Genomic DNA, 114694 nt, shown 5'->3' on the forward strand with positions numbered 1-114694 from the left:
AATGTGAAGAGAGTTTGCCCTCACTGAGTAAGAAGCAGCTTTTCCAGTGGGACCCTGCTAACGTGGTTACTAAGGGGACCAATTGGAGGTAGGCGCCATAATTAATCAGTAAATTCCAAGCAGTCAAATACCTGGCCGGGAAAGGCTCTTTACTCTGAGAGGGGAAAATTGGCAGGTGGGTGGAGGTGTGTTGAGCTCAACATTGGGCCCAGCTGCGGCTGCCTCCTTCCCCTGTACTTCCTCTACTGAGATATTCTGATGACAATTTTAAGAGTTTTCTCGGGAGGCCGAGACGGGCAGATCACGAGGTCAGGAGATCGAGACCATCCTGGCTAACACGGTGAAACCCCGTCTCTACTAAAAAATACAAAAAAAAAAAACAAAAAAAAAACTAGCCGGGTGAGGTGGCGGGTGCCTGTAGTCCCAGCTACTCGGGAGGCTGAGGCAGGAGAATGGCGTAAACCCGGGAGGCGGAGCTTGCAGTGAGCTGAAATTCGGCTACTGCACTCCAGCCCGAGCGAGACTCCGTCTCAAAAAAAAAAAAAAAAAAGGGTTTTCTCAATCTACCTCAAAACTTACCTGTCAGTACAGAGTGGATTCTAATATTTGTAGCCTCCCTGGTTGGGCCTCTATTGCAAAGATGCCAAGCTGGTGTGGGCAGGAGTGAACTTCCACCACCTCATAAGCAGAAGAAATAAGAATTTTATTTTATTTTATTTTAATGAGACAGGGTCTTACTCTGTTACCCAGGCTGGAGTGCAGTGGCTCAATCATGCCTCACTGCAGCCTCAACTTCCCAGGCTCAAGTGATCCTCCCTTCTCAGCCTCCCAAGTAGCTGAAACTACAGGTGCTTACCACCACACCTGGCTAGTTTTTCATATTTTATAGAGACAGGGTCTTGCTGTGTTACCCAGACTGGTCTTGAACTCCATTCTCCCACCTTGCCCTCCTAAAGTGCTGGGATTACAGGCATGAACCACCATGCCCAGCCAAGAATTTTATTAATTCCAAGTTCTTGCACGCACACACACACACACATACACACAAAGCAGTAGAAATAAGAACATGTGACCTTTCCTTTCCAACTATTTTAATAAATGTATCCTGCCAATCAGAAAAGCAGGGGGCAGCTGGAGAAGCCCATGGCTCTCAAGGTGCCATGTCTCAGTGGCAAGGGGGAGGCCCTGAAGCCATCACAAATGCCACACAGTCTGAACCCTTTCTAGTCTACTTGTGCTTTTCTGAGGGGCAAGGTTCTTCTACTCCCCCACCCAACACTGGTTTTAAACTCCCTCCTGGGTTCATCCTGCCCTTCTCCATCGATCACAGGAGACAGCCTGCCACCACATGCAGCTTCATTCAATCCACCAAGAATATCCAGGTCATTGGGTTCAACTCTTCTATCTGGTAAATGAGGAAAGAAAAGTCCAGAGAAGCTAAGTGACTTTTCACTCTTGCTCTTTCTCTTCCTCAACTGCAAGGGAAGAAAAGCATTTAGCTGCCTGAACATCCTGGGAATGACAAGGTGCTCAAAGGCAGGTGTGTTGTTTAAGGTAATTTTCCACTGGATGTAATAGAAAACCCAACTAAATGGCTTAAATCTTAGGAAGTTAACGTTTCCAATGCCTCCAATGAATGGCTTCTGCATAGCCACCCTCTATTATCCTGGGACTTCATAGTCTCCACCCAGCCTGGCTCTGGACAGCCTTGCAACTGGCCTTAGCCAATAAATGTAGCAAAAGCAATGGACTGCCAACTCCATGCTTAGGTCTCCAGAGGTTCCATGTGCTTGTGATTGTTCCCTTGCTTGATTGTATTTGCTTGTGCTTTCACCTCAGGTTTGCCATGAGGCCATGCCAGGCTAATATGCTGAAGGGATGTGAGAGACCCATGAAGGATAAGACACGTGCAAGAGAACCAAGGTCCCTAGCTGACACCCAGCCAACCTTCTGAGTCCAACTGCAGGTGCAGAAGAGAGTCAGGCTGAGACCAGAAGAACTGCCCTGCTGAGCCTAGCCAGAATTCCCAATCTGTAGAATCATGAGTCAAATATGTGGTCTGTTGTTTTAAGCCTCTGGCCTTGATGTGGCTTGTTATGCAGCAACAGGTAACTGAATCCTGACTGACATTTGAAATAAAGGTTTGGGTTTTCTTTTAAAAAAAAGGTTAAAGTTTGGAAGTCCAACATTGATATGGCCACTCCATTAGTCATGAGGGACCCAAAATCCTTCCATCTTTATGTTCCATCATATTTACTCATTGCTTCCATCCTCAAAGTTGTCTCATCTCGTAATCCAAGATAGCTGCTAGAGCTCCAGCCATCACATTTGTGTCCCAGGCAGGATGGAGGGAGGGCAAAGAAGAGAGAGAGGCCTTTAGCGAGTTGACCCCCTTTAAAAGAGCTTTCCTGGAAGCCCCACCCACGGACCTGCAGCTTAATGCTCATTGGCAACCCTTGACCAATGGGAAATGTAGTCTTTTAGCTCAGGGCATTGATGCCTAGATTAAAATCAAGGGTACCGTTTAGTAAGGAAGAACAGGGGAATGGGGATTGAGTAGGCAGCCACCAATATCTGCCACATCATGTATGAAATCAGGATCCAGGTCTGAGACCCTGAAGTACATCAGGATGCAAAAGTGACCCCGTGTCATTCAGTGAACATGCTAGTTTCCCAAAGGGTCCATAATGTTAGCTGTGACCTGCAGTGTAAGGTTTGGGCAAAAGAGATCTAAGTGAAGAATTGTGAGTATGCTGGTCTCCTGAGCCCTTTTGCTGTGAACACAGATGGAAGGGACATTTTATTCTCAGAACCTGTTGCTCTTAACCTGAGCAGATGTTTGCTGTCTTTCTACCTATTTTCTTTTTATTGAGATGTAATTCCCAGAACATAAAATGCACCATTTTAAAGCATATAATTTGGTGGGTTTTAGTATTCTTGCTATGTTGTGCAACCATCACCACAATCTAATTCCAGAACATTACCATTACCCCAAAAAGAAACCCTATACCATTCACAGTCAGGGCAGATGCTTCCCTCAATCCTTCTCCACCCAGTCGTGGGTAGACAAGAGAGCTGGACTCACCATATGAGAGTGCTTGAGCTCCTTGGATGACACAGGTTCAAACCCTGGGATTCTGGAATATTTTAGACCCTCTTCGGAAAACTAAGGTCAGGGTCATGGTGCAATTCACCTATGGTAAGGAAAGGTGGGGTCCCCAAGGATGCTAAACCCTTGAGCCTGTGCCTTCAGCCTGTGAGCTCCCTTCCTGCAGCCCACAACCTCCAGCGGCTGCAGAAGACAAGGAGGCTCTGCAGTAAGGGACAGGGAAGCTTCCAGAGCTTCTGATCCTCCAGGGCACTCGGTAGTGGCACCCTAAGGTGCAGAAGCTTTAAAAGCTCTCTGTTGTGACACCAGACACTGATATGGGATTTCTAGATCCAGGTGGTACTAATTAGCGTGAAAAGGGGGCTGAGAGGAGAGGGAGGATGCAGCACATTCATTAAGGGCCTCGTGTGTTGCAGATTCAAACAGAATCTCCTTTTTCTACTCACAACCATCCTGGGCAGTGTTAGACTCGTTTTCCAGAAGGAGGACTTGAGGTTCACAAAGAGATGTGCCTTGCTCTGACTGTACAGCCGAATTTCAGACACTTCCATCTGAGCCTTGAGTCTCAGCGCTCTCCATCGCACCATGCTGTGGGCACCTGTGGAAATGCCTCCTGACCTGGCCCAGGGCAGGTAGAGCCACCCCTTGAGTGGCCTAGTTAGGGGCAGTGACATTAGGTGGGGGCTTGGCTTAGCTCAGCCCTGGGCTCCTCCGTGCCGGTGGGAGCCTGGCGTGAGCTCCCCTGCCTTCTGCCTGCCTCCTATTCTTCACTCCTCAGGCAAAAAGGTTGCTCAAGGAGAGTCCAGGATTTGGGGTCTGCCTCGTCACTGTCACCAGGAGGCTTTCTTTCTGACTTGCCAGAGCTCCCCGTCAGTCCTCGCAGAGCCTCTGGAAGCACAGGGAAGGCAGCTGTGGGATCCTGGCTGAACAGAGTCCAGGTGAAGCAGGCTTGAGAATGGATTGATGGGGAAGTGGGGATGTCACAGGTCTGATGGCAGAGCCGGGGAAAGGGAGCAGCCAGAAGGCTTGCAGGTTCTGCTCTTTGGTTGCTGAAGGGGGTCAGTGTGTGTATGTGTCATGGAGGTGGGCAGGGAAGGGGAGGGCTGTGCGTGGGGGAGAGGATATATATGCTGGTGTGGCTGAGACAGCGGAACCGAGCCTCACATCCATCGGAGGGAGCCGGGGACTGACAGCTCTCAGGTAGGCAACTGCACGGGGCCCCCAGCCCGACCGCGACTAACTGGACTAACTGCGTGGAGCTCCGGGAGGGCAGGGCCACCGGGGTCTGGCTCCTCGGCCTCTCTCCTTTGTCCAGTGTGGATGCTGCTGGCCTCTTGCGAGATGGTTTCTTCATTCATCTCCTTTGCAGCGCTTGGATGGTGGGGAACGGGGGAGGGCTAAGGCTCTTTCTTAACCGCAGACAGATGCAGAAACAGAAAGAGGGGAACTTGGAAATGAGGAAAAGTTTTGCTTCCCCAGCTGTGGCCCCTACGTGGTTGTTGCTCTGTGTCGAAAGGAGGCTGCTGGAGGAGTGAGGTCAGGGGAGGGGCAGGCACTTGGGAGGGGGTTTGCCTTCCACGGGGCGGCCTCCAGGAAGCCCCTGGCCCCCTCATGAGGGTTTTCTCTCCGTGGCTTCCTTTCCTCTCCGATGCGGTGTGCAGGCTGCTTCTCCGCCTATCACTGAACTTCATGCCATCCAGATGGGAGTTTTTAATCCACAGGGAGCCCTTCTCCCTTCTGCCCCCAACAGAAATTGCTACAAATAATGGGGAAGCGCCAGACCTGGGGAGTGTGCTTCACCTGTGTACACACACTGCTGAGCGCCACGGCGTGTGAATTCCAGAGGGCATTTCTACGGGCGTGACCTTGGTCTCCCAGAACCTGATTCATTTAGAGGGCTCTTCTCTTGCTTGGCATCTCTCTCCCCCTGCCCATCTCCCCCACCTAAAGGTCTTTGCCCAGGTCATACAGAATACTCCGTTCATAGTCACCGCATCCCAACTCTCGAGGCTCTCTCGGCCACCTTCTTTCTTCCTCCTCTCTTTGTGCGCCTCTCTCCCTCGGTCTTGCTTCCCCAGGCTTCACTACCCAGCCCCTCCTCCCCCAATCTCGCTCTGAACATGGGCAAGTTCTGGGGGAATTTCAAGTAAGGCAGGATGATTCGGGAAATGGACTATTTAAAGCAAACTGCTTTGGACTTGAATACCCTGTTCCTGCGCTTAAACATCTGTGTTTAGCTTCCTCAAGCAGCCCATAATTGCCCCAATTATAACCAATAACATTGTTCGGCAGACTAACAAAAGATGAGCTTTGCACGGCATTCGCCAGCAAGCCCAAACCAGAGTTTTCAACATAGATGGGAAAAGTAACTGCCTGGCTTCTTATCAAAACCTCCCAAAGCAAATACTGCTCTTTTTCGCTGCTTGTGGGTGGCTACAGCCTGCACCCTCTTTTCTTCTCATTTGTAAAGTGTGGCAGAGAAATATTCTATAAGCTTCCACTGAGGCTGTGTTACCTTTAACAAAAAGGATTCGTGCTCCTTTGGGCTTGCTGAGTCTTCTGCAGAGGAGGGTCCCTGGAAAACCCATCCCCAACCATCCTCACCTCAGTAAAAGCAGCAGCTTTTATATCTCCATGTGCCACCAGTGCTGCCTGTCAAGGGTGCTGTGGTGCAGCCTCGGGTTGTTTTGAGGGCGCGGTTTTGTTGCCCACAGGGCGGCAGCCCCTGCTTTATCCGCTGAAGGCTGAGAGTACTTAGGGATTTGTAAAATGCAGGCGAGTTTGCGTTGTCAATGAAGGGAGTGATTGCAGGATTAGGCTCAAACCTGTGCTCCCTGGCGCCTATGACAGGAGCTGTCACAAAGCTGTTCTGTATTCAATCAATCAGGTAGTTATCGTCTACACTCCACCAGGCAGGGAGGCTTGCAGGGGCTCTACTAGATTCAGCGGAGGTGATAATAACAGCACTTTACATTTGTACAACGATTTAGGCGCTTTCACAACTATTATCCCAGCAACAGCCCTGTGAGGTGGTGCCATTATCTCTGTGTTGCAGTTGGGGAAACTGAACCTGAGAGATTAAATGATTTATTCAGTACATGGCAGGGTCAGGACTGAGCCAAGCCATTCTGGCTCCAGTTCATCTCCCCGTTATGGTCAGGGGTGCTTGTGAACTCCTAGTGGGGTCGGGGGTAGAGGAGAGACATGACACAAACATGAGAAACAATTAGAGGACCATGCAAAGCTGGGTGTAATTCAGTCCTAAATCGCATAATCCAGAGAGCAAGTGCTAGAAGAATTTGGGAGAAGGAGCACTTCCTCCTGGGATTCCTGGGATTCTACCAAGTGGGAAGGCAGGTGGAATCTGGATGGGTCAAGAGCTTTGAAGAGGGAGGCAGCAGCCAGGTCAAACACACAAAAGGAGGGCCACGGAATTAACATTTCTTGAAACCCACTCTGCACCAGGCAGTGAGCTAAGCTTGTCTGCATGCTTATTTTGTGCTAATACGGACACGCACACGCACATATGCACACGGGTAGGAATGGGAAGTTTCAGGTGAGCGTTCTTTACTTGCACTGACATGGTTCAGCGATCCCTCATTTCCCCATCCAGCTCCACAGCTCCCAAAGCCCACGAAGGAAGCTTTGAAATCTCTTGCGTTCTGGGTCTGGGTGGAGCTACTCCTCAGATGTCTTAGGAAGGGACGGACCCTTCTCAGAAAACAGGAGCCGTCCTGACAATGAATGACTGGTAGTGGCTTGAATTGCTGGGCTATCATGAAGCAAACTGAATTTTCTAAACGCCTTTATTTAAATCCCACAATCGAACATAAAGCTTTCCATCTAATCACAAACTAGTCGTGAGATTTGGAGCACATCAATTTCAGGGACAAGCCAGTTTTCTGGGCATCTCCCTGGATAGGCTACAATTAGTTTCAGTCTCAATTTTCCATGATCCTGTGGGTTTTTTTTTTTTCCCCAAAATACTGGCAGCTGCTTCAACATTGCAGAAGCACAAAATCATCAGCCCGCGGGCCCAGCCTAGCAGGTGGAGTAGATAGCATGCCTCACCGTGCACCCAGCTCTGCCATCCCACAATGGCTCAGATCCAACCTCCCCTCTTTCCACATTGGCCTGCAATCTTCCCCCCACCCTCCATCTCCATTCATTCTTTCATTCATTTGGCCAAGGAACGTGTGTGGAGTTCCTGATAGGAGCCGCACAGAGCAAGTGCCAGGAGCACAGGGCGGCCAGAGCTCTGGCTTCCTCCAAACTCACAACGGGCTTCAGGAAATTGAGACTTTTGTTTTTATCTTACCTTTCTTAATTTGCATTTTAGTGGATTTTATAAAGTATGTAACTTATAAATAAATTAGGAATGTGTACTCAAAATCGACTGCTAGGGGTACAAATTTAAAGAAGTTTGACTGGGCGCGGAGGCTCACACCTGTAATCCCAGCACTTTGGGAGGCCAAGGCGGGCAGATCACCAGGTCAGGAGATCGAGACCATCCTGGCTAACATGGTGAAACCCCGTCTCTACTAAAAATACAAAAAAATCAGCCGGGCGTGGTGATGGGTGCCTGTAGTCCCAGCTACTCGGGAGGCTGAGGCAGGAGAATGACATGAACCCAGGAGGCGGAGGTTGCAGTGAGCCAAGATCGCACCACTGCATTCCAGCCTGGGCGACAGAGTGAGACTCCATCTCAAAAAAAAAAAAAAAAAAAAAAAGAAGTTTGAAGATTGTTGTTCTAGATTCATTGCTGTTTATCTGTGTTTTCCAATATTCCAATATTTTAGAAAAGAACATTGAATGATTTTATTACATAAAAGTAAATAAAAGCTTTTCTTTCTTTCTTTCTTTTTGAGTTGGAGGGCTTGCTGTGTTGCCCAGGCTGGTCTTTTGTTGTTGTTGTTACTGTTGTTTACAGACAGGGTCTCACTCTGTCACCCAGGCTGGAGTACAGTGGCACAATCACAGCTCACTTCAGACTCAACCTCCTGGGCTCAAGCTATCCTCCTGCCTTAGCCTCCTGAATAGCTAAGACTACAGATTTGCACCATCACACATACCTAATTTTTTTTCTTTTTTTTTTTTTTCTTTTTTTTGTAGAGATAGGGTTCTCACTATGTTCCCCAAGCTGGTCTCAAACTCCTGGGCTCAAGCATTCTAAGTTGCTGGGATTGCAGATGCATCCTAATACACCCAGCTAAAAGTGAATAAAAGCTTTCCAAAATCTATTTAAATTATGTTGCCAGTATATGTGGGAGTGTGGCCCAGAACCAGGAGGATGGGAGTTGAGGGCTACCTTCCCACCTGCAGCAGCCCTGAACATGTGTCTTTTGCCCCCTCCACATCCTTTCTATGGCTTTCCTCCCATGCTGCCCGGAAGCTACTTCCCCATGAAGCCTTCATCTCCTTTTCCTCTTCCCTTCTTCCCTCCCTTCTCACTTCCTGGAAAGTACAAATATCTGGCCATTCATAAAATCAAAGAATATTAACCATCTCATCTAACTGCCTCTTCTTATAGAGGGAAAAGCTGAGGCCCAGAGAGAGAAAAGATCTTGCTTAAAATCCCACAGGTAACGACAGAGCCGGACTAGAAGCCAGGACTCTTGTTTCTGAGCACAGCTCTCGCTCATTCATTTCTCCCCAGCCTAGGGAATGCTTGACCTGTGCTGGGCTGGGCAATTGTTCTTTCCTCCACCTCCTCTATGCCGTCCCCCTCTTTCCAGGTGGAAATTTAGATCAGAGGAGAGACATTTGAAGTGTAATGGTATCAGCCAGAAGAGGAAAAGAAACCAAAGCAGCCTCTCTCCATAATAGCTGGTAAATAAGCACAAGCTCTATTGTAGGAGTCTTGTCTGCAATGGGTCTAAGAAATGGGGCATGGGGAAGACCAACCTATCTTCCAATGGACATGCAGCTGGTGCGCAATGAAGGATCCCTCTGTGAACTGGGGAGAAGCAACAATAAAGAGGTTGTCATCAGCCCGGGCACAGTGGCTCATGCCTGTAATCCCAGCACCTTAGGAGGCTGAGGTGGGAGGATAATTTGAGGTCAGGAGTTCGAGACCAGTCCAACCAACATGGTGAAACCCCGTCTCTACTAAAAATACAAAAAAATTAGCCAGGCATGGTGGCGGGCACCTGTAATCCCAGCTACTCAGGAGGCTGAGGCAGGAGAATCGTTTGAACCCGGGAGGCAGAGGTTGCAGTGAGCCGAGATAGCACCACTAAACTCCAGCCTGGGCAACAGAGCAAGACTCTATCTCAAAAAAAAAAAAAAAAAAGGGTTGTCATCAGAGAGGTAGTGCAGAGTTCAGAACAAGAGGAAGTCCCTGAATGAGTTCTACACAAAGACAGCTGCAGGGATCACTGACGGGCAGGATCAGACATGAGTCCCAGCTCTGCCACTTCAAGTTATGTCGACTCCTTAAGCCTCAATCTGCTCAACTATAAAACGGGGATGATAACAATTAGCGCAGAGCCTCGCTCATAGTGCTCTAAAGTCATAGTAATATGATTGCTATGAAATGCAAATAGATTCCACCACAATGAGATTCCGTCAGAATTTGGCAACCTTCCAAAAGCAGAAACAGTGTGTAAAGTTTATGGTTTCCCAGAGCACACGATTTGGAGTCAACACACCTGAGTTTAAGTCCTGGCTCTGCTACTTATAAACTGGATGATCCTAGTCAAATTGCTTAACCTCTAAGAGTTTATGTTCATCTTAAAAAGGTGGGTTGATATTAACCCTAGATTATAGGGTTGTATAATATATGAATATAAATTTTTTGGTAACCTGTCAAGAATGTTCTCTACATGTGGTTGATGAAAAGTGATGAAAAGGATGGAGGTGTATCTGCCTCTAGCAAGACCAGTCCCCTCTTCTCTTCTCTGCTGGCAGCATCAAAATTACAGGCCTTCGCATAGGTCATAAGACAAAACTTAATTAGGGTTGAGCTTCGGCTAAAGCTGCATATGTGATTCTCCAAACAGATAAGCAACTAATTATATTGCCCTTGGAAGCAAGATTACACGCAAATCGATTAAGGCCAAACCATACCAGTATTTTATTTTTATAAACAGCAAGGCACAATTAAATTTATGAGGTGTCATTGCCAAAAGAAAAGGCAATTCAATATTTCTTTATTCAATATGAGATGCCCAGAATATAGTATTGCCACATAGAAGTATTAGCTGAGCTTGGCTCACCAAGTGAAATACAACCATATAAAATTCAACCTACACAGGTAACTTTTTATTTACTGATGTCTGCTATGGTTGTATAAAAATAGCAACAACCTGTCACTATTCCCATTTCACAGTTGAGAAGACTGAGGCTCACAGAAGTGAAATAATTTGCACACAGTCCCATCGTTACAAAGTATAAAATTGCAGCATCAATGTAACAACAAACCTGTTATTATCCCCACTTTGCAGCTGAAAAGACTGAGGATCTCAGGACTTGTCTGCAGTCACACAGGTCCACAGTGTAAGGTTTAAACACAAATACAACTCGTGATTTAACTAAGTACTCATCTCCATTTAAATACAGAGCATCATCCAGCATATAGATATAGTCAAGACTTCTTACAAATGAAAAACATCGGCTGAGTTTTCAAAGTCCAAAATCTGATTTAACCTAGAACACAATTGTAGTAGGTGTTGGGAGGTGTATGAGAAAATACAGAATGCTGTCTCTTTTATAATGATATTTACATAATTTTGAGTTTTCACTGACATTCGTCTCATTTTAAAGCTTGCAAGCCACCTGCGGGGTGGAGGGAACTATGTGGCCATCTCCATTTTGCGGATTCTGTGAATTGCAGGGGGCAATGGATAGCGTTGAGTGTGGATGACTCCTCGAATAATCAGTGGAGTCAATTGTTAAAACTGAGGGGAGACAGAGAAGGGCCGGGAGGTTGGAGTCCGGAAGGTACATGTGCCTCTGACCCACAGGGAGGGCTTGGCTAGAGCCAAGGACACTCAACAACGTCTCCCCAAATGCCAAGGTGTAGGGCCCCACATTTCACCTGCAAATGGAGCATGCACTATGTGTCCCAGAAGCTTATCTACCTTTTACACCTCTCCTCTAAATCCCATTCACCCAGAATTTGAGATGGCAAACATCAGTCAAACCAGCCAACATTTCCTGAATGTGCAAATTGCCCCGGTTAATGAAGTTCACAAAAAACCTCAGCCAGAGAGCATTTCGCTAACATCTGTCACAGCTTGTCAGCTCAGCTGATGCACACATTCTGTATTACAACCTCATATTAGGAAGGAAAGGAAACAGCTCCTTTTCTCCTCCCTTCCATTTCTTCTGCGACGTATAGCCACTGCCACCATGTGGTTGCAGAGGGCACAACCACGCTGTTTGGAACACTACAAAAATATCTAGAAAGACAGAAATTTCGTAGAATGAGAAACGTAAGGCTAGACACGGTGGCACATTTCTGTAATCCCAGCACTTTGGGAGGCCGAAGTGGGTGGATCACCTGAGGTCAGGAGTTCGAGACCAGCTTGGCCAACATGGTGAACCCCACCTCTACTAATGTTACACAAATTAACTGGGCGTGGTGGTGAACTCCTGTAGTCCCAGCTACTCAGGAGGCTGAGGCAAGACAATTGCTTGAACCTGGGAGGTGGAGGTTGCGGTGAGCCAAGGTTGTGCCACTGCACTCCAGCCTGGGCAACTGAGTGAAACACCATCTCAAAAAAAAAACAAAAAAACAGTGTTAGAGTGAATGCTGCATGCCGGGTTCTTTCCTTCTCATATATATGCTTATTGCCTGTCAGTGCTATTTTAATTGCTTACAAACATTAACCCACTAATCATCCTCTGAGACAGGTACTAATTTCATCCCATTTGTGCAGATGAGGAAATGAGAGGTCAAATACAGCTAGCAAGCCGCAGAGCTGCGGTGGGAAGCAGGCAGTCTGTAGTCATTAGCAGATGAGAAAGCACACATCACCGCCACTCTGCAGCGTGCGTCTGTTGCGCCGGTGTTGATGGATGGAGCCCCTGAGGCTCGCTGACCTCCCACTATGATGTGCTCTTCCAGATGCCAGGGCAGCAGAGGAGACTGATCTAACTCAGACCATGGGGTGGACATGGCTTCCCAGAAGGGATGATGCTAGAGGTGTGTGTGAAGGATGAGTTGGAGAAGGATATTCCGGGCAGAGGGAAGAGCAAGTGCCAAGATAAAAAGACATTAAGAAGCCAGGCATGGTGGCTTATGTCTGCAACCCCAGCACTTTGGGAGGCCAAGGCAGGCAGATCACTTGAGGTGAGGAGTTCAAGACCAGACTGGCCAACATGGTGAAGCCCCGTCTCTACTAAAAACACAAAAATTAGCCAGATGTGGTGGTGGGCACCTGTAATCCTGCTACTCAGGAGGCTGAGGCACGAGAATCACTTGAACTTAGGAGGCAGAGGTTGCAGTTAGCCGAGATAGCACCAGTGCACTCCAGCCTGGGTGACAGAGTAAGACTCTGTCTCAAAAAAAAAACATGAAGAGCCTGATACAGTTCGGAGCTATACATGATTGGCGGAGACTAGAGGCTATGCGAGGTTAGGTGCTAGGAGATGAGGCAAGAATCGGTCGGTGCTAAGTCCTTGGAGCTCCTCCTGACAGCAATGAGGTTATAAAATTAGTTTAAATAAATGGTGACATCATCAGATTGAAGATGGCTTGGGGGGAAGCCAGAACATTAGGTGGACTAATTAGGAGGCTATTACAATAACCCAGGCAATAAATCTCAACTAAAGCCCTGGTCCTTGGGATAAAGAAGAAAAATTAATCTCAAATGCATTTGCGATACAGTCATTTATATAGGCACTGTGTTCATTATTTGTTTCAAAACCCATCTCAAATGTGAATTAATTGGTCAGGTGCAGTGACTTATGCCTGTAATCCCAACACTTTGGGAGGCTAAGGTGGGAGGAACACTTGAGGTCAGGAGTTCAAGACTAGCCTGGACAACATGGCGAGACCTCATTTCTGCTAAAAATTTAAAAACTAACCAGGCATCCTGGGCTCAAACAATCCTCCCAGCTACTTGGGAGGCTGAGGTGGGAGGATCACTTGAGTCCAGGAGTTCAAGGCTGCAGTGAGCCGTGATTGCACCACTGCATACCAGCCTGGACAACAGAGCGAGACCATCTCAAACAAACAAAAATTCAACTCATTGATTTAACAAACACTTATTGAGCATCCCATACTTACCGTCATCCTCTGGGTATGAAATGCTTTGATGATGCACAAGAAGAAGAACTGGGGTGGGCTCAGTTGCAGGTCCCTCCTTTGTTCACATCTTTTTCATACCAGCACTTCCCAAACTTTGGCACGGATATAAGTCACCTGGGAATCTTGCTAAAAATGCGGATCCTTCCAAAAAATTAGTGGGACCTGGTAGTGCGTGCCTGTAATCCTAGCACTTTGGGAGGCCGAGGCAGGCAGATCACGAGGTCAGGAATTCGAGACCAGCCTGGCCAACATGGTGAAACCCCATCTCTACTAAAAATACAAAAATTAGTCAGGCATTGTGGCATGTGCCTGTAATCCCAGCTACTCAGGAGGCTGTGGCACGAGAACCTCTTGAACTGGGGAGGTGGTGGTTGCAGTGAGCTGAGATTGTGTAGCCTGGGTGACAGAGCAAGACTGTCTCAAAACAAAAACAAAAAGACACGCAGATCCTGATTCAGTGGTTCTGGGGTGAGGCCCAAGAATCTGCATTTCTAACAAGATTCCAGCTGGTCTGCAGGGTGCATTGGAGTAGCAAGACCTTCTACAGTTCCTCAATATCAACTGAAGAAAGAGCAATAAAGGCAGTCATTTTTGGCTTTCTGCACTGAACTCTTCATTAAGGGAACTGCATACAGTGAAATGCACAGAATATAAATCTGCAACTCAATGGGTTTTGGCAAATGGATACACTCCTGCGACTTCAATCAAGAACATTTACATTTCTAGAAAGTTCTTTGTTCCCTTTCCATTTAATCCTACACCTAAAGATGGTTCTACAGGGACCCAAAACGATACAGTCCAGGAAAGCATCTTTCAGATTCAGAAGGCTTGATCAAAAGATAAGTTTCAAGGAGAAACAGTGAAAACTGCACACCTTTCAGGCAATCCTACATAAGATTGCAAACCACTGATCCAATCGACCAATCCTTGGAGCTACTATCTTAGAATAGTTTCTTTGTTCAATTTTAAATAGCAAGTTCCACATGCCAGGACCTGTGCTTGGCCTGGAATGCCAAGGTGAATAACATGGCCCTGTGCTTAGAAAGCCAACTGTCTTAGTCTGTCCAGGTGACTGTAACAAAAGAGCATAGATTGGGTGGCTTATAAACAACAGAAATTACTGGTTTTTTGTTTTTTGTTTTTTTTTTTTTTTTTTTTGAGATGGAGTCTTGCTCTGTCACCCAGGCTGGAGTGCAGTGGCGTGATCTTGGCCCACTGCAACCTCCGCCTCCTGGGTTCAAGCAATTTCTGGCTAATTTTTGTATTTTTAGTAGAGATGGGGTTTCTCCATGTTGGCCAGGCTGGTATCGAACTCCTGACCTCTAGTGATCCACCTGCCTCGGCCTCCCAGAGTGCTGGGATTACAGGCATGAGCCACTGTGCCCTGCCAATAACAGAAACTTCTTTTTCACAGTACTGGAGGCTGGGAAGTTTGAGATCAAGATGTCTGCAGATTCACTGTCTGGTGAGGGTCTATTTCCTGGTTCTTAGTTGTTGCCTTCTTGCTGTGTCCTCAAGTGGTGGATGGGACTAGCTAGCTCGCTGGGGCCTCTTTTACAAGGGCACTAATCCCATTCATATGGGCTCTAGTCTTATGGTCTCATCACCTCCCAAAAGTTCCATCTCTCTCTCTCTCTTTTTTTTTTTTTTTTTTTTTTTTTTTTTTTTTTTGAGACAGAGTCTCACTCTGTCAACCAGGTGGGCATGCAATGGCACGATCTCGGCTCACTGCAACCTCCACCTCCCGGGTTCAAGCAATCCTCTCACCTCAGCCTCCCAAGTAGCTAGGATTACAGGTGTGTACCACCACACCTGGATATATATGTATATATGTTTGTATTTTTAGTAAAGACAGGGTTTTGCCATGATGTTGGCCAGGCTGGCCTTGAACTTCTGACCTCTAGTGATCCACCTGCCCTGGCCTCCCAAAGTTCTGGGATTACAAGCGTGAGCCACTGTGGCTGGCCCAAAGATCCCATCTCTTAATACTATCACCTTGGAGGTTAGGATTTCAACATGGGAATTTTAGGGAGACAGAGATAGACCATAGCACTAGCTCACATCTAGCAGGGATAAGAGGCAAGTACCTGGAAGAGAGATTTCAGGGTATGGGGGTTGGGGGCATTCCTGGCTGCAGCAGGGAAGGTCAGGAGGATGAAAGGAAGCACTTGAGTCATTAATAAATCTCGTATTTTACTCATCTTACTTTTGCACAGCACTTTGCAAAACTCCCCTTACAGATCTCACTTCATCTTCACAATAGGCCTGTGATAAGGCAGGTGCCACTGTGCCCCTTTTATGGGCTATGAAAACTGAGGCTCGAAGAGGTTGATTTAATGTCACATGCTGGTAAGCTGCAAAGCGATGCCTTCAGCTTCCAAGAAAGCTCTCTCTGCCACCACACAGCTGCTCCCAAAAGTGCCTGTGTGGTGTCAAGGCCAGGCAGGTGGCAGGAATCACAGGGGTGTCCTGACACCCAGGACCAACCCAAGAACCCAGACACTAGCAAGCCTGTGCGTGAACACTGAGTCTAGGTGATCGGGCCGGGTTGCCTATGGCCTTGACAATTTACACCCCTGGAAAGTGAATCTCAGGCCCCTAGTGCTGTCCTGCCACAGACAGCAGAGGAGTGTCTTTCCTGCATCCTCTGGGTTAGGGTCTCCGGCCCTAAGCAGCCCCCCGAGAATGGCTGTACTCACTGCCATGCTTCCTGTATGTTCCAGCACCTGCTTCCTGCTCCTGCACCATGAAAGTCCTGGTTTGTGACCTGCTGCTGCTCAGCCTCTTCTCCAGTGTGTTCAGCAGTTGTCAGAGGGACTGTCTCACATGCCAGGAGAAGCTCCGCCCAGCCCTGGACAGCTTCAACCTGGAGGTAGGTCCCCAAGGCAAGGCAGAGAGGCTGTCCTCCTCCCTGACTACCTCCTCCCTCCCTACTCCGGAGCAGACTCTGAGTGAGAAGCCAAGGCCTCTCCCACAGCTCACAGCACTTGCCCAGCATCACATGGCCCATAGGAAACAGATGCAGACAGGAGCTGCTCTTCCAACCCAGAACCTTGCGATCTTTCCACCATACCAGCTGCAGGAAGAGCCCTGCCTGTGATGCCAGGTCGTTCCCAGGATTAAAATAACGTTACTTATTTCAGAGAGTGTGGCAAATTCAGAAAAGTATAAAAAAAGAGAAATTTAAATCACCCTTAATTACACCAGTCAGAGAAAGTCAGAGAAAGAGAAATTACACCTGTCTTTACTTTTTTCCACTTATTATATTATACCAGAATAAATTTCCCATGTTATTATTTCTTTCCATGAATATAGTCTACAGTTGGCCCTCGGTATCTACAGGTTTCACATTCAAGGATTCAACTAACCATGGATAGAAAATATTCAGAAAAAATAATAATAATATATCAATAAAAATAATACAAATAAAGTAATACAGCATAACAACTATTTACACAGCATTTACATTATATTAAGTAATATAAGTAATCCAGAGATGATTTAAAGTATACAGGAGGATGTGCATAGCCATTTTATTTATTTTTTATTTTTATTTTGGTTTTTTGAGACAGAGTCTCACTCTGTCACCCAGGCTGGAGTGCAGTGGCACGATCTCAGCTCACTGCAAGCTCCACCTCCCAGGTTCAAGCAATTCTTCTGCCTCAGCCTCCCAAGTAGCTGGGATTATAGGCACCCACCACCACGCCCCACTATTTTTTGTATTTTAAGTAGAGATGAGTTTCACCATGTTGGCCAGGCTGGTCTTGAACTCCTGACCTCAAGTGATCCACCTACCTCGTCCTCCCAAAGTGCTGGGATTACAGGCATGAGCCACCGTGCCCGGCCGCATAGTCATTTTATATAAGGGACTTGAGCATCTGTAGATTTAGTATCCTGAAACCAATCCCCTGTGGATACAGAAGGACCGTGTAATTTGTCTAATGATTGAACATGTATGTGCCTTTTATTTTAGATATTGCAGATAATTCAACAGTGAACCCCTTAGTACCAAAATGCTGTCTTATATTTTAAATTTCCAACTTCAGGTGCAAATCCAGTATTAAATTTTTCTTCATTAAATAAACTGCTTTGTCAACTATCTACATTTCAGTCCACATAGTTACTCCTCTCCTATTAAATCCAGCATAGCTCAATTGTTTTTTAATTTATAGTCAAATAACTTCCTTCAAAAGATGCCATCTTTTAAACCCCTTAACCTTTCAAAACAACCGGAAGCACCACAGTTCCTTAAGGCAAACGTACAAATGTAGAACCGCGTATTTGCAGGGGGGCTAACACACCCTGGTGTCTCCCACCTCCAGATAACAGAGGAGGAGATAAAAATCCAGCAGACCCAAAGCACCAAGCTCTTGGGCTCAGTGGTTTTCAAGCCCATTTTCCAACCAGTCATAACTACCCAGGGCATCTCCAGTTAACCAATTCACTTACTATATTATTCCAGGATCAATTTCCCATGCTATTAATATTATTACTTTCCATAAATATAGTCTACAGTTGGCCCTCAGTTACGTGGTTACAGTAAATGTCTCCTCTTATTCATCCGCCATGTTTCTCTCTGAGCTCCTATCCTGCTGACGATTCCCTCTTTCAGGAACCCCAGCCCTCTCTCCGTCCATGTGCCTCATTCTCTTCCCCACTCTGGCTACTGTGTTGGTTCCTTGTCCTCTCCCCACCCCCTACACATAAAGGATCACCAAGATTCTCTGCTTTTCACCTCCCTCTGAGAACCCACCCATACATCCCAGGCCTTCTGCTCCTCCTAGGCTGCAGAAAACTCCTAGAGGCACCCTCCTGACCTCCTCTCTCCTGGGCTCCAGACCCGATCACTTTTCATAGTTCCCAGAAATCCTGCCTTCTCTTCCTGCCCTGCCATCGTGCCTGCCTCGGCCTCCTCCCCCATCCATAAATCCCACTTGCACTTCAAATCCCAGATTAAGTGTCCCCTGGTAAGAGAACACTGCACTGATTCTCCGCCCACCCCAGTGGAGTGGGCCCTCCTTCCTCGTGTTCTGATTGTTAGTTGTATCTGCAGGACTCTCTCTCCCCATATGGAGTGAGCTTTCTTTACTGACGGAGCTGGGTATCCCAGCATGCAGCACAGTGTGTGGCACAGAGCATAGCTCAATAAACACATCCCATCCCGCGGAAACTGGAAGATTCTAAGACCATTAGTCTTCTAATAGGCACATCTGCTGCAGTCTCTGTAAAGGTTTTACGTTTGCATCTTTCAGAGAGTCAAAAATTTGGAGCATGTCTGCATCTCTCCATAGCATCTTAAATATCTGGGGTCTAGACAACATTCTCAGCTTTACTTCTTTGAAACAAGTCAGAAAATGGACCGTAAAAGCCTCACAATGGAGGACTAACACCTTCACAGTGCTTGCTAACCCCCCGGAGGATGCGGCTGCCTGCTTGTTTTTGTTTCTAGTTTGTATTCACTTTTAACCTATGTTTAAGTTTAACAAAATGCCTAGAAAGTAGATACTCAAATCCCATTTCCAAATCTGGCAGGCCTTGGCTATGTCCATCCTGTGAATGACAGGGGGACTCATATTTCAGCAAGGGTCCCTTCCCCAGTCCCTCCACCAAGCTCTTCCCAGGGTCCTCTGGATCCTCGGCTTCATCAAGAAACTTTTTATTTCTGCTCCTAGTAGACTATTGAAGTATGGCTGCTTGTTGTTAGACTATAATTTTGGTTGGTAAATGACTCACACCCAAACCCACTGCAACGTCCTGGCCTTTAACCTAATTGTGAATGGTACTTACTTTATCAGCTCAAGGAGAAAAGACTGGATTCACTGAGTTGTTTTAGAGACAAAAACTAAGGCAACCAGTCCCCAAGAAAGAGTGTGGGGAAATTTATTTTAAACTCCCTAAAATTTGGCCTGGTGCAGTGGCTCACACCTGTAATCCCAGCATTTTGGGAGGCGAGGCAGGTGGATCACTTGAGGCCAGGAGTTCGAGACCAGTCTGGCCAAAAAGGCGAAAAGCTGTCTCTACTAAAAATACAAAAATTGGCTGGGCATGGTGGTGCATGCCTGTAATACCAGCTACTCAGGAGGCTGAGGCAGAAGAATCACTTAAACCCGAGAGGCAGAGGTTGCAGTGAGCTGAGATCATGCTACTGCACTCCAGCCTGGGGGACAAAGTGAGATTCTGTCTCAATCAATAAATAAAATTCCCTAAAATCTATTTCTAAACAAACTACCTTTTGGTAGTTCTTTCTATCTTCATGGAATGAAAATTCTAATGAGGTGACTTGCAGTAGGAGTTCCTTATATGTTTGTCTTCTGTGCTGTTCATCTTCTGTATTTGTCCTCAGATATTCTAGCAGGACCTTAGAAAGCAAATAGCTCCCAAATGTCTCTTGGTCAGAAGTGGTGTGACTCTCTAGTGGCAGAAACTTGACCGCCTTTGTGAGCTGCTCCTTTTATCCCCAATGGGTTCATGTGCCTGTTTCCCACTTTGTACCCTAATCTTTGAGCCCAGACACCCAAATGGCCATTTGCTCGCTTTCCCCATAAGCCCAGCTTTATGGATCAATTTGGCAGCCATATGAGACTCCAGATGCCCATATGCATTCTGGCTTAATATAGTAATGCCATCAGCGTGGGCTGCCAACACGTGTCCAGCTCACTTAATAAGCCATTAACCCATCTCTGGAAAAAGGCTGGTGAGTTTCCCACACCAGAGAGTCGGGAATTAAGTTCCTATGCCCATCTGGTGCTACAAATGCTGTTGTGAATTTGCCTTCCTCCTATTTGCCCAAAACCCTCTCCTAAATCAAGAGTTGAGATGATTTTGTTAACATCTAATTTATCTAACAGTGCATCAAGTCTGGGTTTGGACTGTGGCATCTGGTTTGATCACAGAATTTCATTTTCCCTGACTGACACAAAATCTAATTACCATCTGGGCTTAGAAACCCAGGGGCTCACAGAAGATCTAAGTACCTCCAGGTTTAACAACTCTTCCACCTGTTTCTGTAAACTGACAGAGCAGAACAATTCAACAAGCAGTTTGGGGCTCCTATTCTGCAAGGATTGGACCAAGCATGCTCAAAGGTCAGATCCAGCTCCCCCACTCTACCCTTCGATGGCTTTCCCAGTGCTAGCCACACTTCTCTGCATCCCTGTTGACTTTGCAGAGCAGAGTTTCTCAAACTTGCCACTATGGGCACTTTTGCTGGGGAATTATTTGTTGTGGGGGATGTCCTGGGCACTTTAGGATGTTTACTGGCATCCCTGGCCTCTAGGTGCCAGTAACACACAGACACACACACACACACACACACACACACACACACACACCCCAGTTCTGACAACCAACAATGTCTCCAGAGATTGCCAAATGGCCCCTTGGCAGGCAAAATCACTCCCAGTTGAGATCCACTCCTGTAGAGTACTAACTCAACAGGATTCTGATCTGAAAGAATATACTACACATTGATTCTAGCTGCTTTTCTTCCAAGTATTTCGGGAGCAGGCTAAGTACAGACCCAAGTGACTCTTTCTCTGTAGGAGTCTTTTTTTTTTTTTTTTTTTTTTGAGACGGAGTCTCGCTCTGTCGCCCGGGCTGGAGTGCAGTGGCCGGATCTCAGCTCACTGCAAGCTCCGCCTCCCAGGTTTATGCCATTCTCCTGCCTCAGCCTTCCCGAGTAGCTGGGACTACAGGCGCCCGCCACCTCGCCTGGCAATTTTTTTGTATTTTTTAGTAGAGACGGGGTTTCACGGTGTTCGCCAGGATGGTCTCAATCTCCTGACCTCGTGATCCGCACGTCTCGGCCTCCCAAAGTGCTGGGATTACAGGCTTGAGCCACCCTCTGTAGGAGTCTTTAACCACCATGTTCTGTAATGGTTTCTTCCTCCTCAGAGCAAGTTTCAAAGCAGGATTTCTCCAGATATCATCCAGCCTCAGAATCACCTGGGCTGTTGCTAAAAATACAAGTTTATGGGCCCCACCTCAGCCTCCCAAAGTGCTGGGATTACAGGTGTGAGCCACTGCACCAGGCCAAATTTTAGGGAGTTTAAATTAAATTTCCCCACGCTCTTTCTTGGGGACTGGTTGCCTTAGTTTTTGTCTCTAAATCTCTTAATGCAATTTAAGACAAGGTCACCCTTCTGACCTTGACTTAGTGGGTCAGAATATCCAATGCTGTAGGTTACAAATTTGCATTCTAACAAACTCCAGTAGCATTTTTTTTTCTTTGAGACAGAGTCCAGCTCTGTCACCAAGGCTGGAGTGCAGTAGAGCAATCTCAGCTCATTGCGGCCTTGACCTCCCAGGCCCAAGCAATCCTCCCACCTCGGCCTCCCAAGTAGCTGGAACTGCAGGCATGTACCACACCCCACTAACATTTTTATTTTTGTAGAGATGAGGTCTCCCTATGTTGCCCAGGCTGCTCTCAAACTCCTGGGCTCAAAGGAGCTTCCCTCCTTGGCCTCCTAAAGTACTGGGATTATAGGCGGGAGCCACCATGCCCAGCACAGTAACAATTCTTATAGAATACTCCAGAAGTTTGCAATTCCATTGTTCTTAAGGCAGCCCTCCCTATCTATGGAAGGGAGGGCTGCCTTAATTTTTTATAATCAGTTACATTGCAGGTGTGAAAAAGTAGTTCCCTGCATCTCCCTACTGAGGTCATTCTGTCAGCAACTAGGTTGCATGTGTTAAGTATCTCTGAGTAAAAGCTAAATGAAAAAGGCATGCTCAGAAAAACCATGGCTTGAGCATCACTAGGGGCCAATGTCACCTCCTGTGACTAATAGGTGGACTTGGACAGGTTGCTTCTTGGAAACCCTACCAGGGAAGGAAAGGAACACTCCCGTCAGACCCATTCCCTGTCTGTCCCCTCCAGTCCATTGGAATACGGGCAATACTTCCATCCAAACCTCAGCTCTTGGTCTCATCGAATCCTTTTTCTTGCATTGATTGCCACAATTCATATTGCAAGCACACAGAGGTAGCTGAGTAGATGTCTCGGACTGGGCCGCAAGGCATCCTTGAGTTCTTGTTCAGGTTATACTGTTATCTAACCGTGTTGTTTTGGACACATTACTGAACCGCATCATAAAATGCAAAGATCGAATTATATTCATGATTTGCAAACCCAGGCAAATATTGGAATTACCTGACCTTTGTAAAATTAAGTTTTTAATTCCTTTGTAAAGATAAGTTTTAATCCCTGGTTCTGTTCTTCAGAGATTGAGTTGAGTCTTGAAGTTCTGTTTTTTTGTTTTCTCAGTCAGAGTTTCACTTTTATTGCCCAGGCTGGAGTGCAGTGGCACAATCTCGGCTCACCACAACTTCCGCCTCCCAGGTTGAAGCGATTCTCCTGCCTCAGCCTCCCGAGTAGCCGGGATTACAGGCATGCGCCACCATGCCTGGCTAATTTTTTGTATTTTTAGTACAGATGGGGTCTCTCCATGTTGGTCTGGCTGGTCTCAAACTCCCAACCTCAGATGATCCGCCCGCCTCAGCCTCCCAAAGTGCTGGGATTACAGGCATGAGCCATCACGCCCAGCCAAAATTCTGTTTTTAAAAGCTCTGCAGATGATTGGGACTCACATCCAGGTGTGGGACCCTTTAGACCAGGTGTGGGCTCTGTCTCCAAAAGAAAAAAAAAAAAAAAGAATAAAAGAATCCTGGAGTCCTGGACTAATGGGACAGATGAGTAATCAGATAAGCAAAGGGTGGCAGCAGGGTGACAGGTGCTGCTGTACCAGTGTGCATGCTAAGCACTAGGGGCATTCCAGTCCTGGTTGCAACTAGCTGTGACCCCTGTTCTTCCAGGGACTCTTTCTCACCTCTTTTCATTCCCTTCTTTTATACTCTTACCTAAATATAAAGTGACTTCTTGATTAATTCAGCTCAGTTCGACAAACCTCCACTGAAACCCTAGTCTTTACCGGAAGGAGAAGATTCCTCCAAGGGATTCAAACATGAGTAAGATGTGGTCCCTAACTTGTCATATTCTGCCTTAGAAGGTATTGCAATTTAATGACATAAAGCACTAAGATTTCCGCAAGAGGAATACAAAGTTCTGTGGGAAGACAGAGGCAGGAGACAGCGATTCTTGCCAGAGAACTAGAAAGTATCAGACAGGGGCAGCACTGGAGCTTGTCTGGGTCCCAAAGAACGGATGGAAGGATTCAATGAGGTCATTGCATTCGAGGGACAGAGAGAAAGGCATGTGGCTGTGAGGAGCTTTGAGGTGTTTAAGGCACTAGGAACAGCCTTATAGGCCTCAAGGGGCATGTGATGAAGACTCGGAAATAAGACCTAGATGGTGGGCTGGACCAGGTGGTAGAGGGATTTGAATGCTCTGCTCAAGAGTTTGGAGCTGTTTTATGGACACAATAAACAATTAGACAGCTGTGGGCAAGGTAATGACATGATTAGTCACTCTTCAGGAAGGGTATCCTGCCAGAGGTACCACATTGATGACAGTGGCAAAGACCAGAGATGCGGAGATCAGTTAGGGACCCACTTCACCCAACAGGCACTTAGGCGGTGGTAGAGGGAGTGGGAGGAGGGGCAGAACTGTAGACTGGCAGGATGGGGGCGGTGAGAGGGGAGGAAAAGATATGCCCAGAGTTTGAAATCTGAGTCAGCTGGGAAGTGAGGTGCCACTCAGAGACAGGGACCGAGAGGCCAAGCAGAAGGACAACTGCATCAGTTAAGAATGAAATTCACCCACTAGTAACAAACACCTAAAGTGACAGTGGCTGAAATCAATAGATTCAGTTCCTCACAAGGAGTGAGGAGGGGACAGCCCAGGGCTGCAGTGGCAGCTCCAGTCTCCTCTCTTTTCTCTGCCAGTCGGCAGCTTCTAGCCCATGACTCCCATCCTCTGAGTCGCTGCATGGTTTCTAGATTGCAAACACAATGTCAGCCCAAATGTCCACATTCCAAGCAGAAAGTTGGAGGAAGAGGAAAACGGGATGTTCTTCCCACTTAAGTCAGCCTCCTACTTTCTTGAAAACCCCACCTGATGCCTGATCACTTCCTTTTTTTTTTTCTCTTTTTATTTCTTTATTTTATTTTATTTTTTGGCAGAGTCTCACGCTGTCACCCAGGCTGACGTGCAGTGACGTGATAGCTCACCGCGACCTCCGCCTCCCAGGTTCAAGCAACTCTTTTGCTTCAGCCTCCCCAGTAGCTGGGATTATAGGCACCCACCACCACACCCATCTAATTTTTGTATTTTTTAGCAGAGATTGGTTTTTGCTATGTTGACCAGGCTGGTCTCAAACTCCTGGCCTCAAGTGATCCGCCCGCTTCAGCCTCCCAAAGTGCTGGGATTACACTTCCTTTTTTTTTTTTTTTTTTTTTGAGATGGAGTCTCGCTCTGTCACCCACAGTGGAGTGCAGTGGCACAATCTCCACTCACTGCAAGCTCCGCCTCCCAGGTTCACGCCACTCTCCTACCTCAGCATCCCGAGTAGCTGGGACTACAGGTGCGTGCCACCACACCTGGCTAATTTTTTTGTTTGTTTGTTTGTTTTGTATTTTTAGTAGAGACAGGGTTTCACCATGTTAGCCAGGATGGTCTTCATCTCCTGACCTCGTGATCCACCCACCTCAGCCTCCCAAAATGCTGGGATTACAGGCGTGTGCCACTGCGCCCGGCCTACACTTCCATTTTTATGTCGTCAGCTACTTATCACTCCAAGGAAGCTTGGGAAACATATATGTTGCCTTTAGGAATAAAACAGTGTTCTGTGCATAAGGAGAAGGGGAGATGAATACAGGCCAGACAGTTGCAGCCTCTGCCCCAGAAGGTGCCCTGGAAGCCAGGCAGGAGCTCCATGCTATGATGAGAGGCTCTGCCTACTGACTCACAGCAGCAAGGTCAGGGGTTTCCAGTAGGCTAAGGCCAGAAACCTGGACTGAAATTAGGGGTGAAGCCAAAACAGTAAATAGGAAGAAAAGCCGGGGGCAGAGGCTTCCAGGAGACCCAATCAGAACCAAGAACGTGGGGGGGGGGGGCGGGGACGGGGGGGCCAAGGTCAGAACCAGCCAAGAGGGGGCCGGTCCAGCTGGTGGCTAGAAGTCAGGGTTGGCAGGAGAGGCAGAGCAGAGTGTTCCCAGGGACGGGGCCGGTCTGCTGGGCTCACATCTGATGATGGCATCTCTCCTCCAACCTGGAACTGGATCACAGGTTCGGCCTCGCACTTACAGTCTGCCTACACCCCACAGGGTCTTGACCCCCATTTGCTATAAATGATACACAGATAGTGACGACTGCTGTACGAGGGATGAAAAATTAACAACATCCGGGTAGATCTTTACACAGTGACCTTAAAATAAACCTGCAGATTTGACTACATACTTTCACATCCCCAATTTCTTTAACCCATCTGACCTTCCACAAGCCTGAGGAGAGAACAAAATAAAAGTCTTTATGGGTGACAGTCATGAGTTGTGCTTGGCTCCAAAAACTCGACTAAAGATGTAACAGGGTGTGGTGGTGGGCGCATTCATCCTGTCTTAACTTCCTATGTTAACGTGCTGTGACACCAGAGGTAAGTTACGCTCACCTCTCTGAGCCCTGATTTCTTTGTAAAATGATGGAGCTGGGTCAGATGATTCTCTGTTTGTTTCCAATTCTGAAATTCTACGAACCTAAAAACCTGTGTAAAACTGCTGCACGTTACTTGATAAACTAGATGCTTCAGAAGCACTTGCACTGGTGCATTGGGCCGGATCTCCTCCCTCGCCCTGGATTAACAGAGGTTCTTGTTCCTTCTCCCCTCCTCCCACCCGTATCTTTGCAGGTGTGCATCCTCGAGTGTGAAGAGAAGGTCTTCCCCAGCCCCCTCTGGACTCCATGCACCAAGGTCATGGCTAGGAGCTCTTGGCAGCTCAGCCCTGCCGCCCCAGAGCATGTGGCGGCTGCTCTCTACCAGCCGAGAGCTTCAGAGATGCAGCATCTGCGGCGAATGCCCCGAGTCCGGAGCCTGTTCCAGGAGCAGGAGGAGCCTGAGCCTGGCATGGAGGAGGCTGGTGAGATGGAGCAGAAGCAGCTGCAGAAGAGATTTGGGGGCTTCACTGGGGCCCGGAAGTCGGCCCGGAAGTTGGCCAATCAGAAGCGGTTCAGTGAGTTTATGAGGCAGTACTTGGTCCTGAGCATGCAGTCCAGCCAGCGCCGGCGCACCCTGCACCAGAATGGTAATGTGTAGCCTGGAAGGGGCGTTCTTCCCAGCTGTACCGGCCACTGCAACCCATGAGTGAGTTGGGCACCAATAAGCTGGGGGCAAGGAGAGACCTCACACACCAACTGTCTTAGCCTTGCTCCCAGGCCTAGAAGCACATTCATCCCCAAACACACACACACACACACACACACACACACACACACACACACACACCCCTCAAGGAGTCCAGCCCACCCTTTCTCTAGGCAGCAAATATTTTCCTATGATTGCACCTTGAAGCTGACCACTTCTGGCTAGAGACTGGTTACCATGGGGATAATAGTAGTATGTTAAGATAACTAATTCCTCTATCACTCCCCAGGAGCTTAGTTACTATGGGGACAGTTAAGTGGACCAATATGCCCATCCGGTTGCCATAGCAACCAGTCAGCTCACCTTTCCTCGAGATTGTGTCTCTAAACACTGAGAGCAGGACCTATTCTTAGCCATTAGCAGAGTCCAATTACCACAGCTATGATGGTGTTATTTCATCTTCAAAGACAGCTTACCTATCCCCTCTCCTTTCCCCAGGTCTCAGGGTGCCTGGCTCCGTGGAAACATTAAAGTTTCCCATTTTACCTGGCCAAAGAGGTCTTGTTAAGATCAGGAGTTGTGGTTTCTGCTCTTCCTCCTTCCACAAGCCATTTGTCCATCCTGCTACCTTGCCAGAGAGGGACTGATTCCTTGTGGTCAATGGTATCATTACTGAGCAAGACGTGGAGAATTTGGCCCAATGGACCTAGTAGCTACTAGAATATGGACTAAAGGGGTTCATCTTCTTTCCTCCATTTCGATTCTTTCCAGCGTGCCATTTTTGTTTTGTTTTGTTTTTTTGCTTGCTTTTATTCCTCTCTTCTTTCTTCCTTGTTCTTTCTTCTGCTCTGTTCCTACCCCCACAGGCAACTTATACGAACTCACATGTCTAATAATATACATCAAAGACTCTAACTGATTACCTGGTCATTCAAAACCCAACTTTCCTTAGGCCATCAACCAATACATCACTTTGAGTGGCACTGGCAACCTAGCACAGTAGAATTTTCTGAAAATTTAGGAAAATCCCAACCATCAAGGCTATGTGCCTTAATTAGTATATGGGAATATGATCATCTGCAGAGTCTCATACGTCTCCTTAAATAGCTAAGAAACTTGCCTGTATTCATCCATTTTGCATTGCTATGAAGGAATACCTGAGGCTGGGTACTTTATAAACAAAGTGTATTTGGCTCACGTTCTGCAGTCTATACAAGAAGCACAGCACCCGCATCTGCTTCCGGTGAGGCCCTCGGGGAGCTTTTACTCATGGCAGAAGGCAAGGGGAGATGGCGTGCCACATGGCAAGAGGGGGCAAGAGAGAGAAAAGAGGAGGTCCCAGCCTCTTTAACAACCAGATCTCCCACGAACTCATTACCACGGGGTGGGCACCAAGGCATTCCTGAAGGATCCACCCCCATGACCCAAACACCGCCCACTAGGCCCACCTCCAACATTGGGGATCACATCTCAACATGAAATTGGAAGAGGACAAACTTCCAAATTTTATCATTGCCCTAACACAACCAGTCAGTTCCTCACAATCACCCCAAAACATTACCCAAGTGGGGCTTTTCCCTGAGTCCGAGCATAAGAGAAAAAATATCTGCATGTGCTGTTTTATGTTGCGTCCCATACCGTCAGAGGTAGCGGTGTCACTAATAACCTTCCTTGATGATATATTAGTGCATATGCTAATGTTTGGTGCCCACACTTTAGCATGGAGACGGCCCCTTTCCAGGTAGGCCGGCATGTTCACCACAGGCCTGCTACCAAATATGGACACATGTATTAAGTTGTGAAGAGAAAGCTGATGTGTTTATTTTAGCAGGATGACTCATCTCCAAAGGCCCCAAATTAACCTGCACTGCTTCTGAAGTCATACTCTTGGATCCTTCACAAGCCTCCTATTTCTTTCTAACACATATCTGCACAGCACCTAACAGCAAATCATTCAGAAGTAGCATGGGTTGAATTCTTTCAAATCTTAAAGGCATTCTTCTTTAAAGTGGCTCTTCAGGGACACTGAAGCTCATGTCTAATTCTGAACGATGGCAATGTTCTTTACCTAAACACAGTTGAAAATCAGGCCCATTAACAGGAATCCATTTATTTTTTAAAAAATGATTCGAGCCTGTATCCGGGCAATTGGTTTTTCTAATCTTCTGTTACGCTTCCAACTGAGAGGCACTGAAACAAAGCCGGTAAGGAACTTCAGTCTGTGGCTCTGCTCAGATGTCAAGTTCTGGATGGAAACCGGAAACATTAACCAGCACATTTGGGTATTATTGATGACTCTCCTTTCTCCTTCTGCAACCATCTCTCTGTTTCTTTTCCCCCAACATGCACAGTTGGTGAGTTCCAATATGGGTATTTATGAGTCTATAACAGCTGACTTCAACCTTATTTTCATCCACATACACACACCCCAACCTGCCCTACACGATGGAGATGTCTCCATCTTGGGGGACTCGTTACCAATGCTGTCCTTGACTTCTAAGATATCTAATACTAATCGACATGGAGAAGGCTGGGAAGAAGTGGGGCCACCTTACACTGGAATGGGATAAAGAACCCTATTCAGGGCCGGGCGTGGTAGCTCTTGCCTGTAATCCCAACACTTTAGGAGGCCAAGGCTGGTGGATCACCTGAGGTCAGAAGTTTGAGACCAGCCTGGCCAACATGGTGAAACCCCATCTCTACTAAAAATACAAAACTTAGCCGGGTGTCATGGTGGGCGCCTGTAGTCCCAGCTACTTGGGAGACTGAGGCAGGAGAATCACTTGAACCCAGGAGGCGGAGGTTGCAGTGAGCTGAGATAGTGTACGTTACACTCCAGCCTGGACAAGAGCGAAACTCCATCTCAAAAAAACAAACAAACAACAACAACAAAAAACCCTATTCAGAAAGTGTAATGATGTCCTAGGAAGGAAAGCTGTCGGGGTGCAGGCCCACCTCTAGACAGAACTTGTCACAGCTGGTCTTGGGGGTCTGCCTGCCTTTCCTCTGACCCTATACTGCCTTCCTCTTTTCTGCTACCCTCAGGCTTTGACCCTTCTAGGCAATGGAAACTGAGCACATTCATTCATGGTCAGGTATCAGTGCCTTCCGGCTCAAAGAGCACTTGCAAACAAAAGAACTGTAAAACAAGGGCACTATTTCACATGGGCTCCAAATACCAGGGAGAACTGTTCCCCAGGAGGCGGCTTGCCGCTGTGCCTATCAAGTCACAGCCCACAGACCTCCCCTTTAGTCTATTAGTCTGGCCAGTAGACCCGGGTCTGGGGGAGCAGATATGTGGAGGAGCTGAGGACCCCTCGGGCTACATTAGGAACGATTTCTTTGGGTTGATAGCTTTTCCTTGCCTCCCTTTCACTGCTTCTGTCTCTAGGGGGAATAGAAAAGGGTGAGAAAAACCATCAGGTTTGCCATTTTTTAATCATTTCTGTCTCCCCAGGCGTCCAGGTGATCCCCCAAACAGCATGTGTCCAGCCCCAGACCTGCCGCCTGGGAATCAGGATTCCTTCTTCCCCAAGGCACTGAGCGTCTGTCTGCAGATCTTGCAGGCTTCGTGGCCTCCAGAACCTCCCCGATTGTTCCTCCCCAGCCCCCGGCATGTTTCACCACAACCCTGTTGCTACATCAGAGTGTATTTTTGTAATTCCTCTAGCTACCATTTCAATGGCCCCATCTCTCCTGCTCACCTGCCTCTTCCCCCTTCTAGGGGCAGGTGAAAGGAACAGGAAATTGAACCTGGGGTTTTGACTCGCCACTGCCATAACTTGTTTGTAAAAGAGCTGTTCTTTCCGACTGATTGTTTTAAACAACGATTTCTCCATTAAACTTCTACTGAGCAAATGGTTAATAAATTGGTTTGCCGTTTTTAAGTGAAGTGACAGAAGCAGACTCTGCACACAAACCAGCGCTGCGGCTCCCAGGAGGCAGAGGTAAAAAGTGCATGGCTCTGCTGTGTAGAAAGGAGGATGGGCAGGCTGGGCGCAGTGGCTCACGCCTGTAATCCCAGCACTTTCGGAGGCTGAGGTGGGTGGATCATGAGGTCAGGAGTTCAAGACCAGCCTGGCCAACATGGCGAAATTAGCCAAGCATGGTGGCACTTGTCTGTAATCCCAGCTACTCAGGAGGCTGAGGCAGGAGAATCGCTTGAACCCGGGAGGCAGAGGTTGCAGTGAGCCAAGATCGCGTCATTGCACTCCAGCCTGGGAGACAGAGCGAGACTCCTGTCTCAAAAAAAAAAAAAAAAAAAGAATGGGCAAAGTGCACCCCGATGGCACAGTGCCCAGATCCAAGTGCAGCCGGTGGGCGAATGAATGCACATGGCTGTGTGAATGGACGGGCCAGAGAGAGGGCGGGGCTCTCCAAACCCCTGCGGGCATCAGCACCGCAGAAGCAGGCTGCTGGCGCCACCCCGTTTCAGATGGTAGAAATCTGCCTTTTTACCAAGCTCCAGGTGGTACAGATCCTGCTGGTTTGGGTCCAGTGGACTGGGACACACAGCAAGGAGGAGGGCAGAGAAAAACCTGCTGATGCCACTTTTATCTCCAGCTTCACACGTTAGGGTATGTCACTGTCAGAGTCCAGCCGAGAAACACAAGGCAACCCAAACCGAGTCTGTCAGGGAGAGTTAACCGTCTACATGAGTGGGCAGGTATAGTAGATCAGCAAGGGATGGAAAGGCGCTCTGTTGGGAGCCGGAGAGCCCTGGTAGGGGTAAGGGAGTTCCTGGACCCACAAGGACTCTAGCTCTCCATTGCTTTCAGCAGAGAAATACAGCCATTTACTCATACACTGTGGGAGCCAGGATTCAATACCCCCACTTCTCTCTGCTCCCCGCTTTCAAACTCCAGCCTGGTGTCTGCCAGCCAAATCCAACCAGAAGCCGGAAAATTGGGGGGTCGACCCACTGATGCAGCTGCAAAGGTAGGGGTCGGGGGGCAAGCTACAGATGGAAAAGGCAGGTAGCTAACTTGGTGGGGGACTTGACAAAAGCAGTAGAACAGGTAACTCTATTCAAGGTGTTCTTAGAGGGATGAGCTGGAACAAGGACACAGAGAAAGGGAGAAGGAAGTCCCTGACTGCACTTCCAAGATACAAAAAATGGCAAAAAGGGGGTAAAAAGAAACTGCTTTGTGGGCTGCTGGGCGTGGCTGACTCAGGCCATAATGAAGTGCCGGAGTGGGATACCCCCACCGGCCAGTAATGTGAAGGAAGGGTCCCTGCAACCCGCCCCAAGAGACACTTCACAATCCCCAAAGCTCCTCACTGCCTCTTTGCCTTCCCTATTCCACAGAGCCTCTTCCTATAGCTCCTGCTTCTCCCCACCAGAAGGATGACTCAGTGCAGAAAGGATCCTGCTGGGTCTCCCACCTGCCCCACCACCACCTTGAACTCTTATTTTAAATATACCTTGAATGTTTAAACACATTTCCACAACTTCTTCAAGCAAGCCTGGTTTATTTGACTTGGTCTTGGAATCTATCATTGCTTCACCAAGTGGTTCTTAAAGTTCAGCAAACCTGAAATTGCACAAACCAGCCCCTGGGTGGAATGATACCTTCTGCTTCCAACAGCCTTCCCACCTAGGCCAGCTCTGCCAGCCACTTGGGCCATCGCAGCACCTGCAACTGATGTCCGTACAGAGCAGACCATGTTCAGAAGCCATTCGAGAGGTAGCGTGTGACGTATTTTCTCCCATGTCACTTGCTTGCTCCTCAAAAGACTCAGGAATGCAGTCAAGAAAAGCAGCAGAAAATACTGCCTGGAGTGCCATTATTTCCCAGTTTATAACCTTGGGAAAGTTCCTGAACCTCTGCCTCACTCTTCTCATCTGCAAAATGGGAACAGTAACAGCACTCTCTCATAGCGTTATTTATAATAGGGAACCCATGTACACACTTGGCCTAGTCACTGGGAAGTGTTACCGACTGTTAGTATAAGCGAATCAACGTCATGCTTTGCTACAGTGTGATATGCTACCATTTGTGTAACACCAAGGACAAGGACAGTGATAATCTTATTTGTTGCAGGAGAAGGGGCAATGGACAGGCACACATTAAATCAGACAAGGTACCATTTTATTCCTTATAAAATATATTTCATATTGTTGCTGTAAAAACATTACATTTCACATTTTTTAAAAAATTTTTTAACAGTAAAAATAATACTTGGAAGACAGCTGAGGGAAAAGGCGCCAATAAGACAAATTCACAGATGGGATTTATCTCCTTTTTTTTTTTTTTTTTTTGCCCCTGGTAAAAGTCAGAACCTGGGATGACCAGAAAGTAACAGGACAGATTTCTCCCAGCAAATCAGAGTTTCCACATCCAAATGAATATTGTTCTCCAAGGAGTCAAGCTATAGACTCACAACAACGTGGCCGCGGCTCAAAACACTCTCTGAAATCACACAATTGCTTTCTGAGCCAATTTAAAAGTCACACGATTGAATCCAAGCTATTTTACTTTAAATGGTCCTTTTGCTTTGTACCTGAGACCTCGCTTGGCCACAGATGCCATTCGCTGGACTCCCTGGGCACTAAATGAGTGTCGAGCATCCTTAAGGTTGCTTAACACACAGCCCCAGACTCTGAAGGTGATTCCAAGAAATATTCTGAAAAAAGTCGCATCGCTGGAATAAACAGTTTCCCAAGATAACTGCTTTGGAAATCAGTCCGTTAGTTTCTAAAAGCCCACCTGCGGCACCTTCCTTCCATCAGAGTCTGCAGCCCGGGTGGGCTGGGAAGGAGGGAGATAGAAAGATGCAGAAAGTAGGTGTGATCACTGGGTCAGTTCCCAAGCCACCCTCACCCTCCAAGAAGACATGAATGGAGCAACCGCGAGAACAGAGCACGTATGAAGAACCAACACGACAGCCACAGGATGGCAGCGTGGGTGAAAGGGCCGGCGCCGAGGAGGAGAGGGGGCACGAGCACAGGCAGGGAAGGCGGCACCAAAACCAAATAACAAGAACAAAGCAAAACCACCGTGGTTTCCAAACTGCTCCTCCCTTTATTCCTCCTTGCTTTCCTGCCCTGTATACCAATGGCATAAGAAGCCTGCCACACAAAGAGAAAAATCCGTATATCCAGTTATATCTACACGGTCCAAACTGGGGGCGGAGGGAATTCAAACAGCTTTCTCAAGAAGAGACGGCAGTGAAAACTCTGACAGAGAGGGGAAGGGAAGGCCCTCCTGTGCCCACGTGTAAGAACACGCCCTCCCCTCCCCATGAGGATCTGAAGCTGGGGATCGTCATGGGAAGCGAGGGGGTCAGGAAACACCATCGGCAGCTGCCAGCTTTTAATTCTCAAGGAGGTCGAAGGGACAGGAAGGAGAGCCCTGTGCCAACTCAGGCTAGCCTGGCTTTGAGCTTTACCAAGAGACAGAATTCCATATACATTTTTTTACGCAGTTATAAAAATATACCCCATCACCAAAGACACCTGTGCATAAGTGTCTGTCCCTTCTGTCACCAACCTAGGGCACTATACCCTTCCCAAAATCATGCCCCTACTGCCAGATCTACAGATTTTATAACACTCAAAGTGTCCTGCATTAAAAAGCACATGTCTATTTCCTGCGTGAAGGGGCCAAGGGAGCCCTGGTTGCCCAGGTACCTTCACCCAGGACTGGGAGGACGGCCTCGATGATGACCAAGGGGTGGGTGCTGACACTCCATCCCAGGACAGGTGGCTGGGTAGGATTCCCTGAGCCCCTGACGGCTGGGACATAGAGCCAGGACTTGTACCCAAGGCAGCTGGGCAGCGGGCGGTCACATTCCAGCAGGCCCTGAGGAATCCCCACGTAAGTCATGCTGGGAGGAAAGCGAGACGCCGAAACAGAAACATGCGCTGCCGTCCGGGCGTGGCTCACTCTGTCATCGCGCACGGCTGGTTGGCATGGCGCTAAACTCCCTAGACCTCCCTCCTTCTCCACAAGAACAGCTCTGCTTATCGACCTGCACGCAGCCCAGGCTCTCCTAGATCCGCAGAGGCTCCAGAAACACCAAGGGCCGAAACGCCAGCAGCCACTAACCCAAACCCACGTCTTCCTTCTGTCATTTCCTCATCCTGATGCTCACGGGTGCAAGGACTCTCCTTGGCCTTCCTCATCCTGCTTTCAGGCAGCAAACAGAAATGGGGAAATCCCTGGTGGGGCCAGGAGACAGAAAGGAACCTCCCTGGGTCTCTCCCGGCCACCCAAATAAAAGGAAACTTCAATCAGCAAAGGCTTCTGAATACATCATAAAAGAAAACAAAACATTTCTGAGGCGTCCGTTCCACAACCGGCAGGAGGAGGCGTCAGGAGGGCGCTTTCTCAGGTCAGAGCCGAGCTTCCAGATGCTCAAACCCTCCAGGAGTTCCTCCAGGAAAGAGAATGGTCAAGGTAGTGTTTAACTGCCACATTCCAAAAAGTGAATTCTGATCAGCCTTTTGGCTCAGCTTTTTGGCAAGTCTTTTAAAAAACCTCTTTCTCTGGGCTTTAAGAAGCCATTTAATATTCGTTGGGGTGCAACCCAATGTCTGAGGGAACCCAGATTTACGTTGTTGTCACCAAGAAAGGGCTTTCCTTTGACTTCCATGCCGGGTGCTCAGACAGGGAACAGGAGGTAACCTCCGAGAAGGGCAAACCCCTCTTCCCCCAGCCGGGCAGTGCTGCGCTCTGAGTCACCCATCAGCCAGAAACTCTTTTTTTTTTTTTTTTTTTTTTTTTTTTTTAAGAAAAGTAAATTCATCTTGCTTACAGTCCTTTCTGGAAGAGTTGAGAAAGCAAAGAAGTCACCGACTCAGCAGGAAGCAGAACGAGCTGTTCCTTCTTTTGATACACACAAGCTAATCCCCTAAAGAGCGGGGATGTGGGAAACGGAAGGTAATTAATTCTTTGGTCACTGGTTCACTGCTGAATACCCTTGGTCAGTTCTGGCTCTCTCCTATTTTAGGGGGAAAAATATTTTGTTTCTTTTTTTAAAAAATAAAATGTTCCCACAATGGGAGAAAACTGCTTTAAGTGTTACACCTTAGCCAACAGAGCCCGAACTCCATGTTTCCGCTCTTTCTCTTTCGGTTTCTGCTGAGGACTGGTGACACGTCGGCCTCTTTTCAGCGGCTGCTGGCAGGGCCAGGAGCAGAGTAGAACCTGCAGCAAGGCTCAGTCCAGGAAGCGCTGGCAGGCCTTCTTCCACCGGCAGGCTGTGCACCACTGGTCCCGGTGCTCGATGCCATACACCTTACGGCACTTCTTAGCCTCCCCTCGGGCTTTCCTGCAGAAAGAGAGGAATGCAAATCGAGTCCCACACAGGTGGTGGGCCCGGGAGAGCAGCCAAGTGGGACTAGGAGAACAAGCAGAGGCCGAAGGGGCAGCTCCCAGCAAAAGCCAGCAGGACCAGGGGCCATAGGCTCTGAGGACCAAACAGTCATCCCATCTGGTGTGTCCACCATCTGAGCTCCTCTCAGGGGACTAACCCTGGTGACTTCATCTGGGCGGGGTCGGCGTCCACACCACTGGAGACAGGGCACAGAAACCAGAAGGCAGGGGATGACAGCGGACATCTCACCTGGCACCACTCTGGGCCCGGGGTGGAGAAGTGACGATCAGGTGAGATTTCATCACAGGTGCTGGCTGCTGGGGCTCGCTGAAGCTTAGCGACCGGCTCCGGACCTGGGCGTGGGGAGAGGGGCCATGAGCAGAGGGACAGTCAGTAAAGGTGAGGGAGCCATCCTAAAAGACAGGCAGCCACCCATCCCCAGCTCCTTCTGGTGCAGGCGGCCTTGCGCCTTCTCAGGGAGAACACGCTAGCCAAGGGGAACTCTTGGCAGGAGAGTGAGGAAGGAGCAGGCCTTCATGCCATACTCAGGACCCAGCCGAGGACAAGGACAGGGGGCCACTGGACCTGGCCCCCTCTGAGATTCTCCCTGCAGGGGACTTGGACAGAGCCGCCATGCCTGGAAGCCTCGCGCTGCCTCAGTGGCATCACTGGCAATCTGATTTACAATGTGACACCGCCCTGCAGGAGATAACTCAAGACCAGCGCCTGCTAGGTAGAGTTCCAAATGACTTCCCGCTGACTTGAGTTTGGGGTCCACCTATGGCCCTTGTCCCCAGTGGCCTTGAGACTTCTGACCCAGCCCACACAGCCTCCACAGTCTCCCCCTTCCTCTCCTCTCAGCATTAAAATCCTAAAAACACCCACGGGCACTAGGGGCTGATGGAGCACTGACCCCAGCCTCGCCTGGCGATTTTCTTGGCAAGAAACCTGCTTGCTCTGGACATCCTCTACAAGCGCCCCCTTCCACCTCCGCGAGGGGCTGTGGCCAGATGGGGAGTGCCAGGGAGGGGCGGCACAAGGAGACCTTCAACACGTTTAGGGGATGGAGGCAAGATGGCCACATCGACCTGTGGCCAGGTGCCCTGTGCCCAAGGGATGGCCTCCAGCCCTGGGATGTGTGGGAGAGCCCTCGGCCATAACAGGCCCCGGCCGTGCTACCAGCACACTCACCGGAGAGAGGGAGCAGGCAGTGGAGGGGGCGGCAGCCCAGCTGACACTGGTGTAGATGTGTGGTGAGACAGGGATCTGGAAGGACGGCAGAGCCTGCGGAAGATGAGGGTGTCAGCCTGGATTCTAGCTCAGGACGTGTTCAGAGTCTACCCACAATCCCCACAGCCTCATGACGGCAGCAGAAGGTGCATCTCTGCATGAGTGCAATGACCAGCAAGAGCTGGGACACGCTCGGCTTTCCCGAGGACAACACTGGAGTATCATCCAGTGCTTTGAAGTAGTCTCCTTATTGCGAGGCTCCGATCTCATCTTGGAACCCTTCCCTCAGAGCTGGTCTACATGCCAGCCTCATGACTTAATCACTGCAGAAGATTTAACTTCTCAACTGGATCACCTACCAAGAACATGCCACAGCAGGTGCCAAAAGAGGCCCCAAGCCTTCTGCGTCTTGGGGGCATGGCTGGGATAAGATATGGGATCCCCCAGCACCTGCTTGAGAGTGGCAGTGTGCTCACGGGTATCCAGGTTCAGGGCTATTTGTGAAAACACCAGTCACATGTCCGGGCCCCGTAGGTCAGCCAGCGCTGCAAGCGGGTCAAGCACGAAATCACTAAGCGGCCACTCATTCTAACAAAGAGGAGGGCTGGCTCGTTTTGTAAAGGCTTTCTCACTGAAAGCGATACCTTTTAATAACTAATTTGCAAATTGGCCCAGGGACTGGTAAAATCGGCACAAAAGAATTTTAAGAAATATCAGCACACAGCAAGCTGCGTGTTCCCTGAGTACCTACTACATGCTGGGAAGACTGTCCTAAATGTCACCCTCTGTGGTAAGTTTCTCATCCACACGGGCATAATAGGTTGGTCCCTCTGGTACCTGCAACATCTTCTCATGCCTCTAGTAATCAGTATTTTCACTAGTTATTATAATTAACCATAGTTACATCTTCATTTCTCTCTCGATCTGAACCATGCCCTCCACAAGGGCAGGGACTAAGTCCTCTTCTACCAGAAAATCTTACTTAGCCCAATTCTTGGCCCATAGTTAAGTATTCGAAACATGCATGCTGGACTGTTTCTCCATGGAACACAATTCTAGGACCTAGACATCACTGTAGGAAGCCCAACGACACAACTCCATCCTCTCTTAGAAGCAGAGGTGTGACAATGTCCCCGCCCAAATCCATCGCCCAGTTACTTAGGGATTCAGCTAGATTTCTAGTAACCACTCATGACAGCTGCCAATGTAGATAACTCCAGGAATTCCCACATTTACTGAGCAGTGAATTCGGTTTCGTTTCTTTGTAGAAGAGATTAGCAATTTGGCCAAAGGCCTTAGCCTTCCATCAGGGTGGTCGGTAGCCTGTGATCAAGCTGGCCCGCGATGAGTCAGCAAGAGCCTGAGCCTCCAGCGTGCCCCGCCCCATACCTGGTAGGCATGATCAGCCTGAATGTGCCAGAAGGACCCAGGAGCTGACTTGCTGAGAGCCCCTGAGGGCAGGGAGGACTCCTGGCCAGGATGTTCTGGGCCGGAGGACTGGGCTTTGTGCAGAGGTGGTGGAAGAGCGGACAGAGGCATGCCGGTCATGCTGGGGGTGGGAGTTGGCTCGGTGGTGGGAGTCCCAGGGACCAGGGTGCCCACAGCAGCAGCAGCAGCGGTGGCAGATTCCTCCTTCATCTGCATCTCTGTGTAGTAGAAATCCTCCTCCCGCTTGAACTGATCAGAGTCCACCGTGTCCCTGTGTGAGAGGGAGATGCGGCATAATCAGGGGTGCGCTGCCCCCTTCAAACCTAGCGGGGACCGCGGTGGGGGAGGGAAGTGATTGCTTGAGGCCACCCAGCAAGTCAGGGACGGAGCCCAAGAGAACACCCAGGAGCCTCGCTCCTGACGGGTGTCACCAGGATTATGTGCTGCACATCGATGGGAATTACTTTTCCTGGCACCTAAGGCTCATCCTCTCTCGGAACATGTACCAGCCTCTCCTCTGACAGGAAGCATCCCACGCTGAGCACGACCGAGAGCCCTCTCTGGCCCCACCTGCCTGCAGTCACGCTTTCTCCCCAGGGCGGTGAGTCAGCTCCTACCACTAGCAGCCTGCAAAGTCGCTCTGCACAGAACACGACCCAGGCACCAGGGTGGGGCTAGCAGAGACCCACTCCCAAGGAGGAGTCGGTGGTGCAGTGCTCGGCCACTAAACATCTTGGAAACGGGGTCTCACCAGCAACTGAACCAAACGACCCCATTTCTACCCAGAACTAAAACATCTTGCTTCCTGCAGTGAGGCAAGAAGACACATCCCCAAGATGGACAGAACTCCCTTCCCACCAACAGCAACAATGTTCACCAGGATGTCTTTCTCAGGCGGCCAGGAAGAGACGCCGGGGGAGGGGGGGTTTCCAGCAAGCCACGTTCCTGAAAGCACTGTGGGCTGCGGGTCACAGGGACTTGGCAGGGTGGAGGGACACCGGCATGCGACCCTAGGCTAGAGGCCCTGGGCTCGCACCTACCCCAGGTGGAGGGCTTTGATGTGTCGTTTGATGCCCACAATGGAGCGCAGCACTTTGCCACAGTTTGGCCACAGGCACTTGTACATCACCTTCACAGAGTTCTAGAGGAAAGGAAGATGGGGTGAGTGGATATGTTTTTCTCCTTATCCCTCGCTCATCCTTACCCAGTGGGGACTCAAAGTGGCTGCTGTCCCCGGCCTGACTCAACAAAAACCTCCAGGAAAGGGGTTCTCTGGGACCAGAGAAACTTACAGCCAGGGGCTAGAAAGCCCCAACCTAAGAGATGGTCCTAGTGGCCAAGAGCGGTGCTCGGTGCTATGGCTAAGACCCCACTGGAGGCCTCTCCCACGCAGACCTCTGCAGGAGCACAGGAAAGAAGACAGGGATTGGGGTGGAGACTAAAAGGGAAGAGGCTTTAAACAGGAGGAGTAGAATCCTGGGAATATCACCAGGTAACAGAAGCAGCAATAGCAAACCGAAATGGGAGTGAACCCAAGACTATGTAAGGCCTGCGGGGTCCCCTCCCTCCATGGCTGGCTGTCCCCACAGAGACCTCATCCACTCAAGCCTGGGCTCCCACTCACACCATAATCACATACCTTTCTTTTTCGTGGAGCTGGTTCATCCAACAGGAAAGGGTCAGGATCGGTCTCAAAGCCATGATCAGTTTGGGGAGAACCAAAAGCATCCCCCAAATACTTGGGGCTGGCCTGGGGGTGGGGGGGCGAGGGGGTGGAGACACCACTGCTCCCACTCCAGTGACCGCTGGTAGTGCTGCTGCCGCTGTCCGAGACGTCACCGCTCTCCTTCCACGGGTCACAGGCCGCACGGGAAGCTGGCCAGACGAAGAGAAGATGAGAGGACGCTCACAGGCTTGTCCCTGGGCGAACTCTCCCTTCTGAGCTTCGGTAAACACGGAGAGGGGTTCATTCACGGCAGCAATTTCTCTTGGTAGAACTGCTCTGCCCTCACAGACATTTCCTACCATAGCCACCTGGTCACCACTGACCAACAGATACACACTGCAAGTTCACTTTGTATAGGATTCACACGTAGAGAACCTAATTGAAATTTATTTCTCTTTTTAAACAAAAAATTTTTTATATATGGGGTCTTGCTATGTTGCCCAGGCCAGTCTCAAACTCCTGTCCTCAAGCGATCCTCTGGCCTCAGCCTCCCAAAGTGCTGCCTGTTTCTCACTTTATACATTAAATAAAGGGGGGATGGGGAGGGAGAGGGGCAAAGCCTCTGCAGCCTCCAGGCCTGGTTGAGAACAGGCACACCCAGTGTTGGGTACCACTCAGAGCATTTTCCTACAGCTGAGGCCAGCTTAAAGGTCTTCCTGATCAGCTTTCCTGAAAAATGCTTTTCAATCATCTAAACCCAGACCAGTCCATAGAAACCTAGGGGTGGAACAAACCACTCAGCCTCTGCAACTCTCGGGAGGGTGCACAACATCTCCCAGTGCCAGCTTCAGCCCAGGTGGAACCTGCTTTAATCAGGAAGTAACATGTCTAGAGGAGGAGAGACAAGGTCTGCGAGCAATTCTGATCATTGCAAGGTGGCAGGGGGCTTTTGTGCCTGACATGGCCCTGAAGCAGCTGCCGGGCTCCTGAATGCCTCTGAGCAGGAGGATGAGCATCAGCAGACATGGGGAATCTTTCGTCTTTAAACAGCACATCTGCAGGCTGCGCGGGCCCAACCCACACTCTCTCACTCCTTGGCCAAAAATCCAGGTAAATTTATAATATAGGAGAATCTGAAATTCTGGTATGTGGAAATACCAAGAGAGAGGGAAAAAAGCTACCTGTCCTCAAAAGCCCCAACTCCTAACAGGGGCGTTCCACAGAGCCCCCTAACTCTGCATTCCAAGGTCTACTAGCACATTCCTTGCAGCCAGGATAAAATCCTGCTTTCTCTCCTCCTGCTCATAGTCCAGACTCCTTCAATGCTAATCAGGGATCTACCTGGCACAGGCTCCCATCTTCCCTTGTTTCCAGTCCAGACTCTCCTTACATCTCACATCCTAGAAGCAGCCTACCCAAAAAGAACGAGATGGAGGAAGAACTCTTCCCTCCCCAGATACTGCTGTCATGTCTCACAGCTATCACTGTCCCTTCCTGGGAACCAAGAGATTACTACATCTACATGTGTGCTTTAAAAAGGGTACATATTCAGGGCAGTACACAAGAATCATTAAACAGGCCAACAGGTGAAAGACCCACACATGTCCACTGATAGGAAAACAATCAGGGAGAGAAGGGCAGAGAGCGGAACACTACATGGCTACGTCTAGGATGCTCAGTACTCGGGGACAAAGGGCAGGTCAAGCGGCAGGCACACCCTACAAATGCGGCAGTCCTTCCCTCCAGGAACCACTCACAATGGCTCAAACGCAGGAAATCTGTATGGCAGATTTTGACTGGCACACAAAGGAAGCAAAACATAAAGCAAAAAGTTATCTGTAAGTTATAAGTTAATGTATAAGTTATAAGTGACTCCATCTTTGATCATAAGTTTTTCTAGGACACAGGCAATAAATACTCATTTTATACCATGAAAATAAAGTACTGCTCTACAAATGCATGGCACTGAGACCTTACAAGTGAACTTTTAAGAAATATTTATAATCCTGTTTTCTACACACAGACATACAGACACACATGCCATCTTAACCACACAGAAACCAAAGGGACTAGGTGGCGTTTGTGCAAATAGTATCCATGACTCTCTTAGTCAAGGTTTTGGTCATTGCATAGACCACACTTTGCAGAACACTTCAAGATAATTAGGCCAAAGAAGCCTTATATTTCCACTGACTTCAGCTATAAGATAAAAAATATACTGTCATCAAAAAAATCTTTAATAGACAATAAATTTGTGTTTTTTGGTTTTTTTTTACAAAGGGACTTAAAATTATCAGGATGATGGCCTATCAGTGAGATGCTTCTACGCTGATGTGCACTTGTGTATGCATGTATTATACATACCCTCCTGATGGGAACTGGAGTCAATAATTTTCTTTTCTTTCCCTTTAGGACACTTTCTTGATCTTTCCACTGTTGACCCAACCATCCAGATCTCCTAAACTCTCCTGAGAACTTAGAAATTAACTCCTTTCCTCTTTCCTATTTGGCTGTGCTAATAGAGCAGGCATGCAATACTAGGCTTCACAGCTAGGTGTCCTCATAGTAAAATGACTTCCTTTGGCAGCCAACTTTGAGTCACAAAAGTAAGTTTTCTCTCTCCCTTATGTTTAATTTCTATTTAGGGAGATTCCTTATGAGGGATACTTATGAAGGCCACTTTCCTCCTGCTATGTACTCAGAGCTAACTCCATATTTTCCTGTAAGCTTATAAGTAGCTTGCAATTCAGTTAGGCGTCCACCAATGAACAAGTTCTTCCCTGGGAGTAAGGGAGGCCAGCCCTGCCATGAATTTCCCAAAAAACTTCAGGTTCACTACCAGTCTTGCCAAACTCTGACAAATACCCAGCAACCCTTTTTTCCCTCATATTATTGATAAAGTATTTTGGGGTTGCAACTATATAAATTTTGTTTTAATAAATTTGCCTTGAAGTCGAACCTCTGGTTTTTATTAAGCAATTAGACTTACTTTAGAATTTAGCTCATTTATTCCGGGTCCTTGTCCCGTAGGCTCACACTAATTTATGAGGCTGAATTAGGCATGTGGAACGAGGGCATGAATTTTCTCAGGCCACTAGGAGACCATTTAGCATATTTCTACTCTGCGAACTAAATATTCCTCTATTGGCCTCATTCAGGCCCCACCAAAGTGCTGGGCTCAGCCACTCCCATGGAAGAATTTACTCCGCGGGCCACTGCGGCTCAGTCCCATGCTCAACCATCTTCACAACGCACCAGGAAACTCCTCCCCAGGTGAGGAAACTGAGGAAAAATAACGGATGCGTCTAACTCCATGGCACGCAGCCGGTCGGGGGTGCCACTGGGAGGAGTCCCTGGAAATTCTGTTGCCAGGCCGGTGACATAGGCAACTAGCTGCTCTACACAGAGGATGTCTGTCGTGGGCCTCTGTCATGCCCAGAACTCAGCTGGGCCCCGCTTGCTCACCAGAGAAGTTGGCCTCGGTCCCGGGAGGACTCTGCACAACAGGGCTGCAGGACAGGGACGTCAGCACCATGGCCGCCATCATCTCATCCATTTCCACTGCGTCCGACTTCCTGGATTCACATGCATGAGTGGAAAAGGTTACTTCCTGGCACGGCGGGCCCATGGTCCTTGCAAAACGAGACACTGCTTCTGGCTGGTTTCACATGATCGTCTTACACTTCTGGACTGACCCCTCCAAGTCCCCCCAACTCCAATCAGCCAGTGTGTGCTCAGATCATATAAACTAAGTGAAACATGAAGGTCTCCCCTTCTCCCTGGGAAGTACCCATTCTGAGTGATGCTTATAATATTAGGCAGCCCCGGTGTAAGCCACTGGGTCTCATCCCACTGTGATGCCCTGAGACAGCCCCATTCTCCCGTGACTTTGCTGCCAAACTCTGCAGCTTAAAAAGGAGAATTGTATTTAGGGGAAAGAGGATAGACTCAAAATGAAATGAACACGGGGACAAAAGACACCCACTGGAATTCAAAAGCACAACAATTACCTCCTTTCCTTGTCCCACATTTAAAATGAACAGGGAACAATTATATACTAACCACCTTCTCCCACCCCTCCCCCAAGAAAAATGGTAAGGCATTCTGACAGCTTCTGAATGTCAACAGAACCTACCACCCAAGCCAACGTGCAAATAAACCAGAAGCACTAAAATAAATCTCCCAACACAAATGTCCATGCTTTCTACAGCCGAGTTCTATAAAATGTTACACATGATTTTTTAAAAATCCATGTATCACTACATTATTTGGAAGTAAAATTCGAGCTGTCTAGAAGTTAATGCTAAAGTATTAGGAAAAGTTAATCTGAAATAAACTTCTAAGTGGTCTGTTTCAAAGGGCTGTCTTAATTTATTCCTTACAATTCAGGTCCACTAAAATATGACTTGGGTTTGAAGCAGCAAAACCAAGACTATTAATACATCAAACATTAAAGACTATCAATACATTAAACAAATTAGCATCTCTGTTTTTGTATGATCTTTGAATTTTCATTTCCATATAACAGAAAAATAAATTCTTTGCCTGCATTTCACTGAATACACCATCGCAAATATTGCTGCTCTGATCTGGTTTTAAAATACTGGGTCTACTGTGTTTTGTAGCATTCATAGACAAACACAGAGAGGTGAGTAGGGTGTGACTGCTTGCACATCTTATATATAAGACAATTTCAGTTGGCAGATTTTCTTTTTAAATCTTAAAAGATCAATGTACATAGAGCATATAACATAGAAATTAGGATATATATTCTTAGAAAAAAGTCGTATCACAAAATTCTAAAGCAAAATACATTCTTCATTCAATACCAATGGTTCTGAATATCTAAGCTAGGGGTAAGCATGCTGCGGGTTGTGGACCAAACGTAGTCTGCTGCTTGTTTCTGTAGGGTTTCAAGCCAAGAATGGTTTTACATTTTTAAATGGTTTGGTTTTGTGGGTTTTTTTTCTTTTCTTTTTTCTTTTTTTTGAGATGGAGTCTTACTCTGTCACCCAGGTTGGCTTCAAGCAATTCTCATACCTCAGCCTCTGAAGTAGCTGGGATTACAGGCATGCGCCACCATGCCCAGCTAATTTTTGTCTTTTCAGTAGAGACGAGGTTTCATCATGTTGGCCAGGCTGGTCTCAAACTCCTGACCTCACGTGATCCACCCACCTTGGTCTCCCAAAGGGCTGGGATTACAGGCGTGAGCCACCACATCCAGCCTGTTTGTTTTTTGTTTTGGTTTGGTTTGGTTTTTGTTTTTAGAGCAGAGTCTTGCTCTGTCTCCCAGGCTGGAGTGCAGTGGTGCCATCATTGCTCACTGTAGCCTCAACCACCTGGGCTCCAGCAATCCTCCTGCCTCAGTCCCCTAAGGAGCTGGGACTACAGGCAAAAGCCACCAGGCCTGACTAATTTTTTTATTTTTTTTGTAGAGTCAAAGTCTTGCTATTTTGCCCAGGCTGGTCTCAAACTCCCAGCCTCAAGCAATCTTACCAAAATGGTGGAGTTACAGGTGTGAACCACTGTGCCTGGCCTAAATAGTTTTAAAAATCAAAAGAAGGATACAATTTATGGACATGTGACACAAGAAAAGTATATAAAACTGAAATCTGAGGGTCCACGAATGAGGTTTTATTGGAGGACAGCCATACCCGTTTGTTTCTGCATCACCCCTGGCTGTTTGGACACCACAGCAGAGCTGAGCAGTGGGGACAGAGGCTGTTTAGTCCAAGAAGCCTAAATTATTTACTATCTGGCCCATTCAAAACAAGTTTGTTGACTCCCGATTTAAGCCAGTTCTTCCCTGTCTCTCATCATAAACCATGACCTGATGTAGTTTAAGCACGAGAGGGGAAAAAATAGCCCTTTGCCCAGCCAAAGGTACATTGCCCATATAGAGCTATGGAAAAGAAAAGATGCCATTCTGGGCCAGGCAAGGTGGCTCACACCTGTAATCCCAGTACGTTGGGAGGCCGAGGCAGGTGGATCACTAGAGGTCAGGAGTTCGAGACTAGCCTGACCAATATGGTGAAACCTTGTCTCTACCAAAAAATACCAAAAATTAGCCAGGCGTGGTGGTGCACGCCTATAATCCCAGTTACTCGAGAGGCTGAAGTGGGAGAATCGCTTGAACCCAGGAGATAGAGGTTGCAGTGAGCCGAGATCATGCCACTGAACTCCAGCCTAGGTGACAGAGTGAGGCTGTCTCCAAAAAAAAAAAGAAAAAGAAAAAAGAAAAGATGCCAAAGATTCCCCTTTTCTGTGTCCCATGTGTCCCAATATCTTGGCACCCAGATGCCAATGACACCACATTTCTTCCACACCGAAAGGCAGCCCACACCCTCACACCACACTACCCATGTGACTCTTAAAACCCAATTTCTTCTCCCACACAAACCTCTTTGGGACATCAATGTTCCTGGAGACAGGCCTGTAGGCCAGGGCCTGGGCTCCGGGCTCTAGGGGTAGTGCCTGGTGACAGGGGCCCTGCAGCTCCGCCAGCCACACTTCCTCCACCCTGCAGGAGACCTGCAGCTTCTGCTCCAGCAGCCAGACGGTCACCTGACCCTCCATCCAGCTGTGCTGCTCCACCAGTCCTGTGCACTCTTGACCCCGATACCACACATAAACCTGCGGGAAGAGGGACAGCAGCCAGCGGTCAGCCCTGGATGGGTCTCACCCTGAAGTTCTCAAGCACCCCACGTCCCAGGAGCCAGGGTCTGCCTGCCACGAACCACGTTCTCTGCCTCACTCATCTTTTATTCAAGTAGATGTTCCCAGGTACTCGCTTCCCACCTGAGTACCCACACAGGCCTGATTCCTCCCAAGGCAGATCCTTATCAGCTCTCTAGACTGGCAGACAGCAAACATGTCAATTTCTGCGACTTTCTCTGAATCTAGAATCTGTACTCATGTTCCCACCTTCCTTGCCCCAGATGCACTGCCTGTCTGCTGGTGCCCAACTGGCACTCCGAACTGCTCATTATCTTGCACTCAGAGGATGCTGAGTCCACCTGGGGACAACGTGGCAGGAGTACAGAGGCAGGTCAACCTCTCACCAGGAGGACCTGGAAGTTGGCAGGCCACCTTCCCTCACAGGCAGGGAGGCCTGGTGCGCACAAGCCTTGGCAAGGAGACAGAGGTAGAGTCCTTATTTAGGAGGCCTCGGGAGGGCAACAAAAGAGAACCCCAGGCACCTGGACCTCATGATAACATCAGACCCAGGGCCCTGGCACAGGGGCAGAGACGCTGGAAAAGGAAATCCACACCGAATCCAACTATACAAACATCTCTGACTCCTCAAAGTGTCTAAAGGGAATTCAAAGACACAATGTTCTTTGACTCTCATAAGCCTGAGATGCTTTCCTTTGGTAAAGTTGTAAACTGAGGCAGGTTAAGAGAAACGTGGCTATGGCCATCCTTCAAACTGAGGTTTTGAACAAGCCAAAGCCCACAGCATCAGATGCTAGATCTTGCCACCTTCTACAGACAACACTGTGGTAGAGAAGCCCTGGGTCTCCTAACAATATCATATTCTTTTGGGCGATCTGCTGCCCAGACACCCTGTGGCTGGAGGGCAAAGGTCTGCACTCAAAACGGTGCCCAGAGAGTTTCCGGCCTGTCACTGGGGCACCCCAGCCCACCACCCCAAGACTCGCAAGATGGGACACCTGTCCATGTTGGGATCAACCTACCTTCTGCCCAGGCTGAAAGGCCACCTGCTGAAGGCCCGAGGTGCTGGGAGCCTTAAGGACTTCCTTGGGCTGCTCCTGGCAGGGGGTGTCATCGGAGGCGATGAAAGGCTGGGGAGCAGCCCCTTCCAGCAGTGGCTCCGAGGGTGGGGCGGCCGAGGGCCCCTCTGAGGCACTGGGTCCCAACACCCGGGCTCCCAGGAGGGACCGCTTTCCAAGGCGCCGGGACAGGACACTCGCCATGCTGCTGCCTCTCCTCTCCTGCGGAGGCGAAGGGGACACTGAGGCCTCTGCCCATCACCTGGGGGAATCAGGAAGCTTTCAGGAGGGAGCCCCACACAGCAGGAGCCAGGAAGGGTCTGCTAAAGTAAGTGAACCCTTTAAAGTCAACTTTTACCATCCCTCCTTTTCACAAAAGTGATATCCATTCCTAGTAGAACAATCAGAAAATACTCTGTGTACACAGAAAAATAAACCACTCAGAAACCTGCCTCCCCGGGAGGCCCACTCTTCCTATACAGCAGGCCAGGCTTCCTTCTGTGCGTGTATTTACACTTTTATTTCTGTAAAAATGGGACTGCTGTTTGGTAAACTGTATTTTTACTTAACTGTGTAAGTTTTGCAATATCATTCAATATTATTTTATAAAAACATGTTCAGAAGCCACTCAGCATTTTCCTAGGTGGACACATCATTCCTATTCTAATCTCTTATTATTTATTGTACCCAAAGGCTGCACCCAATGGTCTGCCGTCTAAACTTCTCTGCCTGCAGGGAGCATCCTCTGAGCTAAACCTCAGCACACACACATCAACCACGGCTTCCGTAGGGCAACTTCCAGGATACGATATTGCTGGGTCAAAGCCTGAGGACATCTGATGCACACAGATTCTCAAGTTCAGCTAGCTCAAAGCTGCAAAGAGCCATAGAAACTTACCGAGCTTGGCCAGGTGCGGTGGCTCACGCCCGTAATCCCAGCACTTTGGGAGGCTGAGGTAGGTGGATCACTTGAGGTCAGGAGTTCAAGACCAGCCTGGCCAACATCATGAAACCCTGTCTCTACTAAAAATACAGAATTAGCCAGACATGGTGGCGCATGCCTGTAATCCCAGCTACTCAGGATGCTGAGGCAGGAGAATCGCTTGAACCCAGGAGGCAGGAAGCTGCAGTGAGCCGAAATCACACCACTGCACTCCAGCCTGGACAACAGAACGAGATTCAGACTCCAAAAAAAAAAAAAAAAAAGAAAGAAATGACCCAGGCTCCTCTCATCTTACACTTGAAGAAACTAATGTTGAGCACGTGACTTGTTCAGGTGGCAAAGGTAGTTGGTGCAAGAATCTGAACAGGCCTCTCGAAGTGGGTCCCTACCAGGGGACCGGCTGACCCACAGTGCTCCCTGGCCTGACACTGCTGGCAGAAGGGGACGAGTCAGACCCAGTGCTTTGCAAATTCAGGTTGCCCTCCTCCTACAGAGCACACGCAGCTCCTCAGTTCCTAATCTCTGCTGTTCCAGTCCTCTGTTCCCTCCTATTCGCTTATTATGTGCAAAGCATATCCCAGGTGCTGTGGGGTCACAGCAGGTATAAAACACCAGGGTTTCCAGAGACCTCAGCATCAATGCTGACTGCCCCCCACCCCTCTACCACCACCACCACCACCGCCCCACCCCCCCCACCCCCCCACCGCCCCCCACCCCCCCACCGCCCCCCACCCCCCCACCCCCCCACCGCCCCCCACCCCCCCACCCCCGCCTATGGGGCTAATTCCACTCAGGTGTGCCTTTCCCACCCCACCCACATCAAGAGGACACCTGTGGCACAGCTCTTAGCTCAAGCTATCTTTGAACAGTTCCATAAGCCTTCTTTCCTTTTCACCCTTGTCCAGAAGCCCCCCAGGCTCTTTCTGTAGGTACCACACCATCTCCACACCTCCCAAATCCTGGCCTCTTTCCAAACCATTCCAGCAAGGTATGTTCGTGAACATCTCCACAGTAACAAAACAGAAACGGCAAAAGAATTCTAAAGGATAATAATAAAATGGCAAATACTGAGTAAAGGGGCAAAATGCTGGTTTTCATGAGCATTTTACGCAGAAACTCAAGGGCTAGAATCTGCTGGCATAGTATCTCCACCATGAATTTTCCAGAAAGCAAAGAAAATATGAGGAAAAGGCTGGAGTCACAGCACGCAGACAGAAATTCCTAGTTAGGTGTCTGGTAACTACATCCAATGACTCTCTCTCTGAAAGCTTCATTGTAACAATAAAAAGGGAGACAAATGCAAAGAGTAGATTCTTTGCCACTACAAAAAAAAAAAAAAAAAATGTATACCTAAGCTAAATTGGTTGTTTTTTTGGTTTGGGTATTTTTTTTTTTTTTTTTTTTTGAGATGGAGTCTCATTTTGTTGCCCAGGCTGGAGTGCAGTGGCATGATCTCAGCTCACTGCAACCTCTGCCTCCTGGGTTCAAGTGATTCTCCTGCCTCAGCCTCCCAAGTAGCTGGAACTACAGGTGTGCACCACTACGCCTGGCTAATATTCTGTGTTTTAGTAGAGACAGATTTTCATCATGTTGCCCAGGGTAGTCTCAAACTCCTGAGCTCAGGCCATCTGCCTGCCTTGGCCTCCCAAAGTGCTGGAATTATAGGCATGAGGCATCGTGCCTGGCCTAAACTGGTTTTTAAAACACTGTCACCTACATACCTTCGTCTTTGGAGCCTCAGGCTAAAATGGAGCACCTCTAACTCTCAGTTCAGTTTCACTGGGCTGACAGGATCCAGAGGCGAAGCCGCAACGCCACGCAGAGACATGAGATGGCAGCATCAACCCAGAGAAAGAAACTACACCACTTTCTTAGCCAAAAAAAAAAAAAAAAAAAAAAACAACCTAATGGCCTCCCCACTTTCTAGAGCAGGAAGTTTGGGGTTTCTACCACTGAAAATGAAGAAAGGGTAGTATTTCCCAAATTCCTGGGCTCCCAGTCTTCAGACGGCGCCTGAAATGTTTGGCCAACAAATTCGGTCGATGTTTTTTCTAAGCCTTTTTCTTTTTTTAATTTAAAGACTGCTTTCTACTGCCTGTTTTGTTTGTGCCTGCCGGATCCGCATGGAGTTGGTGAACCTGCTGCTTCTGACTGGATCCCTCCTGTCCCCTTTCTCCTTTAACTGGCCAGAATTTCACACCAAAATACATTTTCTCATTGGCTTTATTTTAGTACTGCCAAATCTTAAGTTTTAAAAGCAGAAGAGAAAGAAGGAAGGGAAACTGTCTTTATTAAGTGCCTAAGAGGTACTAGCTTTCATAAATTGTATCTAATTTAATCCTCAAAAGGATCTGAGATGAACCAATGGTCTACCATTTCTGATGAGGTGACAACCTCAGAGGGTCATGGTACCAAAGCTGCACACTTAGGAACTGCAGCCTTGGGTATGAACTCATGTCCATCTGGTGTCAGAGGTCACAATCCTGCCATGATTCTAGTAGGTGTGGAATCTCTCAAAATAAACCACTCAATTAAGTTGATTTTCATCAACTTGGTGTTTTTTTCCCTATGTTAGTGAACCGTGATGGGAAAAATAGCTCCTGGCCAGGTGCAACGGCTCATGCCTATAATCCCAAACACTTTGGGAGGCCGAGGCAGGCAGATCACTCGAGGTTAGGAGTTCAAGATCGGCCTGGCTAACATGGTGAAATCCCATCTCTACTAAAAATACAAAAAATTAGCCAGGTGTGGTAGCGTGCACTTGTAATCCCAGCTACTTGGGAGGCTGAAGCACAAGAATCGCTTGAACCCGAGAGGCAGAGGTTGCAGTGAGCTGAGATCGCACCACTGCACTCCAGCCTGGGGGACAGAGTGAGACTCCGTCTCAAAAAAAACAAAAAAGAGGCCGGGCGCAGTGGCTCAAGCCTGTAATCCCAGCACTTTGGGAGGCCGAGACGGGCGGATCACAAGGTCAGGAGATCGAGACCATCCTGGCTAACCCGGTGAAACCCCGTCTCTACTAAAAAATACAAAAAAAATAGCCGGGCAAGGTGGCGGGTGCCTGTAGTCCCAGCTACTCGGAAGGCTGAGGCAGGAGAATGGCGTGAACCCGAAAGGCGGAGCTTGCAGTGAGCTGAGATTCGGCCACTGCACTCCAGCCTGGGAGACAGAGCGAGACTCCATCTCAAAAAAAGAAAAAGAAAAAATAGCTCCTGATCTAAAAGTCTACACATCCATTTTCTCACGTACTTTCATTCCTTGAAAAAATCTCTTCTCCACTTGCATCTTGGCCTCTTACCTACAGAATAAAGGTCAACGCTTTAGTCTGACCCTGCTAAGCAGACCAAGCCACTGTTAATCATTTAGCAGTTCGAGTTTGGGAAGACCTTTATACACATATTGCCCTCTGGCAGGGCATGCAAAGGGATAATGGGATCAACCCAAAAAGTCAAGGAAAACCTTAGCCAAGTTTATACTGGGGATTAATAGCATGGAAGTGGGAGAAATACAAATCTAGACTAATCCAGGCTGGGCAGCATCACCAGGCGTCACTTGATGCCTCGCCTGTGTTAATCAGCACACTCATGACATTTACAGACGTGGCTCGAGAGACAGCACAAGTAACCAAGAGTCTTTGGGGACTCAGAGCGAATGACAGCATCGGCGAAGGTCTGCCAACAGGTGGGTCGAGGAGCAAGGTTAACTCTGGGCCGCCTGTGACTTTTCAGGACCTCCTGCTATCTCACAAGCACTCCTGGGGTCCTGCCCACCTGGTGCACTTCCACCATTCCAGCGGTGGCCTCCTTCCAACCTCTCTCCTCCAGGATCTCCACTTCATTCACTCCTCTGGTGAGGTCTTTCTTGGGAGCTATCAATGGTCCCTATAAACCAGCCATCCCCTAGTTCGCCATATGGTTCTGGAGCAGCCAAGAGAAATCAAGAAACACCTATTTCAGGGTAACAGTAACAGTAGTGCAACACACAGCCAAATCCCACTTTATGATTTTACATTCTCCTCTTACGGAATTCCCTGACCGAAACATAAACTTGTGCTGAAGGCTTCTTGGGAAAGTTTTAACGGGATACCAAGCCCTCTTGTGTTCCTCCCTCCCCGCTGCCATCACCAACAGGAGGGATTGGCTACCCTAGATAACATCTTTCAGTCCATGTCCAAAAGGAGTTAGCTCTTTTCAGGGATCAGCAAACACATTCTGATGTGCTAATAGCCCTTAATGAGGACATCTGCCATCAGTTAAGGAACTGGAACAGGCAGAACAGTAAAACAAACTCTCTCTGTGGTTCAGGGTTGCAAACTGCTATTTGTCATGTAACTGTTGCTGGACAACCACATGTCTCAGCACACGTAGGCACGCCCCCACACTTGTGTGCGTGCACACACTCACGCGGTGGCTGCGCTCTCCTACCACCCAGGGACACTGCAGCGAGCCATGATATCACCTAGCGGCACTTCCAGAAGACAGGTCATAAGTCAAAGTGATTCACTGCACAACTCATGGGGTTTCTTTTAACTTAAGAAGGGTGAAGTTTGGAGTAAGACTCCTATTTGCAAAAGCTTGGGTGCTTGCTACTTCTCTAATGAATAATTTATAGGTCAACTGAGGGATATAAACCCACCTGCCAAGAGCTTCAGATTCTCTGCTAAACTCTGCTCTCTGTATATTTTATTATCTCCATTGGGTATCACTGCAGGAACAACAGTTTCAGTTTTTAGATGTTTGGTTAATATTTAGCATATCATTCTTTATCTTTTATCAGAAAAGTGCCCATTTTTCCTTTAAATCTGTAACATTTTTATTTAAAATTTTCAGTGTGATGTTCTACACTTTGCAGGGCATAGGGGTACATGCCTATAGTCCCACTACTCAGGAGGCTAAGGCAGGAGGATCGTCTGAGCTCTAAATAAATAAATAAATACACAAAGGCCAAAATGTTTGCAGTGAATGTTTGCATCTCTTATTTTACAACAGAACTCCATGGAGAATAAGATTCCCAAACAACTCATTTTCAGCAATTCTTAGCCAACATCTTTGCTGACAAATGCCATGAGTACTTGCAAGCATATTTATAAGTATATGCAAATATGTTTATGGTCCTCCTGGTTTGCAGGTCACCATTTGAACCTTGGCAGAAGCAAACTGTCCCATTCCATACCCAACTGCTACCTGGTGGCTGGTTCTCAAGCCTTTTTTTTCTGGTATGTCTTCCCCAAAGAAAGCAAAAAAAAAAACCAGACCCTTCGCTAAGCATACACGGACCTTTTCTTTGAAGAGACAGGAAAAAACTCCTCCTGGCTTTCAACAGAAAGCCAGGGCCTCAGCAAGAGCACCCAAAGCCCTGATCTAAAACTTCTGGCTCTCTGAAATTATCAGGTCCTGTGATCCTATTTTTAAGAGGGGTGTGGTGTGTACTTAGGATTTTCACAGTACAAGCTTCAGACACATGGCACTGAGCATATTGGTGATTGATTCAAGTTCTAAATCAGCTGGTCAGAGTGTGACAATTTGGATTCTCAGGGCATTCTAATTATTGTCTTTTTCTGAAGGTTTTAAAAAACTGGACTACATTGCATCAGTGTAGAATAGTTTAGACTACCAGTAAAATTAAAAAGATAGAGTATCAAGATTGATAGGGACCAGAATAACTGTCCAACTCCCATTCAGGGCTGGAATGTTCTCGATGGCATACCCTATAACTGAGCATCCAGCCTTCCTATTACTCTAAGCAATAGATGTAATACAATAATGGAAAGGAAAAAGAAGGAACCCCCAAATAACACTGCTATTTTCATATTCCAGCAGATGGGCCATAGAATCAGGTCATCTGATCTGCTTACAGCGAATTCTCTCCAGCAAATAATAAACGATCCTGATCAACAAATATTTCTGCTGGTCTGACTGCACAACAGTCATTCAGTCAAGTAAAAGAGACGGTTTCTGTTTGCGCTGCTGGCAGGAAAGCGTTTTCACAGCTCTACCCAGGAAAAAATACACTTCCCCTTCCTTCACACCTACCTCCCCATTTGCTCTCAGAAATGCAGTGCCTTTGTTCACGACTCTCTGGAGTTCACACTACCCTATTACACAAGACAGCTCTTAGGACACTCCTTGGCACACAGTGAGGGCTCAGGAATCCACAACCCTCTCTATCGGCACCGATGGGACTGCAGCCTCCTTAGACTGATCTTAAACAGCTGATCTTCCCAGGGGTAAGAAGAGGCCCAGATTCAAGAAAAATGTGTTATAAGAAGGAATACCTGCTGCTGGCCCTAAAATGAAGGCAAAGGTGTCAAGAGCATTCGAACTTGCTTCCGAGACAGGGTTTCCTTAAAAACAGGCAGACAGAAGGAAGCAGGTATTAGCAGGACTATGCTGACAGATGTCTGGGTGAGGGGACACAGTTGTCCCGCAGCGTTTTTGTAAATGCGTGGGGCGCTGGGGCGTGCATGTATGTGGCGGGGGAGGGGCGCCGTGCAGTGTGGTTAAACCTGATTTAAACTGTTCTCAAACCACATGACACTTCCAGAAGGAGGTGGGGAGATGGATGATTGCTGACTTGGCATTTTACCCAGAGCCAGGACTGGAGGGAGGGAACCAGGAGCCGAGTATCCCCAGGGAGAACAAGCCTCACAGAACTAGCAGTTGTCTCTAGCAGTCTTCAGGGTAAACTTCTAAGAGACCTGCACACGACCTCGAAACCACTCACAAATGCTTGAATGGCACTTAGGTTTATACTCTCTTGAATGCACACATTGGGGACTTCTTTTCTTTCCTGACTTCTCAGCAACTCAATAAAATATGGAGGAACAAGATCACCCTTGTTTTAGAGCTGAGAACACAGGTTCAAGAAGGTCACCTATTTGTCCAAAATCCCAAAGCTAGCAAGCAGTGGCATTGTCAGTTTCCTGCGCCGTCCTGGTCCAGTTCTCTCTTCCCCGGAAGTGGAGACCCAGCAGCAAGACGTGGCTCAGGCCTGGGGAGGGTGAGCTGGGATCCAGAGGAAGAGAGTGAGTTTCATGGAGAAGGGATTTACTGGAAGCACTTGCAGTAACAACAGGCAAAAGCTGGCAATTTAAAAACAAAAAAAACAAAAAAAAAAAACCTGCCATTCCAAAAATATAAAACACAGACGTGAGAGTTTTAAAAGCCTAATAGTCAAGGAAGGCCTTAGCACTGAGGCTCTGAGTGGGCACTCGCTGGAAAGGGAAGCTTGAGAGGTAACGACGCCCCAGGTACCAATTCCAAGATGACAAAAAGGGTTCCTGTGTTCTCGCTCCCTGAAGAAAGCAGATGAACACAGGAACACGGACTCTACTTTTTTTTTTTTTTTTTTTGAGACAGAGTCTCGCTTTGTCAACCAGGTTGGGGTGCAATGGCGCCATGTTGGCTCACTGCAGCCTCCTCCTCCCAGGTCCAAGCAATTCTCCTGCCTCAGCCTCCCAAGTAGCTAGGATTACAGGTGCACGCCACCATGCTGGGCTAATTTTTGCATTTTTGGTAGAGATGGGGTTTCACCATGTTGGCCAGGCTGGTCTCGAACTCCTGGCTTCAAGTGATCAGCCCACCTCAGCCTCCCAAAGTGCTGGGATTACAGGTGTGAGCCGCTGTGCCTGGTCATTTTTTTTTTTTTTCTATTTAGGAAGTTAAAGTAGAAACACTATTTGGAACTCAAAAGTCATTTGAATGGATCATCACAGTTCCTGACAATGCCAAACAAAGGAGAATCACTCCTGAGGGTGAAATGGTTAAAGGAGAAAACTGGTTTGGAACTCAAATGTCACCTCGATGAATGATCACACTCTCTGACAATGCCAAACCGACAGGCAGGGGAGCCTGGCAGGAGCATGAGAGCTACCTGGTGACTCACCTGGCTGGAATCAACATGTCATAAAAAGGCAACCGCTCTCTCCTTGTGGTGGGTAATCGAGGCACCCATATTTAGAGGCTTGCCGGTCAAAATGAACCAACTCCAGCGTTCCATGGTTTGAGCTCAACACCAAGTCAGATGGCTGTGGCCCTGGAGCCCGAAGCCAGTGACCAGCCCCTGCCCATCGCCCATGTGACTAGGTGCCTGCCCCACTCACTTTCGGTACCGGGTCTCATTCCTGCTCTGTTCCCCCAAGCCTGAATCTCAGCCCTGGGGCCCGGCCCCCAAGCCTCCCCCAGGTGGGGCCTGGCCAGCCTCTGGGAGCTAATCCCACCCACAAGGGTGGGGCAGACCCAGCTGGGGAGGGACTCACCGGAACCCCTGGGAAAGGGCCCTGGAGCAGAAAAAGCCCAGCATCTTTAAACGTATCAGCCCTGCTGATATGCAACATGTGGGCCCAGCTCTTGACCATGCACCAAGCCAAATATTAAGAAGCCTAAGAGTCAGACCCTGCCCTTCATGAATTTGGGGCCTAAATGAGCTACCACCTGGTCCACACAGCCAGCACTTGTGTTTAAAAGCACTTAATACGCTCCGAAGCTACATTTATGTACTTGTGTTGTATAATGAGATGAATGAATGAACATTTGCTTCTCTCAGGAAAATGAAAAAAACATTCAGCAATCTGACACTGAAGCCTGATTTTTAAAAAGGGGGTTTTTAGAATGGAGCCCATGAGTTAGATGAATATCCATGTGAAAATTTTCCGTTTTTGACATCAGTTAGATAAGTCAAAATAAAATATGTTATGAATCTAAAAAAAAAAAAATCCGCTGAGTGACTGGAGGTTGAAGGAGACACAAGTTTCACCCCAAAAACAGAAAGTCAGCCTTAGTGAAAAGAAGACAGGCACCATCGGGGAAGATTTAAATACACAGTGGAAAATAAACGGAGCGGAGGAGGGGCTCGCCCAGGGCTCAAACCACTAAGGAAGTGCCTTAAACGTATTTTTCTCTGGAGGAAGCCATTTAAGGAATCTTTATGCCCCAATAACTGTGGGCATGAGAATGAGTTTCGAGATGAAAGAGAGTTGGAGAAACAGGCTGAATAAGAGTTCACCCCCACCCCAGCTTAGGATGTTGGGGTGCCACTCTCTGATGCTTTTCCTGAAATGGATGGGGTGGCGGCATTAATCAGAAGGTGCTCACTAGTGAGGACGTTCTGAGCCCAAGTGACAAAATAAATGTGCATCAATCGCAGACAGCAGCTGGCCCACACTCTCCAAATTTTCAGAAAAGGAAGGGATAAAATCAGCACCGGGTGCTCGTGAGCTCTGCCTGCCCCAGGAACACAACCAAGGGGGTTGACACACATGGCCCCACCACCTCAGGCCGGCAGGTAGACTGGACTTAGTTCAAGGCCAGCAGAAGAGGAGAATCTTTTGAAGAAAAGGCAGTAGGATGTTTCCAAGAAATAAAATCACATATAAGTGGCAAGAGAATAACAGGAACCCTTATATGTAATCCGTGGCCTTTCAAAAGTTGATATTCATTCAGGAATGTTCTAACAGCTATCACTTATCAAAGACTTAAGTGCCAGTCAACTTGCTGAGCATTTCGCTGACCGTGCCTCATTTAATCCCCCACAAATAACCCATGAGATTATAAATACCATCATCATTCCCATTTTACAGATGAGCAAACTGAGTCTCAGAGAAGTTTGAGTAAATTTTCCCAAGGCCACGAAGCTAGAAAATGACAGAAGTCAGAATGTGAGCCCAAATGTGTCTGATTCCAAAAGCTATGTTTGTTTTGAGACAGGGTCTCCCTCTGTCGCCCAGGCTTGAGTGCAGTGGCACAATTACAGCTCACTGCAGCCTTGACCTCCCAGGTTCAAGCAATCCTGCCACCTCAGCCTCCCAAATAGCTGTGACTAGAGGTGCATGTCACCACACCTGGCTCATTTTTGTATTTTTTGTAGAGATGGGATTTCACCATGTTGCCAAGGCTTTTCTCAAATTCCTCGGCTCAATTGATCCTCCTGCCTCAGCCTTCTAAAGTGCTGGGATTACAGGTGTGAGCCACCAGACCCAGACAAGCTATGTTCTTTCTACTATGTTGTACAGCCAGGAAAACTATGCATCAAGTGACAGATTAAACTAGATGACCTTGTAGGCTTCCTTGTTTTTAAAAACTTGAGTCACCAAGAGGTTAACGTGGTGTTAGTGGTTGTGGCTTGGAACGAGAGATGTGCATTATGACAGCAAAGTATCAAGCATGGGATCACCAGGATCAGGGCTACAATTCTTCTTATTTCACCTTTTACAAATATCCCAAAGAGAATGCACAGTGAAACAGTCAGGGCTGCCTTAAGCTCAGACTTCCAGCTGGGCGCAGTGGCTCACGCCTGTAATCCCAGCACTTTGAGAGGCCAAGGCAGAGGATGGCTTGAGCTCAGGCGTTCAAGACTAGCCTGGCCAACATGGCAAAACCTCATCTCTACTAAAAATACAAAAATTAGCCAGGTATGGTGGTGGGTACCTGTAATCCCAGCTACTGGGGAGGCTGAGGCATGAGAATCGCTTGAACCTGGGAGGTTGCAGTGAGTCAAAATCGTGCCACTGCACTCTAGCCTGGATGACAGAGTGAGACCCTATCTCGAAAAAAAAAAGAAAAAAAAAAGGCTCAAACTTCCCCATTGTGACCTTGGCCAAACAAACTCACCTCTCTGACCCTCAGTTTCCTCACGTGCAAAATGAGAAAAAGTACAGATCATATCCTAGAGGATAATTTGGACCTTTAATGAGGGAATGCATTTTTTTTCCAGAAGTGCCTTGATTTTTTTAAGAGTCGCCAAGCTCCTCTTTCCTAGAGATTCTGATTCCCCAGGTCTGAGAGAGGAAACAGTGAGAAAATGCATGTTGGATACTAAGCACTGTGCCTAGCAAAAGTGCACAATAAATGCTGACCTGAAAAAAAAGTAGACACCAAATCCCAGGCAGTGAAGAGCCAAATCTATAGGAAAATTATAGGGAAGAGTTTATGCAAATGTGGGGGGAATACAGTAAATTTTAACATCAACAAGGGCAGTGTAAGAGATGTAAGAAAAAAATCAAAACCATGCAAGAGCTCTATGGAAACAGTCACACCCGGTAAAGAGAACTGATGTCACTGTGGAACGCACTGTCATCTACAGCGGCCATGAAGGCCTAAAAGGAAAAAGACATTTTGTCCAGTGCCACTGCAAAAGCACTAAAACAAAAAGAAGCACACTGCCCACCCCCATCCTATAAAACCAACCGCATTGGGAACACTGGTTATTGCCCATCAAGAAAGATGAGGCCAGGTATGGAGGCTCACACCTGTAACCCCAGCACTTTGGGAGGCTGAGGCAGAGGATGGCTTGAGCTCAGGAGTTCAAGACCAGCCTGGGCAACACAGGCAGACCCCATCTCTACAAAAAATACAAACATTAGCCAGGCGTGGTAGCATGTGCCTGTAGTTCCAGTTACTCAGGAGGCTAAGGTGGGAGGATCACTTGAGACTGGGAGGTAGAGGCTGCAGTGAGTTGTGATCGCGCCATGCATTCCAGCCTGGACAACAGAGTAAGACCCTGTCTTACTCGGGGTGGGAGGTGGGAAAAAAAAGATGACTGATAAGGCCAGAGGACCGCTAACCTAAATGTGCTGTGTGACAGGGAGGGCAAGCTAAGAAGGCAGTGCTCTTCAGGACAAAGGATCAAGTACAGGAGGGCCCCAAGAGAATCTACCAAGTAGGAGAGAGGAGTAGAATGCCAACTTGGTCACCAAATACTGAAATGACAGAAAAGGGAGGCCCCGCTAACATCAGCTGGAAACCAGAGAGGGAATGCTAGAATACCCCAATGAAGGCAAATAAAGTGCATACTGTGTTTGGACAGTGAATGAATGCACGAGTGGGGTCGCCCTAGGGTCCAACTAGCACTGCTTCATAACAGACTGCATGGAGATCTGAGGTTGAATGCATGTAAAACCGTGAAGGCTGCAAAGGGGCCTCTGCCTCTCCTCACCCAGGTGGCAGGGACGCCGGCCCACAACTGGCCGCAAAGCTGTCTTCAGGAGGGCCACAGCCACTCCCTCCCTTGCCACACTGGCTCCTAAATGCATGGGTTTGATCTGATAGGATTAACTCTCATGTTTTCCACGAGTTCTGTAGAGAGCTAGAGATGAAGGCCAGAAATGTAAATAACAGAGGCACACGCCATTCTTCTGTAATTAACATAAACTGCTAATAACGGCCACGTGGCAGCATTCTAGATGCCTTTAAAGAACATGCTTCCAAATGCCTCACACTTTGCTTGAGTGTTTAGGCCACACTGGATTACAAAGGCAGCCTGGAGAAGAACCGCAGGTGCGGTGAAGGTCTCCAGGCCAAATGAACTGAGTTTAGAATTTCCCATCCAGAGTCCACAATGGGCTGCCTGTTCAGCCTGTGATTCTTTTCCACACAACCACTATCAATATACGGGTCAAAGTCCTCAGGGGTTGGGGGGCGGGGACCAGGCAGAATTAACTAGGAGGCCCAGAAGAGCCTTTCCCAACACCAACCCTTCCCACAGACCAGCAACAGTATGTGCGACCTGTGAGGCCAGTGAGCACTCACCTAACACACTCTAAATTCTGCCCCCTCGTCTTCAAATAACTGCTTAATGTCTGAGCACAGGGCAGGCATTCCTCAGTCTACAGTAACTCTAAGCGAGGAACTGACCCCACGATGCATCTTTGTTAGAATGTACAATTCAAGAACCCTATGGCCCAGCAGTTCCACTTTCTCGGTACCTACCCTACAGAAAACTCACAGGTGCTATAGAGGTCTGTGCAGCAGTGTTTTTTGGTAACAGCGTTTTTAACAGTAAAGGATCTGGAAATGACTGAAGTGCCCATGAATTAGGGAAAGGTGAAGTAATTGTGTAGCCTTCTAATTGTAAGGGAGACCGGGCAGGAGTTAAACAAAATCAAGACTTTTGTGTAGCGGCCGAGAACTATCGCCAACCACCCTGTTGAGGGAGGGAGAGGCAATTCAGTAAAGAGACCTTATGTAATCATCCGCAGCCAATGCACTTAACTTTCTGTAAGTCCTAGAGGTATAGATGTACGTGAGGCATCTGAAGAACAGCAAGTCCATGAAAGTGCTCGACCTCTGGGGAAGGGACTGGGATTAGAAACAGTCATCAAGAAAGACTTTCTGCTTGCTCGAGAAGTTTTGCATTCTTCCCCTACGGAGAATGTGTTCATGTACTAACTTGCGCAACGAAAATTTCATTTAAAATTTTTTTTAAAAAAAGAAAAGAAACAGGCCCTGTTCAATGCATTTCAATAATATGTTAGGGGGCAATTTCACCCTGAATCTGGCCCACGCTTCCCAGGGGCTGTGAGCTCGGCAGTGCACATCTGCGTTTCCAGTCAGCAGTGGGCTTTGCAGCACAGATCCTGTTTCAATATTATAAGCCCAACTCTGCAACTCTGTGGATTGTTAAATTTATATGCTAGTTCAAGGAAAAGGCAGGGAAAAAAGAGAAAGTATGTCAATGGGACTTCTGGTCATTAAAAGGGATGTCCTAGGAGTAATTCCAGTTCTTCTAACCCAGCACTGCAGCACTCCAACACAACACACACGTTTCCTAATAAGCCAGCCCTTGCCCAATCACGCTTCCTCCACACCAGGCCTAGCTGCCTGTGGTTTTGACTCTTTCAGCTGGGAATCAGGATTCCTAACATAAATCCAAATCCCCTGAGCTAATGAGAAAAAAGAATCTGAACATCCCATTGCACAAAGTCTAATAAAACATTATTATTCACTCACTGGGGACTCCTAACTATATAGGATACTGCTTTTTAAACACAGACACGCACCCCCTCCCCCTCCTCAAAGCACCACCTATACAGTAATTAGAAACACAAAATTGGCTGTGCACAGGTAGCTCATGCCTATAATCCCAGCACTTTGGGAGCCCAAGGTAGGAGAATCACTTAAGGCCAGGAGTTCGAGACCAGACTGAGCAACATAGTGAGACTCTGTCTCTACAAAAAATTTAAAAATTAGCCGGGTGTGGTGGTGCCTACCTGTGGTCCCAGCTGCTTGGGAGGCTGAGGTGGGAGAATGGCTTGAGCCTGGGGAGGTCAAGGCTGCAGTGAGCCGTGATTGTGCCACTGCACTCCAGCCTAGGAAACAGAGCAAGACTGTCTAAAAAAAAGAGAGACAGAGAGAGAGAGACAAATTATAATATTTAGAACCTACCGAGCAAAACTAACTTATGGCAATAGAAATCAGATTTGTGGTACTTCTGGTTGGGGGTGGGGCTTATCTGGAAATGGTCATGAGGAACTCATCTGGGGTGATGGAAATGTTCTGTCTCCGTATGTATGTGTCGAAACTGATTAAACAGCACACTTAAGATCTGTGCTGTATGTAAATTACACCTCAATTAAAAAAATAACTCCTCACACACAGTTTCTCTCCGGCTGCAGCAGAACTCTGAGCTGTCCTATCAGACGTCGGAAATCTCTGTTGTGCTATGCAAGGAGCATGAGTACCATGGCGACAGTCACCATAAAAATAGATAACAAGATTAAAATGGACGCAGGACACATGAATTTAAGAACAGCACACCAAGAGCAATTCATTTTCAGCAGAAGAAAAATAGAGGAGAGGGAGTTTGCAATTCCTCCGGCACGCTGACAAGCAGCCACTGACTGAATGTGGTTGTTTTTACTAAGAGAGTTGTATATATGGCTTCCTGATACTCAAAGGACAAAAAAGCTGACAACTGGGTTTTTTTGTTTTGTTTTTCTTTTTCCTTTTCTTTTTGTTGCCCAGGCTGGAGTGAAGTAGCACCAGCACAGCTCACTGTAGCCTTAACCTCCCCGGGTTCAGGTGATCCTCCTCCCTCAGCCTCCCAAGTAGCTACAGGTGCACGCCACCACGCCCAGCTCATTTTTGCATTTTTTATAGAGATGGGGTTTCACCATGTTGCCCAGGCTGGTCTCAAACTGCTGGGCTCAATTAATCCTCCTACCTCAGCCTCTCAAAGCAGCTGACACCACAGGTAGTCTCAAAGTGCTTGGATTACAAGAGTGCACCACCATGCCCAGCTGAGAACTATTATTTCTTATCATATTTTGCTTTGTCTAAAAAAAAAAAGGCCGGGCTCACACATGTAATCCCAGCACTTTGGGAGGCTGAGGTGGGAGGATCACCTGAGGTCAGGAGTTCAAGACCAGCCTGGCCATCATGGTGAAACCCTGTCTCTACTAAAAAATACAAAAATTAGCTGGGCATGGTGGCGGGAGCCTATAATCCCAGCTACTCGGGAGGCTGAGGCAGGGAGAATTGCTTGAACCCAGGAGGCAAAGGTTGCAGTGAGCTGAGATCACACCACTGCACTCCAGCCTGGGCAACAGAGCAAGACTCTGTCTCAAAAAACTGTCTCAAAAAAAAAAAAGGACTTCTTAGCCTAACTTTCCCCAAAACCCACTATGTAGCCCAGGGAACCAAATTACAGCAATTCAACAAGCACAGGTGATGTGACAGACACCATGTGGGGCACAAATGATACAGAGACAAAGGAGACTCAGGCCTGTCATTAAGTGTACAAAAATTTTCAACTCTAGTTCTAAATAATTAGGTCCTGCCTATGCTTTTCACATACATCTAAAACTGCCATTTGTTAAGTCAGCGCACCCCAAAATTGGTTCAGCCCATATAAAGAGAGCACTTTCTTGCCAAATACTGATTTCTCAAATGCCAAAATGCAAGCATAAATCACGTGGAGACAAAAATCATCTTACGATATTCTCCAAAGATGAGATAAACCTCTATTCTCTTTGCAGAGCTAAGAAACTTTTGCTAAGTGATTTAGCCCTAGCAGTAACCTGCACAACAACAAAAGTAATCCAAAAATATCAGGAAGAGGAATCTAAAAGTTTTAAATAATCAGGGCAGATTCTAAATAAAGCATATATTTCAGTGAAAGTTAAGCAGAATTAAACTAAAAAAAAAAAATCATATGTAAGCTATAAGTAATACATACGCAAATTTTTTTTTTTTTTTTTTGAGACAGAATCTCGCTGTGTCTCCCAGGCTGGAGTGCAGTGGCGTGATCTCGGCTCACTGCAAGCTCCGCCTCCCGAGTTCACGCCATTCTCCCGCCTCAGCCTCCCAAGTAGCTGAGACTACAGGCGCCCGCCACCACGCCCGGATAGTTTTTTGTATTTTTAGTAGAGACGGGGTTTCACCATGTTAGCCAGGATAGTCTCGATCTCCTGACCTCGTGATCCACCCGCCTCGGCCTCCCAAAGTGCTGGGATTACAGGCTTGAGCCACCGCGCCCGGCCCGCAAAATTTTTTTTAAAAATTTAAGCCAGGAGCAGTGGCTCATGCCTGTAATCCCAACACTTTGGGAGGCTAAGGTGGGAGGATCCCTTGAGCCCGGTGGGTCGAGGCTGCAGTGAACCATGATTGCGCCACTGCATTCCAGCCTGGCAACAGAGTAAGATCCTGTCTCATAAAAAAATGTTTTTAATTCAAATTACAAATGTATTGTCTGATATAAACTAAACATATGCTTTCCTGGAAAATCTCACTTTAAAACATCTTTAACTTGATCTGCCCTGTATTCTCTTTATCGCTAAACTGCAGAGCAATCAGAGGGCTCCGTCTCATCACTGGTGTCAGGATGGTGTTGAGCAAGGTGCTCCTGGGGATACAAATCCACAGTGCGGGACATGAAGTGGGAAGAGACATTCAAGGTCACTCCATGTCCTCCACGGCCAAGCAGAGGACCCAGCACCCACTAACAGCCCCCTCTTCATTTAGTCATCATCCCAAATAGAAGTGGCGTGATGATGATCCCACTATTCTTTTTTTTTTTTTTTTTTTTTTTTTTTGAGAGCTGGAGTCTCATTCTGTTGCCCAGACTGGGGTGCAGTGGCGTGATCTCGGCTCACTGTAACCTTTGCCTCCTGGGTTCAAGCCATTCTCCTGCCTCAGCCTCCTGAGTAGCTGGGATTACAGGCAAGCAACACTACGCCCAGCTACTTTTTGTATTTTTAGTAGAGATGGGGTTTCACCATGTTGGCCAGGCTGGTCTTGAACCCCTGGCCTCCAGCGATCCACCCGCCTCTGCCTCCCAAAGTGCTGGGATTACAGGCGTGTGCCACCGCACCCAGCATGATCCCACTAACCTTCTACATGTCAATCTGTGTTGTTCATTATTATTGGCCATTTCCCCTCCTCCACCTTCTCGTTTTTCCTAAGGACAAAATTTAATTTGCAGCAGCCCTAGGGTCACAAACTGAGTTCTGACCTGACTTAAAATAGTTTTCATCCTTTCTTTGTTTCCTTTTTTTGAGTCAAGGTCTCGCTCTGTCACCCAGGCTGGAGTGCAGTGGTGCCACGATCATGGCTCACTGCTCCTGGCTCACTGCAGCCTCAAACTCCTAGGCCCAAGTGAGCCTCCGACCTCAGCCTCCTAAGTAGCTGGGATCACGGGCAGGTGTGCCATTATGCTTGACTAGTTTTTCTATTTTTTCACAGACAAGTTCTCTCTCTGTTGCCCAAGCCAGTCTTGAATTCCTGGGCTCCAGCAATCCACCCACCTCAGTCTCTCAAAGTGCTGAGGTTACAGGCGTGAGTCAATGCACTTCGCCTGTTTTTTGTTTTGTTTTTTCCATCCTTTCTAAAATGATACCAGAAGGGTCTCTCAAAGATGCTGGAACCTATTTATAAACATTTTTTAAAGAACACACTTGATGATATTGACTCAAATAGTTGCCACTGGAGGGTAAAGCCCCTATTCTATCTGTCTTTCAGCTTTGACAAGTCACATACTAAATAACTGACCCTAGAAATTGGAAGAGACTTTGGAGGTCAGCCTAATTCCTGTCCTCCTCTTCTACCGCATTCCTAATCAACAGCATTCGGCCCCACTTGAATACCGCCAACAGCGGCAAGCTCACTACTTCCTGGGCAGACATTTCCTCTGTTGGACAGATCTGCCAGTTAGAAAATCCTTTTTCATATTGAACTGAAATCTGCTGTCCCGGTCTTTCGGATTAAAGGAGACCTCAAAGTCTATGAACTTCAGCATGATCACTGATCATTCTACAGACAAGGAATCACGTAATCATGCCATAAATGAGAAATCTGCAGCTACAGAGAATAAAGTGACTGTTCCATCTACTGGTTGCATTCCAACACCAGGAGCAAAAATGAACGTCTCCTCCTTCCTATGTCTGATAACCAGGAAAATATGTGAAGGTGCTACTGTGTACCCAAAGCATAAATGTAGTTCAGTTATTCCCTATCCTACAGCATCCCAGACTCCTTTCCAGGATCAAGTCTTGCTTGCTCATGTCCCTATTAACTCTTGGCTCTCCGGTGTCCAAATGTCACCTGACCAGCCAACGTCATTAAGACTAGATCTTATGATTAGATCGCTGAATTTCTGATCCCATTATAAACTGCATTCAATTTTTTTAAAGCTGTATCTTAGAGCTAAGCTCAGTGGCCCATGTTGGTAGACCCAGCCACTTGGGAGGCTGAGGCAGGAAGATTGCTTCAGCCTAGGAGTTCGAATCCAGCCAGGACAACATGGCAAGACTCATGACTCTCTGAAAAAAATAAAAATAAAAACAAATAAAAATATAAACCAATAAAAATAAAAGCCTCACCCACTCAAGGCTCACAGTGAACTGACGAACAACAGAAAAATCCCGATGCTTTTTCTTCTCCATGCCCTGCCCCTCCTCAGTGGACCTGCGCCAACCAGCGGTCAAGGACTCTGTCTTCAACTGTGACTCTAGTTCCTAACCTTGAGCTTGACACACAGCGAGCAGGCACTCGAGATTAATCACTGAATGAATCATCTTCTTTACCCTATCTTGTCCTTGAATCATAAAAAGTTTTAAAAATTGCAGATGTCCCCACTGTGGAATATATACACAACTACAGAAAAGACAAATAATACAAACGTTTAAAAAAAAAAAAAAAAGAGTTGCATGCCTTAATCCATCCAGAAGCAACCAGTATTTGTATTTTGATATTACTATTATTGGTGTATTTCCTTCCAATTATTTTCTAAACACGTTGCTTTCTTAACATTTGAAAATGTAGATGTAGATGTCCCTTAACTTCTGGTGAAAACATTTTTCCCTGTTATTTGAAAGCTATTCCTAAACGTTATTTTTCATAACTTCATAACATTCTATTTTAAAGACATCAGAATTCACTTATGTATTACCTCTAGCCCACACCATTGGATATTTAGGTTATTCCCAAGTTTTTGCTATAGTTTTTTTAAAAATCTCTGAATAATCTCTGTGCATAATTCATCATCAACATTGTGGATATGGTCTCAGGTACATCCCCAGAAGTGGTATTATCTTATCAGGATATACGAACATCTCAGAACGCCACAATTCAAATTTGTAAACCTAAATAAGACTTTAAATTCATCCGTCACTGAGTTTTTTCCTGTTTTCTTTTTAATGAGTACCCCTAATTCTAGACGACTCTGAACCTTGATTTGTCTGCAAAACCAGCAATCCCTCCCACTTCTGCGCCACTAACAAATCTGATGAACGTGCCTTCTGTGTCTTCACTGCCAACACTGGGAAAATGTTGAACAGATCAAGGCCAAGAATAGAACCCTACTGTACTCATTTTCAGATCTCCTTCCAGGCTGCCTCAGTGCCAATAATTAACAGTTTCACATAGGATTGTTAAATTAAATTAATAACACCATCCAGCCCACATCTTACCACTTATGATTTAATATGGACCATCATACCTCAAGAAACTGTTAAATACTTTACTGAAGCCAAAATGTACCATAGTCGCTGCACTATTCTCTGGCCTAGTAAACAAACCACCATATAAGACAGGAAATAGATTTAATTCTATATGATTCAGCTGGCTTCTGGTTATCCTTGCATCCTATAGCCACACATTGTTAAACAAAATGCACTTCAGTTTCATTTTGTTAATGTTTCAAAAGCAGTATACTTTTTCTTTGAGACAGGGTCTCACTCTATTGCCCAGGCTGGAGTGCAATGACATGATCTCAGCTCAATGCAGCCTCCAGTTTCTGCAGGGCTCAAGCAAGCCTCCTGCCTCAGCCTCCTGAGCAGCTGGGAGTACAGGCATGCACCACCACACTCTGCTAGTCTGTTGTTTTGTTTTTTTGTTTTTGATTGAGTCTCGCTCTGTCGCCCAGAGTGGAGTGCACTGGTGCGATCTTGGCTCACTGCAACCTCAGCCTTCTGGGTTCATGCAATTCTCCTGCCTCAGCCTCCCGAGTAGCTTGGACTACAGGCGCCCACCACCATGCCTGGCTAATTTTTTGTATTTTTAGTAGAGACAGGGTTTCAACCTGTTAGCCAGGATGGTCTCGATCTCCTGACCTCGTGATCTGCCCACCTCAGCCTCCCAAAGTGCTGGGATTACAGGCGTGAGCCACTGCGCCCGGCCCCAGCTAGATTTTTTTCTTTTGTAGAGACAGGATCTCAACTATGTTGCCCGGGCTGGCCTCAAACTCCAGGGCCCAAGCAATCCTCCTGCCTCAGCCTCCCAAACTGCTGGGATTACAGGCATGAGCCACTACAGCTGGATCAGTATTTTTAAATAATTGAATTTAGTCCCACCTGTAAACAACAGGGTGACTATTGGACAGTCTCTCTCACCAGTGGCTCATCTGGGGCAAGCGCTCAGTCTTGGGTGGTAAATCAGACTATTCTAGGTCACAGAGTCCTGAACTTACTCACTTCAGCTAGACCCCAAATCAGCCTCATTTGCTGGGAGCCATTTGGATCGATACCAGGCTCCTGAGAATTGTACATCATATGGCACTTGATGGCTGTGACTCACAACTCACCAAGGTAGGACCTCAACATCACTCTCAGAGATCCCTGCCAGTCAGAAGTGGAAAATGGGAAGGCTGGAGAAATCTTGGGGTCACTTGAAACTTGCCTTACTATGAAGAACACAGGTTAAAGCCCTTTATAATTCCATTCCCATCATCATAAAAATATTTCAAAGTCCCAGCCAGCAGCTCCTCAAAAAGTGCTGTTGACTTGCCTAAAACCAATCCGGTGCACAGAAATATCTCGGATTCCATAATGCCACACTCCTACCCAGAATCCTCAATGGCCACCCAGAGCCCATGACAGCAATCCTGAATTTCCTGGCCTGGCATTCGAGTCTCTTGAAAACTGAGGTCGCAGAGCAAAACGCCTACAGGACTAAGTGGAGAATGGAAAGTGACTGGACTGTGGCAAAAAGAAGCCCGGGGAACATGAGCCTGTCTCCTGTCCATAGGGGACAGCCTTCTCAGCTTGAGATGAACACCAGATCTGACTCTTTAAAAGGGCTGCAAATCCAGAGATTTTTCTGGATTTTTTCCCAATTTTTAAACAACTTTATGTAGTCCAAACTAGAACACATCCGTATGCTTAAAACACTCCCTGGCCACCGGTTTACAACCTTTGCCCTATATATGACCCCAGCCCACTTTAACAACTTGATTTCTCCCTCATCTCTAACAAGAACCCTCTGTTCTTCTCTCTTACACAATCTTAGACTTTACACATTCCTAACTCCAAGGCTTTGCCCACTCTATACCTCCCCACATCTGTAGCACCCTGAGACACCAAAAACAGTTCAGCCTAGACTTCCTTCCTTGTCCCCAGGCGTTTTTCCAAGCCACACCAGCACAGAACATGCCCCCCTCCTCTGAACCCCACAGGTAGTTATTCTTCACGTTGGCATTTAATCATCTTGGCTTGCTCCTTAATCAAGGTGTCTCTCATCTTTCCAAAGAGACTGTAAATCTTCTACCCTTCCTCATGCTTTCTTCCACCTTCAGTACTACAGTAGCTCTTCAAAAGGCTTAATAAATACTCACTGAATGCGAAAACTCTCTGTATTTTTCAAACTGTGGGTTATCATCCATTAGAGAACAATTAGATCAACTTACTGGGAGACAATAGGTTTTTAAATGAAAAATAATAGACTAGAAAATAGAAACGTCAGAGGAGATGACACCAAGCAAAGGGAGGTAGGTATTTTAGGAACCTACATCAGATTTTTATATACATGATTGTATGTACCAAGTCACATGTAAATTTCATTTCTTAATGTAAGTCACAGTCAAAACAGTAGACACTGCTTTACAATGAGTAAATTAGCTTGACCACTGCTTCATGCAATTACTCTTTGGACAGTCAGATACACTCTATAAAGAAAAATATCTGATTCCCAAGTCCTCTTCTACTAGTTCACTGATCCTGCATCTCAGAGAAACAAGGAGGCTAAGTAACAGTAATTACATTCTCAGCTCATTCCACAACTTTCTGCAATCATCATTCAAATTCAGATGTTGCAAGTCGAGGCTTGGGGAATTTGTTCAGCAAATCACCCTGTGTCACCCTTGCAACATGAACAGAGCTCAGGAAAAAAGGCACCAGCTCCCCTCTACCTGCAAGGTGCCAGGCTCTGGTTGGAACAGCCCTGGGAATCACAATATCCTTGGGGCTAATGTCCTCCTCCCCTACTCTCTCACTCCTACCCCCCACCCTCCACCCTCCACCCCAGAGAAGTTCAAAATGTTTCAAAGCCCAGCAATTTACTGTCTTTAGCAAATCCCATTCTACTCCCTTCTAACCTCCAATCCACACTCACCATTAGAAAAATCAACAGCCCCATCCTGCTCAGGGCCCAAGTGCCCACAGTTGCTTTTCCAACTTCAGGTTCAGAATCGAGCAATGTCATGGGAATGGCAGTGCAGCAGAGGGAAACAGAAGCCCCTGGGTTCAGGCCTTGAGTACCACTCAGGGGCATCCTCCGCTGCCCCCGTATTACCAGCAGCCTCCCAACTTCTCCTCTGAGCCCCTTCCCTCTCCCGGCTTCTGCAGCCTCTGCAACACTGTCCCCCTTGGGCTCCTCCCATCTCAGAGCCATAGCTGCTTGCAGGACACTAACATCTGGATATCTTAGCAGCCACAAGAAACTTCTCCATAGCCTGAGTAGTCAATTCCTTCTCTCCAAAATACACATTTCCGATTTCTCAAGTTACCAACTACAGCAGCTCCAAGGCCCTGGCATAGAATCAGTTTCCACCAAGAATTAATTTCCATTCCTCTCATCCCTTCACCCTGCCCTGTAAACAGATTATTTCAACAGTAATATTTCTCAAACCCACCTTTTTCACTTCCAATGATCTAGTGCAAACTCTGGCCACCCTACAACTGCAACAGCCTGCTCACTGATGTGTCCCCCTAACATGACTTTCCAAAACCCTTCCATTACAGTTGTTCATTACACCATTCCCTCACTCGAAAACCTCAAATGTCTCCTTAGGACACACACAGTGGCATGCAATCACCAAAAGGGCTTTCTAAGTCTTTCACAATCTCAACCATTGTTCCTCTCCATCTCTATCTCCTACTGTTCGGGATACATTCCCTGGTCTGGCCAAGGACATCTCCTTGTCTCTCAGGAAAGCCATGTTCATTCCCACCTCACAGCCTATCTCAAGAGCATCAGCCTCCAGTCCTGGTGACTGATCCCTGCCCACAACTCCCTTCTCTGACTCCAACAGAACTATTTCTGCACCTCGCACTTTGACAGTCACCCTTCCCTCTCTGGGCGTCTGATTTCACATGCTCACATCCTTCTGTCCCCTCTACGAGGGTAGAAGCCCGGGAGGGAGGGAATCATCTCTTACACCTTCTGTCTCCTCCCTCCCGGAGACAGGTATGAGCCTCTGCTCCTCTGCCCCGCTTTGCAAATTATCCCACCTGTTACTTACTTCTCTCCTTGTCTTTGGGCCCTACGGGTGAGTTACTCTCCACAGGCATAATTTATTTCAAAACTTAGTACTCCAAGTCCCCTCCCCAATCTCCTCTTTCCTTTATCTGATATGCTCCCTCTCCAGCATCTCCACTAACTCAGGCAGCCACTGCACATTAACTTGAACGTAGACTCAGAAATCACTTCCACCTAGTCCTAGGCTTCCTGAAGCCTGGGGTCTCTTCGGTGCCTCCCCCACCTCCCAGACGGCCTGGCACCGTGCTGAGAGCACAGCAGCTCCCCAAAAGGACCTGTGGAGTTGAACTTAATGGCTATGTTCCCTTGTGTTTCGAGGTATTTGAGACCAGGCGCTTCTGTTTACACAACGCCTAGGGAGGGTGTCAAGAAAGCCTTAGATACCTGTGGATCACTCACTTTGAAGCAAAACCCCCAGGTGTACCTTTCTAGAAAGGGGGTTCTAAGGAAAGCAGCGCCGGCCTGCAGGAATCCCCCGCGCCTGGCAGCCTGGCATCATGGGAACGCCTGCCCGGTGGAAGTCCTCCAAGGCCACCGGGAACTGGCCAGGGCTGCGCAAAACCGGGAGGCGGCGGCTACCCCTTCCCGCTGGCCAGGTGGGCTTCTTTAGGTCTCTGAGTCAGTTCCAAAGTGAAGGCGCTGAGCCCTGCACTCCCAGGCAGGGAAGAAAACGCTGCCTTGGCAATTGTTTGCACAAGACAAACTCCCTGTGCAGGCCCCCCCACCCCGGGCACCCGCGTGAGCCCATGGTGCCACCGCCGGGGAGGGCCAGGGGCGCGGGGGGAGGCAAGACCGGGCGAGAGCGCGCGGGCAGAGGGGGCGGTGGCCGCCAGGGCGGGAGGGGCGCGGGTCGCCCGCGGGCGGAGGGTGTGTCCCCCTGTCCCGCCCGTCCCGCAGCCTGGCCTCGCGCGCCGGCCGGAGTGGGCAGCAACCGGCAGGAACGCGCGGGGCGCGGGAGGGCCGGGCGGGCGGCCCCGCCGGAAAAGGCCGGGGAGGGGCAACTGGGCCGGTCCGTGTCCCTCCGAGGGGCAAGTCCCGACCGCCCGAAGTCGGGAGGGGGCTCCGAGGGGGGGCGCCAGCGGCGGGCGAGGTAAACAAGGCGACGCGCGGGAGCGGCAGCCACCCCCACCCGCCACCCTGGCCCTGCTGCAGCGCCCCGCGCCCCGCCCGCCGCGGCCCCGGCCTCCCAGACCCCCGGACCCCCCAGGCCGCTGGCCCGACAGCCGCGGGCGCGCGGGGCGTGGGAAGTTCGCGGCCGTCTCCGTCCCCGGCTGCCTCGCTGCTAGGTCCCCGCATAGCTCACCTCAGCCCGCCACGAGCGGCAGCGCGCGCCCTGCTTCCCCGGCTCGGACGGCTCGGCTCGGACGGCTAGCTCAGCTCCGGGCTGCAGCGGCCGCGGCCCTGCCCGCCCTCCCGGCGCGGCCCGCGGCCCGGCTCCGCTCCGGCCGCCCGCCGAGGCTCGGTTGGCGCCCACCTGGCCGGCCTGCCCTCCTCCCCGGGACACTGCGCTCACGTACGCGGCCGCGGCCACAACCCGGCCCGGATTCCCGCCCGGGAAGGGAGCGGAGCAGCACGCCCGCCTGCCAGCCGGCGCCTAGCAGCTACACTTGGGACACACCCCCGCCCGCCCCCCGCGCCTCGGCGCCCCCGCGCCCCCGCACCCGCCCAGCACACCCCCCGCGCGCCTGGGCTACACACCCCCGGCCGCTCGTAGACAGTCGGCGCTCAATAAGTGCCCGAGCGACTCCTCCTGCACATGCGCACTTGAACCTGACCGAGTGGTGACCCCCCCCACACACACACACACCCCGCCCCGCCCCCCGATCGGAACCGGCAGCTGCAGCCCCGAGCCAAACTTGAGGCTTGGCTTTTCGCACCGAGCCAAAGTTTCTCTCGCTGTTGTTTTTCCAGGCCTGACTCTGGGACAGGCTTCTCCGAGAGGGGCCGGACTCGACCCAGGGCGGGAAGGGAGCCAGAAAGCTGGGGCGCCGCTGATGGGAGCTCAACTGGGGCCGGGGGGACCCAGGCGGCGCAGCCCCGGCCGCCCCAAGCGCCCATGCCCGCGCCAGGGGGAGGAAGCTGGAAAGCGCCTTCCCATTTTCCTTTGGACTCAATGTTTTCTTCCCTATTTCATGACATCTCACTCCTCTGTGTAAAGTGAGGCGTTATTTACTGTTGCTGGAATTAAATGGGAGAAAGTTAACTATTAGCCTTCAAGCCTTACGTAAACAAGACCGGTTGCTTTTGGCACCGTTAGGCTCTGGCTTTTGGATAATTTGTAACAAGGAGAATTGAAGTTGTTTCATTGTGTTGTTCTGTGTTTTTCAGAGATAAGACCAGCGCCACAACGGTGGTGAGGGGGCCCCGTGTCTATATTATGTGTGGGCATGGATATTTATATTCAAGCAAATTTAATGAATCCAAAGGCATAATTTTTGAAATTGCAGTTCACCTTGGGTTTGAGGTGTCCTGTTTTTCTGGCAAAGAGGCAGTGGGAGTGTCCAGGAAAAGGGCTAAAGTCTTTGTAGTCAGACAAACCGGCTTGCAGTCCTGACTGAACTAAATTCGCTTTATGATCTCCAGCAGGTTCTTCCACTCTCTGTACCCCAGCTTCTTCATCTGCAAGATGGAATAACATAGATAAGAGTGTCTAGCTCATAGCAAATAAGTATGCTTTCCCTTCCTCCATCTCCCACCATTTGTGAAATAAGAAAATTATCTAACTAGAACCAAAATTCCTATAGGACACTGGTTCTCAGTTGGGGGTGATGAGACAGCAATGTCTGGAGACGTTTTTGATTGTCACAATTAGGAGAGGGGTGCTACTGGCATCTAGGCCAAGGAGGCTGCTAAACATCCTACTGTGCACAAGACAGCAAGACAGCCCCCACAACAAAGAATTGTATAGTCCCAAAAAAATGCTGGTATTGTCATTAAATCCCGCTATAGAATAATCCTGCTACCCTGTAATTCAGCAAAGACTGGTTCTACCCTTTAACTCTCACCCTCAAGGAAACATTTCTGGTTTGCACTAAGAAGAAGAATAAAACATTGAGGGGATCACCGCAATTACATTAATATGAAAATGCAGATTGAAATTTTGTATTTAATTATTCAAGGAATATTTAGGCCATGCAAGGTGGCTCATGCCTGTAATCCTATCACTTTGGGAGGCCGATGTGGGAGGTTCACTGGAGGCCAGGAGTTCGAGACCAGCCTGGGCAACAGCAAGACCTCTTCTCTCCAAAAAAAAAAAAAAAAAAAAAAAAAAAAAAGGAATAGTTTCGTTAGTTAACAATGTATCCTCTCTCATTTTTAAGGTATTTTTGTATGTCACATGTTACTACAGTTCATGAATAGTTTTATATTCTTGTTTCCATTTTTCTTCAAACAGTGGGTGTTTACTTACTTCTATATATTTACCTCTCTGCTAAATTCCTCACCTATCCTGAGGTTTAAAATATAGTCCCTGCCCCCAAGGACTATACAGCCTCCGAGGAAGTGGATTAACGCACATGCAACAATTAGGGAACAATACAAGATAACATATAATTAAGCTCTAATTGCAACACCCAGAGTAAAGCGGTTCAGAGGAAAGGGAAATGAGTTCGGCAGCAACAACCCAGGGCTTGCCTTTGGGACTAAGGTGTTCAGGAAATGTTTATTGAGTGAAATGAAATAGTTAATGTTTCTTACACCAGGTCGGACTGGTATGTAAACTCCATAACAGGATTTAAAGTGCTAGGATTCATCAATGGATGTTGGTGCCTGGTTGTGAATTTATTCTTTAGTTTTTGTTTCTTTGTTTTTGAGACAGGGCCTCACTCTGTCACTGAGGCTGGAGTTCGGTGGTGGATTACAGATCACTACAGCCTTAATGTCCCGGGCTCAAACGATCCTCCCACCTCAGCCTCCTAAGTAGGTGGGACCATAAGCATGGACCACTATGCCCAGCTAACTTTATTTTTTGAGAGACTGTCTGACTATGTTGCCCAGGCTGGTTTCTAACTCCTGGGTTCAAGCAATCCTCTGGCCTCAGCCTCCCAAAATGCTGGGATTATAGACATAAGCCACTGTGCCCAGCCAATTTATTCTTCCTAAAACATCTAGTTTAAGCTTTTAACTAAACCTATATATTTCTTTAAATGATTGCACTTTAATAAAACCAAAACACTCATTCGTTTGACAAATACATGAGTGCGTGTTACATGCAAAGTGAGCCAAAATAGTCTCTACATTTCAACAGAATTGTTCTGTTTGAGAACTTGTTATGTTTAAGACTGTGTCTTGCAAACACAGGCCTTCAAAGGACATATGCTTTCTCCCTTTGCATAAATTGGATGCATATCTCTTTACTGCAGGTAGGTACTTGCACAGTATGCATTCCAGAGTTTTGCACATTAACACAGATGCAGAGAAATCATCCCAATACAAACATCCATTCCCAAGACACACACATCCAGCTCTCAGCACCTTCCCACAGAATCTGGGCCCTCACCTAAATACACACTGCACAAAACTCACATTACACAAAGCAAGACGTACTTAACAAAGACAATCACTTTTTGGTGTCCAGTCTCATCCCCTCTTCTTCTCCCTTCCCCTATAAATGACTAAGGCTTGCCCTTTCTGGGGGGCTGTCCTATCTCAGAACTGCCCTTCACCCTGCTTTCTCCCACACCCTGGCCCCCCTATTAAAATGTAGGCAGGCTGGGTATATTGGCTCATGCCCATAATCCCAGCACTGTAGGAGGTTGAGGCAGTAGGATCACTTGAGGCCAGGAGTTCAAGACCAGCCTGGGAAACATAGGGAGACCCTGTCTCTACAAAAATAAAAAATTTTACAAATTAGCTAGGCATGGTGGCACATGCCTCTAGTCCCAGCTACCTGGAGGCTGAGGTGGAAGGATCACTTGAGCCCAGGAGTTGAAGACTGCAGTGGGCTATGACTGAAACCACTGTACTCCAGCCTGGGTGACAGAATGAGACCCTGTCTCTCTTTCTCTCTTTTTTTTTTTCTTTTTTTAGATGGATTCTTGTTCTTGTTACCCAGGCTGGAGTGCAATGATACAATCTCGGCTCAGGGCAACCTCTGCCTCCCGGATTCAAGCCATTCTCCTGCCTCAGCCTCCTGAGTAGCTGGGATTACAGGCACGTGCCACCATGCCTGGTTTATTTTTGTATTTTTAGTAGAGACAGGGTTTCACCATGTTGGCCAGGCTGGTCTCGAACTCCTGACTTCAGGTGATCCACCCACCCCAGCCTCTCAAAGTGCTGGGATTACAGGCACGAGCCACCATGTCCGGCTGACCCTGTCTCTTAGAAAAAAAAAAAAAAAAAAAAAAAAAGAATGTAGTTATCTTCTGCCTAGTTCCATTAAGTAATTAGCTCTTTGGAGAGTATCTTCCATTAACTGAGATTAAGCACAGCAGACCCAGGCCCGAACTCCCTTCCCTGCTTCATATGCTAAGGACTCATTTATAGGTGCTATTTTAGAGCAGTGAGAGTCTGAGATTGCCACCCTCCCAACTCCGGGATGTAACTGCTTCCAGGCTTGCCTCCCTCCAATCCACTCTATTTCCTCAACCTCTTGCCTCTGCTTAAAACTCCTCAAAATCTTTCAATGACTTTGATAATAAAGTCCCAACATTGCGCATTAAGGTCCTTCATGGTGTGCCTTCCAGTGACATCTCCAGCTTCCACCTGCCCCTCTGCCCCTACGTCTCACATGGCACTCCAGACGCCCAACTGATCTTCTGTTCTTTGCCTGAACAGACTTCTTCTGCTTGTTACATGCTGTTTTCTCTGCCTAGAACACTCTCTACCCTACCCTCTGACCTCCTTACTTGGCTATCTCTGCTCATCCTTCAGGGGTCAACCTAGATAGCATTTTCTCTGAAATGCTTTCATGGGCCTCCAAGACTGAAACTAGGTGCCCCTCCCATGTGTCCAAAGCACTGTGACTCATTGCACTGAAATCTCCATTTTCTTGTCCTAATGCCTCAAAAGACTAAATATTTTGTGAGTACAGGGAGTATGTCCTGTTTTCCATTGTATACCCAACACCTAGTACAGTGGCTGGCTTGTAGCAGGCACTTTTCTTTGAGTGTGAAACAGGGTTTCACTCTGTCACCAGGCCTGGAGTGCAGTGGGCACCATCATAGCTCACTGCAGCCTCCAAATTCTGGGCTCAACCAATCCTCCCGCCTCAGCCTCTCGGTAGCGGGGACTACAAGTACATGCCAGCACACCCAGCTAATGTTTTAGAAAAATTTTTGTAGAGACGGTATCACTATGTTGCCCAGGTCTTGAACTGCTGGGCTCAAGTGTTCCTCCCACCTTGGCCTCCCAAAGTGTTGGGATTACAGTCATGAGCCACCACACCTGGCCTGTAGTAGGTACTAAATAAGCATTTGTTAAAAATGAATCACCGGTTGCATATGCAGGACAGATTAGAGTTATTCCATGGTGCAGGTGATCCCTGGTTCAAAGCATGCCTCAGATGCTCAGTAGATTCCTGGGATACTGAAGACCTCTTGCCCATATATTTAGAGCAGATGAGGCCAGCAGAATGAACTGAGGCTTCAGTCTCCACCAGAGGCTTGATTTATACCTAACTTGGTTTCCTGAGCTCCAGACTCTTAACACCAGTTACCTAATTGGCATCTCCACTTGGATGTCTAATCAGATCTCAAATGCACCATGTCCAAAACCAGACTTCTGATTTCCCTTTAAAATCTGCTCCTTCCCATATCAGTAGACTGCAGTTCCCTTCTTCTAGTTGCTCAGGAAACAAACAAAAACTTGGAATCATCCTTAACTCCTTTTTTAAATTATTTATTTATTTTCTTATACTCCATATCTAATCCATCAGAAAATCCTATTGGTTCTAGTGAAATACATCCAGAATTAATGAATGTTCCAGCATTTCCAGCACAACTTCCCTGGTCCAGCCACCATCTCTCTAGCCTGGCCTTCCACAATGGGCTCCCCCTGGTCTCCCTGCTTTCTCTATTGCCTTCCTACAGTCTATTCAACATCCCAGCAGCCACAAAGATTCTTTTGAAACCTGAGTCAGGCTGGGCACAGTGGCTCACGCCAGTAATCCTAGTATTTTGGGAGGCCGAGGCGGGCGAATCACTTGAGGCCAGGAGTTTGAGACCAGCCTGGCCAACAAGGTGAAACCCCACTTCTACTAAAAATACAAAAATTAGCTGGGCGTGGTGGTGCACGCCTGTAATCCCAGCTACTCAGGAGGCTGAGGCAGGAGAATTGCTTGAAACCGGGAGGCAGAAGTTGCAGTGAGCCAAGATCATGCACTGCACTCCAGCCTGGGTGACAGTGAGGCTCTGTCTTAAAAAAAATAAATAAATAAATAAAATAAAATAAAATAAAATAAAATAAAATAAAATAAAAATTAAAAATTAAAAAAAAACCCTAAATCAGATTATATCACTCTTCTGCTCAAAACTCCAACAGCTTCCCATCTCACTCACTGCAAGACCCTACGTGATCTTTGTCCCAGTCAGTCCTCCCGTCCTACCACCCCACCCCTCTTCCCTGGCTCCTGAAGCTCCAGCCACACTGGCCCCTTTACTCTTCCTCAGCTCCACTCCTAACTCAGCCTTTCCAGGGCTGTTCCTTGGGCTGGAATGATCTTCCTCCAGATACCCATGGAACTTGTTCCATCATTTGATTCAAGTCCCTGCTCCAATGCACTCATTGTAAGATACATAACTATAACACCACCACTGAGCTGCCCCTTTGCCTGGCCTTTTTTCTCTTCTTTGTACTCATCACGGCCTGATAGTCTGTCTCATTCAGTCAACTACAAATTCAATAAGAGTAGAGACTCTGCTTTTACTTACTGCTATATCTGCAGCTTCTAGAATAGTGTCTGGCATATACTAGACACTCAGTTAATAATCATGAATCAAGGGTCTGGTTAGACTTCCAAAAAGTTGCCCATCAGGATGCCAGATACTAAATTCTTCGCTGCTATGCTTCTCATTCACTTAGACTAGGGACCACATTACCTCTGTGATCCACAGTTCTTTTATGAAACAGTCTCGCTCTGTCTAAACTGCAGAGTCTCACTGCAGACTGGAGTGCAGTGACATGATCTCAGCTCACTGCAGCCTCTACTCCCCGGTTCAAGCAATTCTCCTGCCTCAGCCTCCCAAGTAGCTGGGATTACAGGCATGCACCCCAAGTGCCTGGCTAATTTTTATATATATATATATATATATTTTTTTTTTTTTTTTTTTTGAGACGGAGTCTCGCTCTGTCGCCCAGGCTGGAGTGCAGTGGCTGGATCTCAGCTCACTGCAAGCTCCGCTTCCCGGGTTTACGCCATTCTCCTGCCTCAGCCTCCCGAGTAGCTGGGACTACAGGCGCCCGCCACCTCGCCCGGCTAGTTTTTTGTATTTTTAGTAGAGACGGGGTTTCACCATGTTAGCCAGGATGGTCTCGATCTCCTGACCTTGTGATCCGCCCATCTCGGCCTCCCAAAGTGCTGGGATTACAGGCTTGAGCCACCGCACCCGGCCATTTTTATATTTTTTAGTAGAGATGGGTTTTCACCTTGTTGGCCAGGCTGGTCTCGAACTCCTGGCCTCAAGTGATCCACCTGCCTCTGCTCCTGCAAAGTACTGAGATTACAGTCTGAGCCACCACACCTGGCTTGTGATCCACAGTTTTAAACGAAGCTTTCATACCACAATCTCAAACCAGGCTGTGAGTTTCAAGTGAAAAGAATAATACTGTTAATGTGGTATCTGTGGCATACTTTGTGCTTTTCTTTTGATTGAGGAAATTACAATGTATCTTAGTGGACAAAAACAGGCCTAGCACCCACTGGAAGTATTTTCACTGTAAGAAGCACAAGAGCCAGGAATTTTAAGAGAAAGTGGTGGGGTGAGTGTGCCCTGGGGTCAATGGCATCTTCTCTCTGATCTGCTCAATCTGTAAGGCTTTTCTGGAAGAAGTGGGCTTTGCATTCCATTGAAGAGAAAGGATGGATAGGTAGCAAATAGGTGTTCAAAGGTTAAGGGTATCCCTGAGGTTTCTTGCTTTGATCTGCACAATGACATTTTCACACTAAGCCCCCATATGTGTAAAGATGGCCACGGGTACACCCCAACACATAAACACCCAGATCTGTGTCTCCTTCCTCCTAGCTCTGAAACTCAGTGAATTTGAGCAAATGTCCACATTCAAAAAGGGGGAAAATGAGCTGGCTTTGGGAACAGGGAACATAAGGCCCTACGACTCTTGGTATGAAGGAATGTGTAAGCCTGGGCAGGCTCAGTGTACACATCTGGTTTTTCCCTTTTATGCTTCTGTGGTTTCTATGACACAGGAAATCCATTCTGGAACAACCCTGTCTGCTTTCTAGTGAGTGCATTAAAAGTGGGGATTAAAATTATGTTTATCTCACTGCTCAGGCCATGATGATAAAATCCAGAACAGAACCATTTTGAGGGTGAATCAGCTGAGGCTTCATCCTACCTTGTGCCCCCAGGGAGGAGCTCGTAACTAAGACAGGAGTGGGAACCCAAGGAAAAGATTTATGCACAGGTTAAAGAATATCTAGACATGGCCAGCCATGGTGGCTCATGCCCATAATCCCAGCACTTTGGGAGGTTGAGGCGGGCAGATCACTTGAGGTCAGGAGTTTGAGACCATCCTAGTCAACCTGACAAAACCTCGTGTCTACCAAAAATACAAAAATTAGCCAGGCGTGATGGTGCATGCCTGTAGTCCCATCTACTCAGGAGGCTGAGGCAGGAGAATGGTTTGAACCCAGGAGGCAGAGGCTGCAGTGAGCTGAGATCGTGGCACTGTACTCTAGCCTGGGCAATAGAGAGAGATTCTATCTCAAAAAAAAAGAAGAAGAAAAGAAAAGAAAAAAGAAAAAACAAAAAATCTAGACATGGCTGTCCCTCCGAAGCAGACCAGGTCCAGGAACATCCCACGTGGTGAAAACACAAATTCATCTCAACAGATAGAATTTGAGTAGTCCCCAATCTCACTGGGAGACCCTCTCGCTTAGGGTGCCACACTACAGCCTCTGCAGGAATACTCTTCTCATAGAAGGTTCTTAACAGAGGCTAAATTCAGTGGCCAGTTTTTCCCACTTATAAGGGAGATAACAGAGCTGTGAAAGAAATAAATAACATTAAATGGCTGGGCACGGTGGTTCACACCTGTAATCCCAGCACTTTGGGAGGCTGAGGTGGGTGGATCACCTGAGATCAGGAATTTGAGACCTGCCTGGCCAACATGGTGAAACCCCGTCTCTACTAAAAATACAAAAACTTAACTGGGCATGGTAGCAGACACCTGTAATCCCAGCTACGCGGGAGGCTGAGGCAGGAGAATCGCTTGAACCTGGAAGGTGAAGGTTATAGTGAGCCAAGATAGCACCATTGCACTCCAGCCTGGGCAACAAGAGTAAAATTTCATCTCGAAAAAAAAATAATAGTAATAATAACAACAATAATAATAATATTAAACAATATGGCAGAGCACTGAGAACCTTAGACTTACAAGATGACCCCGAGGAGAAGCCTGAAGTTATCTGGCCCCTTAGATAACAAATGGTACCAGAGAAACTGACTAGGGGCTCCCAAAAGAGGAGGAGGAGAGATAGAGCAGAAGTAAAATAGCCAATAAGAAGCAAAGAATTGGGCCGGGCGTGGTGGCTCACACCTGTAATCCCAGCACTTTGGGAGACCAGGCGGGCAGATCGCTTGAGATGAGGAGTTGGAGACCAGCTTGACCAACATGGTGAAACTCTGTCTCTACTAAAAACACAAAACTTATCTGGGCATGGTGGCTCACATCTGTAATCCCAGCTACTTGGGAGGCTGAGGCAGGAGAATCACTTGAATCCATGAGGCAGAGATTGCAGTGAGCCAAGCTTGTACCACTGCACTCCAGCCTGGGCAACAGAGTGAGATTGTCTCAAAAAAAAAAAAGAAAAAAAAAGAAAAAAAAAAAAAGAAAAGAAAGAAAAGAAGAAGAAAAAAAAGAAGAAGAGAAGAATTGGCAGGAAAGTGCACATTGGGAATACTCACCCCTGACACTCCTCTTTGGTCCCAATCAACATGTAATAGTTATTTTACTGGGTCGGGTGCAGTGGCTCATGTCTGTAATCCCAGCACTTTGGGAGGCCAAGGTGGGAGGATCACTTGAGCCCAGGAGTTTGGGATCAGCCTGGGTAACATAAGGGGACCGTGTCTCTACAAAATAAAAAATAAAGCCTAGCTGGGTGTGGTGGCACAGGCCTGTGGTCCCAGCTACTCGGGAGGCTGAGGTAGGAGGATTGCTCGGGCCTGGGAGGTTGATGCTGCAGTGAGCCATGATTGCACCATCACACTCCAGCCTGGGAAACAGTGAGACCCTGTCTCAAAAAGAAAAAAGAAAAATTAGCTGGACATGGTCATGTATGCCTGGGGTCCCAGCTACTTGGGAGGCTGAGGTGGGAAACTGAGGTGGGAGGATCACTTGAGCCCAGGAGGTCGAAGCTGCAGTGAACCATGATCATGCCACTGCACTCCAGCCTAGATGACAGAGTGAGACCCTGTCATACACACACACACAGGTTATTTTTCTGCAGTGTGTTTACTGTCATGACTTTGCTCTTAAGGACCACTTTCATCCCTTGGCAGTATCACCCCTAGCCCTCCACAGAAGGGGGCTGGTGGCCTTTTCTTTAGTGAACTTACCAGAGTTTCATTTTGGTTCAGCTGTTAAACGTCATCATCTCTCAAATGTATTCCATTCTGGTCGCCAGCCCCACATGAGCATTCCAGCCTTCTTCCTTATCCTTCTGTAGCAGCAAACTGCTGCCCAAGGCAGATGTGCCTTCTGCAACCCAGCCTGCCCAGATGGTCAAAAATGGCCCAGATCTTGAGACAATGATCACGCAGAAATATCACAGATCTTGACAAAGCGCACAGGGTGATCTTGCATACTGTGGAATGGCAAAGCCCATGAAGCACTGGCAAACAATTATTGTTATTATTATTATTATATAATATTATATATAATTATAATATTATTTCCACAGGACCACAACAGCAATGTGCTAACTAACAATTGCCCAGGATGTGGGGTTGATCAACTGAACAACATCTTGACAAGCAAAATGAAAAGATTAAAAAACAAAAGTCCATAACCCCATTTGCCAATCAGATAAAACCCCAAATATAAAAGGCTGTTTCTAAAAGCATTTTAAATGGTGTCAATCATTTTATAACAACTTCTGGCCCTTCAGAATTGAATAGCGGATGCTGTTTGTACCAGATATCTTATTGTATTCACAGTCAGCACAGTTTCTTACATCCATCAGAGATCAGCCTCCATCACTCCCCAGTGGGATAACCAACTTCACAAGACTGGTCTGTAAGACACTGAGAGCACAAGTGGGTTGACACACAGCATGAAATTCCCTCTTGAGCCAGACAAGGTGGCTCACGCCTATAATCCTAGCACTTTGGGAGGCCAAGGTGGGCAGATCACTTGAGGTCAGGAATTCGAGACCAGCCCGGCCAACATGGTGAAACCCTGTCTATATCAAAAAATACAAAAATTAGCCAGGTGTGGTGACAGAGACATATAACCCCAGTTACTCGGGAGGCTGAGGCAGGAGAATCGCTTGAACCTGGGAGGTTGAGGTTTCAGTGAGCCGAGATCATGTCACCGCACTCCAACCTGAGCAACAGGGCAAGACTCCATCTCAAAAAGAAAAAAAAAAAGAAAAATTCCCTCTTGAATTTCAGTATAGATAGCAAGGTCTGACACCTAGATTCTCCTTCAAGTTTAATTTTTCTAAGTGCTATGTTTTGAATGTGTCCCCCAAAGTTCACTTGATCACCAGTGCAGCAGTGTAGGGAGGTTGGGGCTAAAGGAAGATGTTTGGGTCATAGTGTACCATCCTCCTGAATGGATTAATGCCCTTATTATGACAGTGGGTTCCTTATAAAAAGATGAGTTTGGCCTCTCTTTCTCTCTTGCCCTCTCTTTGCCCTTCCACCATATTGTGACATAGCAAGAAGGTCCTTGCAAGATGCCTATACCTTGATTTTGGACTTCCCAACCTCCAGAACTGTGAGGAAATAAATTTCTGTTCATTATAAATCACCCAGTCTGTGGTATTCCTTTACAACAACATAAAACAGACTAAGACACCAAGTTTAAATCATTTATTTACTAGCAAAAAGTGTCTCCTTGTTTCATAGGCCTACCTAAATTCATTTAGGTGAGAAAGAATGACACTTTTTTTTTTTTTTTTTTTTTTTGAGATGAAATCTCTCTTTGTCTCCCACGCTGGATGCAATGGCGCAATCTCGGCTAACTGCAACCACTGCTTCCCAGGTTCGAGCGATTCTCCTGTCTTAGCCTCCTGAGTAGCTGGGATTACAGGCATATGCCTCCATGCCCAGCTAATTTTTTTTGTATTTTTAGTACAGACAGGGTTTCACCACGTTGGCCAGGCTGGTCTCAAACTCCTGACCTCAAGTGATCCACCTGCCTTGGCCTCCCAAAGTGCTGGGATTACAGGCATAAGCCACCTCACCCAGCCAAGAATGAGACTTATCTTTAGTTTTTTTGGAGAGAATCAATATAATATTTGCCCATAAAACCCAGAGTCTTACCTTGATAAGATATATAGTTAATGATTCTTCTAACCTGCAATCCATCTGATGTTAGGCCACATCTTGCCCTAGTAATCCTTATATCACGTTGGAGCAGAAGTCTTGTGAATTATTAAAATCCTGTTCAATTACCCTTTTATATTATCCACCTGGGAGCACTCTGATTTTCCAATGCTTGTCTTAGAGATGGCCCATCTCACAATCTTCTCACTTATAAGCTGTTGATTTACAAATCCCAGCCTTCTCCCTCTTATACTGCAATTGATTGCTTCTCAAATCACCGCTGACAAACTGTCAGTGATTCCTGAAGGCACAAGAAATGACTAGCATCTGGGTGTTTGGTAATTCAGCACCCAAGGTAGGAGTGAAGATCTGTCCTATGTAGAAACAAGATCTCAATCCACTTATAGACCATTCTAGGTTGTTGTTCCTCTGATATTTCCCTTCTTTCTTTGTGGCTTATCTCTTGATCCAAACTAATCACCTCAAAAGAAACACTTTGAAATTCACTAGTCAATGAGTTGCCAGGCTCCTTCAAATGAATAATAACAGCCAAATGACCGGAAAATTATTCCTATCATGTATTTTAGCATCCACCCACTCCATTCCCAATGTGCTAACCCACCATTTGATAAATAGAAGTATTCATTGTCCTGTATATATTGGGGAAAGGCACAGGAGATAAGATGCTATAGCACCTTTGGTTAGCTGGAAAGGTTGTGAAATACTGAGGACAGATTTGTGACGTCTGGATGACACAGCCAGGAGAAAAAACAAATCCAATCGAAAAAAGCCTTTAAAGCCGGGCGCGGTGGCTCACGCCTGTAATCCCAGCTCTCAGGGAGGCAGAGGCGGGAGGATAGCTTGAGCCCAGGAGTTCGAGACCTGCCTGGGTGATATAGCGAGACCCCGTTCTCCACAAAAAGGAAAAAAAAAAAAAAGACAAGAAAAAAGCCTTTAAAATAATATGTCTTTGTTGACATTCTTATAGGAGGAAGCCAAGGAGGAATTTAATTGCACAACACACAAGAAGCTTTCAAAAATCCTCTTTCTAAATTTCTCCCCCCAAAATCCTACTGCCCATAGCTGCTGTTTCTCTCTCCTCCTCCTTCTCTCTTCTCCTGTCCTCAACCTTGTTCTCATTTCCTAACTACTCCTTTCCTTTCCTTTCTTCATCAAGTAGAGAAATATAGCCTGCTCCTGACTTCCCAACTCTCCACTTTGTCAAAGGCCTAGCAGCTGACGGAGCCAGCAAGGAATCTGTCCCCTGTCTGTCGTGGGAAAATATCTAATTTTTTTCTTTTCATGGTGACAATATCAGACTAGTCTCAGTTTACCTGATGTGTTCCCAAGAATATGTATAGGGTCTCTATAATTTTATCCCCAGACCCCTAGAATGGCCATGACTGGCAAAGGATATGAAAAGACCATCTCTCCCTGCTCTCCATGGACCACTGACCACCTTTTGCTTGGTGACCTACCCAGCTGTCCATCACTGGAATTGTTCAGGAGGAAGGAGAATGATTTGTCAGGGACTCTGTCTCTAAGATTCTGTGACTCCCAAATGCCCCCGCTCCTTGCAATTCATGTTCTGTCCTCTAATTGCTTCTTTAAAACTGACCCTCTCACCTTTTCCATCCTTCAGCTTTAACCAACTGATAGGTGATTTATTATTATTATTATTATTATTATTTGAGAGGGAGTCTTGCTATATTGCCCAGGCTGGAGTGCTGTGGCATGATCTCGGCTCACTGCAACCTTGGCCTCCCGGGTCCAAGCCATTCTCCTGCCTCAGCCTCCCAAGTAGCTGGGACTATAGGCACCCACCACCACGCACGCTAATTTTTGTATTTCTAGTACAGATGGGGTTTCACCATGTTGGCCAGGCTGGTCTCAAACTCCTGACCTCAAGTGATCTGCCCTTCTCCGCCTCCCAAAGTGCCGGATTACAGGTGTGAGCCACCACGCCTGGCGAGAATAGTTATGATTCTATCAGTCTTTCTTTCTTCCTTTCCTTCCTTCCTTCCTTCCCTCCCCCTTTATTCTTTTATTTTCTTTCTCTCTCTCCTTCTTTGTCTTTCCCCATGTTGCTAAAAACCTTCTAGTAATCTCACCTCAACAATCTCAGTCTTAGCCTTTGCACGATCCAGACCATCATCATATACCAAGGTCAAGTGTTATCTGTCCAATCTCTAACTCGGACCTGTTGAATTGTTTTCTGTGTAGAAAAGCAGTAATACTGAGGAAGAATTAGATTTTCACAGGACTTGCACTTGCTATGACTCATTCTGGGAAGTGGAACACTTAAGAAGTGATAGCTGTGGCCAGCACCCAATTTCCATTATTCTTTGAGGGATAAATAAATACCACTGTGCCAAACTTATTAGTCAGGCCTCTTTTTGGAGACAAGTGACAGGAACTCAATTCATGCTAGCTTAAGCAAAAAAAATGAACTTGTTAGCTTCCTTAACTGGGAAACTCAGGAGTATAACTAGCCCCAGGCATAGCGAGACCCTGGGTTTAAACAAAGTTGGTAGGGTCTGTTCTCTAAATATCTCATTTCTGGTTTGCTCCTTCATATTAGTCCCGTTATTTCCTACTTCAAAAGAGCCCCCAGCCCTCAAAAATGAGCTTCCCTCGCGTACTTGGGAACATGGCTGCTGGCAGCTCCCAGTTATGACATCCTAATTTAGCAACACCAGCAGAAAACAAATTTTTCTCTCGCACATTCATATATTAGTTCCAGGGAAAGACTGTAATTGATTCTGTTCAGAGAAAATGCTCACCCTTTAGACCGCTGTTGCCAGAGAGATGGAATCCTAAGGTGGTCAGCCCAAATAACACCACAGGGAATAGAGGAGTGAGGTCCCATAGAAAGGGACGCGGTACGGAGAAAATCACATATGTCCATTATACGAGGGGTAAGGGACACCTTTGAGAGTCAAAGCACATGTGCACTTTCACTAGCTGTGTGACCTCGGACAAACCGCTTTGCCTTTGTCAGCCTCCGTTCCTCAGGTGCAAAACAGTTAGTTACCTGGGTAGTAGTTAGGACATTACCAAATTACGTGTCACAGCGCCTCTCTACTCTGGATTTCTCAGACAATGGAAAACTGACTTCGTGGAAGAAGGCACTTCAACAGAGCCTGCTGTCCTCAGTGTTCATGCAGATACCCTCGTGGAGCGGTCCACGGTTTACGGAAAACTCTTGCATCGATTGCATAAATTAGAAAATAAAGCATAGGAGGCCGGACTGCCTAGAGTACAGACTCAGATCAGCTCAGTGCGTGACTGGAGTCTCGTGCAGGCACACAAACCATAGGGCGATGCTGCCACCGAGTCATTTCCTGGATTAGGAGAAGTGGCAGAGACGCCCTCAGGGACCACACGTGTCAGATCTCCACCTCCTAAGCGGCGATGCCCGGACGCGCTGCTCGGGGCCCAGAGCGCTGCGTGCACGCAGCCTCCAGCAATCACTTACCGCGTGTGCGCGCGTGTGTGTGCGCGCATGTGTGTACGTGTGTGTGCACGCGTGTCTATGAGTGGGTGCACTCAGTTATGTGCGCAAGTGTGTACGTGTGTGACGCGTGTGTACGTGTGTGACGCGTGTGTACATGTGCACGCGTGTATGCGCACGTGAGTGCACTCGAGTGTGTGTGCTTGTGTGTGCGCGCGCGCGCGTATCCATGTGCGCGTCTATTTGTGCATGTTTGAGTGCGCCTGTGTGTGCACGCGTGTGTGTACGTATGTGTCGTGTGTGCGTGCGTGTATATGTGCGTGTGTGCGCACTCGGAAGTGTATGTGAGAGTGCGCGCGCACGCACGCGTGTCTGTGTGTGTGGCGAGGGGGGCGGCAAGGAAAGCAGGCTAGACATCTTTTAAATAAAATAAGAAAAATAAAAGCCCAACAGTCCAGGGTCTCTTCAGCCAGCCCCTCCCTCCCGCCCCACCTCCGGCTCCCGCCCCACCTCCGGCTCCCGGGCCGCGGCTCCGGCGCCGCGTTTTCCTGGCCGCCCCGCGCCCGCGGGTTAAAGCTCCCCCGCCAGGAGTAAACAGCGCCCCAGCCGGCAGTCGGCAGCCCCGCCCCTCGGCCCGTTTCCTGCGCCAGCCCTGGCAACAGGCCCCGCCCTTCGCGACAGGCCCCGCCCCGTGCCGTCCGTCTAGCCCTTCCCGGCGTCCGCCTACTCGCGGCGAGGTCCCGGCACGAGCCCGTGCCGAGTGCCCAGCCAGCCCCGACCCTCCTCCCGCGGGACTCCACGGCCAGAGCCCAAGCCGAGGGAGGGTGCGTGCCGCGCACGTGACTCGTGTTGTGGGCGGGGCCTTCACGGCGATGGCGAAGAGGGGGGGAGGAGGAGGTGGGGAGGAGGAGGTGGGAAGGAGGAGGGAGGGAGGAGGAGGAGGAGGAGGGGCGGGGAAGGAGGGAAAGGGAGTGGGGAGGAGAAGGGAGAAGGAGGAGAGAAGGAGGGCAGGGGAAAGGAGGAGGGGAGAGGAAAGCAGCGGAGGGGGGAGGGGAAAGCAGGGGAAGGGGCGGGGCGAGGGTCCCGCTTAGCCTCCTCCAGCTGCCTGGAGCTTGCCTGGGGCCCCGTTCTCCCGCCCCCGCCCCTGCCCCTCCTCGGGTCCAGCTGGGAACTGGCTCTGGCCTCTCCGCCCGGCGAGGGCCTCAATGGGCTCCCCGACGACTTTGCCGCGGTTGCTGCTTCTGCAAGCACAGCCTCCGGGCGCTGTCCGGCTGCAGGGCTCCCACCTCTTCCCCAGGTCCGTGCTCAGCAGAGCCTTTTAAGTTTCCTGCCTATGTCCACAGAACCCGACATTTCAAGCCCCCTGAACGCACAGGCTCCTGCTGCATAAACACCCCGCCCTCTTGCCTCCTGCACACACAGGCCTACATTGTAGGGCCTCCCACGCCTCTCCGTTCCTGGAATGGAGCTCACCTAACCCTGTGCTCGTCCTGCTGTCTTCTCTAAGGGTGGGGAAACTTGAGGTTCAGAAAGCTGGAAGGATTTCAGTGTGCACCATACGTCGACCACACAACAGTCCCATTCCTAGGTATTATCCAAGAGAAATTAAAACATGCCCACACTAAGACTTCTGCTTGCGTCACAGCCAACCAGAAAGTAATCACAATATCCATGAACAGGAGAGTGAATAAACAAATTGCAATATATCCATGAAATGGGACGCTACTCAATAAAAAGAAATAAACTTTTTTATTTCTTTATTAGTGCAGACACTACCTGGGAGGAACCTCAGAAGTATTCGCTCTGGCGGACCCGGCACAGTGGCCCACCATTGTAATCCCAGCACGTGGGGAGGCCAAGGTAGAAGATCACTTGAGGCCAGGAGTTTGAGACCAGCCTGGGCAACACAGTGAGACCCGTCCCCCGCAACCCGCATCTCTTCACAAATAAAAAACATTAGCCAGGCATGGTGGTGCAGTCCTGTAGTTCCATCTGGAGAGGCTGAGGGAGGATCACTTGAACACAGAAGTTCAAAGCTGCAGTGAGCTGTGATCTCACCACTGCACTTCAACCTCGGTGACAGAGTGAGATCCTGTCTCTCACATAAATTTAAAATAAAAATACATAAACTATTAGCTATGTGAAAAAAGCCAGACATACTGTAATGATTCCATTTCTGTGAAATTCTGGAAATGACAAAACTAACGGTGGTGAGCAGATCAGAGATTACCAGGGGTCAGGTAAGGGGATTGACTGGAAAGGGGCAAGAGGAAATTCGGGGGATGATAGAACTGTTTTATATTTTGATTGTTGTGGTGGTCACAGGGCTAGATACAGTTGTCAACAATCATTGAAATGTGCACTTGAAGTTGGTAAATTGTGTTTTATCTAAATTATTCCTGAATAAAACTGATATTTTAAGAAAGGAAAGGTGGAAAAATTTCCCAGATCTGAACTAAGACTGGAACTCAGAACTCCTGTTGCCAAGGGCTTCTTTCTACCCTGATCTCTGTGTGTAATTCAGGGGCAAATGGAGGTAGAAAGCAGGACTCAGCTCCAGAGGCTGGGTTTGGAGACTGAACCAAACTGAGCACTAACTAAAACAGGGACAGAGAAGAAGCAGCTTTCCCACCAGTGAAGTGGGAAAGACACGCCCACCATGTCAATGTATCATTGCCATGGCAACACCCCAGAATGACTGCCCCTTTCCATGGCAATGACCCAACGACCCAAAAGTTACCACCCTTCTCCTAGACATTTCTGCATAAACCACCCCTTAATCTGTTACATGTAATTGAAAGTAGGTGTAAATCTGCAGCCTGAGCTGCTACTCTCTGCACACTGCCTACAGGGTAGCCCTGCTCTGCAGGAGCAGTTGAGGGGCTGTAACGCTGCTGGAGTTGTAACACTGCCACCTCAGTAAAGCTGTTATCTTCTACTCTACTACCAGCTCACTGTTGAGTTCTTTCCTGAGCAAAGCCAAGAACCCTCACGGGCTAAGCCCCTCTTTGGGGTTCACCTGCCTTGCATCAAGATGACTACCCAGAAACTGGCAGTATCCAGCTATTGTCATCCAGTTAACACCCTCCAGATCTTCCCTCCCAGGGAAAATGCCCATTACCTTCTATCTGTCTCAAGGTAGCTCCAGGAAATAGATCAGAGCTGGTGGAAAAGGAAACTGGAGAACCTTCACTAAACCTTCACTGCAAGAGAAGCAGTCATTTCAGGGAGGCATTGAGAGAGAGTGAACTATGGAGCCAGACTACCTAGATTCCGAACCAACTCCTCCACCTACTTGCTCTCTTGGACAAGTCGTTTGACTTCTCTCTGCCTCCGGTTCCTCATTCGTAAACCTGGGATGGTGATAGTAACTACGGCTTAGATATGTTGTTGGGATTGAATGAGCAAATGTAGGTAAAGTGTGCAGGCAGCATTTGGCCTCTAATAAAGCCATCAAAGCAATCATTCTGTGCTATGTACTTAGTGTCCCTACCACTCTTCCTGATCCCTCCCTCACCTCAGCTTTAGGACTGACTTGAAGATTAGCAGCAGAGTGAATGGAGGGTTGGAGGGCAGGGTAGCTCTACTGACACAGGTGTGCATGATGTGGTGCTGGAATGGGGAAATATGGGGTTCAGAGAAGGAAGTCATGGGTCCAGGCAGTGGAGTGAGGAGACAAAGTAACTCGCAGATACAATGTGGACGGGTACTCTGCCATCTCCTGGTCTCTGAGCTCCTGATCCACAAGTGAGTATGTATGTCTAGTCTTCCCTTGCACTATATGTTTCCTGAGAGCAGACACCATGTTGTGTTTACCATTATTCATCCTTTAGCACCTAGCTCAGTGCTTGGGATGTAAGTGATCAACAAATGTTTGAATATTTGTTCAATGAGATTTTATTTTATTGATTTATTGGTTTTTGAGACAGGTTCTTGCTCTGCCAACCAGGCTGGAGTGCAGTGGTGCAATTATAGCTCACTGCAGCCTCAACCTCCTGGGCTCAAGCGATCCTCCCACCTCAGCCTCCCAAGTAGCTAGGACTATAGGCATGAGCCACTACATCCGGCTAATTAAAAAAATTTTTTTTGTAGAGACAGGGTCTCTCTGTGTTGCGCAGGCTGAGCTTTTATATGTATCACCACACTGAGCCCTGTGAAGAGGTTCCTAATTTTAATGAATTTTAGAGTTCCCTTATCCAACTCTTTCACTTCAGAGTTAAAGGAATCAAGGAACGACAAGTTAGAAACAGAGGCCAAGTCTCTGCTTTCAACCTGATGTTATTTCCTTGACACCGCTCTGTACTTACAATGCAATTGGAAGGAAAAACAAACTCCCTAAAACTTACAGAACTAAATGCGGCAGTGTGTGGTTAAGATTCGAATGCATGGTATATATGGTAGGTGTGGCTCAAGTTGAGAGCACTGGATTCCCCAGGGGCTGGGATTGGGCAGAAAATGCTCACTGCAAAAGAGAACTTGAACTTACCCTGAAGGATGGGTAGAATTTGGGATTCAGGAAACAGAAGTCCAGGGAATGGAGGTAGCTTTCTGCTGAGGCCATGGTGAATGGGTAAGGGTCAATCGGAAAACAAGAGGGGTTTGCACTGGACCATAGTAAGACAAAATGTTGGAGGATTAAGTTGAGGCCAGATTATGGGAAATTTCAAATGCCAGGATAAGGAGTTTCTACCTTCGTCTATGGGCAGTGAGGAACCCCTGTATATAGACACAGCTAGGCACTGAACCAAGACAAGACACCAGGCAAAGGTCTGCCAATGTGATCTGATTTGCATCTTTTGCAGACAGTTGCTTGCCATATATATGCATTTACTGAATTTACCCCCACACAAAGGAAACTCTACCAGCTAGCTTGTCTATATTTATTTTGCCTCCATATACACATGATACTTGTTGGGAGCAGAGGAAGGGGAGGGAAATTAACATGGTGTGTCTGTAGACACTTTCACCTGCAGTAGTCTCTCATTTAATCCTGACAATCTTGTGGGGAGTGGGTGGTATTGCCTCAGTAACCCCCAGAAAGGGTTGGTAACTTTCCCAGCACACACAGTTAGGAAGTGGTGGAGCCAGAATTCAAACAAACTCAGCTTTGACACCAAAGCCCTCTCCAATCGCTTCTCGAAACCTTCCCATGAGAAGACACAGGAATTGGGGTCTCAATGCCAGGTTCCTTGAAGTCAGACAAATCTGGGTTTGAATTTCCATTTCCACTACTTACTAGCTGGTAGCAGAGGCTCATGACTCTGATGGACCTGAAGCTTCAAGGCCCCCTCACTTTACACAGGCCCCTTGCAAGCCTGCTGCCCAATTTTCAATTCCCAAATTTTGCATTATTGTCCTGAAAGAGGGCTCCAATGATTGCATAAGCATTGGGCCTCATGAAACATGAATCTGCTGAAGGTAGATGACCTCTATCAAGTTACTTGCTGAGACTTAGTTTCTGTATCTGGATAAAATCATCCTGGACTCTGGTCTACCAGCTTAACATCCAGTTGACACATAACACTAGAGATACTGCAGTAACTTGAACCTGATCTCACCTAGCCTTACTCCAAAGGCAAAGGTTCACAGAGCCCCTAGGTTAAAAGAAATACCTAATGGATTGTTAAGTACGTAGGTCCAAACAACTTAATAGGTATTCATGTCTTAACAATTTAGTAATTATTTGCAAAGACAATACATAGAAATTGAAGGAAATTAATGTTTTTATTATTTTTTATTTTTTTAATTGTTTTGAGACGGAGTCTCGCTCTGCCATCCAGGCTGGAGGTGCAGTGGCGCGATCTCAGCCAACAGCAAGCTCCACCTCCCAGGTTCACGCCATTCTCCTGCCTCAGCCTCCCCAGTAGCTGGGACTACAGGCGCCTGCCACCACGCCCGGCTAATTTTTTGTATTTTTTAGTAGAGATGGGGTTTCACCATGTTAGCCAGGATGGTCTCGATCTCCTGACCTCGTGATCTGCCCTCCTTGGCCTCCCAAAGTGCTGGGATTACAGGCATGAGCCACCACGCCCGGCCTGATGTGTGTGTTTGTTTATTTATTTATTTATTTATTTATTTATTTATTTATTTATTTTGAGATGGAGTGTTGCTCTTTTTGTCCAGGCTGGAGTGCAATGGCAAGATCTCGGCTCACTGCAACCTCCACCTCCCGGGTTCAAGTGATTCTCCTGTCTCAGCCTCCTGAGTAGCTGGGATTACAGGCACATGCCTTCCCGCCCTGCTAATTTTGTATTTTTAGTAGAGATGAGATTTCACCATGTTGGCCAGGCTAGTCTCGAACTGCTGACCTCAGGTGATCCACCCCCCCCCTCGGCCTCCTAAAGTCCTGGGATGACAGGCGTGAGCCACTGCACCTGGCCTTTATTTTATTCTTTTTATTATTTTTATTTTTTTATTTTTTTATTTTTATTTTTTTTTTTTTGAGACAAAGTTTTGCTCTTGTTCTCCAGGCTGGAGTGCAATGGCACAATCTTGGCTCACTGCAACCTCTGCCTTCTGGGTTCAAGTGATTCTCCTGCCTCAGCCTCCCAAAGTAGCTGGTATTACAGGAGTGTGCCACCACGCCCAGCTAATTTTTGTATTTTTAGTAGAGATGGGGTTTCACCATGTTGGCCAGACTGGTCTCAAACTCCTGACCTCAGGTGATCCACCCACCTCGGCCTCCCAAAGTGCTGGGATTACAGGCGTGAGCCACCGTGCGCAGACTATTTTATTCTTAAATGACTGCAATTTCTTTCTAACAGGATGAGTACACCTGTTGAGCACTGCACAATTTCCCAAACCTTAGAATCAGATGCACACAATCACCCTCATTTCCTATTTCCCATCCATTTTCATATGCAGTGCTTGCCTTTTTTTTTTTTTTTTTTTTGAGACGGAGTCTCCCTGTGTCTCCCAGACTGGAGTGCAGTGGCGCGATCTCGGCTCACTGCAAGCTCCACCTCCCGGGTTCACGCCATTCTCCTGCCTCAGCCTCCCGAGTAGCTGGGACTACAGGCGCCCACTACCACGCCCGGCTAATTTTTTGTATTTTTAGTAGAGACGGGGTTTCACCTTGTTAGCCAGGATGGTCTCGATCTCCTGACCTCGTGATCCGCCCGCCTTGGCCTCCCAAAGTGCTGGGATTACAGGCGTGAGCCACCACGCCCGGCCCAGTGCTTGCTTTTTTTTTTTTTTTTTTTTTTGAGACGGAGTCTCGCTGTGTCTCCCAGGCTGGAGTGCAGTGGCGTGATCTCGGCTCACTGCAAGCTCCGCCTCCCGGGTTCACGCCATTCTCCCGCCTCAGCCTCCCAAGTAGCTGAGACTACAGGTGCCCGCCACCACGCCCGGCTAGTTTTCTGTATTTTTAGTAGAGACGGGGTTTCACCTTGTTAGCCAGGATAGTCTCGATCTCCTGACCTCGTGATCCACCCGCCTCGGCCTCCCAAAGTGCTGGGATTACAGGCTTGAGCCACCGCGCCCGGCCCAGTGCTTGCTTTTTAACACAGTATCTGACAAAACCCAATTCTGTCAAGCCACCGAAAGGAATGTAATGTGATGTAATGTTGTAACTGTGCATTGCCTTTGACTAACAGTTCATGCACTGTGTGACAGATGGCAGGTATCACTGTGTCCCTCTGCAGCATTTAAAATATCCTGATGAGGCCGGGCGCAGTGGCTCCCGCCTGTGATCCCAGCACTTTGGGAGGCTGAGGTGGGTGGATCACTTGAGGCCAGTAGTTCAGGACCAACCTGGCCAATATGGTGAAACCCCATTGCCACTAAAAATACAAACATTAGCCTGGCATGGTGGTACACTCCTGTAGTTCCAGCTACTTAGGGAGGCTGAAGCAGAAGAATCACTTGAACCCAGGAGGTGGAGGTTGCAGTGAGCTGAGATCACGCCACTGAATGCCAGCCTGGGCGACAGAGCGAGACTCTGTCTCAAAAAAATAAATTAAAATATCTTAACGTGCCCCCTGTGAATTTGCGGCAGCACCCTAGGGCACCTCGACACACAATTTGGGATACTGGACTTAAGGAAACTGTTAGAGGCTATATCAGGAAGCAACCAAAAGGCAGCATGGGCTGGGGGTGGTGGTTCACGCCTGTAATCCCAGCACTTCGGGAGGTTGAGATGGGCGGATTGCCTGAGCTCAGGAGTTTGTGACCAGCCTGGACAACACGGTGAAACGCTGTCTCTACTAAAATACAAAAAATTAGCGGGGCGTGGCAGCGTGCACCTGTATCCCAGTTACTTGGGAGGCTGAGGTAGGAGAATTGCTTGAACCTGGGAGGCGGAGGTTGCAGTGAGCTGAGATCGCGCCACTGCACTCCAGCCTGGGCAACAGACTCTGTCTCAAAACAAACAAACAAACAAAAAAAGCAGCATGGTTCTTTCCAGGAGAATGGAAGCAGGGAACAACCTGTATGTATCCTTGTTCACAGTTGGCCACTCTGTCATTGTTCCATGGTCTGCAGGAAATCTTCCTGAAGTCTCTCTTCCTGGTACCTCCTTCCACCCTGGGTTATGGCTATTTACATAACATTAACAAAGGAGAGAATAATGGTTGGTTGTTAGAAGGCCTGGATTCAAGTCCCAGATCTGCCACTCAGGAGGTACGACACCTTAGTCATAACCTCTTCTTTTTAGAGTCTCTTCCAGCTTTAAATATCTATGAATCTATGCATCTTCCCTCAAGCTTTCTCCTAAGAGGTCAAAATTTTGCACTTAATTTTAACTTAGCCTCATCAGAATAGGAAGGAAAGAAGGAAATGTTTCTTCCGTTGTACACATTCTGCATGCTAGAAGCCTGGGGACTTTAAATCAAACAAAAATCAATTTTCACATCAGGTAAATTTCTGAAAAGAGAGAAGAAAGCAAGAACATAAAGCTCTCTACAAGGTGCCCTTGTGTATGGGGTGCTGGAAATGTTTCTTCATCTGAATGCAAATAACTAGGTGTCTTCAGTTTGAAAAAATTCATCAAACTGTACATTGTGATTTGTGTATATTCTACTTTAATTTCTTTTAAGGGCAGGTAAGCAAATTGGGGAATTGAAACAATATAGAAATTACATAAAAATACAACACAAACAATACCATTTTCTTTAAAAACTTGACGATGACTTGTAAAAGTGTGAATATGCTATACGCTTGTGGTAATTTTTAAAATAAATTTTAAGTCATTGAAAAACACAATAGGCCAGGCATGGTGGCCCACATCTGTAATTTCTGCACTTTGGGAGGCCGAGGCAAGAGGATTGTTTGAGCTCAGGAGTTCGAGACCAGCCTGGGCAACATAGCGAAACCTTCTCTCTACAAAAAATACAAAAAATTAGCCCAGCATGATGACACATGACTGTAGTCCCAGCGACTCAAGAGAGTGAGGTAGGAGGGTCACCTGAGCCCAGGAGGTCAAGGCTGCAATGAGCCGTGCTTGTGCCACTGTAGTTCAGCCTGGGTAACAGAATGAGACCCTGTCTCAAAAAACAAGAAAAGAAAAAGAAAACAATAAAATAAGGCTTTTGCCAGCTTAATAAGGAAAGTTTGAGACACAGACCAGCAAAGGGAGGCTCATGTCCTCTGCATGGTAGAGTCCGACTTCTTCGAAGGCAGCCTTTTACTGCTCTGTCCCTGTCACACTACAAAGGGTCAGATGTTCAGCCTATGCAAATCCATCAGAAGGACAATTTATCAGGCTGGGTGCAGTGGCTCATGCCTGTATTCCCAACACTTTGGGAGGCTGAGGCAGGAGAATGGCTTCAGTCTTGGAGTTTGAGACCAGCCTGGGCCACATAGTGAGACTCCATCTCTACCATTTTTTTTTTTTAATTAGTGTGGTGTGGTGGTGCCTGTGGTCCCAGCTACTTGGGAGGCTGAGGCTGAAGGATCTCTTGAGCCCAGGAGTGCAGTAAGCTGTGATTGTGCCATTGCATTCCAACCTGAGTGACAGAGCAAAACCCTGTCTCAAAACAAAACAAAACAAAAAGGAGCAACCATTCTGAGAAGCCAAGGGGCAGAAGCCTGGGCTTGGCCTGCAGGCGCTGGTATGTAATCTGCTCCCATCAGCGACAGGAGCTGTCTCTGAAGCTAGAATGGAAGAAACAGCCAGTGACCAGAGGCTGCCTGTTCTACAAGAAAGAGCACTGTCCTAGCTTTGGGGACACAACTAGCAGAGTGACCAGAGCAAATCATCCATAACATTATGACCAGGCCAGGCGCAGTGGCTCACGCCTGTAATCCCAGGCTGAGGCAGGTGGATCACTGGAGGTCAGGAGTTTGGAACCAGCCTGGCCAACATGGTGAAACCCCTCTCTACTAAAAATACAAAAATTAGCCAGGCATAGTGGCACACGCCTGTAGTCCCAGCTACTTGGGAGGCTGAGACAGGAGAATCACTTGAACTCCAGGGAGGGGGCAGAGATCGGGCCACTACACTCTATCCTGGGTGACAGAGTGAGACTCCGTCTCAAAAAATATATATATATATAAAAAACTAGATGGTGGATAGGAAACCCTATCTTAAAAAAAAAAAAAAAAAAAAAAAAAAAAAACTTTAAAAGTATTTGTATCATTTGATCCTTCAAAAAAATGAAAATGATTGCATTTTGGTACAGTTGTACAATGTTAACATCGAACCATCAAACATATTTATGATGTGTTTAAGGAAGTGGGAAATGTTGCTAAGATATTAAGTACAAAAAGCAAGACACTAATGACTTGCACAGAACGATCAAGTCTGTAAAGAGAAATAGGGCAAAACGTGAAGAAATAGCCCACTACGTGGCCGGGCGCGGTGGCTCATGCCTGTAATCCCAGCACTTTGGGAGGCCGAGGCGGGCGGATCACAAGGTCAGGAGATCGAGACCACGGTGAAACCCCGTCTCTACTAAAAATACAAAAAATGAGCCGGGCGCAGTGGCGGGCGCCTGTAGTCCCAGCTACTCGGGAGGCTGGGGCAGGAGAATGGCGTGAACCCAGGAGGCGGAGCTTGCAGTGAGCCAGGATCGCGCCACTGCACTCCAGCTTGGGCGACAGAGCAAGACTCCGTCTCAAAAAAAAAAAAAAAAAAAAAAAAAGAAATAGCCCACTACGTAAAGTATTTGCTTCGGGGTGGTGGAATTATGGGTGCTTTTCTGCAGGGCTTTTTTTTTGGGGGGGGGTCTAATTATTTACAGTTTTCTGTATTTGCCATAGTGTATACACTAAGCACATACTACTTTGATTATAATGCGGCGGGAGGTTGAAAACGATCTCCAATCTCCTCGGTTTCCTTCTCAATCCTTTGCATAAGGTTGATTTCCTCCAGGCCCCTTCCTGAAAATTCTGCAGGTGACGCAGGGCGCTCCAGGCGCGCAGCCCCAGCGCGGGCCGCCGCCGGGAAGATTCGAGAGGCCGCCGGCCAGGGAGCGGAGGCGTCGGGTTTCCGTGCTGCTACCCCCGCGGCGAGTGCCGCCTAGGCTGTCGGGCCGCGTCTGTCCTCGGGCTCGCTGGGGCCCGGCCGCCCCTCTGCGGCGCGGGGCGAGTTTTTGGAAAGGCTGCGTTGGCGCTCCCTGGCCCTGCCCGCGAGGCGGGGACAACCCGCGGCCGCAGCCTGGCGTCCCGCTCCTGCTCGGTCCTCAACCCCGGCTGCGGGCGGCGGAAGCGCCCGGGCCTGGGAGGGAGGGGGAGGCGTCTCCCCGCCGGCTCAACCCCCTGGGCGCGGGGCCGGGAGGGCGCGGCTGGGACGTGCCCGGGCCCACGAAGGCCTCCGCCCCACCCCTGCGCGCCGCCTGCAGGGGAGACGGGGCAGGGCGCCCCCAGCCGCCCAGGCCGCTGGCTGCCGGCCGCCAGCCATGCACAGGGATCAGGCGAGGGGGTGGGTCGTGATCCGGCAGCCCGGCAGGCTGTGCCTGCGGCCCCAACGCTCGGGTCTCGCTCCCGGCTGCTGGACCGGCCCCTTTGTCCCGTAGTCCTGCTCCGCCGGGGATCGTGGGGAGCCAAGCCGAGCGCGCGCGCTGGCGTCGGTGTGGACAGCGGGGGAGGCTGCCCGGCCTGATCCCTTGGCGTGCGCCCTGGCACGGCGTCCCCACGGCCTCTCCGGGGCCCGATCCCTGGGCCGGCCTGAGCGCTGAGCACTGCACCCGGTTTTCTTTGGGCGCGTGGCTCGTCCTCGGCCTGCTGCGGCCTCTTCCTTGCCCCGGCTGTGTTTTCCTTTTTATTTCTTTCGGTTTTTTTCTTTTTCTTTCTTTCTTTTTTTTTTTTTTTTTTTGAGACAGGGTGTCGCCCAGGCTGGGGGGCGGTGGCGTGATTACGGCTCACTGCAGCCCTAAGCTCCCAGGTTCAAGCAATCCAGCTGCCCCAGCCTCCTGAGTAGCTGGGACTACACATGCGCGCCACCACTCCCAACTGATGTTTTCAAAAACTTTTTGTAGAGACAGGTTCCTGCTATGGGGCTTGCCCAAGGTGGTCTTGAACTCCTGGGCTGAAGTGATCCTCCCGCCTCAGCCTCCTAAAGGGCTGGGATTACAGGCATGAGCCACCCCGCCCGGCCAGCACCACTGTTTCTCTACCTCAGCTTCTTTGTCTAAGTCTGATCCACCAAAGGCCTTCTTCGGCCCATCTTTCACCTCTATCTGTAAACCCATTCCTGCCGGCCCTGCACTCTGCCCTGCAGACACACATGCCTGAGGCGAAATCCAAGTTTACTTCCACTTTGACCGTAGGACAAGATCCTGCCCTCTCACTGTCACCACGAAATATCCCCAAAGGCTAGAAAAGTTGACTCTTGCTCTATTACCCTGGGCCCGCTGCTGCGTAATTTGCAGGGCTCAGTGAAAAATGAAATTGAGCAGAGATGGAACCACTGCATTCCAGCCTGGATAGCAGAGGCAGACGCTGTCTCAAATAAATTAATAGAAACAGGGTCTCACTCTGTCGCCCAGGCTGGAGTGTGGTAGCATGATCGTGATTCACCTCAGCGTCGACCTCCCACGCTCAAGAGATTCTCCTCCCTCAGCCTCCTGAGTAGCTGGGATGACAGATGCGTGCCACCACCACCCCTCACCCCGGCTTTTTTTTTTTTTGCTTTTTTTTTTTTTTTTTTTTGTAGAAATTGGGCCCTCCTATGTTGTCCAGGCTGGTCTCGAACTCCTGGACTCAAGTGATCCACTTTGGCTTCCCAAAGTGCTGGATGACAAGCATGAGCTACCGTGCCTGACGTTTCCTTCCTTCCCTCCCTTCCTCCCCCGTCCCTCCCTCCCTTCCTTCTTTCCTCCTTCCTTCCTTCCTTCCTCCTTCCCTCTCCTTTCCTTCCTCCTTCCCTCTCCTTTCCTTCCCTCCTTTCTCCTTCCCTCCCTTCATTCTTCCCTTTTTATCAATCTTCTTTCTTTCCTCCCTTCCCTGCCGCCTTCCTTCCTGAGCAAAAAGTAAACCGACCCTGGGACCCTGCTAAGTCAGGATGCTTTGCAGCTCTGCAGGTGGAACACTCCCGAAGCCAGGCTTGCCAGCAGCCTTTCAAAGCATCTCCTCACAAAATATTTCAGTAATTAGCCCTTAGAAGTAATTTTACCATGGTGAGACCAGGCACACATCATCCTAATCAAATCATGAACGTGAACCCACAGATAACGAGAGAAGTTGACATTGCGTGCCACCTGGTGAAACCCAATGAGGAGTGGCAGCGTGACTTCTGCCATGCTCCTGTCAAAGATGCAGGACCCAGGTCTTATAAGGAAACGCTGGACAAACCCAATTTGAGGGACAGCCTACAAAACGGCCTGTAATATTAACAAAAGTCAAGACCTTGAGAGCCAAGGAAACTTGAGGAGCTCCCTAGGTAGAAATAGACTCAGCAGAGCAACTGTGTCCAACGTGTGATTGTTGTGTTGTAAAGAATGTTATTGAAGTCTGGGCGCAGTGGCTCATTCATGTCTGTAATCCCTGCACTTTGGGAGGCCGAGGGGGGCAGATCACTTGAGGTCAGGAGTTCGAGACCAGTCTGGCCAACATGGTGAAACCTCATCTCTACTAAAAATCCAAAAATTAGCCGGATGTGGTGGTGGGTGCCTGTTGTCCCAGCTACTTGGGAGACTGAGGCAGGAGAGTCACTTGAATGTGGGAGGTGGAGATTGCAGTGAGCCAAGATCGCGCCACTGCACTCCAGCCTGGATGACAGTGCGAGACTCCGTCTCAGGAAAAAAAAAAAAAAAAAAAAAAAAAAGAATGTCATAGAGGCCACAGATGAAAGGCGATGAGTCTCTGGGCAGAGAATAGGGGAGTTATTTTGTTCGACTCTTTCAGCTAATTTCCTGTCAATTTGAAATTATTTCAGAATGAAAAGAAAGAATAAAATTCACCATCACAATCCCCCCCCCTCCACACCAGCTTTCCCTCTAGACTTCGGTCAATAGCAGCGACGTTCTCCCAGTCACCAGAGCTTAAACACTTTGGTATCATCTTTGATTCCTCCCCTGCCCACTTCCCCACCACCCTAACACAAAGTCCTGCTAATTCTTTTTAAAATGCCTCTCACATAGCTACTTTTTATATTAAACCTCCAAATTAAAAAAAAAAAAATGACTCTACCTACCTCGTGTAATCATTTTAAGTAGTGTCTGTGAAAATAATTTGTATACCTAGAGTATTGTGTAAACTCAAGATCTTCTTGCACCAACTCAAGCCTGGATTACTGCTGTTTACTGCTGCAATCTCCTAACTGGTCTTCCTGTCTCTCCTTGCTCCCTTTACCAACCCATCCTGTATAGGGTTACCGGAGTAATCTGCCTAAAAGCACATTTTATCCTGTCCAGACCTTCCTTCCCACGGTCCACTGCAGGACTTAATCCATGTTCCCTGGGAAGACTGTCGTCTATGAGCTGAACCAAAACGGTCTGCCCTTGTATCAGATAACCCTGACCTTTCCCCAATTCATAGAGAAAACAAAAGTTAGTGGATAGAACTTTCTCAATTTGTAAATATTTTTCCCCTATATGTACTTGTTTTTCTGTAGTAGTAAATCCAAGCTTTCATCTGCTACTTTTGTAGGGGACAAAATCAATGAATAAGCAGCAAATAAACCATAAAGATTTGGCCATAGGATATCATACTTACTTTGATAGATTGGTTTTCTCATGGGCACATATGGGTGGTTGTGATTTTTACAATGCACGTCAATCAATTATATAGCCATTTTCTTAAAAAGCGTTTCTGTTTGTTTTGTGATGGAATTCAATATATCAAAATTTTATCATGAATAAGAGAAAACACTGCCCTCCCAAACAAATACTTGGCCTCTTATTCACAGTTTTCCCAGCCAGATCGCAGCGACTCCCCTTGATAGCAAAGTTGTCTAATCTCTGTTCATTTTTGCTTTCTTATTTGTTTGCTTTGCACAAACCACTCCATGTCCCTGGCACTCTCCCCCTATTCCTGTCTGCAGAAACCTCCCCAGCCTTAAAAGACCAAATTAACCCTCTACTTGGTGAAAACTTCAAAAATCATGACGACTCCTTCTAACTCCGAGCATGTCTTGCCTCTGCTAGTCATCTGGCACTTAATCAAGTACTGCCTAGTGGATTCTTACTTTCTTGTGTACACAGCTGTAGTTAACTCATTCTTCTGACCAGGTGGGGCGCTGTGGCTCACACCTGTAATTCCAGCACTTTCAGAGACAAAGGTGGGTGGATCACCTGAGGCCAAGAGCTTCAGACCAGCCTGACCAACAGGATGAAACCCCTTCTCTGCTGAAAACACAAATCATTAGCTGGGCTGGTGGTGCATGCCTGTCATCCCAGCTACTCTGGAGGCTGAGGCAGGGGAATCGCTTGAACCCGAGGGGCGGAGGTTGCAGTAAGCCGAGATCGCGCCGCTGCACTCCAGCCTGGGCGACAGAGCAAGACTCTGTCTCAAAATAAAATATAAAATAAAATAAAATAAAAAACTCAGTTCTTCTACTTGTCAATGCAAGGATACTTTCCTTTCTGAATTGCACTGGAAGCAGAGTTCAAGTGTTGGAGTAAGATAAAATAAGATTGAAAAGCTGTTAGAGAACTTTGTTAGGAGTTCAGACTTTGTTTTATAGGACAGGGTTTCCTACTTTATAAGCTTTAATGTGCGTACGAATGGAGGGAGAGCTTACTAAACATTCAGATCCTGTGCTTGCCTCAGCAGCACATATACTACAATAGAAATTATACAGAGATTAGCATGGCCCCTGTGGGAGGATGACACGCCAATACATGAAGCATTCCATATCTTTAAAGGAATCGGCCAGGTGCAGTGGTTCACACCTGTAATCCCGGCACTTTGGGAGGCCGAGGCAGGTGGATCACTTGAGGTCAGGAGTTCAAGACCAGCCTGGCCAACATGGTGAAACCCCATCTCTACTAAAAATACAAAAATTAGCTGGGTGTGGTGGCGGGTGCCTGTAGTCTCAGCTACTCGGGAGGCTGAGGCAGGAGAATCGCTTGAACCTGGGAGGCAGAGGTTGCAGTGAGCCGAGATCATGCCACTGCACTCCAGCCTGGGCAACAGAGACAGACTCGGTCTCAAAAAAAAAAAAAAAAAAAAAAGGTTCACCTTCCTTTTTGTATCTGGCTTATTTCACTCAGTGTAATGTCCTCAAGGTTCATCCATGTTGCAGCATGGGTCAGAATTTCCTTCCTTTTTAAGGCTGAATAACATTCCACGGTGTGGACCACATTTTGCTTCTCCATTCATCTCTCAATGGCCCCTTCTGCTTCCACCTCTGGGCTACTGTGAAGAATGCTGCTGTGAACATGGGTGTACAAATATCTGTTTGAGCCCCTGCTTTCAGTCCTTTTGTGTATTTCCCCAGATGTGTGATGACTGGATCACATGGAAATTCTGTTTAGTTTCTTGAGGAGCATCATATTGTGTTTTGCTTGTTTTTTGAGACAGAGTCTCGCTCTGTCACCCAAGCTGGAGTGCAAGTGGCACGATCTCAGCTCACTGCAACCTCCGCCTCCCGGGTTCAAGCAATTCTCCTGCCTCAGCTTCATGAGTAGCTGGGATTATAGGTACACACCACCACGCTCCGCTGATTTTCTATATTTTTAGTAGAGACGGTGTTTCACCATGTTGGTCAGGCTGGTCTTGAACTCCTGACCTCAAATGATCTGCCTGCCTTGGCCTCCCAAAGTGCTGGGATTACAGGAGTGAGTCACCGCTCTCAGCCCATACTGTTTGTTTGTTTGTTTGTTTGTTTAATTGCAGCTGCACAATTTTACATTCCCACCAGCAATGCACAAAGGTTCTAATTTTTCCACCTCCTTGACAACTTTTCTGTTTTGTTTGTTTGTTGTTGATAACAGCCATCCTAATGGGTGTGAGGTGGTTGGTTACTTTTTTTTTTTTGAAATGGAGTCTTGCTCTGTTGCTAGGCTGGAGTGTAGTGGCATGCCTCCCGGGTTTAACCGATTCTCCTGCCTCAGCCTCCTGCGTAGCTGGGACTACTGGGGTGCCACCACTACGCCCAGCTAATTTTTGTATTTTAGTAGAGACGAGTTTCACCATGTTGACCAGGCTGGTCTTGATCTCATAACTTTGTGATCCGCCCGCCTCGGCCTTCCAAAGTACTGGAATTATAGGCGTGAGCCAGCGCACCTGGTCAGTTGGTTACTTTTTAAAGTGGTTATGTTTCTTTAGACTTTTAGTTGTTCAAAAACTGACAATGTGATTATTTGCTTGAATGATTCTAATGGAATCAAAGACTTGAGTGGAATAAGTGAGTGATTCCCTAAGGGTGTCAGCATGTATATTCAAAATTTCCCAGAGCCCCTGCCTAGTAGAGATGAAATCTGTGTTTTCATGAACGCCAGTCCTGTTTGAATTTTTGAGACACAAATGGGTAGTAGTGATGTGCCCTGATCTCAAATAAGAGGGGAAGGAGCGCCCTCTTGTGTTCCTTCTCTGCTGGTGTCAATGACTACAGAAAGCCTGCTGAGAAATGCACATTTTGGATCTTCCAAAGACATTCCAATGACAGTGCTACTGTCAAACGCCAATCATGTGTCTACTGCGTGAAAGATAATGTGGAAATATGGCATGAATGAAACTGGAATCCTTTGAGGAATTCCCAACCTAGTGGGGGAATAAGATACATGCAGAAATCACTCGAGTAGAAGACAGATTGAGCAAAATGGACAGAGTATATATAACGTGAATACGGGAAGATCAAGACTTCGACGGGAAGAGAAGTCGAGATTCACATCAGAATGTAAACCTGGCTGGTTAAGGAGGAACTTGAGATGTCACTGGATTTTTTTTTGTGGTTTTTGGGTTTTTTGTTTGTTTAGTTTTTTTGTTTTTGGAGACAGAGTCTCACTCTGTGGCCCAGGCTAGAGTGCAGTGATGCAATCTTAGCTCAAAGCAACCTGTGCCTCCTGGGTTCCAGTGATTCTCCTGCCTCAACTTCCCGAGTAGCTGGGATTACAGGCGTCCACCACCACGCCCAGCTAATTTTTGTATTTTTAGTAGAAACGGGGTTTCACCATGTTGGCCAGGCTGGTCTTGAGCTCCTGACCTCAAGTGATCCACCCACCTCGGCCTCCCAAAGTGCTTAGATTACAGGTGTTAGCCATCTCACCCAGCCAGCACTGGGGTTTTTTAATGGTGCCAGCTTCCGTTTGTCTGGACCTGGAAGGGCCAACCACATAGGTATAGTTGTCAGATTCCCTAGTCGTTTGGAGCAAGGACCCCAGAACTCACGGGTTCCCTGTCTTCTCAGTAGTGCCCTTCCCACAGCTGTCTCTCTCTTGAGTTTCATCCCCCGAACTCTCCCTTTCCTAAATTGGCTGATGGCAGAGGCACTGCCTCCATAGCTTCCGCTGTCCGTCGTGCACACAAAGAAACTTACGTAGGTCCTCTGGTTTTAGGATTTTGCAAATATAATCAGGGTAGGGACAAGTTACAAAGGGATTAAGAAACTCTTGAAATCTCTGTTTCTGAGAGCAGCCTTCTGCCATCCTCTTAGAGTCCTGAGGAGGTGACGCTCCCATCCCTTGGTCTGCATCCTTCTGTCTCTCTGTTTTTTTTGTTTTGTTTTTTGATGGCATGTTTCTCTGTTGCCAGGCTGGAGGACTGTGGCGTGATCTCGGCTCACTGCAACCTCGGCCTCCCTGGTTCAAGCGATTCTTCTGCCTCAGCCTCCCAAGTAGTTGGGATTATAAGTGCGCGCCACCACACCCAGCTAATTTTTGTATTTTTAGTAGAGATGAGGTTTCACCACCTTGGCCAGGATGGTCTCAATCTCCTGACTTCGTGATCTGCCCACTTGGGCTTCCCAAAGTGCTGGGATTACAGGCCTGAGCCACCGCACCCAGCTAAGAAAATTCTAAGTTCTGCTATTTCTCCTGAAGACATTCTACAACCTCCTTGTATTCTCTCCACCCTCCTCCACTACTTTCAGTTCAAGTCAGCAGCATCTCTTCCCTGGAAAACTGTGATGGCCCCAAACTGGTCTTCAGTGTTGCCCCTCTCCCGCATTATCCAGAAGTCAGAGCTCTTTCAAATGCAAGTCCTAGCAAGTCACTCTCCTCTTTAAAATCCTGTCCTGATTGCTCAGCTATGTTGGAGATAGTGTCTTAACTCCTTAGCACAGCCTGGCTTCCCATTTGGGCTCCTGGCTATCTTTTCGGCTATCTCTCTTTTCCAACCCTGCTGCAACTCAGCCCCACTCCTCTAGGCTCCAGCTGCACTGGACGTTTTACAAGGACCACTCACAGTGACAAGAAGTTTCCTGGATGTGGATCTTGTGGTGCTAACGCCAGGACAGCCCTGGCAAACCAGGATGCTTGGTCACCCAGGTTTGGTCTGGGGTCTCTTTACTTTATTTGGCTTACTTTATTCCTCTCCGTCCTCTCTGTGGAATGCTCCCCCTTGTACACTCAAACCTCGTAGTTACTATGAAATACTGTTCATCCCATCCCAGGTTTCTCCCTCCCTCCTTCCCTCCCTCCTTTCCTTCCTTCCTTCAACAGAGTCTTGCTCTGTCACCCAGGCTGGAGTGCACTGATGCAATCTCAGCTCACTGTAACCTCTGCCCTTTGGATTTGAGCAATTCTAGTGCCTCAGCTTCCTGAGTAGCTGGGACTGCAGGCACGTGCCACCACGCCTGGCTAAATTTCGTACTTTTTTAGTAGAGTCGGGGTTTCACCATGTTGGCCAGGCTGATCTCGAACTGCTGACCTCAAGTGATCCACCTGCCTCGGCCTCCCAAAGTGCTGGGATGACAGGTGTGAGTCACCGTGCCTGACCCATCTGGAGTTTCTGCTTGGACATCACTTCTGCAATGCCCCGTGGAGTGGCTCACTCCTTCCTCCTGTGAGCTTTCACAGCCTGGCCGCTCTGTCTCCTTCGCAGCTATGATCACCGCGTTGAAGGCAGGAACAGTTTCTTTCTCATATCTATATTCCCAGAGACTTGCATGAAGTCTGGTGCAAAGTGGGCATTCATAAAGTTTTGCTGAATGTGGCCGGGCGCGGTGGCTCACGCCTGTAATCCCGGCACTTTGGGAGGCCGAGGTGGGTGGATCACCTGAGGTCAGGAGTTCGAGACCAGCCTGGCCAACATCGTGAAACCCCATCTCTACTAAAAATACAAAAATTAGCCGGGCATGGTGGCACATGCCTGTAATCCCAGCTACTTGGAGGGGCCGAGGCAGGAGAATCGCTTCAACCTGGGAGGTGGAGGTTGCAGTGAGCCGAGATCATGCCATCACACTCCAGCCTGGGGACAAGAGCGAGATTTCATCTCAAAAAAAAAAAAAAAAAGTTTTGCTGAGTGAATGAATATCAACACAGTTTACCAACCATTACCTGGTTCCTACCACAATGGGAGATGTGCCTACCTCACATGTCTGTGTCCAATGTATGGCAAGGGTTGCCCAGGGAACCATCCTGGGGCACAGAGCCTACCCCCAAATGATCACAAGATTATTTCCCATCTCACATGTTCTCCTAGAACCTTGCAGCTCTCCCAAGTCTTCGTCCTCTCTGCTTGAAATTGGACAAGCCCCTCTGGCCAACTAGGGATGGTGGAAGAGACTAGGAGACTTCAAGGCTGGGACCTCAAAGGTGATTCCGGTCAATCTGGCTCTCTCTTGGGACCCTCATCCATAGAACCCAGCCCCCCTGCCATGAAAACCCCAGGCCACATGGAAAGGTAAAGAGGCCCCGCCCTCAGTCCCGGCTGAGCTCTCAGTGGGTGGCACACACCCACTTTCCAGCCATGTCCCTGTATCCCTTCGGACATGGATCCTGCAGCCCTCGGTTGAGAGGATGTGGAGGATGCTGTGTGGGTCGGAGGTCTTGTCTCTGAGAGAGAGACAACCTCCCCACAGAGCCCAAACCACAGATTCATGAGGAAAATGAGGGACTTGCAAGCAAGTGCATTCAGGGTGGTTTATTACACAGAAATAGATAACCCGAATATTCCTTAAGACAACATGCAGGCTGGGCGCGGGGGCTCATGCCTGGAATCCCAGCACTTTGTGGGGCCAAGGTGGAAAGATTGCTTGGGCCCAGGAGTTCAAGACCAGCCTGGGCAACATAGGGAAACCCCATATCTACAAAAAATTAACAAATTAGCTGGGTGTGGTGGCACACGCCTGTAATCCCAGCTACTCAGGAGGCTGAGGTGGGAGCACTGCTTGGAGCCTGGGAGGTCGAGGCTGCCGTGAGCTGTGATGGCGCCACTGCACTCAGCCTGGGCCACAGAGAGAGATCCTATCTCAAATAAAAGAGACAACATGCAGCCTCTGGCACTGGAGGGGCCTTTCTTTCTCCTGATACGTCCTTGCCCCAGGGGATCTTGGCTTATTCTGAAAGGGGCTGTGAACAGACTCTGGTCTGGCCCATTCAAACATCTGCCTGCAAAGTGACAGGCTCGTGATATAATCAAAGAATGCACTGGGACAAAGGGGGTCAGACGCACGGAGCTACAGGCCATCCCAGCTTATCTGTCTGTCCCTGGCTTCTGGGGGCAGCCCAGGAGGAAACCCTTCCTGACAGCCGTCTTCTTTTGGAACACATGGGAGGAACATAAGGTCTCAACTCAGGGAGACACATTCGCTTCACCCTGGATAGGACAAACAAATCAACTGAACCCACCTATCATTTGGGCATCAATACCCCTGTGTCTGGGGCCTTCCGCCCAGGCCACTATCTTTTTTTTTTTTTTTTTTTGAGACTGAGTCTCGCCTTGTCGCCCAGGCTGGAGTGCAGTGGCGTGATCTCGGCTCACTGCAAGCTCCGCCTCCCGGGTTCACGCCATTCTCTTGCCTCAGCTTCCCGAGTAGCTGGGACTACAGGCGCCTGCCCGCCAGCACGCCCAGCTAATTTTTTGTATTTTTAGTAGACACGGGGTTTCACCGTGTTAACCAGGATGGTCTCGATCTCCTGACCTTGTGATCCACCCGCCTCAGCCTCCCAAAGTGCTGAGATTACAGGCATGAGCCACCGCGCCCGGCCCAGGCCACTATCTTTTGTGTGTGTGTGTGTGTGTGTGTGTGTGTGTGTGTCTCTTTATTTTTTCATCTTTTTCATTTTACAAGAGATGACCCTTTCAATAACCAGACAGTGGATATGACAGGAGAAGTTTCAAGGCCAGGAGTTTGAGACCAGCCTGAGCAACTGAGCAACACAAGTAGGAGAGCCCAGATGAAAAAAAATGAAAAGAGGAGGAGGAGGCCGGGGTGTGTGTGTGGGGGTGGGTGTGTGATGGGGGTGAGGGTGGCTGGGGGAAGGAGAATGAAAGAAAAGAAAAGGAAAAAGAAAAGCAACCACCAAGAAAGTTAACATTCTCCAATTGTGCAGGCACAAAAAAGAGTGATTTCACGTCTTTTCCAACAACACGGATAAAGCAAGCAGCAAGTATGTATCCAGGGAACTGCCAGGCCACTATCTTAAACCATGCCAAAATATATATTTACAGTATGTAGCGCAAGGACATAAGTGTTCAACATTACAAGCTTGGCAAACGTGTGTGTGAGTGTTTTTGTTTTGTTTTGAGACAGAGTCTTACTCTGTCACCCACGCTGGAGTGCAGTGGCACGATCTCGGCTCACTGCAACCTCCACCTCCTGGGTTCAAGCGATTCACCTGCCTCAGCCTCACGGGTAGCTGGGACTACAGGTGCCTGCCACCACATCCGGCTAATTTTGCTATTTTTAGTAGAGATGGGGTTTCCCCATGTTGGCCAGGCTGGTCTCAAACTCCTGGCCTCAAGTGATCCACCCACCTCAGCCTCCGAAATTGCTGGGACTACAAGTGTGAGCCACTGCACCCAGACTCTAGGATTCTAATCTAGTTAAAGCAGAATGATAGAAAAACAGATGTTAGCTGGGTGCAGGGGCTCACACCTGTAATCCCAACAATTTATGAGGCCAAGATGGGAGGATAGTTTGAGCCGGGAGTTCAAGATCAGCCTAAGCAACGTAGGGAGACCTTGATTCTACAAAAAACCAAAGAACAATTAGCCAGGTGGCATGTGCCTGTGGTCCCAGCTACTCAGGGGGTTGAGGTGGGAGGATGGCTTGGGCCCAGGAGGTCCAAACCCAGATGGGTTTGATCAAAGGGAGGTGCTATTGAAAGTGAGGAAGGCTGGGAAGGGAGAGAGGTGGGGGTCTTCTCCGTCTTCCCTCCCTGCTAGGCCTTGGGGTTTCTTTGTTGTTGTTTGGTTTTGTTTTCTAGAGACGGAGTCTCACAATGTTGCCCAGGCTGGTCTCAAACTCCTAGGCTCTAGTGCTCCCACCTTGGCCCCCCAAAGTGCTGGGATTACAGGTGTGAGCCACTGCACCCAGCTCCCAGGCCTCAGTTTTGATGTGGCTGTGTCGCTCGGCCACACCACACATGTCCTGGTGGACGGCCCCTCTTCCGTGGCTACAGCTCTTCACTGATCCCAGCAACTCCACCTTCTCTCTCTCCTTTGCCTCTCCAGCCTAAGGGATGATAAAGTTTTCTGCTGTTGCCAGTTCCTGGGCACTTCACCAGCCCTTCTTCATGCTCTTTTTATTTATTTATTTTGAGACAGAGTCTCACTTTGTCACCCAGGCTGGAGTGCAGTGGTGCCATCTTGGCTCACTGCAACCTCTGCCTTCCGGGCTCAAGCGATTCTCATCATGCCTCAGCTTCCCAAGTAGCTGGGACTACAGACGTGTACCACCATGTCCAGCTACTTTTTTCTTTTCTTTCTTCTTTTTTTTTGGTAGAGATGGGGTTTCACCATGTTGCCCAGGCTGGTCTTGAACTCAGGGGATCAAGCGATACGCCCACCTCAGCCTCCTAAAGTGCTAGGATTACAGGCGTGAGCCACTGCACCCGGCTCCTTCTTCATTCTCTTAACTCTGCCCACAGCATATGTTATGGGCTACACTATGTCTCCCACAAATTCTATGCTGAAATCTTAACCCCCGGGACCCCAGAATGTGACTGTATTTGGAGACAGAGTGTTTAAAGAAGTGGTTAGGGTTAAATGAGGTGGTTAGGGTGGGCGGTAACCCAATAGGACTGGCGTCCTTTTAAGAAGAAATTAAGGCCAGGCACCGTGGCTCATGCCTGTAATCCCAGCACTTTGGGAGGCTGCGGTGGGTGGATCACCTGAGGTCAGGAGTTTGAGACAAGCCTGGCCAACATGGCGAAACCCCATCTCTACTAAAAATACAAAAAATTAGCTGGGCACGGTGGTGGGTGCCTGTAATCCCAGCTACTCCAGAGGCTGAGGTGGGAGAATTGCTTGAGCCTGGGAGGCAGAGGTTGCAGTGAGCTGAGGTGCCATTGCACTCCAGCCTGGGCAACAAGAGTGAAATTCCATCTCAAAAAGGAAAAAAAAAGAAGAGGAAGAGGAAGAAGAAGAAGGAGAAGGAGGAGAAGAAAGGAGAAGAAAGAAGAA

General features: G+C 48.1%; 2 protein-coding genes, 3 long non-coding RNA genes and 1 other non-coding gene across 25 annotated transcripts; 3 read left to right on the forward strand and 3 right to left on the reverse strand.

The window, feature by feature from the left end:
- Positions 1–4258: 4258 nt before the first annotated feature.
- PNOC (prepronociceptin) lies at positions 4259–30486 on the forward strand. Of its 4 annotated transcripts, none has more exons than XM_015145034.3 (4): positions 4259–4309; positions 16088–16236; positions 26165–26617; positions 30075–30486. In XM_015145034.3, exons 2-3 carry the CDS (start codon positions 16111–16113, stop codon positions 26567–26569), a joined length of 531 nt encoding a protein of 176 aa, XP_015000520.3. In that variant the 5' UTR covers positions 4259–4309; positions 16088–16110; the 3' UTR covers positions 26570–26617; positions 30075–30486. The 4 variants fall into 4 exon arrangements, with proteins under 4 accessions (XP_015000520.3, XP_015000518.3, NP_001248727.1 ...); XM_015145032.3 differs by having other exon boundaries at positions 26165–26558; NM_001261798.1 differs by lacking the exon at positions 4259–4309 and having other exon boundaries at positions 16111–16236; positions 30075–30473.
- Positions 10161–16200, reverse strand: LOC114680213 (uncharacterized). Its single transcript, XR_013397220.1, has 2 exons — positions 16064–16200; positions 10161–11826 (listed from the first exon to the last, which is right to left on the reverse strand). It is a non-coding gene; the product is annotated as an uncharacterized LOC114680213 (long non-coding RNA).
- A 2206-nt stretch (positions 30487–32692) lies between the features above and the next one.
- On the reverse strand, positions 32693–74841 carry ZNF395 (zinc finger protein 395). Of its 17 annotated transcripts, XM_028852498.2 has the most exons (15): positions 74560–74841; positions 62923–63043; positions 55812–55942; positions 55213–55281; positions 53574–53642; positions 52709–52855; positions 47960–48217; positions 46663–46895; positions 43728–43837; positions 40236–40471; positions 39637–39737; positions 38558–38867; positions 37130–37222; positions 36188–36291; positions 32693–35893 (listed from the first exon to the last, which is right to left on the reverse strand). In XM_028852498.2, exons 6-15 carry the CDS (start codon positions 52724–52726, stop codon positions 35782–35784), a joined length of 1575 nt encoding a protein of 524 aa, XP_028708331.1. In that variant the 5' UTR covers positions 52727–52855; positions 53574–53642; positions 55213–55281; positions 55812–55942; positions 62923–63043; positions 74560–74841; the 3' UTR covers positions 32693–35781. The 17 variants fall into 17 exon arrangements, with proteins under 17 accessions (XP_028708331.1, XP_077799471.1, XP_077799469.1 ...); XM_077943345.1 differs by lacking the exons at positions 55213–55281; positions 55812–55942; XM_077943343.1 differs by lacking the exons at positions 55213–55281; positions 55812–55942; positions 74560–74841 and adding an exon at positions 73986–74147.
- A 235-nt stretch (positions 74842–75076) lies between these two features.
- Positions 75077–91552, reverse strand: LOC114680214 (uncharacterized). Its single transcript, XR_003732306.2, has 3 exons — positions 91277–91552; positions 84415–84689; positions 75077–75301 (listed from the first exon to the last, which is right to left on the reverse strand). It is a non-coding gene; the product is annotated as an uncharacterized LOC114680214 (long non-coding RNA).
- On the forward strand, positions 90488–91938 carry LOC144330763 (uncharacterized). The gene is made up of 2 exons (XR_013397221.1): positions 90488–90627; positions 91568–91938. It is a non-coding gene; the product is annotated as an uncharacterized LOC144330763 (long non-coding RNA).
- A 14001-nt stretch (positions 91939–105939) lies between these two features.
- Positions 105940–106043, forward strand: LOC114680452 (U6 spliceosomal RNA). The gene has a single exon (XR_003732677.1). It is a non-coding gene; the product is annotated as a U6 spliceosomal RNA (small nuclear RNA).
- The last annotated feature ends 8651 nt before the right edge of the window (positions 106044–114694 follow it).

This window comes from Macaca mulatta, chromosome 8, assembly GCF_049350105.2.
Source record: "Macaca mulatta isolate MMU2019108-1 chromosome 8, T2T-MMU8v2.0, whole genome shotgun sequence".
NCBI classification, from domain to species: Eukaryota; Metazoa; Chordata; class Mammalia; order Primates; family Cercopithecidae; genus Macaca; species Macaca mulatta.

Coding starts and splice junctions, on each gene's coding strand:
- ZNF395 (XM_077943345.1), bottom strand. Junction 46,896..47,959: donor CCTTTCAGCCTGGGCAGAAG/GTAGGTTGATCC, acceptor CTCTTCCCGCAG/GTTTATGTGTGGTATCGGGG. Junction 40,472..43,727: donor GACCGAGGCCAACTTCTCTG/GTGAGCAAGCGG, acceptor TCGTCTGGCCAG/CTTCCCGTGCGGCCTGTGAC.
- PNOC (XM_015145032.3), top strand. CDS start 16,111: ATGAAAGTCCTGGTTTGTGACCTGCTGCTGCTCAGCCTCTTCTCCAGT. Junction 16,237..26,164: donor TGGACAGCTTCAACCTGGAG/GTAGGTCCCCAA, acceptor GTATCTTTGCAG/GTGTGCATCCTCGAGTGTGA. Junction 26,559..30,074: donor GCGCACCCTGCACCAGAATG/GTAATGTGTAGC, acceptor CTGTCTCCCCAG/GCGTCCAGGTGATCCCCCAA.